The 144,179-nt window shown below is 36.8% G+C and overlaps 2 protein-coding genes and 1 long non-coding RNA gene across 3 annotated transcripts in view; 2 read left to right on the top strand and 1 right to left on the bottom strand.

Moving 5' to 3' along the window:
- Window positions 1–2,847: 2,847 nt before the first annotated feature.
- Window positions 2,848–105,149, bottom strand: LOC105858091 (uncharacterized). Its single transcript, XR_012921023.1, has 4 exons — window positions 105,057–105,149; window positions 100,755–100,846; window positions 72,073–72,253; window positions 2,848–2,999 (listed from the first exon to the last, which is right to left on the bottom strand). It is a non-coding gene; the product is annotated as an uncharacterized LOC105858091 (long non-coding RNA).
- Window positions 105,150–105,214: 65 nt separating this feature from the next.
- Window positions 105,215–113,073, top strand: LSM8 (LSM8 homolog, U6 small nuclear RNA associated). Its single transcript, XM_012740956.3, has 4 exons — window positions 105,215–105,373; window positions 106,499–106,539; window positions 109,483–109,610; window positions 112,131–113,073. Exons 1-4 carry the CDS (start codon window positions 105,343–105,345, stop codon window positions 112,219–112,221), a joined length of 291 nt encoding a protein of 96 aa, XP_012596410.1. The 5' UTR covers window positions 105,215–105,342; the 3' UTR covers window positions 112,222–113,073.
- Window positions 113,074–139,721: 26,648 nt separating this feature from the next.
- Window positions 139,722–144,179, top strand: part of ANKRD7 (ankyrin repeat domain 7) — a 14,584-nt gene continuing 10,126 nt past the window's right edge. The window contains exon 1 of the mRNA XM_012740955.3: window positions 139,722–140,123. Within this exon, the coding sequence (XP_012596409.1) occupies window positions 139,918–140,123 (206 nt within the window). The 5' untranslated portion in view covers window positions 139,722–139,917. The remainder of the gene's footprint in view (window positions 140,124–144,179) is intronic.

The raw sequence follows: 144,179 nt of genomic DNA on the forward strand, positions 1-144,179 counted from the left end.
TTAAATTAAAGGCCTTGTATTACATTGAGACAATACAACGACAACATAAGTTAAATGTTGAGACTGAATGTACAAGATTGATAGTGGCATATAATTATAAAATACAATTATGTATATATAAGTTCAAATAATATGCATTATGTACCAGGCATTAACGTTTCTAATCTTTGCTCTCTCAGGAACTGATGAAATTTGCTGTTCTGTGGCTAAGGAAAATGTTTCTGACTTTGTCTGGTTTGCAACCTCTTCTTTTCTTGGCATGTGTGTGTATGTCTGCACATGGTGTCCATGTCCAACTTTGCCTGTACTGGAATGTTAGTTCTTTGTAAGGTTTTTGTCAATGCAAAGAGTTATTTGTTTTCAAAGGCAGTGTGAATGGTAGGAAGAGATGGGACTTCCTAGGTTGAAATATGGGGTTGAAGTTACACATGGCTGGTTAGCCTTGGGCAATTACCTCTACATCTCTGATATTCAAGTTCCTTAACTATAAGAAGGGGGGAGAATTCCTATGTCACAGGATTATTAGGAGAAATAAATGAGATTAAATATGTACAGTTAAAAGGCAGTGACTGGCACATTGTAGGCATTCAAAATCATTCTGTATCATATCAATTTCCTTCAAGGTTTGAGGAAAATTTAGGTTTAGAATTTTTGTCAACTTTATGTACCAGAAGGTTTGCTTTTCTCCATCATGCTGTAAAAAATGGTGGCTATAGCTGTGACTTGGAAAAGGCTTTGGTTGGTTTTTTCTCTCTGTTTCTTTTTCTCTTTTATACTACCTCCTTTTCTTTCTTTCTCCCTGATCTGCTTGTCTTATTCTAAGCTGAACTGAGACAAAGCATTATTTCAGCCCCTAATATGTTGCCATGAAAAGAGATATTTTGAGGCAGGTGTAGTCCAAAAAAGTGCAACCCTACTGAGCTGAGCAGACATCTTTTGGCTCTGTGATACCTCCTACGTTGCAATTTTAAGCATTTCCTTGGCTATAGTTTTTAGAGCAGAGATTGGCTATTTAACAATTTTATTATTACTATGAATAGATAACAAATCAGTTTTTTAAAATGTGCAGGCAGGCCCAAGAGATCAGTAAGCTCCTTCCTCTTTTTCTTCCACTTAAAAACACCATATCTACCTACCTATCTTCCTCTCCTCATCATTGATTTGCAAAATCTGGTGTAGTGTTACAGTGAAATACTGAAATACTTCTCAAATCTTCCTTTTCTTCTTAACCCTCCTACCACTAAAATAATTAATTCTAAATAACTATATCTGAAACTTTAATATGAATTTGAATTACCAGATTAACTTATTAAAATGCAGAGTCTGACTCAGTAGGTCTGGGTGTGGCCTAAGAATCTATATTTCTGACAAGTTCCTGGGTAATTTCAATGATGATATTGGTCCACGACCACATTTTGGGTTACTAAGATCTAGATGATAGTGATAAACTCATTCCTGGGCTCCCTATGTCCACTCTTGCCTGTATTATCTTTGACAGTAACACCAAAGCAAGAAATTTAAAATACAAGCTTGATCACACCTCTTTCCTATCCCCACTCCCAGCTCCACCCATGCTACCATTCTTTCAATGGACCCCTATACTTGTCAGGATGAAGTCCAAACTGCTTAGCATGGCCTGAAAGACTGCATCCATACTTGCCTGTGTAGCCTCATTTCTCTCTACTCCTTCATTCAACATATATTTGATGAATGCTATGACAGACCCTGCACTCCATTCCCACCTCTCTAATGGCTAGCCACAGCCAAGAGCTTGCAATGCCCTCAGCACATTTTTCTTGCTTCTAAAACTTTTCAGTGCTGCTCTGTTTTCCATATGACCATTCCTCCCCTGCTGCCCTGTCCCCAACTCTCCTAGTTAGAACCTCCTCATCATTTAGAACCAACTATGAGGATCACCTCTTTTGGAAGATCTCCCTACCCCCATTCAAATGTGCCTCCTGTATGCAATCTATCTACAACTTCTCCTTTGCACAGTGTCTGGGACAGAGTAGAAGCTCAGAAACCACTTGAATGAATAAATAGAACTTATGGCACTGTATTGTAATGGGCTGTATATTTCTCCATATTAAATTTCTTGACAGCAGGAACCATTACTTATTCATCTTTTATCTTTAGTGGTGCCAAGGCAATTCAGTAATATGTATTGAACACATGAATGAATGAATGAATGAATGAATGAATTAAAAGGTGATGCAAAATTATAGATATCAGCAAAGTTATGTATGAATTAAAATGTTATAGCAGGAGAAATTAATGAATGTCAAGAGTCAGATATGAGCTGGAGAAAAGCAGAAAAGATTGGTGTTTAGGTTTCTAAGTTTCTGTGGGACATAAGAAAAGACTGCTTTAGGTAAAATTCCTTGATATTTAGGTTTGGTAGAAGTGGAAGGCAAGTTTGACCATATTAGAACAAACATTCTTGAAAAAAGCAAAGAGAAACTACAGTTAAAAATTCAGCCAAAATCAATTTTTGCAACTACCCAGATGTTCCGCTAACTCTTAAAACATTCTCCAGTTCTTAATTACTTAGTAGAGTGGCTAACCAAATATGTTATCATTTAGGGAGTATGTCAAAAGGAGGATCAAGGAGAAATTTGAGCATGTCTTTTATAGAGCCACAATTATACCCATATGTTCATAAGAAGTAGAATTGTAATATAAGATAAGCAACATACCCTCAGATATTTACATTTTCCTCTACTTCTTGATGTATTATGTATTGAGAATTTTCATGGGCAAGGTTTTCTACATTGTAGAAAATATTTCTTGGTATTCACCAGACATGCATGACATAATAAACAAAAAACACACACACAACAGTCTAGTCCCTGCTTTATTGGTGGTTTGAATTGACAACACACCTGGCAAAACAAACAAAGCAAGCCATAAGAGCCATGATGGAGTTGAAGGCACATGTCAGTGGAGCACAGATAAGGACATCTCATTCTATGGGGCATCGGGGAATGCTTCCTGCAGTCCTGTAACAAAATGAAATAAAAGAAAGCAATTCAAAACTAAAAACAAAATAAACAAATACACCAACCCAATCAAACAAGAAACTCAATAGTTGTTTTAAAAAATCCTCCAAGTTATCAAACAAGAGAAAGGATTATTTGAAAAAATCTGAGGAAAATGTTTGGATTTAGCTTCCCCTTTTTTCCTCTCTCCTAAGTCTTTATCTTTGTTGTATTTTTTTCTCTTATTCTCTCATCTTCTCTCTTCCCTTTTCACTCCTCCTCTCCACCAAGTATATAATTTCCACAAGTAACTAATGTAAGGGGTGGGGTGTGGGTGAAGGTGGGTTAAATCCCATCCAGAGGGCGGGGTGTGTGAGAGGCAGAACCTCAGGCTCCAAGTCCCTGGGAGCCTGATGGGGACAGGAATTCCGACCTGGTGCTGGCAGCCAGCAGGTGCCAGCTGTCCCCTCTGCAGCTCATATTCACGGTCCTGGTGCTTGAAAGATAATCAGGTCTTGTGTTTGACAGGGATCACCTAGGGTGGCAAAGATAGGCAGGTCTAGGAGGACTCCACCCCACGAATTGCCAGGATCCAGGCACTGAATGACCATCTGGGACCAGTAAGCAGATCAGAAAAGTCTGGGCCTTCCTAGTTCGTCCACTGAGCTCCTATTTTTGTATGTTTACATGTTTACATGATATATTGTAAAAGTTTTATGAACTTTAGTATTTCAAGTGTGTTAAGTCTTTAGTTTCAGGGATCAAAAAAAAAATAAGGTGGATTCTGAATGTAAAAAATAATGAAGTAGTATCATCTAAATAAAGACCAGATGACATTGCTATGTGGTTCTACTATGGTATCCCCCTGAGCGTAACTCTGTATACTGGACTTTGGCAGGTCATCCATCATGACAGAGAGGGTTTATAGGTTCTGTCTTCTCTCTGAACTCATTTATAGCACAGTTGAACAAAGAGTAAATAAAATGCTGTCTAGAAAAAGAGGAATAGAAATACAAACTATTGTAGAATTTTTATATTATAGAATGTCATAAGGGGGATATTTCATTTCCAGTTTCTCTTGTAACTGGGGACTGTTAGTGTAAGGAATATCCTTTGGAAAGCTTCTTTTCTTTGCACATAGAATTCTTATAGAATAGGAATAATAGTTCAACCCATGAAATAAAGCTGAACCTCCAAGACAGAGTATTTAGGGTAAGAAGAGTTGACAAAGACATAAGCATGGGAAATATTAAATACACTGAGGTGGGCTCTGATGAGGAACTGGTAAAATTAAGAAGTGCAAGTAGTCAGAGAGGTAGAGAAAAACCAGAAATTGGTGCCATGAAAATCAGGAAGAAGAAAGTTTGAAGAAAAATGAACATAGCAAATAGCCTCAAATTCTATATTTTCAAAACATTAACTCATGGAATTACCTCTTAAAATTCACTGCTTGGCATTCAAGGATTGTCTACACAAGAATGACTCTTTGAGATTTAAAAATCTTTGAAGTTCGAGCTTTTATTTACAAAGATCATAGTAAAATAGAAATAAAGGAAACGTCATGGCAAACAGCCTAACCAGTGTGAGTTTGCCTCTTGTTAATACAACATGATTATAACATTTAGTCCAGTCCTTCCTCTTGTTAAAGTTTTTGTTTGTTTGTTTTTTGAGATAGGGTCTTGCTATGTTCCCAGGCTGAAGTACAGTGGGTATTCACCATTGAGGTCCTAACATAATACAGTCTCAAACTCCTAGGCTCAAAGGATCCTCCTGTCTCAGCCTCCCAAGTAGCTGGGGCCAGAGATGCATGCCACTGTGCCCAGCGAAAGTTTCCTTTTAATCTCTTCCAAAGAAAGAAGCTCTTCAGGGCTCTCTCAGTCTCATGACTCAAAAGCAGTCTGGGGAGGAAACATCAACTTATGAACAGTGGGCAAAAAGAAACAATAGCACTTCTTTTCCCTTTGGGTCTGTTCCTTTTTCTCCACCTATAATCACTCTCCCATGAAACCCTGAAGCTCTCTGATGGTATTTACCATGTTGCCTTATGTTAAGAAAGACTGTTTTTTAAGCTTTGCTTTGGGTCAATTTTCTTTTTTAAATCTCTCAGGTGATTTTTTTTTCCTGAGCAGCTAATATAATCGTTTTGGTATTGCCTTACTCCATCCATCCTGAGAAAAGTCAATTCGATCTACCTGGTTGGTTGGAAAGAAAAGAAAAGAACAGAACAAAAGAAAAGAAAGAAGGAGAGAAAGAAAGACGAAAAGAAAGAAAGAAAAAAGAAAGAAGGAAGGAAGGAAGAGAGAAAAGAAAAGAAGAAAAAAAAAAAGGAAAGGGAAGTGCCCACCCTTTGTGACTGAATTGATAAACCTCATTGTGTTGATAATACAGGCAAGACAGGCTTGCTAGTTAAGAAAGATAATCTGTGGACTCAGGGTGTGTCTGCACCTACACCCTCTCCCCAGCACCCACCATAGTCAACACATTGATCTTCTTTGATTCTTGCTCCCAATGCTCAGCACCACAAATGGCAATCATCAATCCTCCTGCTGCTAAGGCATTGCTTTATTTTTCTCACAGTGATGCTCACGTATTAGATTAATTGGAAGTGAATTTATCCTAATGGCTTATTATCTCTGCAGGCAACATTTTTCTTGACAAAGTGCTTAACCTGAACACAATTCTGCTAGCCACACCACATGGCTCAATCACTGAGTCAACTCATTTACATATAATGATATAAGTAAATCTCTGTACACATTGAGTTTCCATTATCACTACGAGGAGAATTAGTGACAGCTTTCATCGCGGCATGTGCTGACCAGTGTAATAGCTACCTGTGGTACTGAATGATGTTTTCTAAATCTTGAAAAAGGAAACCAAACGACTTTTAAACTTTCCATTTCAGGTTCACATATACCATATATCATTATTCAAAACATGAACATGGTCTATATTTTGTTTCATGGGAACTTTGATTACCATGTGTGCATAAGTCCTTATAGATAGCTAAATTTTCTGTTAAATGAAATGTTATTCTATTTTAGTTGTAAATTTTGGAAAATAAGTTTAACATTGTCTATATTCCTAAATAAGAAGTAATATGGCAATCATTTAGAAAACCATTATAAACACCAGTCATACTTGGCTAATTGACATCCCTGAGACCATTGGTGCCTATACTAACTGGCTTTCATCTGATGTGCTTTTTATATTATTAGGTGTGGTTTTTCACTCCTGTATTTTTACTTATCAGATTGCCTCAGCCCCTACTTTTCATTGTTATGTGCCTGCCTGCATTAGCCCTTTTCTTCTCTTTCTATTTTGCTACCTCAAGTCAATCATGAGTTTAGATTGCCAATCTTAATAGGATTGTGTGTGCAGTAAATGTAAATAGAAGCTGAGTAACGAACTGATTTTTACAAAACATCACAAGCTTTGTTGCATAGACAGCATCTTATTGAGGCTGGTTGCTCCGAGGCCTTTGGCTTCCTTCCTGTGCCCTGTGTCCTGGCTGGGGGCAGGGACGACTGTGAGGATAAGTAACCCTGAATAAATGAATTACTCTCAGAGTCTGGTGTCTGACATGACTGGGAATGTTTCAGAGTCTCAAGTGCCACTTAAGAAGCATTCAAATAGAATAAGGTCCATGTATAGGGGTGGGGCAGAATTAGCTAGGCACTGTCAACCTTTGATAGTAGCTAAAGAAAAATCACACCATGACTTATGTGAGTTTAATTACTATTATGCAAAAGTGGCTCAATTCTTGTCATACATATGATTTTCTGCGATAATAAGATGCTCCCTGGAAATTATATGTCTGAGGGTGAGTGAGAGAAAGAAAGGGAAAGAGGGAGAGAGGGAGACAGGGAGAGAGGGAGAGACATAACAATGCTGTCAGTGAAAACTGCAAGCCATGCATTCTCAATGGGAGTGAAAATTAGCTCTCAGGAGGAGGTGAAAAATCTTATTATATTTATGTATAAAACACAGATCTACATACAGCCCATAAGCATACACAGTATATCTGTGGCATTAAAATTTCATAGAAGACAATATTACAAAAAATGTTTAAATAGACTCAGGGGGAGACATAAAATATGAGACCTTGCAATGAAGGATTTGGTGCTGGTAGCCGTGGGAGAGAGAAGTTGGGTATAGGCAGGCACCATATTTACATGTTTACCAAATGGCCCTGTCTCCTCTCTAGCTTCCTCTCAGTCACCCACATGCATCCTTTGCTCTGGCCGAGCCACCTGTATTTCTCCAGGGTGTCATTCCATTTCTTGATACTGAGCTTTTGCATAGGCTGGTCCTCTGACCTAGGATTCTCTTCTCCATCTTTCTTACCAGCTAACTCGTCCATCTCGAAATCCAACTGCAGCCTTATCTCACACTGAAAGCTTACTAGACATGTGCAAAACAACAACAACAACAAAAAAAACAAACAAGCAAAACTAAAGGAAGAAGAATCTGCTAACAGGGATGGTGTATCATTTAAGCATGCTGACTTTGAGCAAAGACCTGACTGAAGTGAGGAAGACAGCCACATGAATATTCGTAGGATAAATGTGCCAGATAGAAACAAATACCCTGAAATCAAAGCAGGTTTGTCAGGTTCAAGAAGAAGCTCCGTGTAACTGAAGCCAGCAACACAGAAGGCAAGTCGCAGGAAATTAGGTTGGAGAGGTATTAAAGGATCATATTCTATAGGTCATTGTAGTGTTAAGTATTTTCTACCAACTGTGGCAGAAAATTATTGGAATATTGACATCAGACTGTACCATGAGCTCATTTATGGATTTAAAGGCTCACATTGACTGATGTACGGAGAACTGATTATACAGGAACAAACATCAAAGCAGGAAGGCCAGTTAGAAGGCTAGGGAAATGATGTAGTGAAAATGATGGTCACCTGGACTAGCATGCTAACAACTAAGTGGGGGAGAAATTGCATTGAATTCTATGCCTTCCTCCATTCACTGGACACATGGAAAACTACACCCCCAAATTCCAAGACTCAGTTCAAATACCTAAACTAGTAGAAACTTAAACCTTGTCCAACTTCCCCAGGTTGGTTAGTGTCTTCTGTCTCAGGATGGTCATAGCTCTTTGTATATTCTTTCATTACTGCACTTTCCTCATTTAATGTGATAATATTTGTATATCGGTCCATACCATGCTATTAGCTCCTTGAGCACAGATTGTATTTTAGTCATCATGGCATCCATAAGACCTAAGATAGTTATGAGGTATATAGTAGTAATAGGCAACATCAATAAACTTTTACAATGTGCTAAACATTCCATAAGTGTTATTTCATTTAATGAAACAAGGTGATGAATGAGACAGGCACTATAACCTCATCTTCAAATGAGAAAACCAAGGCACCAAGAAGTTAAGTGCCTCGTCTGAGTCCACACAACTAGCTAGAAAGTGGTTGCAGCAGTCCTCAATCCCATCTTTCTAAAGACACCTCACTTTTAACCATTTGGTAACTCTGCTATAATATTAATAAATGTTCTGTTCCTGGACCTCGGAGAGAGAGCGTGATTTAGTACAAGATTAAAATTAGCTTGGGTAGAATTATCGGTAATGACAGAAACATCTCGTTCAGGTCCTAGTGACACATCCAGTGTCTCTCTGCTATAGTTTTTCTGGTATGAGAGGCACTGGTTTGGGTTAAAAAGCTCTGAGGTTGGGATCACAGGAATACACTTCTGAGGTATCCCAAGAGCAGAGCGGCGGGTAGGTGGCCTCAGTAGGTCTTTGTGATGCCTCAGAGCATAGCAGGCTATTGACCATTTTTAACTAAAATTTCCCATCCTTCATCTACTGCTGAAACTGCTATAGAACTACTATTAGTTTAATTTAACATTTTTCTGACTTATTTTCCTAGTTATAGTGACAAATCTGTACTCTCCAGTCACCCAAGCATCCTTTGAAATGATCATTTGTGCTTTTAATAACTAACTAGATAAGAGCAAGGCACAAAGCCCAACTAATAATTAGACATTGCCACCTGAAACCACTTTTGGAACAAGGCAAGGTGTAAATGAATAAACAAGTAACCAACTGATCCCACGACTTTGGCTTAACTATCACAATGTGCTGACTAAGCTTAGCAACCACCAAAGTGAAATCACTGTCCCAAGCCAAACACATGGGAAGAACCCCCACTTCCACACTGGCTCAATCAAGAGAAGCAGGGTGATTTTCTCAGCAGATGGTCTTTCTTTCTTCAGGCTGACAGAATAGAGTTAAAGTTATTTAGCATAATGTTTATTTACCTTTGTTGCTTTCTACCGTGAAAGACATGAGTGTTTCTTGTTCCCATCCCTTTGTTCCTTTCCTTTGCTAACATTGGATGTTGGGCTTCTATAGTCAACTGGGCAGAAGAGGTGCATTGTGTTTCTCTTTTGGCTTACACCATGTTACACCGACAGTCTTGTTCTCTTCACCTCCCTTTCTGCCACCCATTCCTCACTTGTGATTTCAAAAAGCCTGGTGGCTAATTGAGCCTTATTGTATGATTCCCAACCACTGAGCAAACATTAAAAATACATAGCAAGGAGGCTGTGATTTTTAGGTCCTAAGAATCACTGGACTCGTGTTTGCCATCCTTTCAACACACACTATAGACATCCCTGGCTTTAAAGAGAATGCTGTATTCGCAGGTCCCCGAGGCAGAAGTTCGCTGAGTTATTCTGAAAATGAAGAAAAGCACCCTTGCCAAGGCCAATGTGTCACAGCTTTTTATAGCATTGCTTTTTGACAAGTGAGATCTTGTGGGATCTCATATTTGTAACTTGTAACTTTTTTTTCCTAATGATTAGGCTATTTTTGGCCAGTAAGACAAAAAACAAAAAAGGGAACAGAGCCTGAGCAGGAAATGTACCCACTCACAGAGGGAGCCAGCCGGGCTGGTCCTGGGTATGTTGGGAAGTTGGTGAAAGATGCAGTCTCAGCTCCACCAGCCTCTCCTTTTAAAAGGTGTCCTCCTTCTTCTTCCCCATCCCAGAGGAATCTCCTTCCAAATCCCTAGGCTTTCTTCAGTTTCCCTAATAAATCCTCTTTACAGTGTCAATAGGAAAATGTGTCGATGTAGTATATTGGAAACAGTACCTGATGTACAAACAACTGAATCCTGATTCCAACTTCACCATTTACTAGTGGTTTGATTTAAGGCCAGTGGTTCATCTCTGACTCACGGTATCCTCATCAATAAAATGGGGATCTCTTCCCAGTCTACCCACAGACTTATTTTTAGGGTCAAGTAAGAATACATATGGATGTGTTCTTTAAAATCTAAGCATCATACAAGTATACAAGCATCATAAGCATGATCAATTTCTATTTGATTATCTTGTAGACGATGTTCATGAATCCAGAATGATTGCTAAACGAAGGCGTCTCATTTGACAATATTACATTCTGAGAGTGATTTTCAATTTCACTGGAATAAATCTGACAAATTTGGAAAGGGAAATCTAACTGCTTAATTCATTCTCTTTGCAGTCAGTGAATAACCAAATTTGATCATTAAACTCAATTATTAGATACCACAGGGCTGGTGCACTGTCTGTAACCTCCAACTGTAGACCATTATGATCATCCCAATGGGGATGAGCTGGAGCCATTTAGGTTCTATTACCAAGTGGCTCCAACCCATTAGGAGTTCCATTATTTAGGAGAAAGCTGGAAAGTAAAGCAAGACAATAAATTACATTTTCAAGATCTGCTTGAAATGGGGGCAGGCGTGTAAATTATCTGCCAATCAGATGAACCCACAGTGAGGTTTGGATATAGAAGTGCACGAGGGAACAGACATGTAAAACTTGTAGCAAGCATGGTGGGTTTCCAGGATCAGCCACCCAGAGTGCCAGCATCCAGTAATTTGATGTGCCTGAGTCTGAACCTTGAAATGACTGAGAAAGCACTGCAGTTGATGGAGTCTCCCTAGACATAACTAGAGTGTATCCTCTTCCACTAGGGATAATAGGAAATAAGAGTCAGATATTACAACAAGTAATGAAAAAAGTAAAATTGTATTTTTGCTCAACAAACCTTGTGACAATAAAAATCTGTGACATCATCTGTCTTTAAGATGGGTCCATATCAACACATATATATTGATCACATTCTTTTAGCTGGATATATCACGTATATAGCACTTGTTTTCTACGTAGGCACCTCCATTTATCATTGAAAACTTGGAAAGAATCATTTCAGTAGCTGCACAAGATTTCACTGTATGTATACACAATGATTTATGGATCCACAGCTCCATTTTTACACATTTCTGTAACACATTTTTGCTATACTAAAAACTCTTTACTAAAAATACTTTTGGCATTTTTGAATTATTTCCTGCAAAATCCTCATAATCAAGTTTTATGTTAATACTTTTGATCATTTCCATATTCTATTTCAATTTTTTAAAAAAAAAAGCTTTCCAAAGAATATTCTTTACATTAACAGTGCTCAGTTATAAAAGAAACCAGAAATGTTCTACCTTTATAGCATTCTATAAGGTGAAAATTTTATAATAGTTTTTATTTATAATTCTCAAGAAAACATTGTATTTACCATGTGTCCAACTGTGCTGTAAATGAGTCCAGAGAGAACAGAGAACTGGCTGCCAGGGCCAGGTCAGGGTTCCTGCCTCGTCGGCCAGAGTCCACAGTTAAGCTCCTGCTTTTGGGCCTGCCCCTAACCCAACCCACCCTTCTGACAGTATCCAATCCCAGATTAGTGAGTGTGGAAATTAGACACTAGAGAGCAGGAAAGGTTTGCAGGGGAGGGAGGGAAGGAGAGGAGGATTGAGGAAGAAAGAGAGAAGATATGGGCACAGGAGAGAACACAGTGAGAAGGGTAAGGAGGTAGGAGAGAGGAGAGGGAGAAGTTAAAAATAAGTTGCATCCAAATATTGTCCTCGGACTTCTTTAATTAATCCTCTTATTTGCTAATTTCAAGGAGTTTTTTTTAAAACAATTTTTGGGTTTTTTGTTTGATTGGTTGATTAGCTTCATTTTTGCTTGCTGTTTTGATTTGTTTTTTTAAATTCTAAGGGTTGTTTTATTTCCTTTTCTTGAAAGGAGTGTAATCTTTCCATTGATAGCAAACTGTAGGTTTTCTTTCAGATAAAGCATTTCTGGTTCTCTGCACCTTCTTTAGTCTCCCTGCAGGCAGGTGGGGTGGCCATGCATCGCCGCTGTGCTCATTTCAACGCTGTCATGTTCATAATCCACTCGTGTGGCAAGTGTCTGATATAGAAGTTATAGAAGCCCTGGGGCCTAGTGGCTTTGCCATGTCCTAGTACAGATGCTAACTGGCTCTCAGGGAAGAGCGGTGGCCTAGACCTGAACACTGAGCCTTGGTTTCTCTTTTGGCATATATTAAAAAATGAAGTCAATGTGCTCATTGAAGTCAAGTTATAAATGGCTCAGAATTGGGGTTGTTTAAATATTTTTTATCACTTCAAAAATAAGGATATTGATGTTTTAATTTAAAATAGCATGAAATGACAGAAAGAAAAATAGGAATCAGTAGCTGGAGGTCTTTCATCCCAGGAGCAGCACTAGCACTAGGTTGGAGAGTGAGGGTCTACGTGTGGTGGGGAGGGAGTGGACAAAAGAAAAAAGGATGAAGACCCTTTGTTCTCTACCCTGCTACCCTAAGAATTCCAGATGTTGGCAATTTCTTCAAAATCAGGACCTGCTGACTCAATGAAATGGATTCATTAGCCATTCTTGGGCATTTACTCCTTCATAGTACAGATGAAAGTCTACATGAAACCTTCTTCATACCCCAAAGGAGAAAATACTGCCAATTTTTTTTTTTTTTTGAGACAGAGTCTCACTGTGTTGCTCAGGCTAGAGTGCCATGGCATCAGCCTAGCTCACAGCAACCTCAAACTCCTGAGCTCAAGTGATCCCCGTGCCTCAGCCTCCCGAGTAGCTGGGACTACAGGCATGCGCCACCATGCCTGGCTAATTTTTTTTCTATATATTTTTAATTGGCCAATTAATTGCTTTCTATTTTTAGTAGAGACGGGGTCTTGCTCTTGCTCAGGCTGGTTTTGAACTCCTGACCTTGAGCGATCTGCCCGCCTCATCCTCCCAGAGTGCTAGGATTACAGGAGTGAGCCACAGCTCCCAGCCCTGCCAATTTTTTTATTTGATATCTCTAATTAGGTCATTGTTGAAAATGTCAAGTAGCTCCATCTGATTTTATTATGGTCCAATACAACTTTAATGTCTAATAAACACTGATACCATGAAGAAATAAATGGGTGCTTTCTTTGTCAATAAAATATTAAGGATCTTGAACTATGTAAGATTTAGGACATACAAAAGATTAAATGTTCAAAAGAAATTCTAGCTCTTAAAGTACAAAAGGTGGAAAATATTTATTGATTTAGGTCATAAAAATATATTATAAAAGTTATAAAATTGGTAAAATACACTTTTCCATTGGTTGGTGTGGCTTGTAATTGAGACTTTTTCTATTCTGATGTAAAACCCTGAATCCTATAGTTACACCTTGAATATGCTGTTCCTAACCCTTGCTTAGCCATTCCGAGTTTTGACAACTATTTTGGAAGCATTATACTTCCTAAGAATCAGGGTGGCCTAACAGCTTGCACCATGCACTCCCAATCTGTTGCTTTTTGCATGTGTAAAAGATTTGATTCTTTTCACTCCTCAAGTATGAAATCTTTATTTTCATCAATGGTCTTTTTTCATAATATTTCTCTACATATTTTCTGCAGAGTTTGTCACTAATAATAACCTTCTTTTCTTAAAAAAAACAAACCTCTTTGTTTTCTGGTTTTTCACAACACCACATTATTCTAAAATCTCTCTCTCTCTCTCTCTCTCTCTTTATTATGACACACATTTTAAAATTGTAGCTCCAAGGAGTGAAAAAAACATTAGGCGGATGTCAACTGATCTGCTGTCAAATCCCAGTTTTATTACTTACAAGTTGTGTGACCTTAGAGAGGTCATTACTTAACCTTTGAGCTGTCCTTTCTCTACTCATGCATAACATGGAGATAACTGTAATTGCTTTACCAAATTTTTAAGAGAGTAATATCAGTTAGAGTATGTTGTAAATCACAAAGTGATTTCCAATGTCAGGTTATTATCTGAGGGCTCTTTCTCCTGTCTCCCAACTTTACCTTATCTTCCCTCAAAGTTTCTATACTAATGATATATAAATCTAAAACTCCTATCCTGACCTCTGTCCCTAGCTTCAGTCATTCTCTGCAGTCTAGAAATCATAAAATCATCAAGGTCATGAACTCTTTTCTGTGTCTTTGCCTGTCTAAGACCAACCAGTACAAAACTAGGCAGGCTCTATTTGCTTACTCATAATTTCAATAAAACCTCAGTTTAACAAATAAAATTTAGCCATTTTTCCCCAAACCTGGATTTTTCCCCCAAACTTTCCCATTTTTTCATAAATGTCACCCATACCCTGAAGCCACCCACAAATCCAAGTCATCATTCCTTCGTTATCACTTTCAATATTCAGTCTGGTATCCCAAGTATTTTTGACTCTTGCTTTTCTGTCTCTTTTGTGTCTGTCTCCTTCGTTCTAGCTCCCTACCACTATCCTGGTTTAGACTTTTACTACTTCCTGTCAAGACGATTACAATAGTCCCTTGGTTTACTTCTCCAACCACAAGCCGTTTTTAATCCATCTAGTACATTGCTGCCAGATTCCTTTTCTGAAGAAAATTGTAAAACAGAATCTGAGAGTGAGCACCTATACAAATTCAGACTTGTCTGAGTTTGCCTGGCAGTTACATAAGGAACTCAAGATCTTCAAAGGGTAGTATCACCTGAAAAGAAGGGAAATTCTCAACAGTTGTGGTGGGCAACCTCTAAAATGGCCACAGTGATCTTTCCTTCCGGGTATTCGTAGCCTTATGTAATTCCCTCCCCGTTGAGTGTGGGCTGGACATAGTGGCTTGCATCTAACAAGTAAAAATGTGGCAAAAGTCATGAGACGTCATTGCAGAGATTAGTTTACAAAAAATAAACTGTGATTTTCCTCTTGCTTGCTCTCACCCTCTCTCTCCCTCACTTGCTCTGAGAGAAGCCAGCTGCCATGTTGTCAGCTGCCCTGTGACAGGCCAATGTGGTAAGGAACTGGTGTCCCTGGTCGACAGGAGACCTGAGCCCTGACCACAGCCCCATGAGTGAGCTTGGGAGTGGGTCCTCCCCCACACTGAGCCTTGAGATGGCTGCAGCCCTAGGAGGGACCCTGGGCCAGAGGACCTAGATAAGCCATGCCTAGATTCCTCACTGACAGAAAGCATGCAATAACAAATGCTTATTGTTTAAGCTGCTAAGTTTTGGGATAGTTATGCAGCAATAGATAACTAATACTACAGTTTAGTGTGTGTAAATCCAGATTGTCTTCTGGCCTTCTCCTTATACCCTACTACTGTGGTCAGAGCCCAGGGAACAATAGGCTGTGATAATAATTTTTGACAAGACTCTAAGAAGACAGAGCTTGCTGGTTCATGGACCAAATAACAGAGTATAATATGAGTGGCAGTAGTCCCACTTCAGCAACAGGACTAGGAGGAGCTGAGTGTTATAGACATCAGAGCACAGGAGAGATGACTGGGGTGCCAAGCCATGATGTGATCGGGGTGCCAAGCCATGAGTGACAGGTGATGTCTTGACAATGATGCAGGACATGTGCAGCCATTGTTAGGGTCCATCACAGGCCATAGGAGAGAACACAGGAGACAGGCAGGAAGAAAACAACCAGAATCAATCCTGATATACCGTGGAGTCTTCTTACATGATTTGAGGAGAGCTAGTACCCAAAGCCAGAAAGCATCTTCTTTTGTATTTGGGGGGCCCCATTCATCTTCCACATAATTGAAAACATGAGCCCCATTCATCTTCCACATAATAATTGAAAACATGGGTGATATAGACTTTACCTACTTCCATCATGTCACCTCACTAATATTTGTTGTTTGCATTTGAGCATTCCAACATTCAGCTTCTACTTCTATTCTGTCCCCACTATAGTCAAATGGATGTGCTCACTCTCTTATAGAATTAATACATTATATTCATTCTCCCTAGACTTCCCACTGAATAAAACCACCTTTTCCCTCCTTAACTAATGTCTGACAGTTTTCAAAGTACAAGGGAAATCCTACTTTCTATATATCTTGCAAAACTATTTCAATGATTCCTCTGTATCTACCATGAAAATTATGGAATATCAATCTACTGATTGAGTATAACAACTGATTTAGAATATACATACTATTGATTAGACATTCTTAGAGATGCCCAATATATCTATGATATGGCCACTGTCCTTAAAGACTTACAATTTTATCATAGAAACAAAACTTTCCCCGTGAAGCAATCAGAGACCCTAATAGATGGTACAAGCATATCATTGATTCTTCCAGAACAAGTAAAGCTGCTGCTTAGAGGTACTTGTCTTTTATAATTAAATGAGGTTAAGAAAGGAGAGATTAATATGTTTTTTGCTATTCCTATCTTCACCTTGACATTGATTACAAATGGGAATGTCCAGGCTGTAGTGATAGCAAACATGGTTGCCTAGAAGTCAGTCTCTGCTTGAAGCTGATTAATGGAGTTATTCCTGGTGAGTCATTCATCTTACTGCTCTCAGAGGTCTGTCTCTAAATGCAGACATTTGCATCCCAGAGAGAAGTCTTGAGGGAGTAGGAATAATGTCAGTAAACTCACTTGACAAATATATAAAATTAATTGTCCTAACTTATTATATAATACCTACTAACACATTAATACAGTTTATTTCCTAAGCCTCTCTCTTCGACTAGGTCCATATGGTTTAAGAAGCAGAAAGTCTGCATTCCTTAAACTTATTTCATAGGATGGTTCCCGTCTATCACGAAATAGCTTTCATTTCTTATAACTTGCCTATAATGCTTGTCCCTGGAAAAGCATAGCAATTTGGGGGAATAATTGCAAGTTGTTAATCATTATATTACAAATAATATTTTTAAATGCCATATGATATAATTTTCCCTTCTGTTAATTCTTGCTGTCTGCTTTACCCATCAAGGGTGAAGTGGCTATTACTTCAGAGCATAAGCAGAAACAACCAAGGAAAAAGAGAAGAATGTTTACCTTTAGGTTGCAAGATAAATTATCCAAAATTAAGTAGAGATAGTCATGAAAGCATAGATTTCCTGCGACAGCCATGCACCTGAGAAAAGGGTTTCTTTAATTCCTCAAACTCCCCTTTAAATATCAAGAATCATAGAGCATAGAGATTTGCTACAAGCTGTGGAGGAGAAAGGATCTACATTATGATCTTTCTAAAGGCAACTATTTTGTCACACAAGGATGTGGAGGTGTCAGCCTGGAGAGTGATGAAGGAAAAGAGCCTGTGAGGTGAACATGGTGTTCTGGAGAGGGGTTTAATCCTGCCCCTCTTCTATGATGGAAACCGTGGCTAGGGTTGGGGAGGGCAAAGAGGGGCAGAGAGATCTGAGGGCAGACAGGCTTTATGCCTCACTTCCCAGCTGGTAATCAAAATGACCTGCATTGACATGAGTTAGGTGCTGTTGGGTAGAAACAGCAATTAGCTGTGTTCAGGTATAGAGAGGTCTTAAATGGGTTTCCTAAGTCAGTGAATATTCCAAAAAGTTCAACCCAGGGAGAATTAGAAAAAAAAAGTGTTGTGAGGGGATGTAGATTGGAGGACTCTTGGGATGGGGATGAAGAGTGTAGAAGTTACTATCAGAAGCCATGACAGGGATCACAGATGTCAGAGACAGCAGCACTGACTTACCCCCAATGCAGGCAGCACTGTTACTACAGAGCATTGCAAAGACTCTGGAGCATGAAACACCCCAAGGAGGCCAGAGAACCCAAGGTCAGAAGGTGGTCGGTGTGTGTTAGACGACCCTCTCTCTGAGGCCACAAGGTTTCAAAAGTTCTCCGTGCCCACCATGCCATCTGCCCAGAAGAGGAGGAGGAAGGGCGGGGGGGGGGGAGAGCTATGAAAAACTGAGCATTTATCCCTTAAAAGATGAGTTAATCTGGAAGAGACAGATTTTCAAAGAGAAAATTCCCTTTAATTAGAAAAGTTATGGTTCTCACATTCGCCCCCAATCCACAGTCTTCACCCTTCTCCCCTCATCTGTGTAAACAAGGTCTTCAGAGAAAGGTAAGTTCAATTATATAGCACTGTCATTCCAATTCTCCCCATCTAAATCATAATGACTATACACATAATGACACTCCTACAATTATTTCTTTCTTTTCAGATATATTTGCAGGAAGACAAGGAATATATAGGGTCCTAAGTTTCAGTGTTTAGTTCTGAAACAGTTTAACAATACAGTAAAAACCCATAAAAACTCTTAGAGGTTTTAGACCCATAAGAGGAGTCTACAAACTTCAGTTCTGTAAAATGTGAAGGTAACACTTTTTTAGGTTAAGAAAATGAGAGGCCAGGTGAGGGTTGGCCAATCACTGATCACATTATGTCCACATTTATATCATATTCAAATTCATTTGGAAAGGAGTTAGGGTACTTGAAAAGCATACTGCGATACAATTTTATTTTAACATAGTGGAGATGAAGATGGCACTCTGTTGTATAAAACATGCATTATTTATTGCTTTTAAAATCAGAGTGGCATGCAGACCACAAATGGACTGTGGAAGTCCTTTAAGTGATGGTCTCTTGTTTATTAAAAAGTTTTTAATACATTAATACTCATTGTTCCTATAGTTTCTTATTTGAATGAATTAAAATCTTATGATACTCGATAGGAAACAGGTAGCAGCTCCTGTGTTATAAAGCTGAGCCATTCTTTCCATCTGTGCTGGGGAGGCTCTATTTTGTGGTCATGGATCTGAGTAGTTCAGGAAATGGCTGAGAAGAGTCCTTTCCTACTTGGCCAATGTATATAAAAAAATCAGCTGCAAAATCCTAAGTTTAAAATTATCTCTTCAGAACCTCCCAAAATAATACCTTATTTTAAAATTATTTTATTTTTTTAAAATGCTGATCAAAACACAGCCTGTCCCATTTTACAGATCTGAGGGGTAGATAATAGAGTTTCTTTCTCTTCTCTGAGCATCTGAACTTACCTACCCCCACCACAATGGTCTCCTCAGTCTCCTTCTCTGAGTGGCAGCAAGTCTGCTTTGCCTTCAATTGTGCAAACATTTCAACAAAATCACTTCTATTTGAGTTGTCACAACTATATCCATGTCTCCTGAGCAAATGAGTCCATGTAATGCCATTGGCAGCCTTCACCATTTTATCATTACCTGACACAGGATGAATGAACAGACAGGTTGATGGAAACTGCCTCTGTTTCTTTTTTTTCCTTTCCAATTTCTATTCCAAATCACCTAGATCAGCATTCCAAGCCATGTCTGAGTATTTAATCCTTATGAAGACAGAACCCTTCAGAGGAGCCCTCCAAGACATCTCCAAGGGTATTCTCAAAACCTGTTAACTTATACTGCCTCTGGTCTTACACAATCAGATTCTCCCTGACTATGGATGAAGGAAAATATGGTACACTCCAGCAGAAACTTTCAGTGAGTAGGAGTTCTGACAATTATCTGCACAGCCAGGCAACAGAAATACTGCAGAAAAAATTAAGTATGACCTCATTGTCGCTTAAAAGTCACATATGCCTAGGAGGCATTATGATTTTATACATCAGGAATGTCAACTGACACTTGTTCCATAGCTTATGAAGTTTTCAATTTGGCTAGTTATACAATATGAAGCCAGGTTCTTAGAGCTGTTGGTAAGCAAAATACAATCCTCATGCTCCCTGTATTATAATTCTCATTATTTTATAACTAACAGAAAAGAAGATATTTGAATACTCAAATAAAAGGGAATGAGCAAGCAGAGCCACCGAAAGAACAAGTCTTCTCATAAATGAGTGGTGATATAAAAATTGAAATCCTAGTAGTGAATTGTCTCTTATACTTCTCAACCATAAAGTCAGAGCCAAAGGGGAGCAATAACTGGGTGCCATGTAAAGGAGTTCCCACTGTGTGAATATTGCCAAATGAGTCACGTAACCTCTTTCAGTGTGTGTTTAGGATCATTATGTTCCAATCTGGTGATACAGGACACATGTGAGACTTTCTCATTACTTTTGTAAACAGTACACATATTACAACCATTGATCAAGCTCACTAATACTTTCCCTTTTTACTGGCGACGAATACTGAGAAACAGTCCTTCCACTAGAATGTTGAGAATCTTGGGCCCATCTGAAACAGCAGAATTACGCCCAGGGTTTGTGTGTGTGCAGGTGGCACTTACAGACTGGCACCTCCTTTGTTCTCCTCTGTATTTTGCCAGTCTTGTAATAATTGCATTTTAAGAAAGACAGAGTATATGTATTTCTAACTCATTTACACTCAAATGATATTAATAATATTCTGCAAAAATTAGTTGATTTACAAAATAGGTTTCATATTAATACCTTAGAACTAGGGACTTAAATTTGGACCATTGTAAATTATTTTAAGCACTCTCTCCCTCTCATCTCCCTGCAATGTATGGGGTTTGAATCACTTTAGACATAGTAAAAATGCTTTCATAACCCTAGTTTAACTTTTTAATACATTAATGCGATGTCAAAGCTTTTCAAACCTAACTCTAATGTAATTTGTTCAACCTTTCTTTAGTCCTTTCATGTGTCTAGCGGAAATAGGCTATGAATTTAGACCATGATTTCAGAAGCAAAAAAGCGAAAGCAATTGCAACATGGAAAAACATAACATTTAATAAGAAGAATGAGTTTTCTGATTTTATGTTTTGGATTAACATCTAAACTTTACATTAGTGAAATAGCCAATGTTACTTTACAACCTTTGGTTACAATTACTATGCAATTTGATAGGTTAAACTAATGGTTAACTTTTAATTTATTATTGTATCACTGGAAACTATTAATATATTTCTTGAAAGATTAGACATACGGCCACTTGAAAAAGAACTAGATGACTCAACAATCGTCCATCAGCTAAATGTCTTCCATTCACTTTAAACTGTATTCAAATTCTTAGCTATTATAGTTCCTAGCTGTTTTATTTTCCCTGGAACTTACAGAAAATCCCATTAGTGGTTTTCATATCACTCACAACAATCATAGCAGTTTAGGATATGTCTTTACTTAAGTACTGATAACTCCAGTGTTAGAGTTATACTGATGTTTTTCCAGAAATCTTATGTGGAATTTCAAATGATTAAGTCTCAAACTCCTCCAGGGTTTTCATGTTGTTATTCTCTAAAAAAATCATATGCTAAACATAGGGATCTCTATATCTACATAAAGATGATTATGCAAGGTATAACTAATATGGTAGCCCCATGTAAACTCTGAAAAAAGTAAATCAAACTTACACAAAGGTTGAAATTTTAAAAAACCACACACATTTTCTTCACACATCAGAAAGAAAATAGATTCTTCTCCAGCTGTGATTCTTAGCTGGCACTTTATATTAAAATGCCCAATTTCCAAAAATACCAGTGCTGGAGATCGTTAAATCAGAGCCTTTCTGGGAGTGGGTCCCAGGCATTGGTACTTTTTCAAAGCATCCCAGATGATTCTTATGTGAAGGCAGATTTTAAAATCACTGACTCACAGGAATGAAAATTAGAAACTAAACATGAGCGGGAGTAAGTTTACAGCAAGTACAAGCTCAGTGCAAAGCTTTGGCCACAGTTTCAGGAGTCTGGGTAAAAGCATGTCAAAATTAGTTTTAATACCTATAGCATTAAATTCTATCTTTTGCTTGAAGCAGATAACATGAACAATAGTTACTCCATTACTTACAGGCCTGGTTGTATCTTAGGTTTGGCAAAGACAAAGTTTTTTTCACAAACATTTATTGAGTTCTCGGCAGTTTGCTAGACACAAAATGACCCAGAGTGGAGCAAGCCAGATGCCCATAAACCTTTTCTACCACCCAATTGTACTTTCCAGAACACATTGATAATAATGATCACATGGAATTTTATCCTCAGTAATGAATTTTTACAGTGGTAGCACTGCTACTCTTCACTATTCTTACAATCCAATTTCTGTGACAATTAGTAGTGATGCAATTTTTAAATGACAATCAGGAGTCTACTTCCAGGATGAAAAGCCTCAGTTTGAGAGTTCCAAATGTAATAACAAAATCACAAGAAATTTCCCATTACTGGTCATATAGTTAAATATCTTAGAATAGTCATAAGTGAATCTAACTTTTTCAGGACCAAATACAGAGAATAAAGTAAATACTCTTTAGGATGACACAGTGAGTCCTGACTTCTGGACTGTTAGTTTGTTTCAGGAATGGTTTAGTCTACCAGGAAATGTTCTTTGATGGTTGTAATTGGTGTAAACTTATTCCCCCTTTCCCCAGAGATCACACAGAAAAAAGAACAAATTCTCATCGGGTTGGACAGATTGTAGGTGGAAGATGAGGATAGGGAAGTCTTGGCAGAGGAGGTGCTACCTGAACTGAATTTTAATTAAAAAAAATAACAATTAGCTGAGTAAAATAGAATGTGTGGGTGGGGAGGCAGGAGCATGTTTCAGGCTAAGGGAACAGCGTATGTGAAGACTCTGAGCCATAAACCAACAGAGTTGTGTGAGAATTTCCAAGAAGTTCAGAATGACTGTGGCTTCAGAGGAAGGAAGGGAGGGCTGGGAGCTAACGTCAGTAAGGTAGGCTCGGGATGCACTAAAAGGCATTTGTAATTTATCCACAAACTGTATAATCCTCGAAATATCTTAAGTAGTGGGGAGATGTCAAAAGATTTTTATTTGAGATTTGAAGAATTGTTTTGGGAGCTGTAGGAAGGAGGGACTAAAAGGGGGTGGTCTAGGGGTTGAGGGGTGGGGAATGCAAACTGGAGACCAGCTGGAGGCTATGGGAAGAGAGGGCCTGAGTGCAGGAATAGTGGTGGGGTTGGAGAAGAGAAGAGGAAGACGAAAACGTGTTAAGAAGCTGTTATCTCTGCCATAGGGGCTGAATGAGAAGGAGAAAGTAGCTCTTAGGTTTCCGGATTGAGCAACTGGTAACTGATAAAACCTTTAATGGGAACAGGATATAGAAGAAAATTAGGTCTGGTGGAGGGGTTTGAGTACAATTTTAGATTCCATTTTAAATGAGTTTAAGAAACAGGAAAGAAATTATCTCTGCAATCTTAAAACATAAATTTGTTGAGGACCCAAGTTTAAGAGGATTTTATAAAAAATAGCTGGTTCATGCTCCTCAAAAATGTCAAGGTCAGCTGTGATGATGAGTCAAGGGAAGACTGAAGAATTCTTCCAGATTAAAGAAGACTGAGGAGACTTAACAGTTAAACACACTCATGATCCAGAATTTCCTTTCCACAAAGGACATGCTGGGACAGTTGGGAAAATGTGAATATAGTCTATTGATTAACAACTAGTATTTTATCAACACAATACTAATATTATGTTAATTTTCTGATTTTGTTAACTGTATTGCTATTATGTAAGAGAATGTCCTTGATCTTTAGGATATATACATTGATATATTTTGGGGTAAAAGCATGTGATACATACAACTTACTTTGAACCTGAACCTGAAATGGTTCAGGAAAAATAAATGTGTATGTGTAGAAAGACTGAATGATAAAGTTAATGTGGTAAAATGCTAAAATTTGAGATTCAAGCAAACGGTATATAGGAATTCTTTGTACTATCTTTGCAATTTTACTGTAATTCTGAAATTATGTCAAAATACAAAAGTAATTCAGTGAAAAGTTCTTCTGATATTTAAACTCTGAGAAAAGCATAAAGAATAAACATAAAACACCTCTATTCCCTTCAAGTGGAAATAATAATAGCTAATACTGTCCTATTTCCTTTCAATCATTTTTTGAAGCAAAATATTGGCTCATAACATTTTATGTAGAAAAAAAATATTGTGTGTGTATGTGTATCTGCAGAAAAGGAGGAGAATGGCAAAGTCTGTAGGGTTTAATCATCCCTTAAATTAAGAAATAATCAAGCCCAGAGTCTAAGATTCCCTTAGAGACTGGGGTGATTACACTCTGGGCTTTAGCTTTCCTGCAGGTTTACTGCAGTGGAGCATGATTTAGTTATCCTGTGAAAGGTCCAAGTGGTTAAATTTTTATTTTAGTTTCTATAGAAAAACAAAAACATGGGTTCTTTCCATATGTCAGCAAACCATAAGAAAGTACTTTATTTCTCCTGTTGTTTTGATTTGATTAAAATCCACATAGAAAAGCCACTTCAAAGGTGCCATTCAATTGAAACTATAATAGGAAAAAGGACTGGCTATTCACAAAAAACCTTTCAAGTGTTTCTTTTTAAAAACAGAAAATAGTGCAAATGGGAAAATATTACCAAAACATGTGACACTAAATGCTAAAAAACAATGGTTCAATTATAACCTAGGTTTGCAACCAAGATCTAACTTTTGCAATGATCTTCCTCTTTGTTCCTAGCCACTGCCCTCTCGAGGAAGGCTAAGAGTCACTGTTGGGTCTCACTTGGCTCAAAGGGAAGTCAGGAGACTAGATCTGTACAGAAATTTGAGACTGACACAAGAGAGACACTACTCTGGACATTCAGGATGTCTGGTCTTCTTCAGGTATCTTTATCCAGATACTTATCTTTAAGGCCTTTAATCTTATTTTCCTAGGTAAACACAAGAAAGGCCAAGTGAAGGATAGGAATCCAAGACCAGATAGCAAATCAAAATGATGTAAACATAGGAACAAATGGAACAAATCCATGGGGTTCCATGAGAAGGAGAGAGTGTTTCCAGGGTTGGATCCTGAAGCAAGGAGTCCGGCCCACCTGGCAGAGAAGGGAGCTAGGGCACTTGGAAGTTGGTGGCACTGGCTTGGCTCACCCATACCACCTCTGCTTCACTTCTCTCTTTCTCTTTCTCCCACCTTTTATATCTTCCTCCTCGCTCACTTTACATTATTTTCCCGACCCCTTTCCCTTTTTTTGGTGGGACCTATTGTCCCACCAAAATAGGTTAGCTTTACTTGAAGCACTGCACTAAGGAGGATGTGCTGTCATTTCTGTTTGGGAATTCAAGAATCCTTTCCTACCTTTCTCAAATGTCTTCTTTCAGTCCCTCCTTTTGTCTGGCAGAGAAACAAATCCTAGGTCACAAGATAATGACTCTCTTTCCTACAGTCTCTTTAGTAGAAAAAACCCAAGATTTTCTTTTTCATTTTGAGTAAGTCTCCCCACATCATGTCTTTAAGTTGTACATAAAACTTCTCAGCTTAAGCAAATATAATTATTTTCATAATAAATGCTATGTCTTTGCATGGAAAATATCATCACTGTTGAGTGTTGTGCCCTTCCCTCTATTTACTGAGGAAAAACATGGCTAGCAGGAAAAGAAAGGTATCGTGGAGATTTATATGAAAAGAGTAGGGAGAAAAATTACTTAGAAACACAACAGAATTTCTATTGAACTTGTCTCTTTCTAATTGAAGACAATGGCTACTAATGTGACCAACATAAAACATCCTTACATGCCAAATTTTTCTGTATATATGTCCACATTGTAGTATAGGCCCTAACACAAAGGATGTTTAGAACTCATGGTCTCCAGACCCTAGGAATTTATATTCTCAAATATTTTATGAGGTCATTAAAAATTAAAGAATCATTTAGTAAAATTATGATAAATCTATGTTTATATGTATGCTTTTATAGAGATACATCTGAAGAGATGTCCATCTAAATAGGTACAGTATTTACTATACCTACCATACTAGGTGGTAGTATTTGATACATTTTTTAAAAAACTTTCTTCTTTCTATTTTTACATATTTTAATGTTCTAATTATAGGGTGTGTTACTTTATAATCAAGACAAATAAAACTTTTATTTTCAGATTGAAAAGCAGATCTTAAAACATTTTGGATATGCATTATTTCTCAGAGTTAAAAGTTATATTGCAAAAAGTATATATGTTGTTAATGCAAATCAATTTTTAAATGGAATAACATCAAAATTAATTTTTATTACTTTATAAGATTCAACTTTTAAAAATACTGAATGCTTGCCAAATTCCTGACTTTATATCCAGCTTCCTGTATGCAAGCTGAGTTGCTATGGTGACACCACTTTGTACTTGCATTTGAAACTTCTATATTATAGGTTTATAACTTCCTATTATCTCATTCCTATTAAACTTCTAAAAAAATGGTTTTGATTATCTGCTATGAGGCCCAAAGGACTCTTGTATCACTTTCTCAACAGATAAATTACCAATCAAAAACAGTGAAAATAAACCCTCACTGCACTTAGGAGCAGAAACCAGACAGATCTCAGCCCCCGTCTTCTCCCACTACCATCTGGACCTGCCTGCAGCTACAGCAGCAGCAGGAGAAAGCAGGGGGCACCTCCCCCAGCCCATGCACTGCTGCCACTGCTAGAAGCAGGGACCAGAAAAATAGACCCCAAAGGCATGATCTTTCTCCTACTTGTCCAATGTGTTGCTGACCTGACAGGAACTTTAAGATATTCTCTAAGTACCTTTCAAATCTAATATCTGTGAATCTACAAATAATTAATAAGAGAAAATAGACTTTCAAACTGAGCGTTTTACTCCTTCTTACCAGGATTAGAAATTCAATTTAGATCAACTTTTTGATGGCAGGGATACGTATGAATAAATTGCCATGCTCAGTTCTGTCCCCTACCCTTCCTCCATTTTAAATATTTTTTTTAAGATCTGATATTGTTCTCATAAAACATCTTCCAATGAATTCAGTGGTATCCAGTTGCTTGATAAGTAAAAGGGCCTCCTCTGGGATTTGATCCATCGGTTATTTTCCTTGTCTCTACTGTTGTCTCTCTTCTTCAGTTACTCCTTTTCCATGGAGTATTCATCTCAGTTTATAAACAAGCCCAGCTCTTCCCATGCTAAAAAAAAGAAAAAAAAAAGCCTTCACACCATCTCCCACGTCAGCTACACTCCCATCTTTCTCCACCCTCCACTCCCACCCTCACCTTCTATTCCTACCTGCCTCACCACGGCTTGGTCCTTCTATTGTCACACTGCTGAAGCTGCTGTCAATACAACCAGCAATGACTAAACCAACACTCATCTTACTGTGCCATTTTATGTTTTTCATTTTTTCTTTCTTTCTTGAAATTTACTTCCATTAAGTCTAGCTCGCCTCAGAGATTACGAAAAGATGCATACAAAACTTATTGGAATAAGACAGGTACAGGGAGCTATTTTTAACAAAGGTAACCAATCTTTATATTGATGTATCCCTAGCAAAAAGATTTGGAATATATTTACAGACCTTTGCTGTCTTATTGTTAATACTGGGATTCTAAGTCTAGGAGTAGAGGAAAGCATCTATTTAACACCCAATTATTTTAGGTTGTGATACTCAGCCCCTGAAATTTAGAGGAAAAGTAAACCTTATAAGCTGCTGAAAGTCAGGAAATTTTAAATTTTTGGAGTGCTAGGCCAGTAGTGAAATAGCAGCCCAATTACTACCTTTTAATTGTCAAAGTCATATAATTGCAATGGAACTTGGCTGTTGGTGAACTCTGTTTTAAAAGTAACTATTCATCATTATACAGGGAGGCTGAGTACCCAAATGGTCACAACTGATTAAGTAGTTGCCAAATATCAATAAGCACATTTTTAGAAAATTAATTATAAACTGTTATCTGAGGAAAAGAACAAGTAATTCAAACTTCCCTAAATGAATGACAATTTCCTATTTTACATGAAGCAAGTGTTTTCCATCTTTAAGGCAGTTTAAAAAAGAATAATCACAAAATATTGAAATCACTCTTAAGAGTTTGCCTGCTTCTAATACATGGGTCCAGGACAGATTTAGGTTTCATTTTGCTCAATTTAACTACATTCCTTAGGACAGATATGTATGAGATGGCTTCAAGACTGAAGCCACTGAGTCAGCCCTTAACATCTATTGTTCTTGGTAGCACTGAGTCAGTGACAGGGCCTGCTGAGAGCTCTAGCAGGCTGGGGACACCATGGCATCATGCTCATGTCCTTGTCAGAAGACTGAGCTCGATAGACAGCCTTGTGCTACTACATATTTTGGACTTAGAATTTGAGAGGCAGGAGAGAGTAAACTTTAAGACTAACATTTTAAGTGTATGCGTAAGGGCTGCTAATACACAAAATGCTAAATATGCATACTCAGCGCTATCACTCAGCTTTGCATATGGAGAAAGCAGGTTTAAAGGAACATAATTTCAGGCTTCAAGAGAATACAAAATATGCTCAGAGTACATTTTGAGGGGCTTGATGGAAGGATAATTGAGAAAAATCTTATCCTTCAGTCATGTTGAATAGATATTACTGGCTGCTTAAATGCATATGAAGCTTGGATTTTTAGGGCCCCAGCTGGTGAAATCACCTCCCTCTCTCCCCTCTATCACCTACTGAATCACTGCCCACTCATCAGTAGGAAGACCAAAATGGCCCTGCTTCCCAGAGAGTAAGAGATGCCTCTCCACCCACATAGAGAGGCTTGCTGGTAGAATGGTGCTTAGATGTTACCCATCAGCTGTGCATCTCTGTTGAAAACAATATGCTTATCTAATCCATGCATGGCATAGAAAAAACCCAACATTCATTTCTTCTCTTGCACATTTTTTTCCATACCAATAAGTTGAAGTAAATAGGAAGAATCATATACAAATGTGGTTGTTCAAAATATTTATTTCTTCTAAATACACCATTTTTATTTCAAATAGTAGCTGCTGTAAATTTGGGATAGCTAGCATGTACTTGTTTTTACTATCTCTCCTGCAAACATCTCTGAGAAATAAATAATTCACACAGTTGGATTTCTAGGGGCAACCCAGTTAACTGTTGCTTTGGAAACTAGTTCTGTGTATATCTATAGACTCAATTAATATTGAACTACCATTTTCTTAAATATGAAAAATAATTTTGATTTTCCAGGGACATTTTCTTCTCTCTTTACTGATTGGATAAGCCTACTCAAATTGTAATAGAAAAGAATCTGATCAATAGTATCATCTTACCTTCACTTTCTACTGCAGAAAATGGGGAAAGGATATAGAACTAAGTCTTTGTGTTTAGTTAAGTAAATTCGGGGTTAAATCCTGGGTTCCTTTATGACATTATGAATCTGATGTCTTTCTCAATCAATAAAGTAGAGGTTGCTTTATGATTCTCTGAAAACTCATTTAGGAAAATTTAATCAATATTTACATGTGTAGGTACAATTAATAGATAGTAGTACGCTGTTTAAAATATTTAACAAGGCTGTGGATATTATTCCTCTGCCTCACCATATTTATACAATTAAAATGACTAATATTATTTAAGAGAAAAAACACAAATAAATAAATAAACATCAAAACTATCCTTTCAGGACAACTCCCCTTAGCTATGTACTCTTAATTGTAGGGGGAAAAAAATTAGAATCTTGGTGTTGAAACAAACTTTGGATGTCCTCTGAGAATAGAGGTATAAGGACCACATCCTGACGAGGAGAAAAATGAATGATGATGTCATGGTCTGGAATTATGAACTGGGACTGTCCAGTCAGATAGAAGGTGTGGAAGGTGCTACCAAGGGCAAATCCCAAAGGTGTCCCACATTAAAAAAAAAAATGTATCCATGATAGAAAATCTAAACTGGGCATTTTCTAAAGCTGCATTCTGCTAAAAATCAGTGCATCTGGTAAATACTTGCTTTGTCTTCCAGACAATTTTATTTTTCAGATTTTAGAGAAAGCAATAAAGGAAATTGCTAGTCTAAACTTAGTTGCAAAGACTACAGAATTCCAATGAAAAGAAATTGACAGAAACCTTGGGACTGTGACATTTTGGAATGTATTATAGCCAAGGAGTTGTATACTGCATAGACAATAAGGTCACTAGTGTTTGAAAAAGCAAATAGTTGTAAACTTTAAAGAACCTAGACTGACCATCATTGCTAGCCATGATGGAGTAAGGAGAGTAGAAATAGGAATGCCATTACAAAAGAATCCCCTGAGACAGAAAGGAGAGGGGAGTGCCTCAAATGATCAATATGTCTACATAGAGAGTTCTGTGCTGAATTCATCCTCTTGTTTTTAATTTTAAAGTTCAAGGAGGCTGGGATCTATAAATAAAGTACGGGCATAGCAGAAACCCTTGAGGATAAATTGGGGATTGGAGGAAACGCTAAAAAGCTAAAGAAAATTTTTAGTTGCACTCAGATAAAAATACATTGAAGAAAAAGAAAGACAGATTTTATGACCAGAAGATCAGAGCAGGAATCCTGGTTTTGCTCATCACTAGCTGGGGATTTTGTTACATAACCAGTTTGTTTCCTCATCCAGGAAATGGCTACCTCACTCTAAAATTTCTGATGAGGATTAAATAAAATTGGCAAAATATTTAGCATAATGTCTGATATATAATCAGATCTCTTTTAAAAAAGCATTTGCCATCATCAGTATTATTAATAGCAATAATATAGATCCCAATTCCTGGGGCTTATGACATGATAATGAGAGTCAAATTAAATTCTAGTTTTTATTTTCTGTAATATTACCTATCAATAAAAATTTTATTTCATTGCACATCTGCATACATGGTGAGCATTACATCTTTCAACATTTAAGACTATGATGAACATATTGACTAGGATTAAGCCAGTAATAGAAATTTTGGCATCCCTTCAGGTTGATACCAAATTAGTAAACCACATGCTTTAGGTGTGATTTAACAAATTGAGAATTAATCTGGCTACAATATCATTCAATTCATATTTCACCATCTTATCCATATTGATTTCTGGGAAGTCAAATTTAGTGTTAAAATTCAAATACTCTATATGTAATATAGAGAAAGTGTTTAACAACTGTTTGGTGAATAAATAAATCAATGAATGCAGTGGAGAGAACTTGGAAAAATAAAGAGAATTGATTATTAGGTGGTGATATGGATGGTAATATTTGTTTCTCTTTTCTTTCTTTTATTGTTTTTAAAATAATATTTTACATTACATAAAACACTTTTAAATAACTAAAAAAAGAAATCAAGATATACTTGGTACATATATCCAATTTTCGGTTATATTAATAATAAGTCTATTAAAAGAGGAAGCAAATGTAATTTGTTTCCTATACTTTATGGCTCTTCATTACTTCCACTTTCTATTTGAAGTTTTCACAAGTTATCTGTTCAATTATCTGTTCTGAGTGCTGCCTAAATTTGTTATCAAGCAGGTTGGTCCAAATTTTTAGTATCTATCTTTTTTCTTTTTTGACTGTTGAGAAAATATTTGTCTATAAATTTAAGCTATTAATAACATTTTGAAGGAATGACATGTCTAAAAAAGATACACTATGAGGATAAAATATGTGGGGTTTTTGATGTATTTTCATTGTTATTATTGTTCTTGCAAGAGAGGTTAGACTGATTCTGAATTAGTTTGTGAATTATTCATTTGGCATCAAGTGGTAATGCTTCCTATTGTCTGGTACTAAATTTAAACTGAAAGCAAAAATGGAGAGACTAAATAAGCTTCTTTATCTCTTAAGATACAGGTTTTGCTTCTAAGGGGCCCTGTAGACAAAGCTATTGTGTTACGTTATTCATTCAATCAATAAATATTTACCACATGCACTTTATCTACAAAGTGCAATGGGGTAAATTAAAATTAAATAAAATGTATTTACTTAATAAATGTATGATGTGATAAGAGAATAAGAGATGTGCAAGCTCCTCAAAATCTGACCTACAGTAATAAGTTTAAGACAAGTATTGATGGGGGCCAGGACTTAGTGCAGAAGGTGGCATCACAGATCCTTCAAGAAATGACAAAATATGCAGAAGGAGAAGAAACTGGGGTAGAGGATGGGATGGGGTGCCTAGTCCAAGCAGAAGAAACTTCATAAGCAATGTGAGAGTGGAGTACAAGTGTCAGGCACTTATGGGGAGTAGGGAATATTTCCACTAAGGATGTGTGTTTTACAAAGGGTATAATGGAAGACAAGCCTAAAGGCTAAAGTTTGGATCAGATTATGTGGAGCCGTAAATTATAGGCTAAGAAATTTGGATTTATTCTATAGGAAATAGAGAAACCACTCTGGTATTTACATGGGGAATGACATTATCATAGTTATGCTTTAGGGAAATTATTTCGGCAGTGACATTTTTAATATATTTAAGAGAAAGAGTTTGAGATGGGTAATTATTAAAAATGTTCAAGTGAGTAATAATGAGCTTAATTTTATTAATAAATATATCTGTGTATTTAATGCAATACTTTGTATTATAAGCAAATCAAATAAAAGAAAATATTTATTCAGTATTGTCTTACTTAAAACCCAGGCAAGATGTCATATTAAAAGTTAATTATGGTGAAGATAAAATTTTAAAATAATTTTATCATTACTGACATTCATGATACTCAGTTCATGGGTGTAAAATCAAGTATAAGAAGAGACCTCAAAATCACATAGTATTTTATAAATAAGTAGATAAAAATTTAAATAGTAATCTAAAGAAAATAGGCCTCTACCAAAATGCAAAATGGAGAGTTGTGCTAGTTACTGCTAGTTGTCACCTCAGTGTCCTTCTCCTTTACTTTTTCAATAATAGGACCCCCAAATTTATCTGGGGGCATGTGTCCCCTCCAGAATAAAGGTTATACTTCCCAGCTTCCCTTGTAGCTATATGGGGTCATGTCATCAATTGCTGGTGAATGGGATTTAGCAAAAGTGTCCTGTGTGACTTCTAAAACAAGCACTTTAATGGGAAATATCTGTTCTGTCCCTACTTTTCCTTACTGCTACCTGGACTGTGGACCTTGTGGCTGGAACTTGAGAGGCCACCTTGCACCTAGGATGAAAGTCATTAAGAATAGCAAAGAAAAACTCAAGGAAGAATCTGGATCTTTGATGATGCTAGTCATGGACAGCATGTATGAGATAAATAAAATTTTATCTTGTTTAAACCACTGATTTTTAGTTTTCACATCATTTGCAGCCATACCTAATCTTCAGAATTTAATATTGTTCTAGCACCTTGCATTAAAGTGCCATGATAATGGAAGGAATGCAGAATGTGGGATATGGTAGGCTTCACTGTACAACTGCTACAGGGAAGTATTGGATGCGATCTGCATAGAACAGAAAGAAAGAACAAAGAAAGGAAAAGAATTTGCTTGGTATAAATGTGTAAATCCAAGCATGTACTCTTGTCATCACCAGTATTACAGATATATTGCTTCTTGTACTGATCAAGCTGGTATAGGTAATAAATTATGAATCTGAGTTTCCATAAATCAATGTACACAACAAAACCTAGACACCTTGGTATACCTGTTCTACAAGGTGGCACTGCTGCCTAAAAGCAGCCTTGCACTTGGAGGAGGCTTATTTTCCTGGTGGCCTGGTAAATTGGCGTGGGATTGCACAAAAGGCCACTCCCTGCTATAACTATCATTCAGGAGGGTTGGGTGAGGAAGGAATAGAAAAATATAACAGCAACTAGATTTTAAAAAACATATTGAATTTTCTTTTCATCAATTTAAATATGTGTAAGTGGGACTTCATAAGGCACTCAAGGGTATGATTTTTCATTACTCCAAAACACCTAGACCAGAGGATTAAGTAATTAAATATTTCTTAAACTGAAGGACTTATCTTACATGGCCTTACCCAAAGCATAGTGGACTGATGGGGCTTGGGCCTACTCATTAGGGGTTCTTGAGCCAAGAGATGAGGTAGACCCATTGGCATGGGGCAGTAACTAGGGTTTCTCTCAGTAGCAAGAAAAAAGACTGTCAAAGAGGCTCAACATAGATGAAAGGAATCTGTCTCAGCAAAGACATGGAACACAGAGCCAGGACAGGGAGAAGTCTGGGCAGAAGTCTTGTATTGGGAAGTCTATAAGCGAATGAATACGATGTCCTGGTATGTGAGCTCTGCAGAGCCTGAGTCTGGAAACAAGCTGTGAGGAGGGCTGGCTTGCAGGAGGATTTGCAATGTGTGCTAAGGCTCCAGTTAGGGGGACTGGAGCTCAGGTCCCAGGAAGAATACTTGGAGGATGTCAGGGGAAATCAAAAACTAGACTCAGAGTTGGAAAACAAGATGGAGCTTGGTGAGAAGGTAGGATATAAAAGGCTGGCTATTGAGATCAGGTAAGGCTACAAGGTGAGAGGGGCCTTAGAATAATAAGGTAAATGGATTCTGAGCTACTGAACTACATAGAGATACAAGGATCCTTTGATTCTTGGGATTAGAAGGATGCTGAGGCCATGAATGGGAGCCAAATGTCCTCATATCCAGAACCTAGAGGGATCTGGGGAGAGGTAGGTAGCTCATCACATTATACTGAACAAGAAGGACTCAGTGTGTAACCAGGAAACAATTGCCCATTCCAACCTATTCTGTGAAGCTGGTTCTTCTTTGGGTTCAGATGCACTTTAGGGCAGGTACTATTGACCTTTCTCATCACTCTCAGAGTAACCTTTGGTCACTTTAGTCCTGTAAATCACAATTCTAATATTAAAATGACCATCCCCATGTAATTATAATTATATTTATACCAACTCTTCTTTCTTACCTAGCTTGAACCTGCTCAAGGGACAGTCAGCTTCCTCTCTGTGTCTTATACTTCTGCTCTCTTCCTGCACCTTGCTAACACATGGTTTTCATCCAAAAGTGGAACTAGTGGGGTTTGAGGAGAAGATGAGGGAATAGGAAAATAGGAAATATTTTACTTGTCAAATACTGGTATAAAGGACTAGAGCTGATGTTCTCCGGGTTTGGCAAGTGTTTAAAGCTCTATTTCTCTTTTGGGGTACTTTTCAAGTTTCTTTGGTGATAAGCCCACAGCTAGGGATCATTTATTAAAAGTTCCTGTGGTGCAGGGCAATGAATATCCTCAGCCCCTAGAAATCCAGGGTATACGTCCTGCTTCTCTCTTCTGCTGTCCAATCATGTCTCCAGGAAAACTTGGGGAGGATCAAAGCTACCCCACCTGCTCTTCCCTCTCTCACTCCTCTCATCTGGTCAGTGTGAAACTCTTAAGCATTCTTTGCTCTAAACAAATTTTAGAAGAACAGGTTGCCCCAATGGAACAGCTTTTCTTATTCCATCACTGAGATAACCAGTGAGTCTTCAGCCACAGTCAGTCTGCTATCCTTTAATTTATCTGGCCTGAGACTGTGCCCACTGTATCTTCTAAGTAGCAAAAGGCAAAGAATATGCCAAGCTCCTGAAGTGGTTCTTTTTTTTTTTTCCATAATGGTTCCTTTGATGGCTGTTTCCCTGGGCATGATAAGGGATAAGAGGTAGGGGACTCACAATTTCCTGACAGCTCTTCCCATGAAACCTCTTCTAATTTGCATTTCTGCCCTTTTATAACTTCAACATGGGTGAGTACCTACATAAAACTAGCTTTTGACCATCTTCTTTGTAAGTCTCATATGGTATTCTCACATCTCATTTTGAAACATGGAGCAGTTTGCACATATTCATAAGGACTCAGCCAAAGCTAAGATTTAAATACTTCTATTTTAATATTCAATTGTAATCACAAATATCTATATTCTTTTTAAAATTTAGATTTCACCAAGTTTAGACATCCTTGGTTAGATACTTTGTTATTATTTGTTCTGAAATAATCATTTGTTTATATTAACAAGATTCAATATCAAAAATGATGCCACCCACTGACCATAATAGGACACTACGTTGAGGTGTTTGTTAAAAGGTCCCTCCCCCATATACTTACATAGCATCCCTTTTAAACAGGCCCAGGTGACTTTAAATATCAGGGAGCCATCTTTTGTTATAGAAGACTTGCTAAATATTCCCACAGTATGTCTTTCCTTACTAATTTTCATGATGGGGTTCTTTTTTCCCCCTCCAAATTCTTCTTGAGCCATGTATTTCAGTACAAGATCACTTTAACAGAATTTAATACGTTATATTTTACCTCTGAACAAGAATGGTGGGTGAGGTTGTATTTAGACAAATAGACAACATTCCAATTTCCATTGGCTGACTTTCAGGAAATTTGCTTAAAGTATCTGGGGTGTGTCTGCTATTACTCCACCTTTTTTTTTGTATCACAGTTACTCATTGTTTTTTTTTTCTATTTAAGTTTGTACATCTGCAAAAGTTTTTCCATGCCATGTCCAAGCTAACAATAGAGCCATTAAAGATATTCTATGTGGCTTGAGACAATTTAAGGGATATAACAAATAGAAAATTCTTCTGGAAACTTCAACTCTAACTTGTTTCTATTTTTGGTTTAATTTGGAAATGTGGCAATGACTTAGTTCTATTGTAAGGCCAGTTTTCAAAAAAATAGTAGAATAAAATATTAAAAATTTCCAAATAAATTATCATTTTGCATTGAGGATTAAAAATTGGAATTTTAGAAGTCAATATCTAATCAATGGGCCCTGACTGAGAGCTTGGCTGTCTTCTACTTTTGCTCTGTGGATATCATCTCATTTCAGACATATACAGAAATGCTTACTCTAGATACTTTGTTGGAGAAGCATTAGGAGAAAAAAAAAAAAAAAAAAAAGATACTTTGTTGGAAAGAAAGAAAAAAAAAGGGAGGTCTGTAGCATTACTACCAAATACAAATTGATTGGTAATATTAGCAATTAAATGCTTCTTTGTTCACTGAACAATAATTAATAAATGTCTAGTGAGTTAATAAAATAATTCAAGTATTGTGTGTGTGTGTGTTAGGAAGAGAGAGGAAAAAAAGAAAATGCTAAAATCTTTGTTTCCAAGATATTATATATGTGAATACAGCATATTAAAAGTACAAAAGGATACAGGATAAACTATATTTAGTAACTGTCACATGTAAAGTATGCTCATAGGAGAACTATCAAAAAATGAAGAAATCAAATCATATTATGTGAAGAAAAAAGGAAGAAACTGGGCACATTAGTTTGCCAAGACAATTTCAAGAAAAATATGATAGCTGTTTCATGTGTTGGCAGAATTGTCAGTTGTAGAGAGAATAGATTTTGATGGCTTCTAGTATCTTAAAGAACAAAGTCCATTTATCTCAGTTTAGTGTACAATATCTTGCACAATCTGATTCCAAACTACCTTTCCAAATTGTCTTTCTAATTGCAACCACATCAGTTCCAGACAACTTCTTTCTTACTTCTATGCTTTGCCACATATCATTTTCCCACCTAGAATGCCCTACTCCTTTTTTTTCTGCATAAAGGACATTTACTCATCCTTTAAATATTATTTTGGATTTCCAGATAAACATCTAACTTCCTATTCTACACCCATACCTTCATTGCAATGACCGAAGGAATACAAAATTAGAAAACAACCTACCTCAGGATTGGAAAATAGGGATAATACCTTATACAAGATAGAAAATCTAGAAATGTCTGATAGATGTAGTTGTAGGTGGGTTCAGGTAGAGGAAAGATATCAAAACCAACTTGTCACTTTCCTCCTTTAAGGTAGCTGGTGTAGCAGGAAGTAAATAGAGGCAATTCAAGATGGTTCTTCATGGGACAAACAAGGAGCAGACCTCAAAGGATCTCTTTTGCCATGAGGGCTCAACAATATTCAAAAGTAACTGTGACTAGATCTGTTGGCATTCTTAAGCTACTATCTCAACTAGAAAAACAGCAGTGAGCAAAAACACCAGGGTTAAAAGCTAGGCTAGACTGTGTATGGAGAACATGTTAAACAGAAACCAATACTCAAGAAGTTGGTCCATTCTTCTACCTGATGTGAAAATGATAAAGCTATAATAATTAAAGCAGTATGTATTGATTCAACAATAATCAGAAAACACTATTTCAGAAACAAACTCAAATACATGTTTTATTATAATAATTTCTCTTAGCCCAGTTTCTTCAGTTGTAAAGCATAGATCATGATAATGATAATAACTCATAATAATAGCATGATTTTTAAGTAAGATAATGCATATTAAAGGATTACACAATAATTCCTAGCTTTAGGATTATTAATATTATTATAATTATATGAAAGTATCACTGTTATATAATAAAGTTAGAGTTTAAATTACTTAGGAAACGATCCTACAATACTGATAAAGAATTTGGGAGAAAATTGAATTTGACCATAACTTTCTAAATTATTTTCTATGATTGCTGGTGAATAGTTAATCTTAGAATGAAGAAAAGTTTTTTTTCAGAAAACACCAGAGACACAATACATAAGGAAAATATTATCTAGTTTGCCACATAGAAATAAAAACAAAACATTTTAATTAACAAAAGCATATCAAGCAAAACTGAATGGCAAACAACATAGGGAAAATATTCCCAACACAAGTTGAGAAGCTAAATATTTTTAAAACATGTAGAGAACTTACTATTCAATAAGAAAAATACAAATATACTGATAAAAGCATGGAAAAAAGAAGTTACATAATACCTGAATGTATTATTAAATATTTGTTAAGCACCTGCTCAACAAATGCAGTATGCCTACTACTGTACTAAGAACTGGAATAGAGTGGTATAATGAGGGATAAAGTCTTTAGTTTCATGAATCTTATCCTTTGGAAAACTGACAAAAGCAGAAATACATATGATCAACAGACATGAAAAAATTTTCCTGAGTAAATATCATTGACCTGAAAATTAAATCAATCTACCATTTTGCACCAATCAAATATCTAGGATTCTAAAAGATACACAATGTTGACAAAGTAGGGAAGTATATTCTTTTCTGGTGAGAGAAATTAGAGGTACTTTTCTGTAGGGCACTTGGGTAATATTTATCTGAGTAGTTTTAGAAATTATTTTATCAAATAATTTATATCTTGAAGTTTATTCTTAGAAAATAATTAGTGGCACATGGAAAATTTTGTTTAAGATGATGAAAATTACTGCATTTTAAAAGGAAAACATTAAAAATAATATTTTTCTTTCTATAGAAATAGAGTTTAAATAAACTGTGACCCACCTACAAAATAGATGACTGTATAACTCAAAAAACATTAAAAATGATATTTTACATAGTAGAAAAATATTTTTGAGGTCTTACTAAATGAAAAAACAAAGGTTTATAAAACATTATGCCAAATCTTTTTGTATTAAAGTTTTTACATATGCATAGAGAAAACATGGAAAATGTTCCCTAAAATAGTAACTATTGTTATCCTTGAGTGAAAGTTCAATATATAATTTTCATTTCCCTATACTTTTCATATTTTCCTATGATCTACACTGAATATTAAGTTGTTTTACAGCTAAGCAGAAAAATTTGAGGGAAAATATCCAGCTAGAATGAACCTCTTCAGTGAAGTCTAGTTCCATTCACCTAGTCAGGGTGGGTTGTTTCTTCCTCTATATTCTTATATAGAGGAAGAAACTATATTGCTTTCATACATTTAAACATATTTTAATTCTTTTTTTTTTTTTTTTTTTTTTTTTAGACAGAGTCTCGCTTTGCTGCCCAGGCTAGAGTGAGTGCCATGGCGTCAGCCTAGCTCACAGCAACCTCAAACTTCTGGGCTCAAGTGATCCTACTACCTCAGCCTCCCGAATAACTGGGACTACAGGCATGCACCACCATGCCCGGCTAATTTTTTCTATATATATATTAGTTGGCCAATTAATTTCTTTCTATTTATAGTAGAGACGGGGTCTCACTCTTGCTCAGGCTGGTTTCGAACTCCTGACCTCAAGCAATCTGCCTGCCTCAGCTTCCCAGAGTGCTAGGATTATAGGCGTGAGCCACCACGCCCGGCCACAGATTCTAATTCTTTATGAACTTTCCTTTTCACTAGACTAAGATCTTTCAAAGCAGAGTTGTTTCATCTTTTTGTTCTCCTTTTTGCTCTTTAGTTACTAATCCAAACCCTGGAGTAAGATGCTCAGTGTTATGAGTTGAATTTTGTCTCCCAAAAAGGTAAGTTGAGGTCCTAGCCCCAGTAGCCGTGAATGTGATATTTGGAAAAAGGATCTTTGCAGATGTAATCAAGCTCAGACGGTATCATTAGGGTGAGCCCTAATTCAATAAAATGGGTGTCCTTATAAGAAGTGAAATAAACCAATACACAGGAAAATGCCATGTGATGCTGGAGGCAGAGATGGGAGTGATGCATCTATAAACTAAGGAATGCCAACGATTGCTGGGAATAGCAGAAGCTGAAAGACATGTTACAGGTTCTCCCCTAGAGCCTTCCGGGACAGAATGGCCCTGCCAACATCTTGATTTTGAACTTCTGGCCTTCAGAACTGGGAGAGAATAAATACCTGTTGTTATAAGCAACCCACTTCATAGTACTTTGTCGAAACCACCCTAGGAATCTAATATGCTCCGTGAATAATTATTGAATAATAAATGAATAGATTGTTTCTACATGATCCCCATGGATAAATTCAGAACCAGTGGATGGATTTTAGAGAAAGAAGATTCTTGCTCTATCTTAGGAAGAACTTTCTTAGATCTAAGGGAGTTTGTGGGTAAGATGACTACATTGACTTCCCCTTTGTGGCAAGGAAGATACATCTCTTGTTGAATAAATACCTAATGGGGTTGTATGAAGAAAATTCAAGCCACAGATAGCTATTTGGACACTATTCTAAAAATCCATAATTCATAATTCTCAAATATGATCTTTAGTTCATATTAACAAAACAGCTATAGTAATAACTGTTCAATCTAAGATCTACTGAAATAAATGGAAGGAAAAGCAAGTTGTTATGTTTTTAATGGGGTTAGGTAATTTAGCACCATCTACTGGTATATGAACAATGCTATAACTCTCTGATAATATTTATGCAAGTTGGTTGGGATAGCACACAATAGATATTCAGTAAAAGTTGGTTTTCTTTCCTTTCTCCTTTCTAGAAGGTAAAATAAGAAACAGAAAACTATTAATGTCCTGTAACTATAAAAACAAAAGACTATTAATGTCTTGGAAGTTTCTAAATTTAATTTATTTAAAATAAATCCATATATCTGATAAAAGTGATTAATGTAATACACAAAGTTCACTTTGCTTTTGACATAGTGTATCTGATTAGAATAGAAAGGATTGGAATTTGTATGTGACTGTGACAAAATATAAGATTATAATTCAATTAAATGTATTTAATATATTGCCTACTTAGTATGAATCAAAAATAATGCAAGGTGGAAATACAAATATGAATGAGTTATTTTTGATACACTTAATTATTGAAATACAATGTAAGCTTATTTCATTGTACTTGTGTAGAAAAATAGAATAAATCAAAATATATTTAAATATAAATTTCTGATGACTATAGGGTTTTAAACATTTTAAAATAGATAATCTGGCATTGACTCATCTTTCAGGTATAGGTTAAACACATATCCACACACATATTTTTTACCAGTTATAATCCTTTGTCCGAGTTTGATTTTTCATAAAATGTTCCCTACATACCAAACTTTACTGTTTTCTTCCTCCATTGCCCCCTCCAGGAAACGTTTAGAAGCAAACATCATGTTACATAAGGTTATTGGTTTTTAACCTGAATCTTATGAAACAAATAAACAATAAAATTATGTCTAATCCCCAGCCCAAATAACTCCTGGGAAATGATTATGTTTGTGCCCTGTGCAAAGATTAGTTCATTCTTTTAACATCTTAAAAAGCTACAGTCACAGTTAGAAAAGAGTAGTCCTTTTAAAATATGCCTTAAACTGGGCTGAAACTAACTGTCCTTTTAAAATATGCCCTAAACTGGGCTGAAATGCTGAAATGTTAGGTCTCCAGAAGTATTTACTCAAATTCACAAATCTTTCAGATTGTGTCTGTGCAGAGTTGGTAACTCAAGTAATTTGTTCAAATAGGCTTTTGTGGTATCTTTCTATGTTGCTCCACAAAAATATTTTCGAGAACAAGGAACTTTTTTTCTTGAGAGAACATTTCTACACACTGAAAACTTTATGTCAATAATTCTGCCACTTGGAACTGAAGAAGCTGTGAAACTGAAGTAGCAAAATAGATAAACACTTGTATAGTTTTTTGTTTTTTTTTTTTTATTTTGGCATATTATGGGGGTACAGATTTTAAGGTTTCAATAAATGCCCATTCCCCCCCTCCCCCCAAAAGTCTGAGTCTCCATCATGACCATCCCCCAGATGGTGCACATCTCACTCACTATGTATGTATATACCCGCCCCCCTCCCCCCTCCCACCTGCCCAATACCCTATTACTGTAGCACCTATGTGTCTACTTAGGTGCTACTCAGTTAATACCAGTTTGCTGGAGAATATATCTGGTGCTTGTTTTTCCATTCTTGGGATACTTCACTTAGTAGTATGGGTTCCAGCTCTAACCAGGAAAATATAAGGTGTGCTATATCACCATTGTTTCTTAGAGCTGAATAGTACTCCATGGTGTACATATACCACATTTTATTAATCCATTCTTTGATTGATGGGCACTTGGGCTGTTTCCACAGCCTTGCAATTATGAATTGTGCTGCTATAAACATTCGAGTGCAGGTGTCTTTTTTGTAGAGTGTCACTGGATCATTTGGGTAGATGCCCAGCAATGGGATTGCTGGATCAAATGGTAGATTCACTTGGATCGCTTTAAGGTATCTCCATATTGCTTTCCACAGAGGTTGAACTAGTTTGCAGTCCCACCAGCAGTGTAGGAGTGTTCCTCTCTCTCCGCAACCACGCCAGCATTTATTGTTTGGAGATTTTTTGATAAAGGCCATTCTCACTGGGGTTAAGTGATATCTCATTGTGGTTTTGATTTGCATTTCCCTGATGATTAGAGATGTTGAGCATTTCTTCATATGTTTGTTGGCCATTCTTCTGTCTTCTTTAGGAAAATTTCTGTTCAAGTCCTTTGCCCACTTTTTAATGGGGTTATTTGATTTTTTCTTCCTAATTTTCGTGAGTTCTAAGTATATTCTAGTTATCAGTCCCTTATCGGATGCATAGGATGCAAAAATTTTCTCCCATTCTGTAGGCTGTCTGTTTACTTTCATGACTATTTCTTTGGCTGTGCAGAAGCTTTGTAGTTTGATCATGTCCCATTTATTTATTTTTGTTGCTGCTGTGATTGCCTTTGGGGACTTCTTCATAAACTCTTTGCCCAGGCCGATGTCTAGGAGAGTGTTTCCAACTTTTTCCTCTAGAGTTCTAATAGTTTCATATCTTAGGTTTAAGTCTGTTATCCAGCGTGAGTTGGTTTTTGTGAGAGGTGAAAGGTGTGGGTCCTGTTTTAGCCTTCTACAGGTGGCTATCCAGTTTTCCCAGCACCATTTATTGAAGAGGGATTCTTTTCCCCAGCGTATGTTTTTGTCTGCTTTGTCAAAGATGAGATGGCTATATGAGGATGGTTTTATATCAGGATTCTCACATCTGTTCCACTGGTCAATATTCCTGTTTTTGTGCCAATACCATATTGTTTTAATTACTACAGCTTTGTAGTATAGTTTGATATCTGGCATATTAATGCCTCCCATTTTGTTTTTGTTGCCTAGAATTGCTCTTGATATTCGGGGTCTTCTTTGGTTCCATACGAAGCGTAAAAGTATTTTTTCTATATCTGTGAAGAATGCTGATGGGATTTTAATAGGTATTGCATTGAATCTGTAGATCAGTTTGGGTAGTATAGACATTTTGATGATATTGAGTCTGCCGATCCACGAGCATGGTATGGATTTCCATCTGTTTACATCCTCTGCTATTTCCTTCCTCAGTGTTTCATAGTTCTCCCTGTAGAGGTCTTTTACCTCTTTGGTTAAATATATTCCTAGGTACTTTAGTTTCTTTGTTGCTATTGTGAAGGGAATTGAGTCTTTGATTTGGTTCTCAATTAGATTGTTGTTGGCGTATATGAATGCCTCTGATTTCTGTGTATTAATTTTGTATCCTGAGACTTTACTAAATTCATTGATCAGTTCCAGGAGTTTCTTGGTTGAATCCTTGGGGTTTTCTAGATACAATATCATATCATCAGCAAACAGTGAAAGTTTGATCTCTTCTGCCCCTATTTGGATACCTTTGATTCCATTTTCTTGTCTGATTGCTGTAGCCAAGACTTCCAGCACTATGTTGAACAGAAGTGGAGATAGTGGGCAGCCTTGTCTGGTTCCAGTTCTAAGTGGGAATGATTTCAATCTTTCCCCATTCAGTATGATGTTGGCTATGGGTCTGTCATATATGGCTTGTATCATTTTTAGGTATGTCCCTTCTATGCCTATTTTCTTAAGTGTTCGTATCATGAAAGGGTGTTGAATTTTGTCAAAAGCTTTTTCTGCATCTATTGAAAGGATCATGTGGTCTTTGTTTTTGCTTCTGTTTATGTGGTGAATTGCATTTATAGATTTATGTATGTTGAACCATCCCTGCATCCCTGGGATGAAGCCCACTTGGTCGTGGTGGATTATTTTTTTGATAAGTGTCTGTATTCGGTTAGCTAAGATTTTGTTGAAAATTTTTGCATCTATATTCATTAGGGATATTGGTCTGTAGTTTTCTTTTTTTGTTGCATCTTTTCCTGGTTTTGGTATCAGAGTAATATTCGCTTCATAAAAGGTGTCGGGGAGGTTTCCGTTCTTCTCGATGTTGTGGAATAGTTTCTGCAAGATAGGTACTAGTTCTTCTTTGTAAGTATGGTAAAATTCAGGTGTGAAGCCATCTGGACCGGGACTTTTCTTTTTAGGGAGATTTTTAATTGCTGTTTCTATTTCAGCTGTTGAGATTGGTCTGTTCAGGGAATCTATTTCTTCCTGGTTGAGCCTAGGGAGGCTGTGTGTTTCTAGAAATTTGTCCATTTCCTCTACATTTTCCAGTTTGTGTGCATAAAGATTTTTGTAGTATTCATAAATTGTATCTTGTATCTCTTTGGGATCAGTTGTGATATCTCCTTTTTTATTCCTGATGGAGCTTATTAGAGATTTCTCTTTTCTGCTTTTCGTTAGCTTAGCCAACGGCGTGTCAATCTTGTTTATTTTTTCAAAGAACCAACTTTTTGTTTTATTAATCTCCTGAATAGCTTTCCTGTTTTCAATTTCGTTTAGTTCTGATTTGATCTTGTTGATTTCACTTCTTCTGCTGGGTTTGGGGTTGGTCTGTTCTTCTTTTTCCAGCTCTTTGAGTCGTTTCATTAGATTGTCTATTTGTGATCTTCTTGCATTTTGGTTATAGGCATTTATGGAGATAAACTTTCCTCTCAGAACTGCTTTAGCTGTGTCCCAGAGGAGTTGATAACTTGTCTCTCCATTGTCGTTTTCTTCATAGAAGTTTTTTATTTCCGTCTTGATTTCTTCATTTACGAAGTAATCATTTAGTAGGAGGTTGTTTAATTTCCACGTTTTTGTGTAGAAATGTGAGTTTCTGTTAGGGTTGATTTCTAGTTTTATTCCACTGTGATCTGAGAAGGTACATGGTATGATTTCTATTTTTTTAAATTTCTTGAGATTTTCTTTGTGTCCTAGGATATGGTCAATCTTAGAGAATGTCCCGTGAGCTGATGAGAAGAACGTATATTCAGTGGATTTTGGGTAGAATGTTCTGTAGATGTCTGTCAGACCCAATTGTTCTAGAGTTTTGTTTAAGTCCATTATTTCTTTATTAATTTTCTGTTTGGAGGATCTGTCTCGTGCCGTCAGTGGGGTGTTGAAATCCCCGGCGATTATGGAGTTGCTATTAATCCATTTGCTTAGCTCCAGTAAGGTTTGCTTTATGAATCTGGGTGCACCTAAGTTGGGTGCATATATATTTAAAATTGTTATCTCTTCTTGTTGGACTGTGCCCTTCACCATTATATAATGACCCTCTTTGTCTTTTACTACTTTTGTTGGCTTAAAAACTAAATCGTCTGAAATTAGAACTGCCACACCAGCCTTCTTTTGGCTTCTGTTTGCTTGGAATATTGATCTCCACCCTTTTATTTTTAGTCTATGTGCATCCTTGCAGGTTAAATGTGTTTCCTGAAGACAGCATATACTTGGCCTGTATTTTCTTATCCATTCAGCCAGCCTATGTCTCTTGAGTGGAGAGTTTAAGCCATTCACATTTATTGAGAGAACTGATAGGTAAGGTAGATTACTGATCATTCTGTTGGGTTGGATGTTGTTGCTATGATTTGTGTCTTGAGCCATTGTAATATCTGGCCTTTAATATCTTTGGGTTTTGGTTGTTTTTATATCCGTGGATTATTATTATGATGTTCCGTGCATAACGCTGTTTTAAGTACTTCTTGTAGGGCTGGTCTTGTCTTGGTGAATTCTCTGAGCCTTTGCTTGTCTGCGAATGTTTTTATTTCTCCTTCATATAAGAAGCTTAGTTTTGCAGGGAATAATATTCTAGGCTGGGCATTGTTTTGTTTCAAAAGAGTGAGAATGGGGCCCCAGTCTCTCCTTGCTTGTAAAGTCTCATTAGAGAAGTCTGATGTTATTCGAATTGGCTTTCCCTTGTATGTCACTTGCTTCTTTTGTCTTACAGCTCTTAGAAGGGCCTCTTTAGTTGATACTTTGGTCAGTCTGATGACTGCATGACGTGACGTCTTCCTGTTTGCATTGAATCTCCCAGGGGTCCTCTGGGCTTCTTGAACTTGTATATCGAGATTTTGAGCAAGACCTGGGAAATTTTCCTCTATTATATCTTCAAAAAGCTTGTCCAGCCCTTGAGTGTTGTCTTCCTCCCCTTCGGCTAAACCTATGACCCTCACGTTAGGTTTTTTCACATAATCCCACAGCTCTTGTAGACTTTGGTCTTTTCTCTTGTTTCTCTGCTGTATTTCTGTGACTGATTTATTTAATTGGAAGGTGTTATCTTCAAGCTCTGAGATTCTTTCTTCTGCTTGATCTACCCTGTTCTTGAGACTTTCCACAGTATTTTGTAGTTCTCTGAGTTGATTCTTCATCTCCAGGACTTCGGTTAAAGTTTTCTTCACTGTGTCAATCTCTTTGTTGAACCTTTGTTCCATTTCTTGGAGGTTTTTTGTGTTTTCTTGGTGTTGGTTATTGAGTTGTTGTTGCAGCTGGGTGAGTGTTCTTATGATCCACATACGAAATTCCTTTTCTGTCATATTGGTTGCCTGATTTTGGTCGGTGTCCGTTTCTAGGGGGCTGGTGCTCCTCCTTGGGGGTGTGTTTTCCGTTTGGTTCTTCATATTTCCTGAGTTCTTTCGCTGATTTCTTCCCATGTCGATCAGTTGTTGTTTCTTTCCTTAGGTTATTGTTTGGGTATTCACACACCTTGTTTAGTTTCTGAGGCGTTAGGTGGTGCCTGTGGGTGAAATTGGACCACTCCCTGTATATTGAGTCAGTGGGTGCCGTGGAAAGGCTGTGCAAGATGCTGTCCCTGTCAGTAGGTGGCGTTTGCTTGGAGGAACAGGCTATGGTGTTGATTTTGAGTCCTGTTATCAGCTCTCGTTCTGGGCGGAGCTGGGTTGGGTAAGCCTGCCCTCAGGCCGTTAGCAGGTGTCAAAGTTCTGTTCTCTGCTGTCAGGGCGGGGCTGGAATGGTCCCGCTCAGCCAGAAAGTCTGGGTGTGGGGGTGGGGCTGTCTGAGACCCACAGTCTGCAGCAGGCCTCGCTTCTTTCTACCCTCCCCAACTCCGCAGCTACTCCTGAGCCTCTGCCAGCAGGCCAGACCACAAGCCACCAGGCCTCCCCGGACTGTGATGCCGGCGGGGAGGTTCCCTGCACAGGAACGCCACCTGGGTTGGGCGCACAGCCTCCTCCTGGGACGCCGTTCCGCCCGATCTGCCCCTGGAGGCACACAGACCTCTAGGACGCCGATCCGCCCCTGGAGGCACACAGACCTCTAGGACGCCGATCCGCCCGTGGAGGCACACAGACCTCAGTAGGCTGTTCACGTATAATCCTTCTGTGCCCCGGGCAATGCTAGCCCTCGGTGCAGGGGATCTGGTCTGCAGGTCCGACCTCTGGGTCCCAGAGTTCAAACTGTATTCCCACCAGGGAGAGGGTTTCCGGTCCTAATTCACCCACAGGGAGCCCAAGCTGGGTCTATGTCTCTCAGCCTCTGAGTCGGCACCGTTTTCCTGGGAACACGGTGCCAGCAGCACCTGGGAGGGCGGGCGGGGTCCCAAACGGGAAGGTCCCGTTCCCTGGAGGTGCCTCCGGCTGGTGGCTGTATTGTCTCTCTGGGCAGCCGCGGGTAGGGTCGGCGGAGGGGAGGAGGAGGCAATATGGCGCCTGCCGCGCGGCTCTCCGTGCACACGGAGGTGCCCGGAGGAAGTTGGGAACCTGGTGCCACGTCTGCTACAGGCTCACCGTTGGCAGGCGGCGGCAGTCTCTGGGCTGATGTCCGCAGGTCTCTCCACCCGCTGGGGAGCCCACCAGCAGTCCCGAATGCAGGGGAGGGGAAACAGCAAATCCACCTACCCTTGCCGCTGGTCTCCGGGCTGCTCCGGTGGTCTCAGCCTCCAGTTCTCCTCCGCAGCCTCCTCCCGTGGAGTCTCCCGGGGTCTCAGGTACCCCTCCTTCCGGCCCTTGTCCGCTGTATGCTCGTCTTCTTGCTTCTTTCCTCTAGTTTCTGCTAGAATCGGTCTTTTCTGCAGAGACCCTCTGTCTGGCGGTGTTATTCGTCCGCCATCTTGCTCCGCCCCCCACTTGTATAGTTTTTTAACCACATTATTATCAATTCCCTTTCTGAAAAGTTCCCTTAGGAGGGGCTCTCGCATTATCAGCTCTTACCATGAAAGTGAAAACAACACAGTAATTAAAATACAAGTGAAGAAAGAAAATGGTTAAACAGGTTTGAGATCTCTATGAGGGTGTGTGATTTCAGTGTGCACTTATTATATAGTGATGCTGGGGATAAGGCACAGGTTTTAAAATAAAGCAAAGATTCAAATCTTAACTTTGATATTCACTAACCACGTGCCCCTTGGACAGTCCACTTCATTTCTACTAGTCCCATGTGTAAATTAGGGTAGGCAATACTGACATGCTAGCATTGTTGTAAGAGTTAAATTAGATCCTACACATAAAGCATCTCTTACATAGGGACACTTAAATATTGATATTCTCTCTTTCCTTTTTTGATGAATAATTGGCAGGAGGGAGGTCGCAGGAGGAATCAAAACAAAATTAGAAATATTCATTGTATGATTTTGGCTTTTTTCTTTCTTTATTTCTTTTTTTTGTAAATATTAGACAATTTATAGAGCTGGTTCCAGGAAAGGCAAGGTACCAACTGTGCCTTTTGCTTATTTAATTTTCGGTCAAAATCCTGTGACTATAAAATAGACTGTATTTTCAGAGACAGAGGTCTGAGATTAAATGAAGGGTAGGTGAATGTGATTGCATAGAAATAGTTCATAGTCCAAAAATGTCGTAAGCATGTTCGCATATAGTCCCACCCACACCATTATGTGAGTGCAGTAACACATGGATATGTGAGGCAGAGCCAGGCATATTGCTAGGCTTGGCGCAAGTATTCATGGCAGACACAGTTCGGTGATTTAACCCTCCATGTTTCCCAGCCATCTTATAGGCCCTCCTGACAGAATGCTGTAAGAGAATGGTGTCAACACCAGAAGACTGCAGAGGAAAATAAAGACAAACCTTAGGCTATTGTCATGTTAGTTTCTCACCAAGTGCACCAAGTGCACGGGCTTCCACAAGTTTGATATTCATTCATTCAACAAACACTGATTAAGCACAAACTTTGTGCCAGACTCTGCATGGTTACTAGCTGGAAACAAAGCCAGTGTGGTTCTTGCCATCATAAAACATATGGGCCATTCAGTCTAATGTCAGAAAGATGTATCTTTTAAGTACTTGTGAAAGTGATTAGAACATTAATAAAGAGAGAAGACTGGACAGCTTCATGAATATAACTGAACATAACTGAAAGATTTAATAGATATCAACTGAAGATACCTAAAATATCTGATGACAATTATGCTTTCTCAAAAAGATGATATAGGAATATATAGCCACAACTATCACATAGAATAAATAGGTAAAATAAACCAAAAAGGTCGGAATGATTGAAAGATTTTCTGAATATAAAACATTCTACATTAGAGTCTCTTATTTGGGTGATTCTTAAAAGCCTGATGATCACTGTTTGTTTAGAATTTAGAACTCTTATTTTCTGGAGACCTTATTTCAATAATCCAGGATTCTAAGCATGAATGTCTTTTTAAGTTGGCCTTTTAAGGATAAAACATCTAGATGATTTATCAATGTATAATATATCTGATGTTTCTGTTTTCTGGTTTTAGCTACCAAAATTGCCAAGTGTGTTAACTGACATTAAAAGGCATAACCTCAGACTTGAAGTGATGGAAGTGAAGCTTGTGAAATTTAAAAAGATGATATTAAGAGTATTTAAATATATTAAGTCGTATAGTGTCTTTCTGGACAGAATAAGATAAATATATATTTCAATCAATACAAAGAAGTCTTTCTTTGTAATTCATAAGATCATTCATCTGCTTTCTGCCAATTATTGAAAGGGCCTTAGTTGGTTTTTCAGCACTTCTAGTCTTTCTTAGTTTTCTAAAATGCTTTTTCTTCCATATTGCTTAAGAAGAACAAGAAAAAATTATATTTGCATAGCTGCATTCTGTGTTGTCAGCATGAAATCTTTACAGATGTCTCTTTTCCAATCAGAAATAAGTAATTTTCTAAATTATTTCCAAAATCAAAAACTCTCCTTTTCTAAAAAATAAATCTCAACTTCTAGATAGCCATGGATTGAATTTAAATATGAAAATCTGTTTCCTTCTAAGTTATCCCAGAAACATGCAAGTTTTATATACTGATTTCTGATATAAGTATCTTCTAGAAATATTAATTTCTATCTATAAACATTATTAATAATAATAACAAGCTATTATTTTTCAAGAACACTTTAGAAATAAGGTAAATGTAATTATCTCAATTTTTCTGTTGAGGAAATTTGGGCCCAGAGCAGACATTAGCTTTCTCACTGCTACAGAGTTAGCAAAGTCAAGGTCTGAACCTACATCTCTTACTTCAAAATTCATATACTCAGCCACAAAGGTTTTGTTTTGAATGGAAATCTAAAAGACTATTTGCATGTTGTTTGAAATATTTTCATGTTATAGCTCATGAAGTTTCAGTCATGGTAGAAAATGAACTCCAAAAAGATTCAATAGAGATTTTTTTTTCTGGCAGGATTACGGTTTACTTTCACTAACTTTATCACCATCAAAGAATAAATATCAAGTTCTTATGCATAAAGACCAGGATAGATCCTGCCCTCTAGGAATTGGAGTAATATAAAAACAATATAATTCTTAACTGCTTTTAGTCTTTTTAAAAATTAAAATTTTGATAGCTGCATCTACTATATACACATATGTGTATGTACATACATATTTTACTTCAATAATTCTTAAATTTATTCTTAAATATTTATGTATCTCAAACAGGATGACATTATTGAATGTTTCCTTAAAACATTTATATTTGTGAGTATGAAATACTTCCCAGTGGTCTTCTGAATGTTCATTCAATATTCAACCAAATTATCATTGCTAGCTAAAATTTCAGAAGGGATTCTTCTGTGATTAATAGTATTAGAATGTTATCAGCTGGTGTTCTTTGGTTGCAAGACATAGAAAACAACTCTAGGCAACTTAGGCAAAAAAGAAAATTTATAGGACATGGGGTGGCTCACAGAGGTGAAAGAAAATTTGAAGAAGTTATTTTAAAAAGAGCAAGAATCAGGGCAGGTCCAGGCAATGAGGGACACTATCTTCAGCGGGCAAGCTCTTGAATTAATCAGCATCAATTACATACCATCTTGGGTCACTTAGCTCCGGATTCATATTCTAGGGACAGAGGGCCTGACTGGCTTCCCTTGGAGCACAGGTCCATTTGTTGCCAGGGGAGTTCAAGGCAGTTTGTTTCCCCCTTACCGGTTTGTATACAATGAAGAATAACCAATTTCCTCAGCACAAAATAGAGGTGCCTTACCCAAAGAAGGGGAAATGAGTAATGGGAGCCCAAGATAAATAAACAAAAACAAAAATTCCAATACTATAACTGCAGCATATAATTTTTTAAGTAAAGGAGCCAACATTTGCTCTTCTTAACACCGTAACAATCACGCATCACTTAACAATGGGGAAATGTTCTGAGAAATGTGTCTTTAGGCAATTTCGTCACTGTGCAAACATCATAGAATGCACTTACACAAACCTAGATGGGATAGACTACTACACACCAAGGCTTTTTGGTAAAGCCTATGGCTCCTATGTTACAAATCTGAACAGAGTGTACTGAATACTGCAGGTGGTTGCAACACAACAGTATATGTGTATCTAAACCCATCTAAACATAGAAAACTACAGCAAAAAAAAGTACAGTACAGATACAGTACTATAATCTTTAAGATCACTATTATATATCGGGCTCATTGTTCACCAAAAGGTGATTATGCTGTGTGTGACTGATTTTGATAGCTATATTTTTTACCAAAATAAAAATGGTGCCTTTTTAGATGTACTTAACATTTTCAATGATACCAAAAGAAGGAAACAAAAAATTTCTAAAATCAGTTTGCATTTTTAGCATCAACAGAAAAAGATATCTTCCGTTTCAAAATTTGAAGATGTTTATTTCCAAAGGTTTTTGTTTGTTTGTTTGTTTGGTAAAGAGAGGGTTCAAAGAATCATCTAGGCATTTTCTTTCTTATTTTTCCTTGCCTTTCTCTCCCTATTCTCACACAACCTCTTTGGTTCTTTTTTTTTTTTTTTTTTTGCACTGTGACTTCTGAGAAAAACTACAACCATAGTTTCTGCACTAGGTTCTGTTTTCAGTCTCACCATCTAAAAATTCTTATTCTGATGCTCATTATTACCAAACTTTCTAGATAATGAACATTTTACTTTAAAAGTAAAGATCATTTGACCTTAGTATATTCAACTTTACTTTTTCAAAGTTTCTTTTGTCAACTCAGGGTATTTTTTTTTTTAGCAACGCCTGTGAACTTTCTAACTTTGAAGCCTATGCAGAAAATGTAGCTATTTTTACCAGCTATCTGTCTCACATTGTATTATTAGGAAAGAACTTTCCAGTATGAATTTCATGAGATCAAGCGGGTGACTAATTCCCTTCACAGGGTTGCAGGGTGAGTTTCTTAACACCTCTTACCCTGATTTCTGAAGATATCTTCTGCTCTGTGTCACTCTACATCAATGGCTCTGTAGAAAAGGTTTAACAGAAATACTGAGTTCATTTTAAAAATAATTATTTATACTTTCGGGGAGCGCTTCTTGAGCACAGATCATGTTCTACTTCTTGACCTCAGTGCTGGCTACATGCTGTGTTTTGTTTACTTTGCGAAAATTCATCCAGATATGTAGTTATGATCTGTGTACTTTTCTTCAATAAAAGGTGTACTAGAAAATACTGCTTACAAAGAAAAATCACTTTTTGTTTAAGTTCAATTATATTTTGGCCCATTTTTTCACTGAAGTGCTCATGGCTTTTTTAATTGATCTACAAGAGCTCTTCCAAAATCTCCAGTCAAAACCCTTGGAGTCATCCTTGACTCCTCTCCTTTTCTCACACTGATATCTAGTCTGTAGGCAACTAATTCCAGCCGCACCTTCAAAATAGATCCATAATCCCACCGCTTTTCCCCAGTCCACTGCTGCCACCCCAGCCAAGCCAACATGATCTTTTGCACAGACTAGTGCACTGGTCAAGTAAATGGTCTCCCTTCTCCCACACTGCCTCCTCCCCAGCCATCATTCAGTCTATGTATCACACAGTAGCCAGAGAGATTGCATACAAATGTAGGATAAGTAATGTCATTCTTCTGCTCCCAACCCTCCAGTGCTGTCACATTTTGCTCCAAGTAAAAGCCAAAATTATTACTGTGACTCACAAGGTCCTGTACAATTGGTCCGGGGTGACCTCTCTGATGTCATCTCCTACTATTTATCCTCTAACTCATTCTGCCTCACCAAAGTGGCCTCTTTGCTGCTCCTTCAACACTGTAGACAAGCTCCAGCATCAAATTCTTTGCAGCCACTGTTTCCTCTGCCTGGAAAGCTCTTCCTCAAGATATACCCACCCAATATCTTGCTCTCCTCACTTTAGGTCTTAATGCAAATGTCCCCTTCTCATTGTGATCTTCCTTGACCACCCTAAAGTTGCAACTATCTCACTCCAGCATTCCCTATCCCCTTTCTCTGCTTTACTTTTAGACTTATCATCATTTAATATGTTAGAGAGAGATATATACAGAAAAATATAAATATAGATACAGATACAATCAGCTCACCATTTCCATTGGTTCCACATCCACCAGTTCAGACAACCACAGATTCAGCCAACTATGGCTCAAAAAAAAAAAAACAACCCACAAATATATGTATATATCTCATATATATAAAATTAAAAAATAATAAAACAATAAAACATACTAGTAAAACAATATAATATAACAGCTATTGACATGGCATTTACATTGTATTAGTTATTATAAGTAATCTAAAGATGATTTAAAGTTTACAGGAGGATGTGTGCAGGTTATATGCAAATACTATGCTATTTTGTATCAGAGAGTTGAGCATCTACAGATTTTGGTATCTTCAGGGGTCCTGGAATCAATCCCTTCTCAAATACTGAAGGATGACTGTACATATATGTATAGACATGGTTGGCAATAGGTTGTTTTATATATCTTTAGTAATCTCTTGCCAACCATGAGGATTATATTCCTGAAAGAATATGGTGATTATTAAAACCTCTTTTTAGCAATAACAAGGTCTTATAAAATAGATGACACATTTTTAAAACAATCAAAATAACATTACATATGTAGATATGAAACATGGTAAATAGAAGTTATAGAAGGCATCTGCTTTCAAAACAACCTAGATTAATCAATAATAAAATTTCACCCTCAGGCACTCCTTCAAATTTCCTTTAATTTTTCAAAAAATATTACTGAGGCTTTCTGTTCTAGGCAGTTTCTACCACAAGTTTTAATTTCCATAGACAATTATAGCTGTTTGCATTTTTCTTTTATCAGCCCTTACTGAAATAAAAATTTTAGAGGTTTATCTATGAATTCTTTCTTTTTTCCCAATTATGGGTGGAGATCTATTGGTGCATCAGGAAACCAATTTAATGGGTTGTGTACATTTTTTGATAGAATAAAACAAACAGTAAAAACATTAATGTGAATCCTGAATATTTAAGGTAAATATTACTTTGTGAAACTTTTGTTTTAGGAGTGTGTGTGTATGTGTGCGTGTGTGTTTATGCATGTGTTGGAGTCATAATATGCAATACATTTCCTAGTGAGGTTTGCAGTAAAAAAGTTTGGATTACACTATTCTAGACTAACCTGCTGGCTCAAGCCACTCAGAAACTTACATGTCTTGAATCCAGTGTTTGCTTTAACCAATAAAATATTCCCATGTTTGTTTATTTGAGGTTAGGATAGGAGAAGAATCTGACATTTCTAGGAATCAAAAGGATGTCAGCTTAAAGTATATTATTTCCAGAAAGTGAGATTTCAGTAAAATAATTAAAACAAATATTGACCAGTACTACTCAAGTAATCATTGGCCAAAATGTACCACGGATTCAGTTAGTTCTTTCTTTTCTTGGACTGCATCTCCTATAACAATGGGGCAAAATAATGTAATTTTAAATCTTAAGAAAAAAATGAAATATTATGCATATTAGCACTTAATAATTTTTTATTCTTATGCATCTCTTCAATACTGGACTTACTGAGCACATATGATATGCTCAGATACTTTCTTAGATGTTCAGGATAGAAAGATGAATAAGATATAACTCTTGACCTTTAAGGAACCTGCAATCCAATGACTTATATTCCATTTCAATTTGAATGGAAGCATTAGCTTTAAAGTCTATGTACCAACTAATTATTATATTAAAAAATCTACTTTCCTCTACCTTTTATAATTAAATGTCATTTTTTTGTTTTAAAAATGTAACACCTGCTCATGACCAAATAAATGTTACATGAATGCCAAAGTTAGAAAGTAAATTCTCTGTACCTGTGTCATCTATTGTTTACAGCTACAGGATCTTTCACTGTGACCATAGTCTAGATACCACTGAAGAATCATTAAGTGAGTATTTTATAAGACAATCCTGGAATGTCTTGTCCTAAAAATATACAAATAGGAGAGGAGGTGAAGACAACCCAGAGAACCAGTGCTGTCAAAATGCAAACATATATAATCAAAGGAGGTCCAAACTTTCCTGTTGAACACTTGAAAGAAAGGAAGATGTTTTGAATAAATATAAAGAAGAACAATGAAATCCCAAGTTAGAGGATTTATAATAAAAGATAACTGATGAATTAACCAATGGCATACACAGCAGTCAGCCAAGGTTCATTCAGACTGACTCTTTATATCCTGAAATCAAGGACTGAAGAATGAAAAGCCAAAATAAATAAATAAATAAAAGCCCCTCTGCCAAATTTGCTCATCTGGGTCAGAAGCTACCTAACTCTTTCAGTGTCCTCTGGGACAAACAGGACAAACATCTGGGACAAATATTCAAGGGAATATTTAAAAGAACTTATTCCCTTGGTAGCAATAAATAAATTACCTCTAGGACTAAGGGGAAGGGAAAGAACTAAGAGGGATAGGAAGGTGAGAAGTGAAACCATCTATAGCAGTGGTTTCCAAACTTTTGCTCAGGACACATTTATACTCTTAAAAATTACTAAGGACCCGAAAGAGCTTGCTTAGATGGGTTATAACTATTTACATTTACCAATAACAATTTATTAAATAAAACCAAGAAAAAGTTTAAGTATTATTTAATTCATCTAAAATAACAATAATATATCTAGTACATGCTGCCATAAATAATATATTTTTTTGAAAAATAATTGTTGGATGACCTGTCTCCGTAGTGTCTCATGGTCCTTTACATCTTGCTGTAGGTGCCAGGAATGCAAGACTCTGATTTCTTTGTACCCAGGTTTTCTCATGGCAGCCTAGGCAGTGAGCAGCTATAAGAGACAAGGTAAGGTCTTCTTCAAAGACAAAGGACAGGCGTGCTCACTGCCTGCTATTATATAAATGACAGATTCTCCAAACTCAGTCTTCCTCTCCTGTCATGCGACCCACTACATGTGTTGACAACCACTAGGTCCATCCTTGCCACTCCTGGGAAATTGGTGCTCCCTGAAGGAAGCACATGTAGACATATGGACACTCTGGGTACTGGTTTTGTGGTAATGAAGTCTTTCAACTCTGACACAGAAGCCTCATGTCTTTTGTCAGCTTCTACTAAGCTGTAGTAAGATAACTTGTTAACTTGCAGATAGGTTAAAACTTCAGACCCTTTACATTTCTTGACGATAACTATATTTGCAACAACAACAACAACAAAAAGATGTAATAAGAAAAGCAACATTAACATTTTTGCAAATCAAATGTCTGGCATAACGGAAGAAAGAAAGCTAAATTCTCATATCTGATTCAATCTCTTCCAATATGCTGTTTTGGTTGAAATACATTAGGAAAATCTGGCTTCACACAGACATGCAGTTGGAAAAGAGACAATGTTGTGAATCCACTAAAACATCTCAGGTTCTCAATGGTCCTTAGACTACACTTAGAGAATTACTGATCTTTAGCCATGCAGCTCATGTCTATATTAAGATGACTTTTAGAATAATACACTTTATTATTGGACAGTCTGCATTTACATGACTTAACTATTCCACAGAGTTCTTGATCTGAAGGATGAGGTTGCAAATAACTTTATCTCATTACTATTCTTTTTATTTTTATAATTTTTTATTTTTTGTTACAAGAAATTTGTGAAAATCCATTTATCCAAATATTTAACCACTAAACTTGCCCTCATCGGGGTAATAGATCATTCATTGGTCTCATCAAAGACTGTTTATTCTACAAAGCCAACTTCAAAACCCTTGCTTTGCTAGGTCCACTGATCCTAAACTGTTGTTTCGTAAACTTTGCCCAATCTCAATCAACCCTCAAAACCACATTGAAGGACCCACCTTAAACTAGACTTTTCAACCTTAACAAATATTCTGCCTTTGATTCCCCTTCCTGAGACAATACCAAAGCACTGTCAATATTAATGACCTATTGTAGTGCCATAAACAAAAACTTGGTTTTACTTTATAAGTAGGTTAGTCTGGTGGTTTTTCAAAATGTTGACAATCAACTATCTCTTTTGGGTCACTCCCTTTCTAATAAATGGGTCTTTGTTTTGAGAAGCTAAGGACAAAATGTACTTAATATCATTTCTTCTGCACATGTTAGGAAGAGAAAGTTCTAAGGCTTTTCATTACAAGGAAATATCTTGGTATTCAATCTATCACTAAATTCCATAAAATTAGGGTTGTTATGTTTAACAAAAAGACAGGATACCCACTTATATTTGAATTTCAGAAAAATAATAAATTATTTTTAATTATGAACATGTCCCAAATATTGCAAATGTTAATGTCTTGTGTTGTATCGAGCAACCCTACATAAAACCTGTGTTGCAGGATATTTGGTTCCACTTTCACAAACACTTTCGGTTTGCTTATTATTCTTGATCCTCAAAGGTCCCAATCACTTTACAAAATTGAATACAGTAATTACCTTACTTTGGGTTGGTAGGTAAACTACAGATGAAGCAGTCAAAAAGCAAAATCCAACGTAGATGAAAAAATTCTCACTCCATCAAAGAATTCTGAAACTTTTGATATGTTTAATTTTTTTAGCACCAAATGTGAAGGTTTCAGCTATAACTTCAGGTTAAAAAGCTATCTGTCATGGTAGAATGAAAACTGGAATCAAACTATATAGAAAGAGGGTCATGAAATTGTAGACACTGCACACAGTATATATTAAAAAGTAGCTGAGAGACTGAGGAGGAGAGGTGGTGCCAAAGATGAGATTATTATAGATACAAGAGGGAAAGCTTTTCATGTCTTATAAACTCCATGTATTGAAATAATATGAATCCTTAGTCTAGATTTCAGGGCATAAATGTCTTATATCATCTAATGTTTAGCCCTAGCCAACATTTGTTGAGACTTTATAATAGTTAAGTGAAGAACGATTTTCAAATTTGCTCTGTTATAATGTTATAATTTTATATAACTAAATTATTTTTGAAGATTGATTTTTTATGTAGTCTAGTGATGGAGGAAAATACAGTCATGTGTCACATAACGATGGGGTTACCTCTGAGAAATGCACTGTTAGGCATTGTTAGGTGATTTTGTTGTTGTACGAACATCATAGGGTGTACTCACACAAACCCAGATGGGATAGCTTACTAAACACCTAGGCCATATGGTATAGCCTATTGTTCTTAGGCTACAAACCTGTATAGCATGCTAGTGTACTGAATAATGTAGGCAATTGTAATACAATGGTAAGTATTTGTGTATCTAAATATACCTAAACATAGAAAATGTATAGTAAAAATACAGTATAAATGGTGAAAAATTGTACAGGGCATTTACCATGAATGGAGCTTGCAGGACTGGAAGTTGCTCTGAGTGAGTCAGTGAGTGAGTGGTGAGTGAATGTGAAGGCCTAAGACATTACTATACACCATTGTAGACTTTATAAACATTGTACATTATACACTTAGGCTTCACTAAATTTATTTTAAAAATTTATCTTTCTTCAAAAATAAATTAACCTTAGCTTACTGTAGTAAGCTTTATAAACTTTTTAATTTTTTAAAACTGTTTAACTCTTTTATAATAACACTTAGTTTAAAACAAATACATTGTATAATTAGCCGGGCGCGGTGGCTCACGCCTGTAATCCTAGCACTCTGGGAGGCTGAGGCGGGCGGATTGCTCGAGGTCAGGAGTTCGAAACCAGCCTGAGCAAGACCCCGTCTCTACTATAAAGAGAAAGAAATTAATTGGCCAACTAATATATATATAAAAATGAGCCGGGCATGGTGGCACATGCCTGTAGTCCCAGCTACTCGGGAGGCTGAGGCAGAAGGATTGCTTGAGCCCAGGAGTTTGAGGTTGCTGTGAGCTAGGCTGACGCCACGGCACTCACTCTAGCCTGGTCAACAAGCGAGACTCTGTCTCAAAAAAAAAAAAAAAAAAACAAAAAAAAACAAACAACAAATACATTGTATAATTATACAAACATAACTTCTTTCTTTACATATTTATTCTTTAAGCTCTTTTCTATTTTTAAAATTTCTTATCCTTTTTTCCTTTTTAACCTTTTTTGTTAAAAACCAAGACATACACATACCCTAGCCTAGGCCTACATAGGGTCAGGATGATCAATACCACTGTCTTTCACCTCCACATCTTATCTCACTGGAAGATCTTCAGGGGCAATAAGCTGGAACTGTTACCTTCTATGATAATAGTGGCTTCTTCTGAAACATCTTCTGAAGAACCTGCCTGAGGCTGTTTTACAGTTAACATTTTTTTAATAAGTAGAAGGAGTACGCTCTAAAATAACAATAAAAATATAGCATAGTAGATACATAAACCAGTAACATAGTCGTTTATTGTCATTATGTACTGTACATAATTTTATGTGCTAAATTTTTATATGACTGGCAGTGCAGTAGGTTTGTTTATATCAGCATCACCACAAACAAGCGAGTAACATGTGTTCTACAATGCTATGATGTCACTAGGTGATAGGAATGTTTCAGCTCCATGATAATCTTATGGGACCATCATCATATTTGCAGTCTGTCATTGACCAAAACATCATTATGCAGTGCATGACTGTGTACCAAACTGAAAAGCAGAAGACCTGGATTCTAGTCCCAGTTCTACAACCAATTAGCTATTTAAACTTGGGCAATTTGGTTCCTGTATTAGTTTGCTAGGGATGCCATAATAAAGTACCCAGGCTAGGTAGCTTAAACCAGTGGTCTCCAACATTTTTGGCACCAGAGACCAGTTGTATGGAAGATAATTTTTCCAGAGATGGTGGGGCAGGACGGGAGGCAGAACTCAGGGGGTGACGGGCAGCTCAGTTCCTAACAGGCTACAGATCCCTAGCAGGCTACAGCCTGGGAGTTGGGGATACAGGCTTAAACAACAGAAATTTTTTCTCACAGTTCTGAAGGCTAGAAGTCTGAGATCAAGATATCAGCAGGTTTGGTTTCTTCTGAGGATGATCTCTTGGCTTATAGATGACTGACTTCTCTGTCTTCACATCATCTTCCCTGGATGTCTAAGTCAACATTTCCTCTTCTATATAAAGACACCAATCATATGGGATTAGGGCCCACCTGAATGACTTCATTTTAATTTAATTACCCCTTTAAAGACCTTATCTCCAAATACAGTCACATTTTGAGATACTGCAGATTAGGACTTCAGCATACAAACTTGTCAGCCTATAAGAGTTTTCCTTTTTGAATCTTGGTTTCCTCTCTAATAAAATAGAAATATTAGAATTGATCGTTTCCAAAGTCTGTTCTTATTCAATGATTTTTATATAATAAATCACAAATTACTTTATACTTTATGGACTACAAAATTAAAAATGACAGTATAAAGGCTCAAGAATAATAATATTCATCAACAGAAATGTCTGAAATCATGATGCCATTATAATGTTAATGAAGACCACACAGATGGTAAATGTTCATTTGAATTTCAAACAGTTGCAGCTTTTCAAATGTAGTGAACTGATTGAGCAAACTTTGCATAGTAGGGAAAATGTACATAATTGTTTTTCCTTTATTCCAATAGTACCCATCAGGACACTGCAAATATCTATTGAAATGTCCACTGATAGATGCTAAAACTAAAAGCATTTTTATTGAGGTTGCAAACATCAGGAAATTCTATAATATCACATAGTCTACTGTTTGAGGGTATAGGAAAAGATCTGTATATTTGTACTTCTAGTTGCTTTTTTTGTAATGATTTTATAGGTAAGTGTATAGTATGGTATATGTTTTCTCAAAGTTTAGCTTTAAATGGCCTGGCAGGAGAGAAACCTTTGTCTCCATATTCACCTGGAGAAACTCGGGTGAAAAGCCATTTATAACCTCTCCAGGTAGAGAAGAGGCCTCCATAAACTCTTCCTATACATTGTGGTCAAAGCCACAGCACCATGAATGACTTCAATGAGAAGTGATCTAGACCAGTGAATAATTAAATTGGCCACATAGAATTATCTGAGGATTACATTAAAAATAAACTTACCCAGACCTCATCCTAGCACATTGATTCAGTATGTCTAGGATAGAGCCCAAGAGTCAAAATTTTTGAAAGAACAACATCCCCTGACTTCCGCCAGAGAAGATTTTGGTGTAGCTGGTCCACCTAGGTTTGGCAATTGCTGACAGAATCCTGATCTCATAAGCCTTGGGACCATGCATCTACCTACAAGAGCCCATCACTCCCTGGAGCATTGGGATGGTTTAGTTTTATTCTCTCCATTGCCAGAGATACTCTATTCCTCAAGATTAAGGGGGATATGTAAGGAAAAAATAACATATTGTGAAGGTATTGAGCTATATCTGAGATACTCTAACATATTTAGGAAATCTTCTACCCTATAACCAAAGGCCATAAGTCTCCAATGAAGTGTCCTAAATGTTTGTATAAATTTAAAAATAGCTTGTGTGGTCTTTTCCTGGGGTGCACTTTCTCCTAGTCTATACCATTCATTTGTAAGAAAAAATTGTGGAAGAGTTTGAAATTTAGTGAACATACTATTTCAGCAATCCAGGTTATCTCTGCCTTTGCCTTTGACCTACAGATAGAAGTTAACTGTAGAAAATGATATATGAGAATAATTTCTGTCCATGGAAATGCAAATTGTATACACTAGAATGCCATTGATTATTGCCTTGTATATATTGACAAGTTTTACCAGTTTTATACCCATTTGTAAAAATCATTTCATCATTTCTTATCTGACAATAAATGTTTGGTACTTTTAGTTTTCATTTGAGGGGCTTGTAATATCTTATATATTCTCATTAATTAATAAGCTAAATAAAAGATTTGATATATGTTCACTTATATGATAAATTTTATAATTTATCCTTTTCCTTGTTTATTAAATAAGCATTTATTTGGTACATGTGGTACATGTTAGGTACCACATTAGGTACCCAAGGATCCCAGTGTACTGGTATTCATGCTCTTATATCATTCATTCTCCTTAAGTATGGGCTGGATTTATTGACTTGTCTGTAAGAAATTAGAATAGAACAAAACAGCATAGAAGTGATGGGATGTCATTTTCAATATTAGATTATAAAAAATTATAAGTTCTATCTTGGGTAACCTTTCTTGTTCTTTTGCTTGCTTGCTTTGAAGGAAGCCAGCTGCCATGTGAGCTGCCCTGTAGAGAGCCCATATGGCAAGGAACTTCAACTAACAGCCACATAAATGAGTTTGGAAGTGGATCCGCCCTCAGTTAAGCCTCAATATGACATCAGCTTCAGACCATACCTTCAAACTTATGAAAAAGCCTCAGCCAGAGACACCTGGATTTCTTACCTATACTAACTGTGAGATAATACATGTTTTTTTTAAAGCCATTAAATTTTAAGGTAACTAGGTATGGAACAATCAATAATTATTAAAATTTTTAAATCATTAAAATATTCTGTCACAGGTGTCCCACCAGTAATCACAAAGCTCAGGGTCAGTGTGGGATCTTGCATCCAATATCATTAACCTAACTGTCTAGGAATTGATTTCAGAGTATCCAGGTCTAGGTGAATGACACTGAAAAAAGGGTAGGCAAAACAGCACAAATATCCAGAATGAAAAAGCATCCTTCCCCCAGAGAGGTTCCAAAGGGCCTAGTGGGACAACAAACTCTTATAAGTATTACAGAAAATGACATCAGCAAAGGGAAAACATTAGTTTGTGATGTTATACAAATCATGGAATGGGTCTTTTTAACATGACCCAAGATTTGTTGAATATAACCCAGCTCCTGTTTGAATCCCACGGTTTCCTCTCATATGTCTTCCTACATTGGTCCCATTTTTTTGTGTGTTTTATTTTTCTTTAAACTCAGGAATTCCATATCCATCCCCTTTTAAGAGGTAGCATGAAAAACAGCTCCATGACATTGGTCTGGGCGCTGATTTTTTTTGATTAACCCAAAAGCCCAGGTAAAAAAAACAAAAATAGACAAATGGGATTACACCAAACTAAAAAGCTTCTGCATAGCCAAGGAAACAACAAACAGAGTGAAGAAACAACCTACATAATGGAGGAAAATATTTGCAAACCTTATATCTAATAAGTGGTTAATATCTAAAATACATAAGGGATTCAAAGAATAGTAAAAAAAAACTGATTAAAAATAGATAAAAGATCTGAATCGATATTTATCAAAAGAAGACATACAAATGGCCAACAGGTATATGAAAAATTGCTCAAAATCACTAGTCATCAGAGAAATACAAATTAAAACCATAATGAGATATCACCTCATATCTATTAGGATGGCTATTATTAAAGACTAAAGATAAGTTTGGGGAAGGATGTGGAGAAAAAGGGGACTCTTGCACACTGTTGGTGGTAAAGCAAATTATTATAGACATTATGGAAAAGAGTATGGAGGTTCCTCAAAAAATTAAAAACAGAACTGCCATATCAGCCAGCAACCATATGACCTAGTAATCACGCTACTGGCTATATCCAAAGGAAATGAAATCAGTATGTCAAAGAGATATGTACACTCTGATGTTCATTGCAGCATTATTCATGATAGCTGAGATATGGTATCAACCTAAATGTCCATCAACAGATAAATGGATAAAGGAAATCTGGTATGTATACAAAATATTAATAGAATACTAGTCAACCTTAAAATGGGGGGGAAGTCCTGTCATTTGCAACAACATGGATGCACCTGGGGGACATTATGTTAAGTGAAATAAGCCAGGCACAGAAAGATGAATACCATGTGATCTCATTCATATGTGGAACCTAAGATGACCTCATAGAAATAGAGAGTAAAATGGTGGTTACCAGGGGCCAATGATGGGAGATAAGAAGTGGTTGGGAAGATATTGGTCAAAGAATATAAAATTTCAGTTAGATAGCAGAAATAATTTCAAGAGATCTATTTTACAACATGGCGACTATAGTTAATAACAAAATATTGTGTTATTGAAATTTGCTGAGAGTAGATTTTAAGTGTTCTTACCCCTCTTTACACGCACACAAAATATGTGGGTAATGCATATATTAATTAGCTCTATTTAGACATTTCATAATGTATACATATTTCAAAACAATAAACTATTATATATATAATTTTTATTTGTCAATAAAAAACAAGGAAAGAAAGAAGTAGCATGAACCATTATGAGAAGCAATATAGTATAAGAGAAAGCCCATAGATTTTTGGTACTGGAAATGTCCAGGTTTAAATTCTGGTTGTCACTAACTGTAAGGTTTTAGGTAAGTATGAATCTAAATAGGAGTGCTAAGGCTTACATTTCAGCACACAGTAGGTGTTAAGTAAATAATAGTAATTATTATTATTATTTCTGCTCTTATTTTCATTTTCTTAAGGCTGGTCTTATGGTATCCTCCAGCATGTTTTATTAAAAAATCTCTTTGTCCAGCTGTATTTTATAGCAGCAGATATTCCAGATTTTACCCACCTGCCTATTCCAGGATCTAGAAAATCCTATTTTAGTGTAAAGGTACACATCAGTAAAAAGTATACATCTGCAACATAAAATATCAGTGCTTCAGTCCTTATTGAATGCAGAAGAAAGATTTGGTTTGCTTTTTTGTTGGCATCTACCAAATAAAGCATAGGCTGAAAGTACAGCAAATTGCCACGAGGTAGCCCACAGTGTGCCCCCTATACGAAAATGAGATAAAATATAAAATAACTGATAACTTCAAGCATTTAAAAAATCTTTTAACCAAATTTAACAGTATATATTTGGTTTCCTCCTTAGTGGGAAAAACTAGAGAACCAGAAAACAGGAGTAGAGGGAGAATGGTATATTTGTTGGTAGTTTTTAAATTTTTGTATTTTACTTATTTTGTATATATTACTTATTCAAAATATTATTAATTAAAATGCATCCACTCTGAATTATACTAACATTGGCCAATTTATATTTCTCTTTCAGTTTTATTATTCACAACTTTTCCTTTTTCTAATTCAATTCTAAAAATTTCTTTTTAAAAGTAGTGCCAAGTATCAATTTTTCACTCTGGACAGATAACCACTCTTGCAGTTTTGCCTTCAATTTGATTAAGCATTTCACCCAGCTTTGGTCATCTGAGGTTAGGGAAAAATTCACCTCTCTCCTGGGTCTCTCCCCAGGGAAAGAAAACAAAGAAACTTCCCACCAGCTTTCAAGCCAACTATTTCTTGTTGGCCACAGTTTAGGCAGTTCATCCTTGGCCTGTAACCAGGACACATCTGGAAGCTGTAAGTTAAACCACTGGTTCACCTCTGAGATTGGTAGATTGATAGGGTGTGAGCTGCCCTGATATTTTGTCCTTGTTCTTGGAACATCTTAAAATTGCCACCTCATTTAAGAGTCAGAACAAGAGTAGGAGGGGAAAAAAACAACAAAACTTAAAATATAAAAGCCATTTTAATTGTCTTTAAACCCTATTGTGTACAATGAACACTATTCTGGAGATGGGCACACCAAAAGCCTTGACTTAAGCATTATACAAGAAATTCATGTAACAAAAACACTGTACCCCCTTAATTTATATTTTGAAATAAAAAATAAAAATAAACCCAAGTAAAAACAGTAATTATATCAATGGGCTCAGGGTTCTTATCGCTACTGTATGGTTAGTGGAAAATTTATGTCCTCAAAAACTTTGAAGCTAACATAGTCAAGAGAAAACAAAACAAAACAAAATCTTGAACTGATTCAAAGCCAATTAACTCCTAATTAGCCAGGACAACTGAAGTAGAAGCCCTGTCACAGTAAACTGGTGTGGTATTATACTGTAGGGATTTTTTTTTTTTTCACTTTATTGGAGTCTTTATTTCTTGCAACCAAAATAATCCTGACTAGAGCAAATCCCACTTATAGAAAAAAGACAGAAGCCATTAAATAGAGAAACTAATTAATAGTTAGTTTCTAATAGAGAAACTATTAATGGCTCCTGTAGGGATCTTTGTTGAAGAAAATCTGCTTCTGGCTTCTGTGTGGAGCTGAAAGGTCCTGAAAGGGGAATAAGTGAAACAGAGTGAAACAGGTATGAGGGTGTGTTAGGCTCTCCAGTCCTCACCTCTCTGCAAGGAACTGTAGTAGAGCCTTCTGCCTCAGACACTGGGAAGCACACCCACTTTCAGCCCCTATTAGAGACCTCATTCTTTCTCTTTTGTTTCCTGCCCCACCTGCATATTTTTCCCTCCTAATTCTTGACCTTTCCACTGTAAACTCATTAACTTCATGGGCTTCATTTCCGTTTTTAATGTGACCCCTCTTAGTAGACATGTTTTTCATTGCTCTAGTAGCTGGTTCTCTCCTCCTCACTTTACCTACCAGCTGCGTAACTTTGGGCAAAGTACAGCACTCTTTCTGTGCCTTCCCTTTCTAGCTATAAAATGGAGACAGGAATGGTGCCTGCCACACAGGGTCCTTAGGAGGATTAAATGAGATAGAAGAGGCACCTTTCTTACAATAGTGCCTGATCTGAAGAAAGCACTATATGGGTCAGATGTTACAATTTTTGTGGGAAATTTCACTTATTTTTCCCTTATCGTATTTTTAACTAGTAGCTTATTTTCTTTAATTTTTTTTTTTTTTTTTTTGAGACAGAGTCTCGCTTTTGTTGCCCAGGCTAGAGTGAGTGCCGTGGCGTCAGCCTAGCTCACAGCAACCTCAAACTCCTGGGCTCGAGTGATCCTTCTGCCTCAGCCTCCCGGGTAGCTGGGACTACAGGCATGCGCCACCATGCCCGGCTAATTTTTTTTTTATATATATATATCAGTTGGCCAATTAATTTCTTTCTATTTATAGTAGAGACGGGGTCTCGCTCTTGCTCAGGCTGGTTTTGAACTCCTGACCTTGAGCAATCCGCCCGCCTCGGCCTCCCAAGAGCTAGGATTATAGGCGTGAGCCACAGCGCCCGGCCTTATTTTCTTTAATTTTAATTTCAGCATTATCCTGTTTTGTTTTGTTGTTTTTTTTTTCTTTCTCTAATTGTTAGGTTTCTTGAGCTACCATTTTAAATCATTATGTTTGATTTGGTCTACCCTAGTGTTTGAATTTTTCAATAGTTTATTTTAATTACTAGTTTTAGGTCTTTCTCTTGGGTTTTGTTGATCCTTCTGTTTTCCTCTTTTTCTTTTTGGTTGGATTGGTTTGGTGTTGGTATTGGTGGGGGTTGTGTGGATTGTTGTTTATGGTGGTGGTGGTTTTTAACGATTTGTGTTCACTATGGTCACAAAGAAGTAAGTCTAGAGAACTGATTAGTAAGCTTTGGTGTGCCTCAGAATCACCTAAAGGGCTTGTTAAAGCAGAGACTGACAGCACCACGCCCAGAGTTTTTGATTGAGAAACTAACATGTCTAACAAGTTCCCAGGTGAGACTGATGCTGTTGGCTGGTGACCAGACTTTAAGAACCACTGGTCTGAAGAAGTATGAATATGGGAGAGAGTTCTTCTTAGAAACTAGGGAAGACCCTTTCCATGTACCGTAACCCAGTTCTAACTACACACCCACATGCTTTATTTGATTCTCTCCAATACATTCCACTCTCCACTCAGTTTGAACTTTTCCCAGGGCCATTAACCCTCCTCTATATATGGGTCGTTGATTTGCTGGAAAGCTTACTTATTAAAACCTCATACCATCCCCCTTATGAGAAAAATCTATGACTTTCATTCCATGATATCCTAAATATGTTGATATAATAATTGGTTTTTAAGAAAACCTTGGCAATTGCATGCCGGGACAGAAGAGCAAGGTGAACTTCATCCCCAAGAACATGCAGCTCTGACACTTGTAAGGAGCTAGGCTACTGGGGTCCCAGAGGATCCTTCCCCCCACCGCCCTGTAGTGCTATGGTAGAAGTCAGTTTCCTGTTATTGCTTTTAAAACAGTCACTTCCAATATAATTTTGGGAGAATGACAGAGACAACTAAAATCCCTACCATGGTCCACTTTTGTGCCCTCTCTTTCTCCCAAGGATAACTGTTTCTCTAGTGGATGTGTTTTCCTCCCATGTATGTCTGTATAATTTTATTATCTGTATATCTACCAACAATATATAGCTTTATTATGTATTATGTACTATTTACATAGCATAGTTTGTATCTTTTTTCCCACCTTCTGATCATGATCTGTGTCTCCCCTCTACCTCTATTAACCTGTTCCTAAATCCCTTCAGTTGCCCCAAATTCTGTAATACAGAAAAATGGCTAGACTAGGCTTTTTCTATCTTTTTTTCTCTGTCCCTAGAGAGAAAAGCATGCTATTCTAAGAACATTATCATGTCTAAAGGGATCCTTTATCAAATTTGGGACTAAGCCACACTGCTAATTCTGATAACAGACAGTTTCTTCCTTACCCCAAATCTCCTATTGGCTTTGTTTCCTCCACTGAGAGAAAGATTTTCCCCTTGAAAGGGCTCTTGCCCAATATCAAATAATCATCCTGCTTTCTTCCTACATTACTTCTCCCACTCTGCCCTCTCAAACATACCACGAAGTTTCGTAATATGGGAAGTCCCTTAGCAATCTCCACATCCTGACTCCTGCCAGGAGTCTGACCCAATGCCTGACTCCTGCCATCTCACCAGTAAGCCCCTGTCCAAGGGGGCTAATGGCCAGTTAGAAATCCTGCAGACTCACTCACCACCTAGAGCCAGGTGGGCTAAAGCCAAGTGGATGTGGAATGCACTGCCCCATAGGAAATGACAACCTGGCAGGCCATGAGTCACACACCGACACCAAGGAGTGTAAGCCTGGTAGACCTGCAGCATGATCTGCATTCTCTAAGAGTCTCCTCTTAGATTTTTGCTGGCTGGAAACCTGTCAGGAAGGTCCCCCAAATGTTGTGGATTATAAATATTAATTGCCTGCTAAATATATAGATTTTAGAGCATCCATTTTCCCTATATTTGGCCTTTTGGGCCTTTTCGTTTTCTGGCCATCAGGGATAAAAATCTTTTTCAGAAATAGGGATGGATCCACCATCCTTACCTCTTTCACTTTTAGGGCTGCTGCTGCAGAATTATCCAATACATCTGGAAATAAATCTTTTCCTGTGATTTTTTATCTTGCTCTTTGGCAAGCTATGTGTGTCTTCATGCTAAAGTAAGCATATAGTTTATCATCTAACCTGGACAGAGTGAAAAATGCTAAACTATTTGCAGTGCTAGTACAACAGGAGAATATCAGGATAGTCCAGACAAAATAGAATGCATAGTCATGGTCATCCTACATACTGTGCACATTTCCTCTCTAAGAGGAAACTTCCAGAAGAAACTCAGCAAACAGGCTGTGGTATCACTCCTGCCAGGACCATGACTGTGTTTGCAGCTCCAGGAAGTCTTGAGACTGGTTAAGTTGTATAAAATATATTTACACAAATGTGGAATCTGTAGTCCATCTCCCTGTGTTCTTCTGGTGGGTAAATATGCATGAGTCTATGTTATATAATAAATGGAACTTTCATTATCTGTGCACAGGTGTGTTCCTGCCTTGGCTTAAAACAGGCATTTCCAACAACGTTTCCTTTCTTCAGGGAAAGTGTTAGAGAATTTGACAAACATTTGTGTCCTCTCTCAGAAATGCCAAGGAAGAATGTCCCATTCTTAGTAACTCTCAATTACTAGCAACTCCTCATGCAAAGAGGAGTGATTTAACTGATTGGGTAAACCAGGGAGAAACCAGTATCCATTAGGCCACATTTCTCCATTGGTCAGGGGTGATAATAGTATATGTAGTATTTATTGTTTGCTATATGCCAGCAACTTTACATGATTTTATATCGTGTATTAATTTCCTATGGCTATCATAACAAATCACCACAAACTTGGTGTTATAATCTTAAAATTCTGGAGGCTGGAAGTTTGAAACCAGGAGTCTGTGAGGCTGTGCTCCCTCTAGAATCTCTAGTGGAGAATCCATTCTCCTCTTGTAGTTTCTGGTAGCTGTTAGCATCCCTTTACTTGTGGCTGCATCACTCCAGTCTCTGGCTTCATGATCACATTGCTGCCTCCTCCTCTTTTGTTTAATCTTCTTCTACCTCACTCTTACAAGGACACATGTCATTGGATTTAGGGCCTACCCAGATAATCCAGGGTAACCCCCTTACCTCAAGAAAATTATACCTGCAAAGACCTTTTCTCTAAATAAGGTAGCCTTTGTGGGTTCTGGGAATTAGGATGTGGATATACCTTTTCAGGACTATCCTTCAACCTCCTAGATATGGATTATTTCTCTAAATTCTTGCAACATAATCAGGACATACATACTCATTAATAGCACCTCTGTTTTTCCAGAAGGAAAATGGGGTTTATTTTCCCAGGTCACGGAGCTGGTCAGTGGAGGAGCCAGGATTTGAACCCAGGGAGCTGGACTATAGAGTCCACATTCCTAACCATGATGTCATCACAGGTCAGAGTTCATGCATGGCCTTTCTTCTAGATCTTTCACTTACTCTTTACCGTGTTCCTTGCAAGTTAGAAAGAATCAGAATTCTTTGTTACTTCTGGCTTCCATAGAGTAAACAGACCAAGTAGTTAAGACCAAGCAGGGAGGCTCCTATTCTCCACATTCTCTTGATATGCTGCAGTTTTCGTCAAATGAGAGATGTATGTGGGTGCATGCATGTGTGTTTCTACCATCCAGTAAAATATAAGTGTTGCTCAAAACAAATTGCTTGGTAGAATTATCAGAGCTTATGATAAAAGAGAATATGAGCAGACCATTCAAAACGTGGTGGTCAGCACACTAAAAAACAAACCAACAAAAACAGAATAATAATTAATATCTTAGAGAAAATTTAGACTGCCCAGGAAGACAGCTCAGCATGGCTGGAGGCTGCCACAGAAGATATTAAAAATATATGTATTATATAAAAAAAAAAACACCAGTAGAGTGAAAACACTGGACACATGGTTTACCTTGTGTGTGTTTTAACTTATTTTACTCCATGGACACCAGGCAGAGCTGATCACCTGTGTGTGCCTGTACCCTCCCATGGTTGGTAGGTCTGCAGGACTCCACCTGCAGTTGCTGAGGCACAGGGTCTGCTTCCACTTGCTGTATTCCAGGAGGAGCAAATGACTGACATTCAGGTTTAACCTTAAAATAAAAGAGCAAAAATGAATCCTACCATCTCAGGATATTTTCTTCTGCTACATACATTTCTGTAATGTGATTTAGCTCATACACAATTAGTAAATAGGGGAGTGATATCAGATTAACACATCAGTCAAATTGGTTTACACTCAATTTTTGTTAGCCAAAGAAGAGCAGAATTCTAACCTTGTGCAGAAAAGAAAAAAGCCCAGCTTCTACAGCGGCAACAGGAGCACTTTTAGCTTTAATTTTTAGCATGTAAAACTAATATCTGGACTCAGAGCGGCACCCTTCACCTTGCACAGCTTTTGGCTCATAGCGAGTTGTGCCGCCTCAAGTGCCCACAACAAAGGCAGCCCCAGGGACTCGAACTTCCAGTTTCATCCACATTTTCTCAGTGTCTCAGCACGGCTGCATTCTTATGTCTATCCTCAATTGGTACCGAATCTTGAAAGGAGGAAAGGAAAGGGATTCAGATCTCCCTCACCTTTAACTCCATAGACACAGGCTCTGGTTCAGGCAGAGATCAACCCAATCCTCCAGGCATGGATGCTCAGAAAGCATCCCACCATGGCAGTCACCACAGTACCAGCAACAAGCACTCAGAGAGCACCTAGTATTACACACTCTTATGTATGCATGTATTCATATTAAATTAACTCACTTAATCCTTAACACAACACTATGAAGTCGGTACATTCAGCTGAGGAATCAGACTGGGAAAGGTTACATGATTTACCTAAGGCCATTGCTATTAAGCTGGTACAAACTGAAAAAGAAGCAAAGTTCTAGAGCTGGAATGACAGTTTGGAGGATTGGGGTGAGTTGATAAAAGGAAGGAAGAAAGAGGTAATACCAAGCTTCTTGAGTTGGTGTCAAGGGGACATTATAGGTTCGACCTAGATAAATTAAAATTTGGAAAAATCCTATGTGTTTATAAATGTTAACCTGCATCTGCTCAGATAATTGATAGCTGATTAAACATATCTTTTTAAAGATCATATAACAACAAAATAAATTTAAGTTATTTTTTCACTAGAACAGTAGCCTAGAACAATCCTTAAATTTATCAAAAATGGTTTTCTGATAAAACAGTTAAAATATTCTACAAGGTTAAAGCATAATTATTACCCCTACTATTCTTTGTAACTTGATTCTAAATGATCATATGCCACATTCAGATGAGTTGGACACAGACTCATATAGAACAGAAAGATAAATATTGTTTATAGACCAATGATGTGGTTATATTATTATCTTGACTCATAAGTGGCTTGAACAAACACTTGACTCTGTAAGTTCATTATTGCCAGAAAACCGAGTTACAGATGAACTTTTTAAATGTGAAAATAATTGCTTTTTGGAGAATGTCCCAGAACTTTTAACTAGTTTATAAACAACAAGCCAATATAACAAGTTATCTCAGTTAGTTATCTTTGTGAACATTTAACAAATAGGGCATTTCCTTGGAGAGTATGTGAGGAAGTAGAGCTGCTCAAAGTTAGATAATCTATGGCTGTTAAAATGACAGTTTAAAAAATTTTTGTTTTTGTGGTTGTTTTCTGAATAGAGCATCCAAGTTATGCTGCTTTAAATTGTTTTCAAGCTAAATCAATTGTTGCCATGCTACACTGAGCAGAACTTTTGGATTCTATTTTATGTTCATCTGCATGCTAGAACTGATCTAAAATTATATTTGGGGGAGAACTTTAGCCCTCTGCAGGTATTTGTGTAACTCACCTCAAATGGAGGAGGTAGGACAAAGGCCACGTATAACTGAGTACACATCTGCTTTGCATCACACCCTGGTTACTCTTTCTTCTCTTATTCCAGTTCTAATATATCCCATTTAATGACATTTTATGTATTGTTATATGCTGCTATAAATTACTTATTGAAGAAAGAAGGTATAGATTATAAGAGAAAATATATTTTTAATACGTTACTTCAAATATATATTAATTTAAATATAAATTCAACTACTGGTGTAAATATACACACATACACATTAAAACTCCTCCGAAATTTGCATAAAAACTTGTTTTTCCAGTTGAACATTGAATTACTTGCTGAATCCAAGGTGCTAGACCTAAGATTATAAAACACATTTAAACTCTCTGGGTACTGAATATTTTATTTTCTCAAAAAGGAAAATTTGCAATAGTCACCTTTCCTAAGGAAATAGTATCTTTCTAGTAAGGCATACTTTATCTTGAATAAGAAAAGCTATATGCATATTTAATGCACCATTTCTAAGTATACTGGAATAATCCTATTTCTTTATAGGAATGTCCAACACAGAATCAGTAATCCTCTCAAGTTGGTCTTCCAATTGACAGAGACTAAAACCTTCCCCTCACCTCCCTGAGCTTGATACACTGAAGCCCATGTCCATTCCTCAGACTGTAAGACCTTTTACAAAAATGGTTAAGACTAGAACTTGCAGTCACAAGTTCAACCATTTCTGTAAGTCGCAACTTTGGGCCTTATTCTTTAAATGGAGTAAGAAAGGGTTTTTATTGTTACTTGACAAAATATTACTTCTCCAAGTTTGTCTCCCCCCCAGGAGAAGAGTCAGAGAGAAGATCTTTGGTACAGGTCGTTTATTTGACTAGTGATCCCAGGACATAACAGTGAGGGACCAAGGAAAATTCACTCAGAAAATAGGAAAAGCAAGTGTGAGGGTTCATTACCAAAGTTCTCAATATGGTAAAAAGGAACACAATTCATCAAGACCTACTGAGAAGCATACATGCTTCCCAGAATGGTCTTCCTGAAGGACAGGAGACTTAAGTATCTATCCACCAGTGCCTGTCTCCCATTGGTTTAAGGATGTCCTGGTAGTTAGCTCACCTGTACTTTCAGGTTCCCATGCATCAGGGAAGGACTTGGGGCAGAAAGCATGAAAATACTGGCTCTCACTTGAGGTGGGAAAGGCAAAGTCAGTCTGAGCTTGCATAGAAGGATATACCATAGCTACAGCTAAAATCAGAAGTAGGCCTAAGCAATGAATATCAGTGTTCTAGAGGTGTCCAAAAGTACCCAAGTATGGTTGTAAATGGTTAATGTGGCAACCTCCAACGAACCACATTTCTTCTGTAATCACCCTTCCACTGTCTCTGGGCTGGGCTTGTGACTGCTCTAACCAATAGGATACAACAGAAGTGATGCTGTGCCTGTTATGGGCCTAGCCTTTAACTGATCTAGCAGATTCTACTTCCCATTTCTTGAAATGCTTACTCTAGGAACCCAGCCACCATGACTTGAAGCTCAATGTGGAGAGGCTCCTGCCTGAGAGCTGTAGCTGAGCTCTTGGTCAGTCCTCCAGATGACTGATCCTGTCCCAGTGGGCAGTACCATGTAGCGCAGAACTGCCTGGTCAAGCCATGGATTCACAAGCCATAATAAAATGTTATTTTCTGCCATTAAGTTTTGGGGTGTTCATTTTATTCAGCAATCAGTAACCAAAATATCAGTCACGAAACCTGGAAACAAATAGTGTTCCGTAAGTCCATAAGAGGGATAGCCCTGTCTTCCATGACATGTCCATAGGAGAACTGAATTTTCTAGTTTTTCTATCTTTTATCTAGCCATATGGCAATGCTTATCTTATCCCTGCTCATCAGTGATGGCTCTGGAGGATTCAGAGTAACTTTAATGCCTCTGAAATTAAATACTTTTTATATCACTTGCCAAATTCCTTAGCTGTAAGAGATTTTCGTATATGCTCTAACCTTCTTCTTCACAGTGGATGGTTATGGAGTTACCATATTCATTCAATGTTCATTCAACAAACAGGCATTCAAAACTCAACTGAACAAATATTTATTGAGTACATACTATGTGGCAGGTGCTGTTCTAGGTACTGGCATTATGACAATTAATAAAACAGACAAAAATTCCTGTCCTCTTGGAGAGGAGAGATTGAAATTAAGCAGAATAAACACACAGATAATACAGTATTTAGAGTGATAAGTGTTAAGGAAAAAAAAACTAAAGCAGAGATGGGGAGTAAAGAAAATATTAAAAGAAGGCTATAAAATTTTAGATTAAGTGGCCAAAAGTGGCTTCACTGAGAAGATGGCATTTGAGTAAAGGACTCAAGGGAAAGAGGAAGGGAACAACAAGGACATCTAGGAGAAAAGCAGAGAGAACAAGAACAAAGAAATTGAGGCAAGACTGTACCAGAAATATTTAAGAAACAGTGATGAGGCTACATGGCTGGAGCTAAGTGAGCAAGAGAATAGTAACAAAAGGTAAGGTCTGAGAGTTGATGGGAAATTAGATCACACAGGATCTTTTAGTCACAGTTAGGAGTTTAGCTTTAATTCTGGTTGAGAATGGAAATAATTAAAGAGTTTGAGCAAAGAGGTAATATGATCTAAGTGTTTAAGAGGATTATTCTGGCTTCTGTGTAAAAAACAGACTGGGGTAAGGGGACCAAAGAAGAGTAAGGAAGACCAACAGAGACATCATTGCAATAATCTAGGTGAGGGGAGAACAACTTGTACCAGAATGGTAATAGCACACATAGTGAGAAGTGGACACATGAGACAGATTTGGGGTATAATTGAAAATAGACCCAGGCAATGGGACTTGCTAACAGATCAGGTGTGAGATGTGATTAAAACAAAAGTGAGAGGCATTAAGTATTACTCTAAAGTTTTGGCCTAAGCAACTAGAAAAATGGAGTTTTCATTAACTGAGATGAACATGTTTGAGGGTTTGTATATAAAAAGTTTAGTGTTAGATGTATTAATTTTGAGATGGCTATTAAACCTCCACCTGAAGATGCTGAAGAGGAAATTTTATCAACAAGCCTAGAATTCAGGATACAGGTTCAAGCTAGAAATATAAATCTGGAAATCATCAGCACATGGTATTTAACACATTAAATGTCATGTGAGTTGTATCTAACTCATACTAGTTTTGAGCCCGGGGCCTTGTGAAGCATTATGTAAGTCACATATCTCTTCACCTTGGGAGCCACATGAGCTATTTTTCAAGTTGCATATAACACACACAGAAAACAATAAAAAGTAACACATTTTTCATTCAATAAGAAAAGATCATTTTGTTTTCTAAGTTTTTATTCTATTTTCATAATAAAACACAGTGGCCCCAAGGAAATTTTTTTTTTCTAGTGTGGAATTCCATGTGTTAAAACCAGAGGATTGGATTAAAGCACTAAGGGATTGAGTACAGATACGAAAGAGAAGGGGTCTGCAGACTAAGTATTGGGCATTACAAAGTGTTGAGGCTGGGAGAGGGAGAGTGTACAGGGAGAGCAAAGGAGATTGAGAAGGAGCAACCAGACAAAGTAGAAAGAAAGCCAGAAAAGTGTGATATCTAGGAAACCAAGTATAGTCATAAGTATCAGTGGGGGATTGGTTCCTGCTGCCCCTGAGGTTACCAAAATCCACAGATGCTGAAGTCTTTATATAAAATGTAGGACTTGCATATAACCTATACACATCTTCCCATATACTTTATATCATCTCTAGATTACTTAAAATACCTAATACAATGTAAATGTTATGTTAACAGTAGCTATACTGTATTGTTTCTTTATTTGTGTTACTTTTTTTTTTTTTTTTTTTTGAGACAGAGTCTCACTTTGTTGTCCAGGCTAGAGTGAGTGCCGTGGCGTCAGCCTAGCTCACAGCAACCTCAAACTCCTGGGCTCGAGTGATCCTTCTGCCTCAGCCTCCCGAGTAGCTGGGACTACAGGCATGCGCCGCTATGCCCGGCTAATTTTTTTTTTATATATATATATCAGTTGGCCAATTAATTTCTTTCTGTTTATAGTAGAGACGGGGTCTCGCTCTTGCTCAGGCTGGTTTTGAACTCCTGACCTTGAGCAATCCGCCCGCCTCGGCCTCCCAAGAGCTAGGATTACAGGCGTGAGCCACAGCGCCCGGCCTTATTTGTGTTACTTTTTATTGTCATATTTTTATTGGTTTCTTTCCATTTTTTTTTTTAATTGAGATGGAGTCTCACTCTTGCTCAGGCTGGTCTTGAACTCCTGAGCTCAAATAATCCACTTGCCTCGGCCTCCCAGAGTGCTAGGATTATAGGCGTGAGCCACCGTGCCCAGCCTTTCCAAATATTTTTGATCATGGGTTGGCTGAATCTGTGGCTGCCGAACCCATGGCTATCAGAGGTCTGAAAAGAAAATGTTTTAAGTAGGAGAATGTAACCAACTATGTCAAGTGCCACATATTAGCAGGTCAAGGAAGATGAGGTTTGAGAGCTGACATTAGATTTAATTATACAAATTGCATTGGTGATCTTAATAAAAGCAGATTTTGTGGAGCAGTGGTGATGAAAGCCTAATGGATTGAATTCAAGAGAGAATGAACTCTCTCTTGAGTATAGAAAATAGAGCCAATCACTATAAAGAATTTTTAAGGGTTCTTTATTAAAGGGAAGAAGCAAAATAAAACCAGCACAGTAATAAAAATTTTTTAAAGATAGAAGAAATAACAGCAGCCAGTATGCTGATGGGAATAATCCAAAGAGAAAGAATGATTGTAATTGAAAAGAAAGGTGAGAACTGCTGGAGACATGTGTTTGTAGGTGAAAAAGGACGGCATACAGTGCGTCAGTGAGGGGTCAGCGTTAGCCAAGGTAGGGACAGTTCAAATTCATTCTTAGTAGCAAGAAAGAAGGTAGAGAGAATGGGTACTCATTGAGGAAATAAGGAGATGATGTGGAAAAGTTCATGGAAGTTCTCCTTTAAAGTCTCCCATTTTGTCAATCAAGTAGGACCAAGGTCATCAGCTAAGAGTGATTATGGTGAAGGAGGTATCTGCAGAGAGAGGTTCAGAAAGCATAAAGTAACCAACTAGGAGAGTATGGTTTGAGATATATAGCATCGCTGCAGGGTAGCACGGTATATCCTGTGAAGGGTAGTTAGTTAGTGGTCATGAGTACAGGTGACAGCAGTCAGCATCATTGTGTGCTGCATTCCGTTCCACTGTGTAGGTAGGTGCAGGAGCAGCAGAGAGTTGGATTTAACCAGGTTGTGTTTGGCTAATTAAACACAGCAGCATACTCCGCTCCTCTCAGTCCCCTCGCCCACTCATGGAAATATCATCTATCTCTTCCCTAACACAAAGGAATGTTGTTCAGAGATTTTGGTGATTCTGACTCAGCTTTCAAAACTTCACCCAGTGATGCCTTGCAAAAGTTTTGTTTGTGTTTTGTCATTCACTTTTCCTTTCCCATCCCACAATTCATATGTTTTCCTATTTTCAATATTATGCAATATAGTTGTACCCTAACTAATTTTTCAAAAGGGGACAATCATGGAAGGAGAGGTATAATTAGGACTTCAACAATATCTCAATAATGTTAAATATCACTTATGAAGCAACTTTTATGTCCTAGGCATTTAACATACATTTCTAATTCTTTCATCAAGTTTCCCTGTTTTAAAGGAATGGAAAATTAGAGGGTAAAATGAGTTGCCCAGCTAGTAAATGCAAAAGTTGAGACCGATTCCTTTTCTCTTAATACATGTTCCACAGTACTGATGGGGCCACTATTCCACACTCACTAGCCCTTATTTGCCAAGGCAAAAATCAAGCTTTTGTTGTCCTAACTCTAACTGTGGCACAAAAAATGCTGTTATATGGGCTTGCTCAAATATCCACAATCCAAGGTGTCATTTCTAGTGTTTCTTTGCAAACATCAGATCTCATCAGCTTCTGATCTTGAGACAAAATCTTTCACTTTCATGGCCCAATCCTAACTCATTCTTAAATAATGAACTTGGACTGGTGTTCTCCTGTTCAATTTTAAGCTCTGAATACATTTGCCTATATTTACAATACCTTGGCAGCATTGACATTTGAGACAGATGGGTTTTTTTGTTTGTTTATTTTTTTAATTGTAGAGGCCTGCCCTGTACATTGTAGGCTGTTTAACAACATCCTGGACCTCTACCCACCAAATGCCAGTAGCACCCTTTCCACAAATATGACAAACAGAGATGTCTCCAGACATTGCCTAATATCCCCCGGGGGGCAAAGCTATCCCTGGTTGAGAAGCACTGGATTAGAAGTAAAGATTAGATTAGCAAACTAATTTTAAAGAAAATCTCACTCTAAATTTTATATTGCCCTTTATCCATAACAATTGAAGATGTCACAGTCTAAACTAATCGTAATAGCTCCTATGTCCCTTTTATAATTTGAAATAAATAAATCTATAATATCATTTATCAGATTTTATTATAGTGCTTAAAAAAAACCCCAAAATCCCGTACATATTTCTGGCTACAGGACTAGCATCTCTGCGGTGGCAGAGATCATGCAATATGTATCTTGCATTTCCAGCACTCACAAAAATCCTAATACATAGTATGTGCTCAACTTGTGCTTTTAAACTGTGTTGGGAGGAATTTCATGTGTTGGTTTTTAAAATTATCTATGCCTATAAAATATCCATTTATTGTGTTTTGTGACCTTTATTCACATCACTGTTCTGCCATCTAGTGGCCAATTACCCAAACTATAAGGTATAATAGCTAGGATGAAATAAGCTAATATGCCATATTTCTGAAATACAAAAATTTAAAATTACATGTACTATCACAAGATAAAGACATTTATGAACCACTTTCATATGTATGCAAAATATTTTTTAACTACTGAAATATTTGAAAATTTTAACTTTTTGCCTAGTTGAGTAAAATTAATTCACATATATAAGGATTTTAGCTCCAATATATAGCATTTTTACTGCAAATACGTGATTATGTAATGTCCACATTATCCTCTTTTGATTTTATATAATATCCTTTCCCAATCAAGCTCAGGCTGTGCTGTTTTTTCCCTCAGAGACCTTTTTTTGTAAAGAATCTAAGACATTCAACAAAACACCTGCCAGGACACAGAACTCAGAAATAGGAAGACCTCAAGACAAGCTCCTCAGCTAGTAAGATTCATTGTTGGATTCAACCAAAGTTGTTCCACTATTTGGATTGAAATAGGCAGTTTTTAAGCAGTAGGCTATTGGTGTGGTTACAGCATTGAACTAACTGATCCATCAATTCAACAAAGCAGGTCAATAGGAAATGAGTCTAAGTATAAAAAATTAACTCTGAAGAAACATCTTCACTATTGATTGAATGATCCTATACTAACTCAATGCTTTCACCAATTATGATTGTATACTTTTAAGTGTCTCATTCACACATTATCCCATTGTTATAATAACAATATTATGGTTAATAATACAGATTGGATGGAGGGGACCAAAAAATAGAATAAAAGTGATAGATAAGGTTTGGCAATTCAATTTTAACTTTACTGTTTAGCATTTGAGAGACCATAAATCAATTATTAATTCATACGTATGAATTGCAAAATGTATTTGCTTTACCAGGAAGGCATAATCTCTAAAATATGCTGAATTGTTGTCTCTTATCTGTTTTGTTGAGATCATTAAACATGCTTTGAAATCAAATGTAACAGATGTATAAACTGTCATATATTTCTCATTCTTCCTAATATTAGCTCCTGATACATCATTGATTTGAAAGATGAATATTTATTTCTAATACTGGGAACATACAAGTAGCACGACCTCATTTTTTTACTCTCAGATACTTAAAATACCTGAAGAAGTTTAAGAAGTTATCTAGACAAATTCCTCATTGCATAGATGACAGGTTTAGCACCTTGTCCAAGGTAATGGAGCTGAATGTGGCGGAGGAGTCTAGAATTCTCAGCTGCTGTGAGAATAACTATGAGTTCTAAAGCTGCATATATCACCAAGAGTATTACAAGGTGAGACTCTCAGGTCCAAGCCCATCATGCTTCACATCCCAGTGTACCTCACTAATCTGCAGGAGTTCCAACTTCTCTAAGTCATTCTTTTTCCCACAAATTCTGTTATCCTTTCTACTTTGCTCCCTTCCCAAGCAAACCCTTCTACTATCTCTTTTGACTCTAATCTGTGAGTAGAAGTCCCCTTTGCTTCAAATATTCCCATCACCTCCTGGCCTAAATTGAAACCTACCTGGGCCATGGGGGAACGTCAGAGCCAGGAGTTGAGACAGGGGCATTTCTTGCTCCCACTCATTGTTCCTTCCAAATGGTCTCACCCCTTTCCTCCTACACTGTTATTCTGGTGCTTTTGTCATCTGGATTAACCACTGGATTTACTCCTTTTTACTATCTTTTGCCAACATCCTAGTAACACCTCTGCATTCACCAAAGTCTTCTCTTACTGGCAAAGAGTATTCCATTCTACCTCATTTCCTTCCTTTATCCTTGGTGATTTTCATACCTAAGTGGATGACTCAAAAACTCACAGCTTCTCAGTTTATTTACTTCCATATTCCAATGGCATTTTCCTTTTTCCACTTCAATCATCTATTCTGTGTCAAACCCTAGACCTTTTCATGTCTTAAAAAAAAAATCCTCTTTCAAAAAATTCAAATAAAAACATCTAACTTTCCCTCTACAGCTCCCTATGCATTCAGCTCATTAATGTGAGAACTCCATACAACTACATAGTTCTTCAATGTGGGGACATTCAATCCTTTCATCGCACTATCTTCTTAGTATTGATCAGTTCCTTTCCTTCATTACTTCCCATCTTGTTCAGCACAGATGCCATCATCATCATCAATTAGTTGCCTCTTTGAAATACCTTCAACTTCCAGTTCCTTCTTTCCCTCACTTGGGCTCATTTTACAAACCCCCAATCCATGGATGAACTTACTTTGCTTCAGACTTTCTATGTGCATCTAAGCAGAAAAGTGTTTGTAACAGAAATCACTCAGGACATAATTTGAATCTCGATACAACCCAGAAGTCTTGCTATATTTCTCTTATGCTTGCTTTTATGCTCCCAGGATGATCATATCAATTTGTTCCTTTTCTCTACAATCTCCTACTTCATGTCTTCTACCTTTATCACTTAGCAGGTGTACTTGCTCCATACTTTATTAAGAGTATGGAACTACCATATGGAAGCATTCTCATCTTCCCAGGACCAAATCATTAAGCATACCTGCCACTGAACCATTTTCCCTCCTCCATCAAAAAGAGAGGTTGAAAAGAGTTCCTCTTCTAAGAGAGGCAATTTTTCCACTTATATCCTGGATCCCTTGTCCCAACAGCTTCTCAAGGATTCTGATCCTTCTAGCCTCTCTCCTTATTAAATCACCCCTATTTCAATGATAAAAAAGTATTGATTGTCCTGAACCCATATCTTCTGCTGTTGAACAGCAGTCCTGATTCTTTTTTTATTATTATTATTTCAGCATATGATGGGGGTACAAATGTTAAGGTTACATACATTGCCCTTGCCTCCCCTCCCCCCTCGAGTCAGAGCTTCAAGTGTGTCTATCCCCCAGATGGTGCTAATCACACTCACTATGTATGTATATACCCATCCCTTCTTCCCCCTCCCCACCTGCCCAACACCAGATAAATGTTTTTTTTTTAACACTTTGGTTACATTTTTGTTTGTTTTCTTATTGATGATCTCCCCTGATTAGATTTAAGTTTATGATTCCACAAGCATGGGGACATTGGTAAATTTATTCCCTGATATATACTCAAATTCTAATTACCTCAATGCCTGGCACAGAGTTGGCACTGAATAATTTTTTATAATGAAAGCATCTCTGTAATATAGCAATAATTAGAAATCAGGTCCATTTTTTCTATTCAGATGGCATATGAAAAGGTACACAACATCTCTAATCATCAGGGAAATGCAAATTAGAACCACAATGAGATATCACCTCACATTTGTTAGAATGGCTATTATCAAAAAGATAAAAGGTAACAAGTTTTGTTTGGTGAGGATGTGGAGAAAAGGGAATCCTTATACACTGTTGATTGAGAAATAAATTAGTACAGCCCTTGTGGAAAACAGTATGGAAATTTCTCAAAAACTTAAAAATAGAACTACCATATGATCCCACAATCCCACTTCTAGGTATATTTTCAAAGGAATGGATGACAGGATTGTGAAGAGATATCTGCACTCCCATGTTCATTGCAGCATTATTCACAATAGCTAAGATAAGAAAATAAACTAAATGTCCATCAATTAATGAATAAAAATGGTACATATATATATTATTTAGCCTTAAAAAAAACAAGAAAATCCTGCCATTTTTTAACAATATGGATGAATACTGAAAGAATTATGCTAAGTAAAATAAGGAAATCACAGAAGGACAAATACTGTATGATTATACTTAAATGAGGTCTCTAAAATAGTCAAACTCATAGAAGAAGAGAATAGAATCGTGGTTGCTGGGGCTGGAGGATGGGGGAAATGGGAAGTTGTTCAATGAGTATAAAGTTTCAGTAATGCAAGATGAACAAGTTCTAGAAATTTGCTGTACAAAATAGTGCCAATAATTAACAATACTGTTTTGTGCACTTAAAACTTTGCTAAGGGAGTAAATTTCATGTTCAGTGTTCTTTCTACATACTCATAAAAAAAATGCAAAGAAACAACAACAAAAATCCACCAGGAACTTCTAGAGGTGATGTATATATCTATTACCTTGATTGTGGTGGTGATTTCACAGGTGTATGCATATGTCCAAATTCATCAAATTGTATACAGTAATAATGCCAAGTTTTTTGTATATTATACTTCAAAAGAAGAAAAATAAAGGCATGAGTCCTCCAACTTAGTTCTTTTTCTTCAAGATTGTCAACTATCCAATGTCCTTTGCATTTCTATCTAAATCCATTTTAGAATTAGTGTTTCAATTCCTGAAAAAAAGTCTGCTTTAACTTGCAAATAAATTGCATTGAATCTACATAGAGATCAATATGGGGATAATTGACATATTAACAATATTGAATCTTCCAGTACATGAACATAATATACTACCTCCACTTGCTTAGGTCTTCTTTAATTTCTCTCAGCAATATTTTATAGTTTTAAATGAGAAGTCTTAAATATATTTTGTTACATTTTCCCTAGGTATTTGAGGGGTTTTGTGGCTATTGTCAATGGTGTTGTTTTTTGTTTATTTGTTGATCTGGGGAGTCTGTTTTCAATAAACTTTTTAGTTTGGAAACATTTTAGATTTATAGAAATGTTGGAAAGATAATACAGATTCTAGTATACTTCTCACCCAGTTTTTCCCATTAGTAATGCATTTTTGTCAAATGAAGAAAATTACATTGCGTGTTAGTAGTTATAGTAACAAAATTGCTTTTTAATTGTATTAAATTTATGTTAATAGTATTAATATGTAGAAAAAATTAATTTTTGTATATTAAACCTTGTGTCCAGTGCTAACTTCACTTATTCATTCTAGTAGTTTGTTTATTGACTTCTTTGGATTTTCTACATACATAGTCGTGACATCATTCAATAATGTTTTTACTTCTTTATTTACAATCATTATGCCTTTTATTTCTTTATTCTGCCTTATTACACTAATTAGGAACTCCAGTACAATAGACCATGTGTTGATAGGTATCTTTGTCTTGTTACTAGTCTTAGGGGGAAAATCTTCCTTTAGTCTATGTGGTGATTTAGATTGACTGTTTTTTTTAAGAGATGGAGTCTTGCTCTGTTGCCCAGGCTGGAGTGCAGTGGCATGATCATAGCTCATTGCAGCCTTGAACTCCTGGGCTCAAGCGATTCTCCTGGCTCAGCTTCCTGAATAGCCAGGATTACAGGCATGTGACACCAGGGCCAAGCTAATTTTTAAAGTTTATTTTCAGAGCTGGAGTCTCATTATGTTGCCCAGGCTGATCTCAAACTCCTGGCTTCAAGTGATCTCCCAAAGTGCTGGGATTACAGGTGGGAACCACCATGCCTTGCTCACACTGACTGATTTTTAAATGTTAAAGTAGATTTGCATTTCTGGAATAAACCCTACTTGGTCTTTCTACATCATTTTTAACAGCTATACTTTTTTAAGCAAGCATATATTGTTGAATATTTGTTATTCTAAGTATTTTGGTATTTTAAATAACATTGTGATAAATATCCCTGCAGCTAAATCATTATGTTACATTCTTTCATGATAATTTCTTTATGAACAATTCCTAAAAATGGAATTGCTGGGCCACAGGCATTAATATTTATTAAAAAATTTTCTTGTGAAGTTTTTATTAACATATTCTCTATTTCTACCAAAAGTACCTTTAATATGCTCCTCTACAGTAGGGTTATGAACTGATAAACCCATCCTATGAAGTTGGAAAATAGTAACTCGAACTACTGTAAAGTAGGGACTATTTGTATAGCATTAATCCATATAGTAGCCAACTCTGGATGTTATTATGGATTAAATTGCCAATTTTACAGGCCAAGATGCATAATTTTAATTTACTTTCACTTATTAATGAAGTTAAACATTTTTATGAATACTTTTTGAACATTTAATTTGTGAATTGCTTATTCATACCCTTTGCCCATTCTCCCACTTAGAGTATTAGATTTTGTCTTAATTATTTATAAATAGATGTATTTATTTTGAGCTTTTGTATTAACTGTACAATGATAGAGTCATCTGGAACAAGTCAGAATACAGAGTAGAACTTCAGAGTTTGAGACAACTGCCCTTAAGAGGTAAATTAAGGATGATGCCAGATTTAGAAGGATGGTGAATACTAGGTTCTCCAAAAAATAGAGAGGGGAGATACATGATTCAATTTCTGTTGTGGAGCAGGAATCAGCAACCATGGCCCTTGGCCCATGACATTTTTACAAATAAAATTTTATTGGAATATATATACATCCATTTATTTATGTATTGTTTATGGAAACTAACATGCTACAATGGCAGGGCTGAATAGTTGCCACAGAGACCACATGACCAGCAAAGCCTAAAATATTTATTATCTACTTATTATAAATAAATTTGGCAATCCATTTTATAAAGATAACTCTGGCAGCAAAATGAAGGATAAATAGCAATAGGGAGAAATTAGGTACGTGGAAAATATTCGGGAGGAAATTGTGTTAGTTCAGGTAACAATGATAAAGGTCTTATCTAAGGTAATAGTAGTAGGCATGGAAAAGAGGAAAAATCAAGAGACTTTTTTTTTTTTTTTTTTTTTGAGACAGAGTCTCACTTTATTCCCCAGGCTAGAGTGAGTGCTGTGGCGTCAGCCTAGCTCACAGCAACCTCAAACTCCTGGGCTAAAGCCTCCTGCCTCAGCCTCCCAAGTAGCTGGGACTACAGGCATGCACTACCATACCCGGCTAATTTTTTCTATATATATTAGTTGGCCAATTAATTTCTTTCTATTTATAGTAGAGACAGGGTCTTGCGCTTGCTCAGGCTGGTTTTGAACTCCTGACCTCTAGCAATCTGCCCGCCTCGGCCTCCCAGAGTGCTTGGATTACACGCATGAGCCACCACGCCCAGCCCATGAGAGACATTTTGTATGTACAGTCAGCAGGATTAGGCAATTAGATATGAGGAAAAAAGAGAGAAATAGTTTTAAAAGACTCCAGGTTTTCTATGTTTAGTGATTGCAAGAATGGTGGTATTCTCAACTGTGGTGGAAGAAAAAGGATGAGGAAATGAAAAGTATCCAGGAAAAATAATGATTTTTATTTTGGGTAAATTCAATATCTATACGATACACAGAGATTGCTCAAATTATTCCCAAATTGATATCTAGAGCTAATGAAGTTATGGGGGGGGGTCATTGATCTATAATTGGTAGCTGGTGCTATAAGAAGTCACTCAAGGAAATATAAAATAAAAAGTTATCTGAAAATCTATGCATAAACATTTGTTGAAACTGTCATTAATTCATACAACTTTTTATGGAGAATTTAAAGTGAATTAGCTAAGTCTAGATATTACAAAATAGATAAATCTCAAATACATAATAGGGTCTTTTTTAATAAAAGGAAGCTACAAAGGATGCTACAGTATAATACTGTATATTTTTTAAAATTTAAAAACATAACATATATTGAATATAGTGACAATATTATTTCAGAATAATGGAAGAATAGGGAGGAAAGAGAAAGAATAGGAAGGGAGATTAGCTTGATCCGCCACGTTATATTTCTTTTCTGAAAAAGCTGCCAGTCAAAAACACCAAAAGAGAGAGAGATATAAACTGAAAGGAGGATAATTAAGAAAAGACATAAGTCCTGGACATCATGGAAGGGAGGAGGTATATTTTCAAAAGAGCATAAAATATACTATCCAATTTTGCAGATAAATCAAGTAGAATAATAATTAAGAAACTCTGTCTATTAGCTGTCAGAAACCTTGGAGACAGTTTCATCCGAATAATGAGGGTGGAAGCCAGATGGTGGAGGACGAAGAAGAGAGGTTTGGCAATGAAGGAGTGGAAGCAGTGAGAGCAAATGACTCATTCTAAAAGGTTGGCTATGAAAAAGGGATAAGAAGAGAAAGATATACAGTAGTTTGAATGAGAAATACTAATATTTCATTTGTCTGATGCTTCGTTTGCAGGCCAGGCTGGGATTCAACATGTCTTTCTTGGCTAAACACCGAGACCTTATATTAGCAAAAATAAATGACAGAAATAAATATATTTTTTCCTTCAGGGAATATCTATCTCCCTGTCTCATATGTTAATATGACAGAAAATGACATTAAGAGCTTGGTTTAAATCATGAATAACATGAAGAGTAAAGTGGCAAAGTTGAGAAAACATGAGTCATGAGACCTAGGTATGCTTTTCCAGGTATGCTGCTAACCCAGATGGATCTCCATAAAGTGGTATATATCTTAATTCAGCCATCCAGTCCAGGTTCTAGCCTTCAAACTTTCAGACTCAGAAACTTAATCTCATCAATGTGAACATAAACTTAGCACACTCAGGAAGGTGATTCATACTAATGCAGCTCATCAGAGTCTGATGTTTAAGCCACTTTACTTATTTACAATGAGTCTGATGGCCAAACAGTCTAGACACAGTGAGCCTGGACCAATGAGCCCAATTATCACCAGGGCATTTGGAAGCAAGGAAGCGGGACAAGGAGTTACATTATTGGAATGTGTAATGACATCTGGTTTTTGTGACAATCTTTGAAATAGCAATATTCCTGTCAAGTGGCTACTTGAATCAGCCTAACAGAGCATTCTCTCTTCAGGTGAAAGCGTGCTTTTACAAATTTCCTTCTTCTGTACTCTTATTTCAAAATATCTTTCTGAGTAACATATCCACTCCTTATAAACGTTAATGTCTTTCTGTCTAGTAGCAGATATCTCTCTTTAAAATGTTCTGCTTTTCTCTGCACTGAATGCACTATGCATGTTATTGTTCAACTTTCAAAGTTCCTTGAGGACATCTAAGATCATCCTCACATAGAAAACTAATTTTTGTTTCTATACTGTTTACAAGTTCATAAGCACATGCTGAAGGACAAAGTCAACGTTCCCCAATTTCTAGCTATACTTATACCACTTTTGGTGATTTTTACTCTCTCTGAGAACAACTATAATTTCATTGTTTATTCTATTTTTCTTCAAGTAAATTTACCTCTTAACCTAAATTTATTTTTAAAGAATATTTCATATTACTATCATCAATTACCAACCTAGTCTATACTTGACAAAAGTAAAAATAACCAAAAAGATAAGTATAATAAAAATAAAATTGTATTCTTTAATAATTCATTTGTTTCAACACTATCTGTACATAGATATATGTCATCATTTATCATCACAGCTACTAAAACATGACACATTGTTTTGTATTTTCTCATGTAAGATCTAATACAGTCCTGCAATCTTAGCCTGTTACTGATGATTGCAAAATTATTACCTTTTAATAATATCAGCACTGCTCTGATTTATCAAACCTTCACATGAATGCCAGTTCAATCTTTAAAAGAAATCTTTAAAAAATACTATAGAAAATATAAGTTGTTTGTATGGAATGTTTTTTTAGGATAATATCTTTTAAATGATTCCAATTTCCATGAAAATAACCTAGTATGTCTTTCATGAAATTCTATAAAAGAGTTCTGATGGTACACTTAACATGCTATCATTAAACCATTTATTGCTATGTAGGTGGTGAGTTTTAAAACATTTTCTCAGATATAAAAAGGTACAGCTCTTTTGGACCTACAAGCAAATGTTTATTTTGCACAATTCATTCTAAAATGTTTGAAAATAACTATCAAAGAGAAGAAAAGGACAAGGAATTATGGGGTTTGTTGGGAATGGGGCAAATATATTTTCAGAGGCTATTTGAAAATATATAGGGGAACTGATCAGGCACAAACAACACTGGACGAAAACCCTAAGAAAATTTCTCTATTCTTTGAGTTAGCAATGGATGTAGGTAACACTCTGTCCAGAAAGCTTGTGAGGATAAGCTTCCAGAAAATAAACATTATACTCTGAACCATAAGATTTTTAGGATTTCTCACTAAAAGGGTTGAAACTATACATATAGCACTAAATTATCTCCAAACTTAGGTTCATGGTTATGTAGAAAACCTCAACCAAATTTAAGATGAAAAAATAAATATTTTAGTAATAATTTAGGTTCTATAAATATTATACATAGAGAATATAGTCAACTCAAGATAACTGAATTGATGAGCAAATTAAGCATCTTAAATCTCAGAACTTCACTGCATTAATTTCAAATACATCTTAGAAAATAGTTGATATTTGTTGGCTGCATCCATTTTTCCTTTTTTTCCAACCAATAGAAACTTGATTTTCCTTAAAACTTAGTGATTCACAGTACATAGCAATCATGTGGTTTGACAGGCTAGACTCCATCCCCACGTTAAGTCCAGGACAATATCTTGCACTTGACCACAGTGATTGGTTCAGGGATGGGCATGTATCACATTTTGGCCAATCAAATGTTAATTTGCTAAGGATTCCTATAAATGAAATGTCCTTGCTCTGCTGTGGGAGCTCCAGGGACTTTCCCTGGACAAGGTGAGAAGAATGTGAGGTTCACTAATGCTGCTATGAGGTAATCTAGCATGAAAATAAATCCAGCACCTGGAGGAGGACAGAACTATAAGAATGAAAATGGAGTCAGTGGCCAGGTGGCATCATGAACCTATGAATCGAGTTTCCCTTAAAGCCTAAAATTAGAATGGTCTGTGGATAATCCAATTACATAAACCTATGTATACCCCCAAGTTTTTTCTTTCTTAATCTACTTTGGTTCAGGTTTACTATTGCTTGCAACAAAAAGCCTCCCAGTCAACATAATTTGGAACAGTGGAGGAAGTATAGTGTTCAGGTTGTCTGAGTTCTGGTCTACTTCTACCACTGAGTATTTGTGTGACCTTAAGCAAGCTCTTTAAACAAATTCTTTAATCATATTATCCTTGTCTACAACAAGAGCAGTAGTTCTAGATAGATGATTTCTATAAGAGCACAGGCTATCAATTCCATTCCTCTTTGTGGGCATACAAGTTGACTGTATTTTTTGGCCTCCCATGTGGTTTAGTTGGGGAATTTGACTCAGTTCTGGAAGATGGGATGTACTCCAAAGTGATAAAAACTACATGAAGGCCTAGATTTTATTAGCTTGGTGCAAAAGTAATTGCAGTTTTAGCATTGTTGCCATTTGCCATTTGATATTAGAATACACCCTTAAATAAATGTGGGTTATATTATACATCATTTTCATGTGCATTTCTCCTAACTTTATTTTTTTGCTAATGACTTATTATTTGCTGTTTATATTTATTTTAGACTATGGAAATAATGTTAGACAAAAAGCAAATATGAGCGATTTTTTTATTCGAGTTCAAAATGGGTCATAAAGCAGTGGAGACGGCCGGGCGTGGTGGCTCACGCCTGTAATCCTAGCACTTTGGGAGGCCGAGGCGGGCGGATTGCTCAAGGTCAGGAGTTCGAAACCAGCCTGAGCAAGACCCCGTCTCTACCAAAAATAGAAATAAATTAATTGACCAACTAAAAATATATATACAAAAAATTAGCCGGGCATGGTGGCGCATGCCTGTAGTCCCAGCTACTCGGGAGGCTGAGGCAGTAGGATCGCTGAGCCCCGGAGATTGAGGTTGCTGTGAGCCAGGCTGACGTCACGGCACTCACTCTAGCCTGGGCAACAAAGTGAGACTCTGTCTCAAAAAAAAAAAAAAAAAAAAAAAAAAAAGCAGTGGAGACAACTCACAACATCAACTATGTATTTGGCCCAGGAACTGCTAACATACAGTACAGTGGTGGTTCAAGAAGTTTTGCAAAGGAGATGAGAGCCCTGAAGATGAGAAGTGCAGTGGCCGGCCATTGGAAGTTGACAACGATTGAGAGCAATTATGGAAGCTAATCCTCTTACAACTACATGAGAAGTTGCCAAATAATTCAACATTGACCATATTTTACAGTTATTTGGCATTTGAAGCAAATTGGAAATGGGAAAAAGCTCAATAAGTGGGTGCCTCATGAGCTGACCAAAAATCAAAAAAATCGTCATTTTGAAGTGTTGTCTTCTCTTCTTGTACGCAATAAAAAACCATTTCTGGATAGATTGTGACGTGCAACAAAAAGTGAATTTTATACGACAACCAGCGATAACTGGGTCAGTGGATGGACTGAGAAAAACCTCCAAAGCACTTCTCAAAGCCAAACTTGCACCCCCCCCCCACAAAAAAAAGGTGATGATCACTGTTTAGTGGTCTGCTGCTAGCCTGATCCACTATAGCTTTCTGAATCCACTATAGCTTTCTGAATCCTGGCAAAACCATTACACTGAGAAGTATGCTCAGCAAATCGATGAGATGAACCAAAAACTGCAATGCCTGCAGCTAGCATTGGTCAACAGAAAGGGCCCAATTCTTCTCCACAATAATGCTCGACTGCACATCACACAAGCAATGCTTCAAAAGTTGAATAAATTGGGCTATGAAGTTTTGCTTCATCCGCCATATTCACCTGACCTCTAGCCAACCGACTACCACTTCTTCAAGCATTGCAATGGCTTTTTGCAGGAAAAGGCTTCCACAACCAGCAGGATGCAGAAAATGCTTTCCAAGAATTCCTTGAATCCCAAAGCACAGATTTTTATGCTACAGGAATAAACAAACTTATTTCTCTTTGCCAACAATGTGTTGATTATAATTGTTTCTATTTTGATTAATAAAGATGTGCTTGAGTCTAGTTATAATGATTTAAAATTCATGGTCCAACATTGTAATTACTTTTGCACCAACCTAATAGTTTATATGATTCCAAAGTCCTCTCTTCCCTTTCTTCAATGACTGTGGAGGTCAAATGAGAGGATGGTAGAATCTTGGATCCCTGAGTCTTTCCTAGGATTCAAAATCCTTGTCATCCAGTTTTCAACCTAATTTTAACAAAACATAAAACATTCTGAAAACTTTGCAACATGTTTTTGTTCTTCCAAAAACATTCTACATTGATAAAATGTTTAATTGCGCTGATGAAACTGCCTTGATTCAGAATTTCATGACTAATAATTTAAACAGAAATTACGTTTTATTACCTCCACCCTAATTTAAACTTAGTGTATGAAATAAAAAATATCTTAGTGTATAGCTAACTACTGTTTTTCAAAGACTTCCAAATCTCTGTTATTATACATAATTTATTTCTTATTCACTTGGATTCTGATGTGGGTTGAGCAGCTCTCTTAGGATTTTGAATAAATGGGGTCAACTAGAGCGTTACAATTCATGATGAAGTAGTCTGGGCATACTGTGCATGGGCTTGAACCTGCCCCTCAGCAGGTAAGAAGCCACAGCAGAGCCTTGGGTGGAGGGTATGGCATGATTAAAGGAACAGACCAAGTAGTGAAATCACCGAGAGATACCAATAATTTTTTCTAAATCAATATTGGGCAATTTATCACACTAAGGCAAGAAGAGATATTCAATTAGTAATTGATTCATAAACCAATCTGGAGATTTTAGGTCAGTCTTCTAAATTGGATTTATAATATTTTGTCTCTCCCAACCAGTCCTAGGCCTTTGCCTATCTCTCCACTTCTTGGACAAAAGGAATAATCCTCCAGTGCTAACACTGGACTCTTCCAATTCTCATTTCCATCCAAGATCCTGCCCCCATTGAAAGGCGAGCTAATTGTGCTTAACTCCATTCCCATGTCTGCCAACTCAAACTCACAGGGAGAACAACCTCAGCTAGTTCTATTTCTTTTACAAAAGATGCCATTACAGTGTAAGCTCCTCAAGAGAAAGAATAGTGTCCCATTTAGCTTTAGATAAACAATGATCACCAGAGTATCTTGCACTCTGCTCCACCATTTTTAGAACTGATAATGGTCAGGAAATAAGGTTGTCTGTCCAGTAGAGTTCTCCTGATTCTCAGTTACCTTGGCAACTGAAAGGGGCAAGAGATACTACCCACAAAGGAGCTGAAAAACCTAGCTATGCAAAGAGAGCTACTGTTCCCAGCAGTATATGCGTAGGTAATAAACACTACTGTGTATTTTCTTTCTGCTTTCGTATGGTGGTTATTGGTACATATACATACACACATGCTACAAACATGCACATATATTTTCTCCACAAGAGCAATAAAAGTCTTTTTATAAAAGATGTGTGTATGTGTGTGAAGTGTACAGGGGAAGAGAAATTTAAGATAAGTTATGTTAACTTCTGGAATTTAGGTCAGACTGGGAATTCCTGATGTGTTTACAGTCATCCATTTGCTTAAGATGATTTTCATGGAGTGAAAAGCAATTACAAAGAAGGATCTTCTTTTTCACTTATCCCCATGGTATTCTGTCCAATTCTGAGGTTGGGGAAGGAGGGACAGCTACAGGGAGACACAAGAAAAGCTATTTCCATCAAGATTTTCTGATACATGAACTGGAAACACACTTTTTAAGTTTTTACCATATTGGTAAGAATAACTTATTCTATAAACTGCAGGTCCTTGCAAGTTTACCAGCCCATGCCCAGTTATTCCAGGAAAGATGCATGAGTAGTTCAAACCTTCATCTCTATGACTAAAATCACTGAACTATGAGTTTGGCTCAGGGTTCTTGAAAGCCACAGCTATAAACATTGTGGTGTTGGGGAGAGGGGAGGTGGGCTCATATTTGTCAGATGTTTGCCTGAAGAACCCAATATGTTTGGGGGATGTACAGTTTTATTGGTGGTGGTGACCTATGGCCAGACCACAGAGGCTGGTTAGTGCTGGAGGACACGAGAGAATGGCAAAACACTCTCACTTAATAGTGCTTTCACTGTGGCTTGTTTTGAACCAGTCAGCAAGCAGGGCAAAGGACATCTATGAGATTAAACATATAAATTAGTGGCTGTGACAACTGGTATACCCAGAGTCTGGGGAGCTGAACCTCACATGAGAATGAATCAACAGGTCAGAGCAGCTCTGAACTGTGGGCTCACTCTCTGCCTTTTACATCATTTCAGGATTAATGAGGGACACTCCACACTCAAGACTCTACCCTGACACCATGAAATAAATGTTTGATGTTTTATAGTCAGATAAATAAGTTATTTTGTGTTTCATTTCTTGCTACATCATTGCGCCAAGCTGAAGTTAGTGCAGCAGACTGGCTATGGTCTAATAAAAACAAGAATCTTGTTTTTGAGTAGACAATCCACTTATATCAACTGTGGTGATAGCCATGATTTCCTACCCAGGAATGTTTACAGAGGTCTGTGCAGATACGTGGAGATGGGCAGAAGCCTTGTCCTTTGCTTCACATAAAAGACGATCAGGTGAAATCAAAGATGAAAAAGACTGGGACTAGGCTAGGCTACTGCTTCTCAAACTCAAGTAAGACACAGACCCCTTTTAAAGGAAGAGGTAGTCACGATCTCTACTTTAGTTTGAGTTCTCCCCAAAACATCCTGGGGCAAGAATTTAAGGGCAAGTAGTTTATTTAGGAGAAAACCAGCAAGGGAGTGGAGAGGTGTTACAAGGAAAGGCAGTCAGCCAACAAAAGGTTTACTATTAAGCCAGCTACTACGCTGAATGACTGGACCTAAACAATCCCACCTTACTGATGAAGAGGTTGAGGTATTTATAAACTCAGTCATTAATTGAAGACTACTCTGCGGGAGTTGCTAATTTCTCAGAATTTCTAGCCTCCCACACATAGACAGGGTTCCAGAAAAAGCCTTTCAATATAGAGATGCACAACTCAAAGTACACTGGAGCACACTGAAATCATTTTGAAAGAACTGAAAAATGGTTATTATTACATACCATTTATCTGGAAGTTGAGCTAGAAGAGACACAAAAATCTCCCAATAAAACAGTAGTCAGGGCTTTGTATTCGCAGCATCCCCAGAAAGAATGTGCAGTGGTTTTCAGGGCTCTTGGTGGATTGACTCTCCAAAAGTTCTCATAGCATGCATAGTAACACATTTATGTAAATAGAAAAATAAAGCGAGCTGATGGGCTCTGCCATAAAAGCTCTGCCTTGTAGCTCTGCAACTACAAGGTTTTAGTGAAAATACATTTAAACACATAAACAAAATACTGTGCCAGAAATTACATTCTTTGTAATTAATAAACTCACGACCTAAAAAATATAGAATTTTAAAGTAAGCATATAAAAAGTGGTTTTAGTTTAAATTTTATTTTGAAAAAACTTTAGAAGCTATATGAACAAAAATGTTTGACAATCGTAGCTCACTGCTACCATTTACACACCCAAATCCCATATTGAGGAGGGTGAATCACTGTGCACTATGCTTCAGAAAATCTCTGTGAAAACCAAAAACCATTATGCAGTCAGAATTCTTGGTTGCTAGCAACAAAACCCAACTTAAGCTGATTTAAGCAGGAAAGGAATTTGTTAAAAGATATTGAGTAGCTCACAGAATTTTAACACAGGTTGGAGAATGAGATTCAGAAGTTAAGTAGCCAGGTAGCATATCCCCAACACATAGCAAAGCTGGGTCAGTTCCCTGTGTGCACCACTGCCAAACAATACAGAATGAAGCTTGTGTCCCTGTATAGCTGGTACCTCCTACTGTGTCCTGGATGCCACCATCTAGCATCAATGGCATGTTCCTTTATGAACTTGCTCTTGCTACAACTGGTGTAACTATCAGAGTGGGTTTTCTGTAGGTCCCACTGTTGTAGCACTATCGCCCAATTCAAATTCTGGGGTGGTCAGAAACAGAGCCACGGCCTCTCTCGCCATAAGAAACATCAGGGGAAAAAGTGCCTGATACATTGAGCTCTCTCTACTACCCAAACTCAGAAAGTAAGGAATTCTCAAGAAATAGTTCTGATGTTGAGAAGCTGAAAAACAATGATTAATGTCCCCTAAAAACAGCTGTCTTTAATTTGAAGTCCCTCTTTTTGTTTCCAAAAAAACCTGTTAAGAATTTGTTTCAATACACTGCATTATTATGATACATTGGTGATTTTTAATTTAGTTTCTGGTGCATATGTTAAAATGCAGATCATTATTTATTTTCTAACATGCCACATGATTGAAAAATCCCATTACGTGAGTTATTATCACATGGGGTAAAAACCTGGAAAATTCTCTGCGTGTTCTTGATTGAAATTCCAACAGTAGGAAGAAAGGGAGAGAGAGAAAACAACATGTACATTCCTCTGAAGTCTAACCTGAGGCTTTGCTCTGTTTTATTTTGTTTGTTTGTTTAGTTATTCTTGGTATAAGATGTTAAGTTCACAAGAATGGATGAATCCTATAAAGATAGTCAAAGATAGACATTATAATATGTAAGGCTGGTCAGAATAACGAATTTGGCAATATGGATCTAAAAGCTTTAGAAATATCATTTCTTGACATTAGAGAACAGGGATCTGTAAACTTTCTATAAAGAGTCAGATAATAAATATTTTAGGTCTTGTGGGCCTCTGTCATAATTAATCGGCTATGCTGTTGTAGCCCCAAAGCAGCCATAGATGATATACAAGTTAATGGTTGTGGTTAAGTGCCAATAAAATTTCTTTACAAAAAAATTTGGTCCAAGGCCTGCAGCTTCCTAACCTGTTACAGAATCTTACTAGAAATAACACAGATGCTTAATACTAACAAAAAAAATGGAATAAATGTACCAGAGGCAGAAAAGTATTGAATCTGCCTCTCCCTCTTTGTAACTGTCCTAACCAGAAATCTGAAGGAAGAGTCACAAATACTCATCTAATTACCTTAAATGATTGTCTACATCACGGTCTTTATTTCTTCATGCTATTTTGCATTTCCCTTGGGCAACAATACCCATGGCAGGCAGTGTAGTAGTGAAGAATGACTGTCTAGGTTCAAAGACCAGCTCTGTCAACTACTAATAAAATGACTTTGGGCAAGAAGACAAAGCCCAGATAAAAAAACTAGCAGAAGCCACAGGAGGGATAGAGGCTGAGAAGGCAGTAGATGCTTTACCAAGAAGACTTAAGATTCAGGTAAACATTGAACATATACCACTCTTACTTACCATGGCAGTGGAGCATCCACTGTATAATAAAGACAGTATAATGAAAAAACCACAATGAATTAAACAGTTACTAGGGTGGAAGAAAATCATCTTTTACTTAATGTCTTTGTGGAGGAAACTCTGATGAGAAGTTTACAATTGAGGATTCTGTGCCTCAGATAAAGACAGTCATGAGCAACAGAACCTCGGTTGTTTAGAATGAATCAAACATGTTCTAAATTGCCTAGGTCCAGGGCAGTCATTTTCCCCTTTCTTTGGTCAAAATCCAGGAATATAATAAGCGGCTGCATATCTGTATCATTTTTCTACTGCTGCCATAACAAATTACCACAAACTCAGTAGCTTAAAGCAACAAAACTTTTATCACCTTACAGTACTGTAAGTCAGAAGTCTGGGATGGGTCTGACTGAAATCAAGGTGTCAGCAGAATGTATTCCTTTCTGGGGGCTCTAGGGGAAAATCCATTTCCTGCTCACTTAGATTAATGGCAGTATTCAATTCCTTGTCATTATAGGATCAAAGTCCCTGTTTTCCTGATGCCTGTGAGCTAAAGGCTGTTCCCAACTTCTAAAGACCACATTTCTTGGCTCAGGGTCCCCTTCCTCCAACTTCAAAGCCAGCAACAGAGGGACATGTCACATCTCTCAGACCCAGTCTTCTTCACTCTTCCACTTTGGAGATCTCATACGATTAGAGGGGGCACACCTGGATAATCCAAAATGACTTCCCCATCTCAAGGTCCTTAACTTTAATCTCATCTGAAAAGTGCTGTTTGCCGTGTAAAGTAACATAATCACAGTTCCCAGGGTTTAGGGTGTGGACATCTTGGGCAGGGGTATTATTCTGCCTACCACAATGTCCTAGTTGTTTTCCTATTCTTCCCATTGGTATTGATATCTGACAAATATTGACCTGCCTTTGAGTATTTGCATATACATTCCTTCTGACCTTTGAAAAAGTTTACCTACAAATGACATACCATACCTACCTACCTACCTACAAAAGACAATTACATATCCATGGATATGTGATTATCCGTAGATATAAACTCAAAATTTTATCTATAAAACAGTTACTTTATATTACTAATTATTTTATGAACAACTAAACTAGAATCCAGGAGGCCTTCATCGTAGGTTCGACTATGTGATCACCGAGCTTCTTTGGGACTTCCTTTCCTAATCCACAAGATGAGGAACATGGACATGGAAATTTCTGGGTTCTCTTTTAGCTCTAAATATCTATGATCCATGGTGTGAAAGAAAAAGGGTGTAGGTGGGAGACTAATTCTCTTTTAGTTACAAAAACAAAACAACAAAACTTATATAATAAGAACCTATTAGAAATGGTAAAGCTTTGATAATTTTTTTCATTTTTTTTCTGCCCCATGTGTGTTTTAATGGAATTTCAGCTATTTGCTTTTAATTACTGACTTGAAGTTACTTATGCCTAGATTTTGTCATTATTCTTATACTTCGCTCTCATCACTCCATTTATCTTTCTGTACCTTCTCACATTATATATCCTTCATACCCTAACCTCAGTATTTTTCGCTAAAGAAATCAATAAATTAGCTTTGTTCTCTCTTGCTATATAATGTTAGTAACAAGTCCAAATCAATCTATTCCTTCATTGTGGATTATACTACTCAGGAATGAGTTTAAAAAGTATTGAAAATGTTCAGGTGTGGGTGCTACTTTGGATTAGTCATCTACTCTGCATGCTGTCTAAATAAAGCTGCCCCAAGTCATATGAATTCAAGTACCCTTCTAAGGTAAAGTCAGAAGTGTAAGAACTGCCTACGTAAAAAAATTACCTGGTGCTAAAACGAGTATGACCCATAAGAGAAGGTAAGAAAAATAAGGGCAGACTAGCCATATTTAAAGTCCAGATTCTCAGTGGAATATTAACCAAGTCTATTATGCTACAGTACTGTTTTTTCTAATACATATCAACTCACATGTGATTGTTAAATAGGGAAGTAATGTTAGAATAGTGATGGAAGGTGGGTTGGTTCAGACTTTTCTTAGTATTTTAATGTCTTGTGCTATGAAGACACAATAGCTGAAGTACAAGCAATGCAGCTGGTTGCATGATTGTACCAGACCTGAAGAAAACCAGTACTAACATTCTTTACTGTGTGACATCCTGTTCTTTCTTGGACTTGGTTCAGCCATGTGCTCCATTTTGATAGTGCTTATTTTGCAGTCCTTTTAGATCCTTGCACAAAAGAAACATCAATGAGTCAGAATCATCTATCTCTGGCATTTCTAAATTTCCTGCAGTTTGTGACTGCTTCTCTACCTGCAACTTCTGGTGGTGATGTTCTGCTGCCATTGTTTCCATCACTCATCAGTATCTACCTAAACTGTTATTCTTTAAGCTAACTTCAACTTTTTAAAAAATGTAAAACTCTAAGTTACCATAGCATTTCTTTGCAATAAATTTTATGTTCTATTAAATGAGCTAGTATTTTCATTTTCATTCATAATCATTTAGATTACTGTGTCTGCTAATGCTGTTCAGTGGTTCCTAAATTTTACTATGATTAGTTACCTAGGGATGTCTTAGAATCTTGAGAACCAGCTTCTCCCCTCATACCATTTAATTCAGATTGTCTGAGTGTGGGAGCCAAGTATCAGTTTTCAAAGATCCCCAGCTGGTAATAGTGAGCTACTAGCAAAGTTCAAGAACGACTGCTCAGTTGTTCAGGTTTTGAGAGGTCTTTCCCACCTATTTTTAACTTAAGTTCTATTACTTTAAGTAAGCCATTCTTTTTTAATGTATTTTCAGGAATGTACATATTATAGTCAGAATTCATATGTTCTGAATATTCATATTATCGTTTTTAGTTTCTGCTATATTCTGGACGTTGGTGTTCTCCCAAAATTCATAAGTTGGAACTTAAAACCCAATATGATAGTATTAAGAGGTGAGGGTCTTCTGAGAATTAAGTCATGAGAGCAGGGAATTAGGGAGCTTACAAAAAGGTTGAAAAGAGCTGCCTTGCCCCCTTCCTCTATGTGAGGATGCAGTAAGAAGTCATCATCTACAAGGAACAGGCCCTCACCAGATACTAGCAGGCACTTTGATTTCAGACTTTTCAGGCTCCAGAACTCTGAGAAATAAATTTCTGTTGTTTATAAATTACTCAGTCTAAGGTATTTTGTTTTAGCAGCCTGAATAGAGTAAGACGGTTTCTAAAATAAAAATAATGTAAAAGAGGGGAGGATTTGGGGAGATGTTGGTAAAAAAAAATTTTTAAATAAACTTAAAAATACTATATAGATTGCATAAAAGTATATTTAAGTATATTTTATTAATACTTGTTACCTTTTATAAACTGAAACAGTGGGAATCTAGAGATAGACTGGGTTCTCCAGACCTTTAAGGTAAAGCATATGCCACTGTAAGTATAACCAGTATGTTCTGTGGCCTCACCACTGGCTGTGAGCAACGTTAAGTCATGTTTACACAGTTCTACCAAATGGCCCTATCTACTTTTATACAAGCAGTTGTATCTTTTCCTGCGTTTCCCTACTCTTCCTATCCTTTTGATTCACTAACCACTACTATTAATACTATGCCACCCAGGATTTGATATCTGCCTCACAATTGCAGAGGTTAATTTCTTAACCTCTTTTAATGATATTGTTTCTGCCTTTTCATTTTTACTGCTACAAATCAGATACACCTGGACTCTTCCTAGCCTTATTATCTTCAGTTCCTACCTCCACCATATATTAATGTTAGGTTATTTCCCAAAAGTGTTTGTGTACTTTTTCTCAAGCCCCAATTTAGGTCTTACCTTTTTTGTGAAATCTTCCAAGATTCTAACTCATATCCATATTCCCCTTCCTTAAACACTTAAAATGTGTACAGCCCAATTTGATCATAAAAAATGCACTGAACAAAATATTGTATTGGAATGAGCTTTGTGACTAAGAAAAGGTTACCTATGATGTAGACTATGTTCTTGAATAACAACAACTAATGTTTATTGAGTGCTTATTATATGCTATGCTCTATAAGAATTACTTTTAGTTCCCCAAAAGCTGATGAGGTAAATACCATTGTTTTCTCCATTTTACAGATGGGGAAACAGAGGCATAGAAGGTTAATTAATTTGCTTAAAGTCATACAGAATCAAAATCCAGACAGTTCCTGAGTCAATGTTCTCCATCATGATCCTAAACTACTTTTCAATGAACAAGTCGGTTATATTTTTTTCCATCCCTTAAGAAATGGAATTAAAAATACCTGTCTTTATTATACTAAATTAAATATATGAAAAGCACTTTGTAATCTATGGTGTTAAATAAACTAAGATTTCCATACAATTACTTTTATTTATAATTTGAGATATTTTTTCAATGCACTAATTACATCACCTTTATAAGTAAAGCTCTGTTAACTATTGAGGAATTTTCTTGTAAAGAGAGACCACAATTTATATATTAATGTATCCTTTTCTGCTTAGGAGAACCCTATGTAGATCTACTCAACACATATTACTGATTGGTTGATACCCTTTGTAACTTGCAGGACTATAAATCAGTCAAAAATAGAAGTAAATAAAAGTTTCCATATTAGGTGAAAAATACTATTTTAATTTTCAAATAACTATTGTGATAGTTTTTCAGGAATTATTCACAGAGAAACGACAAGTTTCCTCAGATTCTAGTAGGAGTCTGATCCTTCAGGTTGATGTTTTCTGCTCACAATCTAGATTCAGAAGTAATGGAATAAAATGAGTGTCTCTTCCAAGCATACTTTCGTTGATGCTTTATCAGTGATAGAATATTATTTAAATAAGTAGTACTTTTGAGAGATTTTGATTTGTATTAAGCTGAAAGTCTCATTGTACCTCTTCTTAATTTTTTAGTTGTCAGATGTTTTTATATATATGTGTATATCTATATCTATATCCGTTTTTCTCTGTTGGAGCTTTAACTTAATTCTTTATGAAATGCTAAACTATGTTCATGTACTCCAAAGATCACACGCTAATTAGATAAATCACATATGTATGTTTGCATCCAGATGTAACTTATTTTTTGTCTTAATAAATGAAATTTTCTTTATCCATGGGGTTTCTCTCTATATCTGTGATCCTTAGGGACTAGAGAAAATATAGCAGTTTTTAAGTCACACGTAAAAATATTTTCAGACCAAAGAGATTTTGTGATGCTCCATAACCACTACATATCTGCTATTTACCTAACATATTAATTTAAGGGAAACTATATAAGTACATACTTGTAACGTATTTATGATGAAATCAGTTATATAAATTACCACATAATGTCACACCAACAAATATTTTCAAAACAAGCACACTCTAAGGGATGAAAAACTATATAGACCATTCTAAAAAGGTGGCACACAGGTGTTTTTTTTGTTTTTAACTCCTTATTAACAGTACCTCGCTGATCATTAATTAGCACTTAGTTTTCTTTTGGGGCAACACCGAAAATCTGCAAATCACATATTTATTTTTTCATCTATGGAAGATACTTTTATTTGCTTCCCAGAAAATACAGGGCACTCACAACCTAATTCCTGTTTGTGGTTTCAAATAGGTCAGAACAAGTTTCACTATATAAAATATTAACCTTTTGGGAGTTATCTTGTAGGTAGTTTTGTGAGTATTCTCTAATGAAAAGAGATTCTTCACTTTTCAGAGGAAAACTGCTGACACTGCAAGTTTTTTCAAAGCCATAATTTTTTACCTAAGAAATTACAAGCCTAACTGAAATTATAAAGATATTTTGTAAAAAAAAAAAAAAGGAAATCGCTCCTGATTGTGTTTTGTGCATAAATCTCTAACTTTAAGCCTTTTTAAGTTAGGCCACCACAGTAAAATGAGGAACTGTGACGTTTTCTAGTGCTGTTTGGATATCCGGAAAAATCCAAAATGAGAGTTGTAACAGAAGTTAAGGAGACTGAGGCCCAGAAGAGTATAAATGACTTTTGTGTAAGGACAATTTTTTTAGCAGGGCCAAGATTAGAACCCAATTTGGTGCTTATTCCCAAGATTTTCGGCTTCAACTTCTTAAAGAAGTAACAATGCCCTCCACTTTGGAGCACTTTTAGAAACAAATACAGAATACACGAACATGCTTTTCAGTTGAATTCTCCACGGTCATACACCGTGTGGTTACAACACAACCTTTGTTCCTCCCCATTTACCTTCTTTTTGGTTTTATTTTCGTCACGTGCTGCACAAAAAAAAGATTCCTCTGCCCGCACCTACATTTCATACTAAAACAGCACTCATCTCTCTTCTCCTCTACTCATAATGAAAACACTACTCCATTTCTTTCTACCTGCCCTGTCTTTTCGCAACATTTTCCCTCGTTAACTTCTACCACACTGCCTTTCACTTGGCTAAGAAAGTCGCCCTTCCAACTTCTCCCTCCTACTCCACCTTCAGGAAGCTTCTTCCTTTCCTCCGTCTCTTACTGGTCTTTGTCCCTCGCGGCTGCCAGATTCCCCGCCCAGAATAACAGTGCGCACGCGCACTCACTCGTCACCGAGTCGCTGCTTCTGCTCGGTTGGCCCGTTCTTCTCTATTTCCGACTCACTGTGGTGCGGCAACTCTCGCGATGATTGCTGCCGCCAACAGGCGCGAGCGTCTGTGTGTTTCTGGCGGGCCCTTTCAGCTCTACTTGTAGCTGGTTCTTGTGTTACCCGGATTTGCCGGGCCGAGCAGCATGACGTCCGCCCTGGAGAACTACATCAACCGTATCCTCCGGCTGGCCGGCGCGGGCGTTAGCCGGGGCAGCGGCAAGGCTGGCGTCCGCCCTGGAGCGGGACGGGTGCGGGAGAGGCCGGGCTCGGTGGGCCGTTGGGACGACCGATCACGGCGGGATCCGGGAGCGGGTGAGGGGAGGAGGACCTGGGAGCAGCCAGTCCGGGTTCAAGGCTCCTTAATTTTATCCTGAAAAAATAAAAGTAAGAACCCAGTGTAATTATTCCGAACTTTACTCTCTATGAAAAAATATGCTCATGATTCATTTTTACTATTTCCCAAGGGCCTCTGTGTTCAATTTTGGCTATAAGATGAACAATTGCCATAGTGGCGACAGTGGTTCTGTAAATCTGTGTACTTGTTTTATTCACAGGCTTTGTTCATTGTTCAAGGATAGCAAAAACTTTAAAGATGTTTCACAAATTGAATTTCTGCCCTTTACTACTTGAAGTCTCAACGTGTTGATAGAATGAAAATAATGCTTGCTGTGGTAATGGGTTATAGTGAGGGGCAAGTAACATAAAAACCCACGTGGAGTTTTAAAGTACAAATGTTACCGTTTTAAAGCCTCAGGACAAAAACACTACATTGTTTTTATGTACAAATCGGGAACAAAAATTAAATACCGAAAGCTTTAAATTATGCAAGCGTTATTGGTACCTTGTGACATTGATTATAGGTTTTTTTATTTTGAATTCTAGAAGCCAGGTCCTGAAACTGTGTTAACGTGCCTGAAATTATCCAACATTGATAGCATTTATCCAGTTTTCATTTTAGAAATACAGAAATGGGGTCAAGAATGGGGGAAATATCTTGCCCAAAGTCATAGACCGTCAACACTCCTAGTTTAAAAAAAAGTTCCAAAAATCCAAGCTGTTTGAGACAGGTTACACTGATCACATACAGAAAGACTTCCTTTATCTTTCTTTTTCATTTTTTAATTGTGTAATTATCACAAGGACGAAGTAGTTAGAAACAGTTTTTATGCCGGGAATGTAGTGGCTGCGTTGATTACTTTTACCATAATTCTGTCACTTACTTTCAACTCATTCCCTTACCAGAGTCTAAATTTTCAGTTCACATTCTCTAAGAAATATTTTCCTTGATTCAATTATCAGGAACTGTTGCTGTTATTACTTCTGATGGGAGAATGATTGTGGTAAGTCTTTGGCATTTTCATTCTCTGCTTTCTTGTAGCCTTGTTGTTTATAAATTTTTATGTCGAATCTAAGTTCTCTAATGCCTAGGCACCACAGTACCTGTATTGCAGTTTTATTATGATTCAGCTCTTACTGCTTTGCTGCCAATCTGTATTTTCTTCATTAATAAATTTGTCACTTCAAAGGCTTCTAAGAGCTAGAATAATAGGTTCTGCCCTTAGAGAGCTCTTAGTCAAGTCTGCAGGTCTGTATTTCAAACGTATTTATCTTACTCTTCCATTTTTTATTTTCTTCCCCTTTCAGTGCCCTGACATTTGCCACATGAATCATAATTTTTTGAAAATTTTTGTATACTTAGAAACTTTTTTATGATGTAGATACTACATATATATGAGTGTTTAAGGCTTGTATGGTCTTAATATTCTTTGACTATTTTAAGGTTTAATGACTTATGTTTTCAGTAGGACATTTGATGATGATTGACTCTAAATTTATATATATCATTGACCTCCTTTAAAGGCATTTCTCAGTTGCTAATTTACCTCTACAACAAAGATAAAACCTCCTATGGCTGATATTTGTATTTTGAATTTGATCTGAGGAATTTATCTCATGTTTTTGGCTACTTGTTTATTTCTTCATTTATAATTTTTATTGTGATTGCTTTTAAAAAAGTTTTAAGGCTGCTAAACTTTCTCTTCTTTTCTAACCTTACCTAATGTCTTAAGATAATTTAATCCCTTATCATTCCATTCTGCAGTTTCAATTTTGTTTGTTTTCTTTTTAATCCTTGTTTGTGATATTTTCCCCACTGGGTTGTTAATGACTATTATTAGTCAAAGTTATTAAATGTATATCATATACTAGGCACATTTGTGTTATATTATTTAATCTATAGTACAACCTTGTGAAGAATTACCCCTATATTCTGTGTTGGGAACCAAGTTCAGAGAAAGTGAGTCACTTTCCTAGAGTCACAAGGATAACAAGTGGCAGAACCAAACTAAAATTCAAATTGAGTTTGACTCTAAAACCAAAGCCAGTTACCTTGTTTCTTTCTTAATTAAAGAAGCAATGGTTTTTTTTTAGGTACCTCACATTTTATTTTGTCAAATATGGGCAGTTTGAAATATTTTAATCTTAACACTTCAGGAAGCCTATTGCTCTTAACAGATATTTGCAAATAATTTTTTATTTTGTATAAACCTTAAGTTTACATTTTCTTGTTTTCATTAAGAGGATAGATAGTAAACTGGAGAATTATTTTTAATTTTATAGAGAAAGAAAGCGATGTAAAAAGAGTATCTTGAGTACTAAAGTTCAATAGTTCTGTGTTTCTTTGACAAAGTTTACTTGATGAAATAGTTATGTGTAAAATGAAGCCAAGAGGGTATGTATGGATGTTTATGGTAACACCCATTTGTTTACAAGTATAGTAAATGATCCATATTTTGTTTCTCTTCCTAATTTTGGGTTCTGGGTTTCTATTTATTTCATTCTGATTTTATATATTTTGATTTTCAGTACATTAAATAGTTTAACAGTAATCTTGAGACATTTAACCAGCCCAAAGCAATATATGCTGCTGTTTCTTCAGAAACTTGCATAGAACCTGAGTTACCATGTTATGCAAGGCCCATGTCTTCCTTTATTCAAAACCAAGGTGCTTTCATAAAACTTTTGCTGATTATTTTTTTTCAAGTTCTGTTTCTAATTGTTACAGTCATATTTGCATCTACCTTCCTGTGTTATTGGGAGAATTAAATAATAAATACCTGTGATACACATTAAATAATAAACACATGTGAGAAACAGAATACTGGCAACTAGTAAGTACTCATTAAGTATTATCTGTAACTACCAGTTGAAGTTTTTTTTTTTTTTTTTTTTTTTGAGACAGAGTCTCGCTTTGTTGCCCAGGCTAGAGTGAGTGCCGTGGCGTCAGCCTAGCTCACAGCAACCTCAAACTCCTGGGCTCCAGTGATCCTTCTGCCTCAGCCTCCCGGGTAGCTGGGACTACAGGCATGTGCCACCATGCCCGGCTAATTTTTTTATATATATATCAGTTGGCCAATTAATTTCTTTCTATTTATAGTAGAGACGGGGTCTCGCTCTTGCTCAGGCTGGTTTTGAGCTCCTGACCTTGAGCAATCCGCCCGCCTCGGCCTCCCAAGAGCTAGGATTACAGGCGTGAGCCACAGCGCCCGGCCCCCAGTTGAAGTTTTTATGTATTTATGGTACTAATTGGAATCTTCGAAAAATGGCAAATTATATTTACTTGTTTATAGTGTTAATAGTATAATGTAGTAATTCAGTAGTCTGGCGTTTTGTGGTTTAAATCCTGACTCTGCTGTTCACTTTTCATGAGACCATGAGAGAAATTCTCTGCTCCTTAGTTTTTCTTCTTTGAAATGGGGATAATTATTGTATTATCTTGAAGGGTAGAGATTAGTTGTGATAACATGTGCAGTATATCTAACAAACTGCCTAGTACTAGTATATATAATAGCATGCAGTGAAAGTGTTACATTGCTATAGTTGGTATGTAGGGTTTCTCCTTGTTTATATATCATTTTCCCTTAAATTTCCCTTCTTTTATTTTATGTCCTTAGAATGTTAGCTCCTGGATGACAAGAGCTTTTATGATACTTGGAAATACTCACACTAGTATACATAGATGCTCTTTGTAACTCTCAACAACTCTACATACTAGTCAGATATGTGGTATAGGTTTTTTTCCCTCCTTTAAACAACCAACAGGTAGGTTTTGTGCCCTGGAATACCGTCGGTTATAAAGAAGGCATTTTATTTGAGAGTGGAGTTGTATTTAAAATCGGTACTTCCGTTGGAGTACCTGACAACTAAAATGGTTGTAAGGTTGAATTTACACATTCAGGTAAACCCAAATATTTCCCTTTTGCCCTTGGATGTTTTCTTTACAGGGAACACTGAAAGGTTTTGACCAGACCATTAATCTGATTTTGGATGAAAGCCATGAACGAGTATTCAGCTCTTCACAGGGAGTAGAGCAAGTGGTACTAGGATTGTACATCGTAAGAGGTGACAACGTGTAAGTAGATTATGTCTATTTAAGGCAAGTTAAAATTATACTACTGGTGTACTTCTCTGCTTTATGTAGATGTTTTTCCCAAAATATACTATATCAACCATACAAAGTTAGTGGAATCATGCACTCATTTGTTTTGTGAATTAGGCTTTTCTTACCCATGGCTTACAGTAAAGCAGTTCTATGTGTTTTATGTCAACACATCTTTAGGTGCCAACCAAAACCATCTCTTTACAAATTAAACTTTCACGTGAGATCCATCCATACCTCTGATAGTTAGATGTCCTGGACAGGGTCCAGAAAGGGCCCTGTCTCATACCAAATACTTCATTAGAGAGGCTTCCTAAAATGGTCTTCCAAATACCCTGAATTTCAGCAGAACTTAAATATATTGCCAGAGTCCAAGGCTAGAATATGCATTTGAAATCTCTTCTTTGCACAATTTTAAGTAATTCATGGTTTATAATATAGCTGTATTTATAAACAAGGACTGATCCATTGCTGATTGTCTTTTTTTAGTATATTGACTACTTAAGATGTCCCATGTTTATCCTGTGGCCTCAGTTAACTTGGGACACACTGATACACCAATTTGAGAGTATTTTAGTGGTAGCAATTTAAGAAAAGCCTGTAAATGTATAGAGCAGTACCGTCCAAAAGAACTTTTTGTGATGATGGAAATGTTGTATATCTGCATTTTCCAATACAGTAATCACTAGCCATTGAGTATTTAAAAAGTGGCTAGTGTGACTGAGGCGCTGAAATTTAAATTTTATTTAGTTGTAATTAATTTTAATAGTTATATGTGGCTTGTATTAGTATAGTTATAGAGGCTAGAAGAATTTGAATCAATTCTCTAGTGAGTACTGTATTGAATCAAAATATGACTGGAAGGTAACAAAATATAAAAGATGAAGGAACACTTTATTTATTTAAGTTGTTTATGTTAAGCAAATTGCCTTTACATGAATAAATTATTTGTGCTTTAATCAAAATTAGGGGTTTAAAGCCTGGCGCATGGCATGCACTAAGTAGTCCCAGCTACTCACAAAGCTGAGGCAGAATGATTACTTAAGCCCAGGAGTTTGAGGTCAGCCTGGACGAGATAGTGAGTGAGAAAAAAAATCAAGGGTTTATAAAATATTTTGCATAGATGACTTCTTAGGTGGCATTATAAGGTGAGCTGTAAAGAATGAGACTGAAGCAAAGCAGATAGGGCCCAGGTCCCCTGACCAGAACAACATTGATTGGTTCTGGTATGCATAATAATTGATTTTAAGAAGATTTCTTCTTTAAAAAAATTTTTTTTTTTTTAGAACTTCAGTTAAAAAAAATTTTAAACCTTTGCCCTAGACCCAGTGGTGTGCTAGAGTCAGCTTATACTGGCTCATGAAAGCAGATTGTCATATTTTCAGGCATTTGGCAAGCTGGTTGATTGATGTCTTGTTAGTAATTTGAAATTGGCCATGGTGGAAGTATTTATCCAATGGATATTAGTAAATGCTGCAAACCAGCCTCCCCATTTTATTCCAGAGAGCTGTTTTTTAAACACTTACCAGCATTCTACTACCTATGTACAAGGATTTTAAATGATACTAAATATTGAAAAGGAATGAGTGGTTTAATTTGTTTTGTTTTGGGAAAATATAATCTACCGGAGCAAAATTGGACAAATTCCATATTATAAATATTCATCGTTAGAATTTACTCTCATTAAAATCAAACAAATGTAAACTCAACAAATAACAATTTTGTATGGGAGAATGTTTCATAGACATCCTGTGGTCTGGGTGCTCACATTGATTATATCAAGTTGGTTACCTCACATGGTATTAATGAATTTAATGTTATAGAAGTTATGTTAGTGTTGAACAAGGAATAGTTTCCTGACTTTAACCCTAGCCAGTCAGTATCAAAAATTATTTGTTAGATACTAAAGTACCTATTGCTACTATTATCTTTGTATACGAAGAACTGTACTTTTTTTAAAAGTCCTAGATTTAATTGGAAACTGAAAAATCTTAAAAAGGAAACTAGTAGGTATATTAATATATCACTTATGGATATAGTTCAAGATTACTCAAATAATTGATACTTATATTTGCTGATTATTTCAGTAGCAATTTTTTTTCTTCAGTACAGTCCCAGAATTGAATTAGAATTATAGGATTTGGAAGTTTTGAGTTTTTATACCATACCTATCCCATATGTGTCTTTTCCTTTAAAGACTCATGATTCAATCACTTTATGCAATCTGTCCCTTAATAGTGGTTCCTGTAATAATGTTTCTTCAAATTATTTCTTCTTGAGTTTTATGACTTAAATATATAATTCACCAACTCATGCAAATATTTGCTTTTTACCTTAAGTAGTTCTTTTTACTATGCTCTCTCAGTTTTATGTTTTGGAAGAATGCTACGAAGTGTTTTGATTTGATTAGTAAGATTTTTGGAACACATGCAGATTTATTTCAGAAATACAGCTGTTATAACTCTGACTTTTTTTCTCCATAAATAATTATAGTGCAGTCATTGGAGAAATTGATGAAGAGACAGATTCTGCGCTTGATTTGGGGAATATTCGAGCGGAACCTCTAAACTCTGTAGCACACTGAAGAAAAACTACATACTTGGACATCTGTAAATCTTTGTACAGAAACTGATTATTCTGACTATGATGTGTGGAATTTTTATGAACATGTAATTGTGGATTTTGACTATATTGATTCATTGTAATATGTAAATTAAAATATTTCTACATTTTATTGAAGAAACTTTTTTTTGCCTAACTCATAAGTTTGGCAGCTTGGTTTTATTTTTCTATTAAATAGAGTGAAAATTTCATAATCATTTTGAAAACTTAGAAAAAAAATCAGTACTTGCTGATATTTTAATATTTATGGAAAACTAGTGTAAAAGAGATATTTGTATGCTATACAAATCAAGCATACAAATAACATTAGTAGTACAGGATATATATGTTTCTTACCCTGATTTTGAGAAAGTCACAGGAAGGTAAATCCCATTTTCTGCTGTTAACCTGAATCATCAGTATTTATCCCACTTCACTGGTAGTGGTTTGCTAGTGCTTTTGAAAGTTGCTTCCCAGTACTTAGGCATGGGTATCGTAAAAATGTGTCTGGTTGAGAAAATGGAAAATACTGTCAAAGTTTTAATAGATTGGGCCAAAAATTGAGACTTGAATATTAAGGATGACTGAGAAAGGTAGGATTGATGTAGAGGATATTGTTAAAATCTTTGGATGCCCCTTAGGTTAGATATGAAAGAAATATGAACACATTAATATTGAATTTTACAGACAGTATATAATCTGAAAAAATTGACTCCATGTAGTTTTAAAAGCCATAGTAGCTTTTAATTTTGAAGAATTGTGGAATTTCTAATATTAAAGGAGTTTTTATTGTTTATAAATGTTGAATAAATAAACTAAGTTTATTTTGAAGCAATCAGTACTTGCTATCATTGTCAACAGTTTTCCATAACTCATTGGTTTCAAAAACCTGATTTCAGAAGTAAAGGTGGTTTTTTAAAGATTTCATAGAAACTATGTTGTAATAGTGTTTAGATATCCAATCTAGTCCATAAAAATTCTCATTAACTCAAATATAGGCCAAAGTGTATATCTTTGTGATGAGAAGAAAATAGAAAATTATTTATGTCCTTATAATTCAAACAAAATTTAAGTAGTCTTTTTTTTTTTTAATGAAAAGTACTTAAAATAGATGTTGGCAAACTTTTTCTATAAGATCCCAATAGTAAATATTTTCAGGCTTTGAAGGCCATGTGGTCTCTGTCACAGCTACTCAGATCTTCTGTTATAGTACAAAAACAGCCATAGATAATATTAATACATAAATGAATAGTCATGGCTGTCTTCCAATAAAAGCAGGCAGGGGTGGATTTGAAGGTAATAGCTTGCTGACCCTTGGCTTAAACAATATAAGTTCAGTAAGAAAAGATGAAGGCCAGCTTGTATAAATTCTGGAATGGAACTTTTCAGAGTTTAGAAGTAGCTTTCATTCCTATTTTTTAACATTTGAAACTTTTATTAAATATAGTTTTGGGGGAGGAAAATATCCTCACTCACAGAAACAAGCCTTGTATGGAAAGAAATATTAAGACAGTTTTCTTTGGTTACCAAGTACTTACCACCCTGGAATAACTTGGTTGATGTTCTGTGCTGTCTCTGAGAGGATTAGAGAGGCTAGCTAGTATTAGCTCTTCATAAATACTTGGCTTTTGTAGTATGAGGTGTTGTAATCAATTTAGTAATAAAATGAAAATGATTCAAAGTGTAAGGCAAACTTAGGCAAGTTTAATTAGGGACTGTCCACTAAATATTCTATTTTAGTAAATAATGGTATTTTAAACTGGTAAACTAATTCTAAAAAATCAAGAATATATGTAATTCAATTGCTAAGGGAAATGTATTCTATTGGTATAAATGAAGTCTAGAGTCAAATCTTTTCTCAAAATACTTGACACATCAACAGACTACACAAACAGTAGTCCTGTCCCTCACAGTAATGGGTATCTTTGAAATCTAAGGCACCTCATAAAGATTGATTTTCCTGGTTGATGTTGGAAAAAGCATTCCCAAAATATAAATTATTGCCTTTATTAATGGTTTATGGGGAAAGTGAGTGGTAATGCACCAAATGGTATATGCAATTCTTTATTCCTGAATGCACAAGGTAGGCTTTTTATGCTCACAATTCAAATTGGATTTCTTTTTGCATGAGAATTGGGAACCAATAAGGGAACCATAGTAGCCATGAGTGGTAACAAGATTAATATGCAGTGTCAAGTTTTTTATATTTAATGAGACTTTTATTCTATAATCAGTTCCTTATTTATAAAGAAGCTCAAATCAATTTTAACCTGTAATAACCTCTGCTTTGTGACTCAGGCACAATCTAAACCCAGCTTAATAATGACTCAAAAGAGGTGTTTCTCGTCAAGATATTTTCATTAAAGTAATTGAAAAAGGGCAATTAACTGCAAAAAGGACTGAATTTTTTTTCTTGTTAACTGAAAAGATACTATCTAAAATAATAGTTTAAAATAACAATGCACTTGGATAAGTTAAATGGCTTCACATGCTGACAATTTTGGCTTAAATATTACAAATCATAATCCAGAAGAATGAGATACTAAAGATAATATTTGTTTAAATGTGCTGCTTAACAGTTTTATAAAATCATTTTGAACTCTTAAGCTAATGTGAGATTTAAGTATGATAAAAACTTTTAATTGGTATTTAATGCAAACATAGTTTAACCATGTCAAAACTTTTCTCAGACACATAAGTATGGAACAGAAAGTAAACAGTTCCTTCAAAATGCCATGTGAACCAAATTGTCTAGTAGCTAGAGTTATAAAGCAGCCCTTAACTGGTGATACATTAATAGTATATTCTGTCCCCTTCACCTTTAAAATTAGTAGGTAGCATTTATTGCGTGTCTGTCATGTGTCAGGCATGATGCTAAGTGCTTGCAAAAATGATCATTTTACATATGGAAAAATAGGATCGGGAGGGTTAAGTGCCTCAGAAGAGGTATCACTAGTAACAACAGGGTTCCAATTTGTCTTTGTACTCCTTATACAATACTGCCTGCCAACAGAAAGTATAGTCTCAAAATCTCTGCTATCAAGCATCTACCAGAAGCCTGACTGAGAAATACTTAGACGATCTAAGGCTGTTCCCAAAGCTGTAATGTGGGCCATTTTCATAATTATTGGAGGTGCTTTATAAATATTCTTGGGACCTGCTCTCATTGACTGTGGTTCAGTAGCTCTGTTCTGGGATAAAAAGGAGTAGTCTCCAAACAACAAAGGAAATCGTGTTGGGATTATTAAAAGACCTAGCACTTGCCATGTGCTGAGATGAGTTTCTAGTGATCCCACAGAATCCTTATATTTAAGATAAAAATAATAACTATCTTCCTTGTGACAAATAAAATTAGACTGCATTTAAAATACTTGGTATGATTTGTAGGCCATAATTGTAAACAGCTATTCTAGTATTTAAGCCCAATGTGGAAAAGTCATAAACATGAGTCTTCTACCACCTTAGTTTTTCAGTCTGTCCCACTACCATATTTCTACAGGAAAACACAATATGTAAATTTTGAAGAATTCAGATTATGTGGAAGTTATGTATGAGTTTACACTATTTTAACAAGTATACAATAAATTTTATTTCTATGGCAATCATATATTCCTCATGGAGTTTGAAAATGAAAACTCAGAAGTCTTTCATATATACATAGGAACCTCTCCATTCTGAACTTGTGCAGTTATTACCTCATTTAATCATTTTAAATCTCATTTAAATTATTTTGAGTTTTCTTTTTTTAACTTGGGCTTTTAATCTCAGTTGTTAGGTTATGAGCAAATTTGATAAAATTGCTTTCTGTTTACATGTAAAATTGAAATGTTGACAAGGCAAACCTATTTCCATTCAGCTTGATATTGATCCATTAAATGGCATAGTGCTCTCATTCAACCAGCAATAAATTCATTTAATTGCGAGATATCTAGTATTTATGCTTTGTCCTGTTTACAGGAATCATTTGTGTGAAATTTGGTCAACTGCTTTGCTGTGATCTTTATTCCTCTCTACAGTGGGAAACTACGTGACCTGGACTCAATTAGTCTTTGTGAATCGATGCTGCTTCCTAGTGGTCACTGCTTCCTTTTCTTCGTGTCAATAAACTTTAAAAATAGATTTTGGAATTTTGTCAGGGACATTTGTCAAACAGTTAATACATTCCAGGCACTGTAGCTGACGTGGATGTACCAGAGAACAATATTAATAAATTCTTGTCTTTGTGACGCTTGTATCTATCTATATCTACCTCAACCAAATCATATTGACTCAAAGATCTACCGTCCAAGGTCATGAGTTATTTCATCAGCTTCTTTTAGTATTCTAGGATATAGTTTATGGGATCTGGATTCATGCAGAAAAACTAGAAATGATCTTTTTTAATGGATATAATTTATATAAATCATTTTTCCTATCTATTTTTCTGTTTTGATATTGCTAAGTCTGTGTAGGTTGCATAATTCTAAGGATAAAGACAAAATAGAACTTTGCTAGAAGAGTTTTCTATCATTAATTAACAGTATGCCATCTGCTGCCCATGGGCATCATGTGGGAAATGGAGGTGCTAAGAACTATTCTTCAATACATTTTTCAGATCTCTTCTTGGTTTTAGCATTAATAATTTTTTTAAAAACTAGTTTTTGTGTTAGTATTTTGTTGTGCCCTTCAACTTCCATCTATATGTTTCTTTTTTTTTTAAAGAATCTTTTTATTTTATAGAGTATTACTTTCCGGAAGTGGCAAAGATCAAGTATTGCTACAGCTTATATCAAGATTCTATCATTGTTCTTTCTCATTAGGATAACATTCAATTATACTATAAACATTTTGGTTTTAGTTTTCTTTTCCTAACATATATTGGCTTTACAAATGCCATATAATTAAAATTGTACCAAATTGTAAAATTACATTTTAAATATATTAGAAAATCCACGAGTAGGGGTGGGTGGGTGGGAGACATCTCTAGGGGATACAACACATTGTATCATATATTAAAGACTAGTGTGTATGTTGGGGAAGGGGAACAGGCAGAGGGATAATGTGTTTCTGTTTGATATATGAAAATATGCACAAGATATTTTGTGTTTCACCTAATTTGCCTCATATCAAGAAAATGCATATATATATATAATATATAATCTAATTAGATTATAATAAATTATAGATTATAATTATAATAGATTATAATATAATAGATATAATATATATAGATATAATATAAAGATAAAATATATAGATATAATTATAATAGATTATAATAAATTACAGTCTAGAAAACTCATTAACTGATACAAGTTGCTAGAAAATGCCACACTATGGCTTGTATAGCATTTTAAAATAAATGTCCTGAAAGAGGTCTAAATGATAGTTAAAAGTTAAGTTTTTAAAATTTTATTTATTTTAAAATATAAAATTTTATCTTAAATATTTAAATCTCTCAATCTGATTTGGGTAAACATTTTTGTATTTGTACAGAAAAGGGCTGAGACACTTCAATTCAGATGCATAGGAGGTATGATTTTTAAAAAGAATTGCTAATTACAGTGTTAGGCTATGCCAGTGCAGCATGGCAGTGAAGAGCACAGGCTCTGGGTCAGGCTTAGCTTGTATAGGAGTTTTGGCATATCCATCTTCCCATGTCTTGTTGCTCCAATGAAAATGAGACAATAGTATTTGCCTCCTTATGTTCTTAAGATTAAGATAATAAGCACTTAGTACATTGCCTGGAACATATTAACTTGTCAATATTAATAATAGCTAACATTTATCCTAATATTGAATGGACTCCAAGTTACTGTGGCCTAGGAAAAGTACTCAAAAGTAATTAACAGCATTCCCTGATAAAGTTCTTTGATGGAAAAAAGAGAAAAACTAGTAAAATTCTGGAAGGAACTAAAAGTTTATTGGAAATGGCAGTATCTTTCCTTTGTTCAAAAGGTAATGTGGTGTTTTGATCACATTAAATAAAAAAAACCACCAGAGCTAGATAGAAAGTACAGAAAAAAAGCAACTAAAGTCAAAGTGATTAAAATCATAAAAAGGTTAGATCATTTTAGTGTGAAAAGATAAATGGCAAAATGGGAATATGCTAAAAATCTGAAATGAAGAAAGGATACGAACTTACATATTTAATTTTGTATTTTAAAACTATCCTATGAAGATTGGAAGGATAATTTAGGGCAAATGAAATTCTTTATTAAAGAATGAATAATAAACCTGAGCAATTTACCAGTAATACTTCATTTCTTGAATTATTTACTGCATGACCACCATAACAGAGATGACATGCCCCGTAAAATGGTATTTGAAGACAGTATGTAAAAGTGTCCAATGCATGGCAGAGTGCAAATACTTCCATGTGTAGAGATGTGGGAGTGCATGAATGAGAGTCTACATGGAAGTGGATGGACTTTTGCTGTGCCCTTAGGATAGTAAGGAATTGCCTAAATGGTTAGGGAAATTTCAATTGGTAGATAAGAAGGCAGGAATGAGCAAGATGTGGTTGAATAATAAGTTGAGTAACAAAGAGTAGACTTGACCTTTCTCTACCATAAGGGCTTAAATCTTATGGATTCCAAAGAAAGTACACATCCTTGCCTGAGAGAAAACCTCCGAGCCCTTAGAATATCTTGCCCAATAAAAGGGCTTTTGTATGTCTGTATCAGTTTAAGCTCTGGGGGACTGGAGATTCTGCAGCTAAGGCCAGTTAGGTGGGAGCTGCATAACTATGTGACTGAACCCTGATAAATACCCTGGCTTGAGTGAGCTGTTGTTGTTGTGAACACTTTGCATGTGTTGTCAGACATCATTACTGAGAGAATTAGGTGCTGTCTGTGCAGCTTCACTGGGAGGGGACAACTAGAAGGTTGTACCTGGTTTTTCCTGGATTTTACTCTATGTATCTTTTCCCCTTGCTGATTTTAATATCTATAATCAACTGTAACTGGGAGCATAGCAGCTTTCCTGAATCTTGGGAATCCAAGCATATCATCAAAACTCAGTATGGTCTTAGGGACTCCCGCTCACTGTCTAGATAAATTTTTTCTTGAAAATTATGAGAAAAGAAGGGAAAATATAGTCTTTAATACTAGTGCAAAATTAATACCTTATTCTTAGAGCAGCAACATGCTTTTGTTTGTGGGACTAAACATGTAAGAGATGTTAGAGGAAAATTAATTCTGGGGTATTGAACAGAACTAGTAGGTTGAGGGAGAAACTGGAGGCAGATTATTGCAAGTTAGGAAGCTACTGCAGTAATCAAACTGTGAGCTGACAAATTTCAGTTCAGATTTTCAGATGTGATACAGGTTGGAAGTACAGAGTTTCAAAAGATATATATATATATGTGTATATATATATATATATATGCATTTATAGAAATTATAATATTTTGGAATGGTGATCCTAACATTTAAAGTTGGTGCTAAGGAAGGAAAACAACTAAAACTTTGCAACCATCTGTCCAACAAACAATAAGAGGCACCAAATGCCAGACACTGTGCTACTAAGTGCAGGGAACTTAGGTGGAACCAACGATTAATAAGATACCAGTCTTTGCCTTTCAGAAACTCAAGTCTAGGTTAAGACCAACTCCCCACCAAGTAAACACTGACACAATGAAGGTATGTATTGGGTGATATGAGAGCCCATAGAAAAGATACCTAGAGAAAGTTTAAGATCAATACTAGGCTTAACTGATTGGCAAATAGGTTGATATAGCAATTTTAATTATAATAAATGTGTAGGCATTGTGCTTTTGGTTTGGGGCAAGTGATGAGAGATAAGAACTTAACAAAGGACTGGATATTTTAGTCAGACAGCAGAGTCCAAATTACAGATGAGAGAACTAATAACCTGCCATACCCAAGACAATTATCCGGAAATGCCTTCCTAAGTGCCAACAGAGATAAGTAATGAAAATCTAATCAATAGCTTTAAGTGAGCCCACGTATCTTAATATCTTTCAACAGGTATCTTAATATCTCCTAATATATCTTTCTAAATGCCAAATATAAACAATCTAAACTAATCACATTGAATCATAGTGTATAATCACATTGAATCATAGTGTAAAGAAAGAAGTCTAGTAGCCACAGGAGGATTCAGTATCCAAGCGCACACTATATTAGCATTGCACAGCCCTTGGAGGTAGTAATGGTTTCATAGCCATGAAATGAATCATAAATGTCTGCTCTGGAGGTCTCTCGAGGCAGAACTGAGTGAACCTGAAGACTATTAATGCTGCAGCTTTAATTGGTTCTTTAATTGAAAAACTTATCAGCCCTACATAGCATCTTTGAGAAAGTTTTAATATTGGTTTTCCAGAGCAACATTCATATGACATCTTTATGGTTTGTAATGTTATTATTACCACCCAAACTAAAAATTACTGGTTTCTCTCAAGTTAAATTACTTTAACATTTTCATTTATGTTTACACCACCTATTTAAATGAAGAGAGCATGGTTAACAATCTCAGGACCATTTAATTATCAAATCATTAATGAATTTTTACATAATAATTAAAGATAAACTGCCATATATGTTTACTTATATCTTATCATTCCTTGAAATTCAAGTTTTATTACTTAATAAAGCACAATTTACTTTCCAGTAGTTTATTCCTTAAGTATTTGAATTTATACCGTTCTATTGTAACAATCTATTTCCAAGGCAACCAAGATTTTAACGGAACAAACTGAGGTCTGCAATTGTTAATGTACATTTCCCCCATCCCAGTTGCTATCTATTTCTTATGAGAAAGGAAGTTTCCAAACCTTGACATTCGATTGGCAATTACTGAGCAAAATTTCCCTTTAACACTCTGCAAACACTTTTCACATATATACTCATATTGGTCTCTAAGTTGCATTAAAATCTTAGTAATTTGGTAACAATTGACTTAGAATTTGTGATACTTCAACTTGTGCTAGATTATTGTTTTGCTTATATCACTCATAAAGAAAAGAGTTATGAAAAATGCAGAGGGCAAGTTTAAAGTAACTGTAAGAATAAACCTTTAATGAATGTTTAATATGCAATACTCAACTGCAAATAACATTTATCTTATTGAGGCAGGAGAAGATATTATAAAACTGTTAGCAGTTGTTTTGAGTTACTTTATACGTCAGAGAATTTTGAACTGAAAGGCAAAGATCATCTAGCAGAATTTCTTTTATATTAAAGAAGAGGAGAGAAGCTTAAAGCTAGGCATGTGCAAGCCTGGAGCTGCCAGGGAGCATGTAGAAAGAATCACCTGGATAATGCCAACTCAGGAAAGCAGAAGCAAGCAATGAAGAGACATCTGGGCCTGATAACATCATTCGAGCAGCTGGATTCAGCCATGCCTGAAGATCTGACTCCTAGACTTTTCAGTTACATGAGCCAAAAAATTGCTTCACATAACTACTTTGTGATATATTTTATAATGCACAACCAAGAGTCCTAATTATGTTTATTATCTTGCATTAAACATTAATAAGTTCTATACAAAAATATCAATACAATTTATTCATTTAGGAAGGTTTCTATATCATAGTCAAAAAGTTTCAAACCTACTTAATTTTTGATATTTATAGCTTTTATTACAAAAATAAAAATATGAGTTTACTCTTACCCTAAAGCTGTAAAATTCAACTTTATAATTCTGACATATGAAATATAAAAAAGTAATTATTAGGCATCTCATGTATACATTTATAATAACACCTTAACTTTTTCCCTTTAAGGCCATCTTTTGTATGTTTCTATGTCCATCAAGCAGCCTTTGAATATAATTTTATATTCTGAGTTTTCCTATGCGTAGTTAAGGATTTGACCCTAGTTCACAAGTAATCTTCTAGCACAAATTTTATAAACAAATGCCTTGTGAATCTGAATGGCATATATTAATATCAAGTTCCTAAATTCTGATCACTTCTAGGTGAATTTGTAATATTCTGCTTATGGACTAATGACTATATTGGATTAGCTTAAATAGGTAGACTCAAATGAGACAGGACTGTTTATTTATTTATTTGAAAAGACAGAGGAACCTATTGAAGAGTAAGCATTACAGATATAAGTGCATGTAAAGGTAGCACAAAAGTGTTTACAAAGTCTGCAAAGAATTCCATATAAATTTGTACAATACAGTAGAATAAACAATTGAAACTTATCTTCTTGAGAGACAAATAGATGCACCTTGTGATAGTCCCCTGTATACCTCCTGAGAGTTCATTTTAGAGGGATGTCATTATTCTTCCAAGGGCGGGAAGGTCCATACCTTGCATTATAAAATCAAAGGCTCCTATTGGGCCTATTTTGTTTTTAAAGAGACATTCTAATAAAGGAAAGGTAAGCAACTTTCTTTTTCCTCAAAGAAAGTTTCACCATTTTACCCTTAGAATTTCCTCATTTTGGCACTACTTTATAATAACATTACAATTTTTAAAATATTGCCATTGCCATCTCTATTTTTTCTTTGGTCAGTTTGTAACTATTGAAATAGCCATCAGTGCATAGCAAAATACAAAGCAAAGAAATTACTAGAATTACAATAGGGTGAATTAAGAAATTAAATAATATGAATATGACAGCAAAGCAATCTATTTGAGTATAGCAAGCCTGTTAGTATACATCCTTTTAAATTGAGTGCATTGCCAACCTCAGATACTCTAGGAAACTAAAATTTAAAGTTCTTTGTGGGAGTCATAGACCAGTATTCTTGAGGCTTCACATGGAAAGCATGAGTCCGGTTGGGTTTTCTTTTCACTGTGATAGGAGTATAGGTGATCAGCAACATCTGAAAGCTTACTCTTAAGTCAGTCATGTTTGTCCTTCTGTGGAACACTTTTTTATATAGATGAAATCTCCTGGCCACAAACTTCTTCAGGACAAAAATAAGAACTTTCCAGGTCCTTCTTCCACAAATAAGGATTTTCCGGGTCCTTATGACTTTGTCTCAGGGTTTCTGATTCTGAGGACATGCGGAAATTTCCCCAGTTCACTTTTTGCAGAAAGGCAGTAGAGCTGTCAGCCAATCCTCCTACTGAGTTTTTAGCAGTTCCAGCCCTGCTATTGTTGTGCAATAATGGATAATCAGCCTCTTGTAGCCATCATGCCTCCAATAGATCATCTTCTGGTTCCTCAATAGGCTTGTTTCATTAAATAATTAAGTAAATATTTCTTGCAATAATCAATGTATTTCTTCATGCATAGGGTTGTGATTTGAAGACACACTGTGGAGTATTTCTGTAAACCTCTGTGGGTTTTTCTGGGGCACAGAAAGAGAAGATTTTACATGAGATATCTTGGCTAGAGAAAAGAACATCTGCACTCCTACTGATTCAGGTCCAGGATAGCTTCTTAATGGCATCCATTTCACTGGTGACCCAAATACTGACATCTTCATATGGCGGGACTCTTTTATATAGGTTTTAAATTGATCTTTGCTCATCTTTTATCCTTCCTGCTTCTATGGATACATGGTGTATGGAAGACAGGGGACTCTTAGAGATGGAATCTGGGATTATGTCCTCAGACAGGAGAATGGATTTTAATCCTGTCTGTACCACTTAAAACTACAAATAGTTTAAGCTCACAGAAATTTTAACCTGTAAAGAAGTAGACAATTCCAAGACTTCTCCCTGGGTTGTTGTGAAGATTAAATGAGACAATGTATGTAAAGTACTTTGGAAACCATAAAGTGTTATCCAAAAGGAAGTTACGAATATCGTTCATAAGTGCATCCATTAAAACTGCATTTGGCAATAAGCATTGGAAGCCATGACTGACAGTGGCTGTTAAAGCCAGGAGTTCATTTATCTCAGGAAAAATGAACAAAAAGTGCAGGGAAGGAAATTCACACTTGGGGCAGCTGCTCAAAAGAGTGACCTAGTGCCCATGCCACTATTTTCTGTTTTGTTATTCTTTATTCCTTGTAATTTGTCTTTGGTACCTCATGCTTTATATCTTCTCTCTAGTTATAAAGAATAAAGAAAGAGGAAATAGGAAAATGAGGTTACCATGTGGGTAAAACATGCTTTCCCAACTATAGCTAGCGGACTATACTGGCTATCTGCACTGCTTGAATGCCATTGGCTGGAACTTTGTCACATGGCCACCCAATGGAGAATGGAAAAGTGAGGGAATTCTTTTTTTTCCCCCTTTTGTGCTGATGCTTCACCACTGTTAATAAACATGGGTTATTGTTAGGAGGAAGGGAGGAATGGAGATGGAGTGGACAACCACCAATAACTGCCATAGGGATGGTATAGAAGCAAGCAGCTCAGAGGCAATAGAATCCAACTCCTATGCACAAACAGGATTCCTTGTATATCTTGGGTAGTCATTGGGCCTCATTTTTGCTGTTTTCTGCTACTAGAGAGAGCCCCAATTTACAACATGACTTATTTTTTTAACACTTTTATTGTTAGAAAACATTAGTGAATAAAAATCTTTTCATATTAAGTTAAATTGCTTCTCCATATAGTCCCAATGTTGTTTCTCATTCTGCCCTCTGTAGCTACATAGAGTAAGTCTTGTCCCTTATTTCCCTTTTTAGATGTATGTTTTATTGCTGTTCTGAGCCATATGGAGCCTGAGGCAAAAGGAAAAATGTGCATCCTTATATGCACTTAGCAAAATACCCTTTCTATTTTAAAGCCAGTGGAATGAGTTAATAAAATCTCTACAAAAACATGATGATATGCTGCATGGTTAAGAGAATAGAAGTTCTACTCCTTCTATTCTTACAAGAAATGAGGGAAAATAACTTTGCAAGTATGTTTTATGAATGTAAAACTTTAACATAATCATAACATGTTTTGGATGAGAGGGACACCAGAAACTAGCTATTTCAACTTTTCTTTACTAAGAAAGTGAAGACTAGAAAGGTTACATGACTGGCTCTAGTGAAAAGACAGATCTGAATCCTGATTCCTTACATAGGTTAGTGATCTTGCTATACTACTGCTACCTCCAGCCTAGAATGACTATAAAAAGACTCTATTTTAAGATAACTTATATATACAATAGTATAAACAGAGAAAAAAATCTATTTGTAGCTACTATTATCTATTCTCTCTTTTAAACTTGTTGTCATCTGCTAATGGAAGGGAAGAGTCATGAATGTGACACTAGGACCAAAGCCAACTTGTTTTCCTGAAGAGTAAACAGAGAACAATGTGGAGCTCTAGATCCAGAAGCAGGAAAATCATAGCATTTTTCTCATTAATTAGAAAAGTAACTTCCAGATTGCCAACTGCATGTGCATCCTAACGCAGAGCCTGCTGAATAATGAACTTCACCCAACTCTTGCATGATTAAGGCCATAGGAGACTCTTGGCCCTTATCTATCATGGCCCCAAAAGCCAAGGTCCTGGCTTCAATTAATTTCAGTGTTCTCCAGTTCATTCTAACTAAAAATTACATCCTTTTTTTTTCTTCCCCTGCTATAATATTCCACTTAGTCTTATAACTTTAGCCCATCCAGGCAATCTAAATGTTGATTGCAATTACTTCTTATTTTCCAGGACCTCTGGATTTAGCGTGGGCCTGTTATGTTTTGATTATCTTAAACTCCATTAGACAGATGAAAGGCTGAGGTATTCTTACATGGAATCACTTTGGGGAACAACCTAAGCTCATGAACCTTTCTCCTTTCCCAATCATTTGAATAATTAACTCCAATGCACCTCATGTCTTTAGATACTTGTAGGTATGCTCTGCCTGGTCAATTTTGTGTAGGGAGACGAGTGGCTGAGGTCTATACCATGCTTCTGAATGCTCTGGAGCAAAAATGGTCCTATATTCTATTTTAGTGAGAACACTGAAACCTTCCAAAGGAGTTTTCTCCAAATCAGTACCATAACTACCTATCTAACTTCTTGCCGCCCTCCCTTCCTTATACCCTTCACTATCCTTCTAGCTTTGCAAAATTAACCTACAGTTATGTGGTCTTGATTCCTCCTCATTTGGATTCCTTTTAATTATACCATACTACTTCTTCCTTCTTAATTTAGTGCTAATACCTTGTATCTATAATTCCTCCTTCTCCATCTGTTCTGTTCTTTACCCTCTGCATATGAACATAATCAGGAACAAACATAAGATAATAGTTTCTTTTGATCTGTGTTGTCTTGAATTATGGCTTTCCGCCCCTTGCCACATTTCTCTAAAGGGTAGTCTTGCTACTCAGAGTGTAGTCTGTGGACCAGAAGCAGTGGCATTATGTGGGAGCTTGTCTGTAAAACAATATTAGTAGAAATCTGAGTCTCTCTTTATCTTTTTTCAAAACTATTCTTAATATCATCACAAAAGTACACCAGAATAGCATCACAAATGATTCTAATTTTTAAAATCTCAGTATTTTGATTTGGTTTATAGAAAATTGTTAAAATAATAATAGAAAGGCCACAATTTTTATATAAATGAGTCTCCCTGTTCAAGAAAGGGAGCATTCCATTCTGAATTTTTTCCTAAAATTCCTTAGTAAAGCACACATATACATATGGCTATATGTATATAAATTGTATGTTAATTAAAACAACAATGAGATCTATATACCTATAAAATGGCCAAAATTCAGAACACTGACATCAAATGCTGGAACTTTCATTCATTTCTGGTGGTTATGCAAAAATAGTACAGTCATTTTAGGAGACAGCTTGACAGCTTCTTAAGAAACTAACCATATCTTACCACATGATCCTGTAATCCTGCTCTTTGGTATTTACCCAAAATATTTTAAATCTTACATCCACACAAAAACCCGCACACACACGTTTATAGCAGCATTATCCATAATTGCCAAAACTTGGAAGCAACCAAAATGTCCTTTTGGTAAGTGAATGAATAAACCATGTTACATTCAGATGACAGAATTTTATTCAGCACTAAAAATAAATGAGCTCTCAAGCCATGAACAACAGAAAGGAACCTTAAATGCATGTTACTAAGTGAAAGAAGCCAATCTGAAAAGGTTCTATACTGTATGATTTCAACCACATGACATTCTGGAAAAGGCAAAACTATGGAGACAGTAAAAAGATCAGCGGTTGCCAGGGCTTGGGGAGTTGGAGGGATAAACAGGTGGAGTACAGAGGATTTTTAGGGCAGTGAAACTATTCTGTATAATACTATAATGCAGGACACATGTCATTCCACAGTTGGTCAACCCACAGAATGTACAAGACAAAAAGTGAACCTTAAGGTAAACTATGGATTTGGGGTGATAATATGTGTCAATGTAGGTTAATTAATTCTAACAAACGTACCACTTTGGTGGGGCGATAAGGGGTCGGCTATGCATGCACTGGGGCAAGGAGGCTATGGGAAATCTCTGTACCTTCTGTGTAATTTTGCTGTGAACCAAAAACTGCTCTGAAAAATATCCATTTAAAAAATGTACGTTTACTTTATTAAAAGTATTTTTTAGTTCAGAAGTTAGTACATTATGGGTGTTTTTTCCTCTTATTACAAACTTTTCTACAATATCAAATGCTAACAATTGATAATTAAAATGTGTATACTGAAAAGGAAACGATGATGTATATACTTTATTGCTATTTAAATTTAGTGAAACCACTTTAAAGTTGTAAAAAAAAAACTTTAAGGGGGAATTTATAGATCAGGATCCAGCTAAAGGTTTTGTCTTCCTCTCTTTGTTGTTAAAGATTTGATTCATCTAAGACTGACAGACACCCTTGGCGTTGGACCCTGTGAAAAGTTACTATTTTAGGTGCCTCAAGGTCCTAGGTGCTAAGAAGCCTGAGGAGGGCAGAACACACCTCTCCGGGGATGCACAGGTGTCCAGCCCGCACCAGGTGGAGTGGAGGTCTGGAGTGCCCCTCTCCCAGAATCTGTCCCCACCTCTTCCCCACAGTGCCCCTTCGGCCTCCTGCCATGCTGTCCTGTTACCTGTTCTTGACTCCTTCGCTGAGGCCACGGACCCCCACTAGAAGACTGTACTGCTCTTCTCCACGTTGCCCACGCGGCACCACCGTGGATTTTTGCGAGCTCGGTTCACGGCGCGGCGCCCCTCTCAAGCCTCACGCCGCCGCCGCCGCCCCGCGGCGCCTTCCTGTCGCGGGTGGGGGATCCGGAGCGCCACTCGCCTTTCCTTATGCGGGGCCCAAAGCCTGTTTCATCGCCCAGGGGAGCGGGTTGAGGATCGCCTGCACAAGTCCAGACGCGCCCCAACTTTCCTCTCGGCTTTTCCCCGGGATCTCCACACTAGCGCTAGGTCACAGGAGCGGGTCTCGCCGTAGCGTGCCTGTACCAAAGTCCTGCTGCTTCCAAACCCTGACTTCGGGGGCCGGCAGGGCGCTGCGCCCTACTCCGGAGGCGGCGGCCTGGGCGCGCGCGCACGTGCGGGCGGCGCAGAGACCCAGAGCCTGGGCCGCGGGCGGCCCCTGCTCCGGGCTCGGAAACCTGGGTGGGCCGCGGCGTCTGCTGCTGGGTCTGGAGGTAGTTGCCCGAGCGTTTGGGAAGGTGTTCCATGAGGACAAACGCCTGTAGACAAAAGTCTTGCACAGGACCTGGCCGGTGGCGACCTAGGGCTCCAGGACCGTGAGTGCTTCCTCTCAGGAGAATTTCCCCAGGCACTTTGCACTTCAAAAAATAATATTTTCCTTATCGCACTTTAACGACAGCTGCCTAAATCCGAGAGCTTATTCTCCTCCCTCAGCCCTCTGGGCTCGTTAAACCTAAATTTCTGGAAGTTAGCGGAGATTATGTTTTGGGAGCCCATGCATGCAGTAACTCTTAAGTGTTTTCAGAGAGTGTGGCAGAACAAGGCCCTCAGGAGGGGGGAAAAAAAAGCAGGTTGTCTAGATGTAAAAAAAAAAAAAAAGGCATTCAGCAGAATCACTCCTCTTCCTCTCTGGCCCTGTTTCATTCAATAAAACCTTAAATTTAAACTTTCTCCATAATACCAGTCACATTGACAAGATTTGAAGAAACCGTTCTTATACAAGTTTAAAGAATTATTGACATTATCAACCTTCTACTTTTGTAAATAGCAAAATTACATACAAACTGGTTTAGTGTTGAAGGCATTTTTTAATTTTAAAATTTATTTATTTTGTTTGTTATTTTATAATTTTACAATTATATTATTTTAAAATTTATTATTTAAAATAAATCTTTTATGTAAATCTATTTTCACACGTTCCTCCCTGCCCTCCTCGCTGCTTTTAAAAAATATAGGGAGACGCTGGTCTCCAGCCACTTATGGTTTCTGGTCTCCATTTTTTTCAATGCATTCAACTTTTGATTCAGCATGATCTTAAAACACTGAAAGACTTTTGAAAAATATCTGGTAGTGTATTTTAAGAAGAGTAAATATACATTATAAACTAGTAATCTCAGTCTTAGCACTATTTCCAATGGAACTAATTCTAAAGTAGGGAACATGGTTAGGAAGATGAGCTTTTCAGTCTTTAATGGTGAAATTGGAAACAACATAATGCCCCAAAGTAAGAGAATAGCTTACTAATTCATGATATTAGAATATCATGTAGTCAATCAACACAAATTATATCAAAGGTACATGGTTCCAAGGATGCTGAAGTAATATACACATAGAATAAAGGAGAAAAGTTTCTGCCTTATGAGGACACTCCTGGGAAATGATTAGTATCTCATCTTTATATTACATTGAGGGAAATGGGACTATAGTTATGTCTCAGTCCATTTCTCCTGCTATAACAAAAAATCTGAGGCTAGATCATTTATAAACAACATAAATTTCTTTCTCACAGTTCTAAGGATGAAAAATCTAAGATCAAGGCAACGGCAGGTTGTGTGTCTGGTAAGGGTCTGGGATCTGCTTCCAAGGTGGCATCTTGAATGTTGTGTCATTAGGAGGGGACAAATTCCAGGTCCTCACATGGCAGACAGGAGGAAAGAGCAAAAAAAGCCTATCAGTTCCCTCCAACCCTTTTACAAGGGTAAAAGGGTTTTACCCTTTTTACCCTCCGCTCCATCCATGAGCGTGGAGCCCTCAAAGCCTAATCACTTCCTAAAAGCCCATCTTCTTAATAGTGTTCCATTGCGGCTTAAGTTTCAAATGAATTTTGGAGGAAACATGTTCAGACTATAGCAGTTAAGAAACTTGAAAATTTCTTCTGCTTCTAAGTGGCTAGTTAGGAATTTGCATCTATGACATCTTTTCCACTCTGCTACTAAGATTTCAATGGAAATAGTAAATATATTAAGGAGGTGTAGAAGTTGGTGAATTGTTTTCTTATAATGTTTGTAGAGGATATAAAAATAAAAGCCTTAATAATAACCATAATTAAATACCCACATGTTCTCAAGATTTAAAACTCAAAAGTCAGAAAGAGGAAAAGATATTAATATTAGAATATGTGTGAGAGAGTGAATATACAAATAGACAATAGCCAGACCATAAGTGAATATAAAAGTGTACCCTACAAACCTCCATAACAATCAGCCTAGAATTATCAAAACCTGGTCAATGATTCTCTGCTTCCCAGTATTTTGCCCTTTGCCTTGTTAAAAGAAAAACCTTCAACAAATTGAATTTAACAGAGTTTAATTTAGCAAAGAATGATTTGTGAATAGGGCAGCCTGTGAACCAGGAATAGGTTCAGAGACTCCAGCACTGCCTCATGGTAGAAGAAAATTTATGGACAGGAAAAGGAAAGCGATGCACAGAAAATGGAAGTGAGGTACAGAAATAGCTGGATTGGTCACAGCATAGCATTTGCCTTATTTGAACATGGTTTGAACAACTGACCACTGTGCATTGGCCCAAACATTGTGATTGGCACAAAAGTAGGTTACAGCCTGTTTACACATCCGGTTAGGTTATAGTTCACTATGTACAGAGAAATCTTTAGGCCAAACTTAAAATATGTAAGGAGGCAGCTTTAGGCTAAACTTAATTTAACAGCCTCCTCCTTCCCCCACCTCAACCAGAACCAAGCAGAGAAAGCCAAATATGTTCCTCAAGCCAATCACATAGTTGCCCCATTTCTAGTTAGCCAACTTCCAGCTTCACCAGGCCAACAACCTCTAATCAGAGCATATCTGAAGCCTTTTCTTTCCTCTCACTATTAGAGCTTTCCCACTTCCCTTTTTACCTTTGAGTCTCTGTCAGATGCAAGTAATTGTGGCTATCTCTCTTGCTATGCAAACTCTAAATAAATATCTTCTGTTTATTCTCACGTGGGTTCTCTTTATGTGCACAGTTTTCCTAGACCGCTAGCAAGATTCTGTCTATAATGTCCATCACTGAAGATCCCAACCTTCAACTAGGTGCAGTTTCCATGGACACTTCTTTTTTTTTTGAGACAGAGTCTCACTCTGTTGCCTGGGCTAGAGTGCCATGGCATCAACCTAGCTCATAGCAACCTCAAACTCTTGGGCTCAAAGCAATCCTTCTGCCTCAGCCTCCTGAGTAGCTGGAACTAAAGGCATGCACCACCATGCCTGGCTAATTTTTTCTATATATTTTTAGTCGGCCAATTAATTTCTTTCTATTTTTTTGGTAGAGACGGGGGTCTCACTCTTGCTCAGTTGGCTTTTAACTCCTGACCTTGAGCGATCCACCCACCTCAGCCTCCCAGATTTCTAGAATTATAGGCATGAGCCACCGTGCCTGGCCCATGGACACTTCTTGTGCCTTGCTTTTCATGGCTTGTTGAGTCTTTGCTGATGTGGTTAAGTTGGCACTAGGTCTGAACTCTTTTTTCTTTGACTTCAATTCGCCTGCTACTTTTTTCCCAGTTTGGTATCTGGGTTTTGCTATGGATTCTTATTTGCATGCCATCTCTGGTGGAATCAGCCCATTCCTTTTTTCCCCCTCTTGCTTTCTTTTGTGCTTTCAGTTTCCATTGTGTTGTCTTAAGTATTGATTGTAATAAGAAAGAGAATCATGAGATAAAACAGAGGCACACTCTCTGAGCCTGGCATTTAAGCTGGCCTCAGAGACCAGTGAATTCATCAGACTGGCATTCTATTTGGATAAACTTTTCTGTGAGTCACCAATAAAACTAAATGAAGTATCAACTTTTTGTCCTGAGATCTTGGGTTTGAGTATTGTCTCTGGTTTTCCACATGGCAAGAGTTTGGGAAGGGGGCATAGATTACAGGATCTGTGTTTGGAGATCAACCATCAGGTTAGGGGCCCAAGGCTAAAGTGCCCAAACAACAATTTTGATTGACTATTGCCAGCTCTTGTGGAGTCATCGAAGCTAAAATCCTCTCCTCCTCCAGGAAAAGCTGCTGCTGCTTATATGTACTCTTTTATACTCTGGTGAAAAACAACATTCTTAGTATAAAGATAAAGCTAAAATATGCCCCAGGCAGGGAAAACAGTATGTGTGAAAGCCTTGAAGTCACAAATGGTTTGCCCTTTTCAAGGAACTGAAAACCATTTGGCATGGCAGGAGCATGAGTGAGTAGGGAAGAATGGTTTAAAGATATACTTAGAACATAGATTGTGCAGAAGCTTAAAGGACTTGATAAGGATTTTTTTATTTTTCTCCATGGAGGAACAATGTGGAGTTTTAAGTGAGGAGAGTGACACAATTTGATTGATGTTTTGAAAGAAATACCTATGTACGAATTATCTAAAAGCTTTCTTCTCTCTGTTAGGCACAGCCTGGTCTTAAAAGATAAGCAGACATCAAGCACTCAATAAATTATCTAAAAAATACTCCAAGCCAGCTCTATCTCCTCTGTGTTATTTGGGGGGCATGTGTTACATGGCTTTGGGGAACTGGTTCATGTCATGTCAGAGTAAGCATTTACGCTTTGACTTGTAGGAAGTGAAGATCTATTGGAGAGTTTCCATCATGGTTTTTATAGAGTAAATGCCTGCAGCAGTGCAGAGGATAGGCCAGAGTGGGTGGTGAAATCTGAGGCTTGGTGATTATTTAGATGTCTGTTGTAATAGTGTTATATTCGAGATTCGCAAGGCCGCAGGACTGAGAGACAGAGTCACTGAGGCTGTAATTATCAAAACAAGTTTTATTGTCTAGTTCGAGCTAGGGTCCCAGCCCCCAGAGTGCCAGCGTAGTGGCCTCTTCTTCGGGCAGGGACCCTCCTTTGTGTGCTAGTCCCTTTTTATAACTCAGTTGTTTACACACTGATCATGCATCCGCCCCCACAGTGATTCTTACTTACTTCATCCTGCCCCTGATAGGCTCTAACCTGTTCCGAGTCCTAGCTGAGAGACTCCGGTTTCCGCATTCTTTGTCTTTTTCCTCTGCATCCCATAATGTACTCATAATGCCTTGCTGTTAGCAAACAAGCAGTAAACAGAAGCTGGAAGGTGTCCATTGTCCTTATAGCCCAGTATCTTACAATAGTTTAATGAATAAGTAAGAGTCTGGGCTAAGACAATAGAAATGGGAGGCGAGGGTACAAATAGAAGAGATGGAGGTAAGCTCTTTAGTGTGGAAGACAATAACCTTTCTATATGTCTGATATCTCTAACTCAGATGAAGATCTCCTGGGCTTTGGGTTCTGATGGCTGGTCCTGTGGGATAGAGGTGTCATCTCTTTGAAGAGAGGGAACAGAAGCCTGATAGAAGTGGGTGTAAGAAAGAATGTGAGGAGAAAAACTGGAGAAAATCATTCCACACATCTCTGTTAAGGAATTTTTGTGCTATAAGAAAGAGAGATAGCGACAATAGCTGGGGATTTTTGTTTTTTAAAGCATTGAAAAATTACAGTATATATTGTGTAAAGGAATAAAAAATATCCGTTAGGTGTTAGAAGGGGGAGAATTTGTGGAGATATTTTTTAGAAGTTAAGAGATGTGATCTGTTTCCCAAAGACTGGCCTATGTAGGAGCAGGGACATTTCGTCAGTAGTAACAGGAAAGGAGGAACAACAGCTGGGCAAGGGGCAGGCGAGAGGTTCAGTGTGGCCCTGGGAGCTTGTGTAAGTTCCCTTCGGCTTGCTTTTCTCTTCAGTGAAAAACAAAGCGAAGTCATCTCAGTATGAGGCAGGTCCATAGAGAAGGTAAGAAATAGTGATCTACAAGGATGGGAATGTAAATAGACCAGGGAACTATCATAGCCAAGCAACATTTAAGCTTAGTAGAGAAAAAGTCTCATGAAATGTGTGTACATCACACATTTTTCATGACTAACCTAGCAGTTAAATAATATTATAAATGGAGCTTTGAAAGATCATCTAGTGCAATAGCCATTATTCATAAATGTTTTCCTTTGAATAGAGAGAGATAAACCTTTAATTGGCACTTAGCATTAAGATGCTTCGTTTTTTCAACCTAACTGACCAGAAGTAGTCAAGAATTGTTTATAGCTGGCAGGATCCTGAGAGATAGGAGTAAATGTCCCAGTAGATCTCAATTCACTTTTGATGGATGAATGAATGAAAGAATTAATGAATAAATGCCCTTGGAGAATTCACTGTTTTTAAAGGAAATATATAAAGAAAAATAATAATTTTGATGTAAGAATATCATGTTGTAATTTTTTCATTATTAATTTTCAATTTTCTTAAGTAGGAGCCAACTCTAATTTTTGTAAAATCTATAGGGTATAGTAAAAATATATTCCTTAATTTGGAAAAGAAATGATCTATTTTCAGTTGAGTCAACGAAACTATTATAACAAAAGAGATATGATCTTCAAGTTTGTGAGATTTCTGTTCCTGTGCTTCCTAAGAATAACCAACCAACCTTCCTCTCCTCTCCTCTCCTCTCCTCTCCTCTCCTCTCCTCTCCTCTCCTCTCCTCTCCTCTCCTCTCCTCTCCTCTCCTCTCCTCAACTCTCCTCTCCTCTCCTCCCCTCCCCTCCCCTCCCCTCCCCTCCCCTCCCCTCTTGTCCTTCTTTTCTTTTCTTTTCTTTTCTTTTCTTTTCTTTTCTTTTCTTTTCTTTTCTTTTCTTTTCTTTCTTTTCTTTTTCTTCTTTCTTTCTTTTTTTTCTTTTCTTTCTTTCTTTTCTTTCCTCTTTTTCTTTGAGAGAAGTTCTCACTATGAAGAATAGTTTCTTTACAGTAAACTTTTAGGAGAATTTTACATACAAGTATTGATGTTAATTGTAGAAATAAGAAAACTGATGAGTAAAAAGGATAGAAAAATAGAAACTATAAACAAATGTGAAAAACAACCACTTATCACTTTAAACCCACAAACTTGTCACATTGATTTAGGATTTTTTTCCCCTTAAGTCTTGCCTTATACTCTAACAGTTGATTTCAATTATTATTTTTTGTAAGTGTCTATTTTCTGTCTTCAATACTTTTCAGAATAGGCATACTATAATGAGTATTGAAAACAAGCCCTGATTTTTAGTGTTTGCCAATTTCCATCATGTAAATACTTCCATTTCTAATTTTAAGCCTGAAGCAGTCCCAGAATATTAAACAATCAAACTCTAGATATGATATGATATGAGTCAACTCCAGCTTACCACTGTTTGGATGATGTTTAAGTGAAGGCACAGAAACTATAAAAGGTCATAGTAGTAATCTAGGCAAGAGATAAAGAGACTGAATCAAGGTAGTAGAAATAGGAGGAACAGGGTCCACATAGAAAAGATGGAAGGGAGCTCCTTGAGGAAATAATCCCTCCACACATTTTTCTATCCCTTATATGGACATTGGATTGTTGTGTTGTGATGGCTTATTCTGTTGGGTAGAGGAGATAATTGCACTAAATGGACTGGATATTTTCTTTTTTTTTTCTTTTTATTTTCTTTGTGAGACATAGTCTCATTCTGTCACAGGGGCTAGAGTGCAGTGGTGTCACATCATTGCTCACTGCAGCCACAAGCTCCTGGGCTTGAGTGATCTTCCTGCCCTGGCCTCCTAAGTAGCTGGGACTATATGTATATGCCACCATACCAAGCTAAATATTCTATTTTTGTAGAGATGAGATCTCGCTCTTGCTCAGGCTTGTCTCAAACTCCTGGCCTCAAGCAATCCTCTGGCCTCAGCCTCTCAGAGTTCTAGGATTATAGGCATGAGCCACTGTGCTGGGCCTGGATATTTTCTCCACCAGTCATCCAAATAAAAGATTCATTCTGGAATACAAAATGGGGAATTGAATTGCAAGTCTTTATTACCCTGTAGAAGCAATTCAATAGTCTCTTGCTCCTGGACTCAGGAGATTCTAAGACATGCACTAGGACACATTCTCTAAATTAAGTTGATAGATTTGGAAAAACAAAACACTTCAATGTGTGTACAGTCATGTATTGCTTAATAACAGGGAAACATTCTGAAAAAATGCATCTTTAGGTGATTTCATTGTTGTACAAACATCACAGAGTATCCTTACACAAACCTAGATGATATGGCCTACTACACACCTAGGCTATATGGTATAGCCTATTGCTCCTATGCTACAAACCTGTATGGCCAATGACTGTACTGAATACTGTAGCCAATTGTAATATAATGGTAAGTATTTATGTATCTAAACATATACAAGGTACAGTAAAAATACAGTATAAAAGATAAAAAATGGTATACCTGTGTAAGAAAGTTACCATAAATGGAGCTTGCAGGATAGAAGTTGCTCTGGGTGAGTCAATGAGTAAGTGGTGAGTGAATGTGAAGGCCTAGGAGATTACTGTACACTACTGTAGACTTTATAAACACTGTACACTTAGGCTACACTAAATTTATAGAAAAATATTTTTCTTTCTTCAGTTATAAATTAACCTTAACTTACTGTAACTTTTTTACTTTATAAAAGTAAGTTCTATAGTCTCATTCCCATCAGGCACCCCCTAAGTTTCTTATTTAATACCACAGCCTGGTTTTTCCTTTTGCTCCATGGAATTAAGTAAAAGGTGTGTGCCCAAAATTGTACCCATGAATTAAAAAGGCAAATAGATGCAGAGGACATCCATTCATTTGACAAACATTTACTGAGCACTTAAAGTATCAAGCCCTGTTCTAAGCATTGAGAAGTAGCAGGGAATAAAACATACAAAAACAGCTACCTTCTTGAAGCTTATATTATGGTGACAGGACCACAATTTTAGGAAAAGGGAGCAACAAGGGCAGGAGTCCTGAGACAGGAACATGTCTAATGTGTTGGGGAACAAAGACACCACCGTGGTTGAAGCAATGTGAGTTTGTAAGAGGAAGGACTTGAGATCAGGGAAGTAAAGGGTGAAGGTAAAGGAACTTGGGGTCATAGACTATATAGGGCCATGTGGATCATTATGAGAAATTTAGCTCTTACTATGAGGGGTTTGAGAAATCATTGGAGAATTTTTAGCAGAGAAGTGACATCATCTGAAGATACTTTAACTGACTCATTCAGGATGCTGGATTGAGAATAGACCAGGGCCAGGGCAGTATACAAGGGCAGAATCATGAAGATCAGTCAGGATTCTACCGTAAGATATTAAAGTAAGACAATGCAAATGAGAAAGATGATGTTGGCCTGGACTACACTAATAGTAGCGGTTAAATTCTGCATGTGTTTTGGAAATAGTGTAGAAAAGGATTTGCTGCCTGATTAGATGTGGCCTTTCAGCAAGAGAAAAGTAAAGAACGACATCAAGGCTTTTGACCCTATCAACTGGAAGAACAGAGTTACTTGTTCTTAAGTAGGATGGTGACAGAATGGAATGTTAGAGGGCCAGTTGAGGCATGTTAAGTGTGGGATGCCTATAGACTCTATAATATAAACAACCAAATGCAGGTATTGAATAGGCAACTGGATATACCAGTCTGGAGTTCAGGAGAGGGACCAGACTGGAACTCTTAGTTTGGGAGTCAATAGCATATAGATGGCTTTTAAAGCCACGTGACTGAATAAGATCACCCAGAAATGAATATAGGTGGGGGAAAAATAAAATAAATTCTGGATATATTTGGCAGTTACAGTTGACAGAATTTGCTGGCAGTTTAGGTGTAAACTAAATGTAATTATAAAAGATAAGATTTAAGAATGTCTCCAAGATTTGGAAAGAAAATAAACCTGTTGATGAACTGATCCTTTATCCCCAATACTGGAGATAAAGAGGAATCAACAAATTAGACTGAGAAAAAATGGTTAGAAAGAAAGGAATCAAACAGGCTCATGTGATATCTTGGAAGCCAAGTATAGAAAGTATTTCAAGGAGCAAGCAATGATCACCTGTGTCAAATGCTGCTTTATTAACATGAAAATTCAGAAATGGCAATTGAATTTCATGTGATAGAGATCATGACCAATCTTGCTTAAAATCAGTGTCAGTTAAGTGATGGGAGCAAAGAGGTAATGATGGGAATTGCTTTAAGTGAGAACAAAGGAAGAAAAATTGTAGACAGAGATTATAAAATTATAGACAATTCTTCCAAGGAGTTTGCCATAAAGGAGAGAAACTGAGGTAAAGATTTTAGGAGGAAATGTGGTCAATTTCTTGTTTGTTTTTTTAGGATGGAACAAATACTAATATGTATTTATGCAAATAAGAATTAGTTAACAGAGTGGGAAACTTTAAGAATACCTGAGAAAGCAGAGAAGAAGGGTTTGCTAAACAATGTCCTTGTATCGGCTAGAGAGGATGAGGTTTAGTTCATGCAAAAGTGGTACTGGCCTTTGCTAGGAACATGAATATGCCACTTAAATGAACCAGAGAGAAGGAAAAATATTTTTTGGCAAGGTGCAGGTAATTGGACAGATATCTTGGGAGTCTGTAGAATTTTTCTTCTGATTGCCATTCTTTTTCAATAGATCAGAAAGCAAGGCCATTAAACCAAGGGGTTTGAAGAGAGAGAAGACATGAAATAGTCAAGAGAAGTGAGAGTGTGAATGAACCAGGGAAATATCAAAGGATTACTAGGAAAAATAACAGACCACTTCAGGTGGATTTCATGAACTGAAATTGAAAGATGATGACAGCATGGCTGTATTTTTCCCCTTGGTCACATTCAGCAGCTCAGGGCAGAAAACAAGAGTTTAGATTTGAGTAGGGATTTAGTTTAGGAAAATAAGGAAGAAATGGAATGGGGGGCAAAGTTACTGAAGTTATATGCATGGGAGTGGCAAAAAGATTGACCGTGGCATTTAATCTAGCCAGTATGGAAGCGAGGACACAGGATGAGGTGGTTAAGGTTAGAGAATGGTGATTAGGATCAATGGACTATAGATGCAGTGAATTCGATTTGCAGAGGACTTTTGTGACTAGACAAAGTGAACTGGAATGAAAGAAGTGGTGTTCAAAAAGTATGTTTGAAATTGAGATAATTGAGGCATTGCGGTTATTGTTAAAGATGAGTTGTAGCATGTGACCGCGAAAGTGAGAGTCTGGGAGTAGGCTGGAGGCAAGATCACCGGAAGAGATTCATGCCCATCACAAGGAAGGTCATCTCAGTTTGCAATTCAAACCACTAGTTCTATCCTTGAAGAACAAGCGGCTATTTGTAAGAAAGCTAAGCCTCAGGATCTAATAGTAAGAGTGTGTCACTCAGGACAAGGTCCTAGGTGAGAATTCAGCTCTGGGAGTCCCTAGGACCAGGTCACAACCACGGCTGCGCGCGGGGTCTTGGGTGTTGCCTGGCAACCAACGCCTGCCCAGGCCTAGGCCAGGAGTGGGTAAGGGGAGGGCCCAGCCTACTTCCCGTCTCCGTACAAGTCTGCTCTGGGGAGGGTGTCCCGGGGCTGTTAGCCACGTGCTGAGAGGCGGAGCAGGCAGTTAAGAGACCCACAAACTACCTGGCCCGACCTGAGGACAACAGCCTGCGGCGCCATGAAGAAGCTTTTCTGCTTCCGGAGGAGGAAGGGAAAGCCCCACAGCCGTACCTCCTCAGACCTGCCCATGGGCTTGGGCTACGACCTTCGAGACAAGGATTTAAAGAAACTTCACAAAGCTGCTTCAGTAGGGGATTCGGAGGAGCTGAGGAAGTATCTCCAGCTCAAGAAACTTGATGTGAACATGCGGGACAAAGAATACAGGTGACCAGAGCTGAAGAGCCGGCGGGTAGGGGGAAGCAAAAGTTCAGTTTGCCAACTGGAAACAAGCCACTTTCGGCTGACTGACACTGGTGGTCTCTTTGGGTTTTACAGAGCAGAAAGATTGGTAACCATTGGCAGAGTCACACTCCAACTCTCATCTTCTTATTTAATTATTTTTAAAGTGCTTACCTTGGTGTTTGAGGGTGTTTTTGCCCTCCCTGATTCTGTCCACTCCTCCCACGACCTTAATCTCCACCAGCACTCCAACCTTTGCCCATCTTGGTGTTTGCTCTTGTCCCCAGCCATGTAAAATTTACCATTTTACTAATAGAAGCATAGGAAAAGCTTAGATGCGACCACCAAGAACAGTGGTTATTAAGATTTTAAGACTTCAAAACAAGTAACTTTTTTAAACAAAAGAAACTTGTTGACTTTATTAATATTTAACAAACTTATTTGGACAGAGGATAGTTTTTTCTTCTTCACTGGACATTCTTTACCATCAGTTAGCTTAGCTCTGAATTCATCTTGTGAACAAATATATACTGCAAATATATGTAATAATTATATAAACTAGGTAATGTGTTAGATTCTGGGATAATATGGTGAATAAGCTAGACAATTTAATAGCCACATTCATTACCATTGAACTTTCAAGTCACAAAGGTTCTTCATAGTCGGAAGGGGCATTGATACACTGCAGTGAGCTATATAGCCTCTGTTACACCATTGACTTTTCTTCAGTTACAAGAGACTTTGAGAATCTCCAGTCTCAGAGCTGCTCTTGAGCTGGGCTTGAGAGACAGAGGGACTTCCCATGTATTAATAACTGAATACCCAAGTTAGCTCTATAACAAGTACAGTTTATAGGATCTATCTTGGCATACTTGAGAGCACAATGGCTGCTTTAAAACAGGCATTGGAACTAATTGTTGAATCAAAATTTAATCTGCCAAAAATATGCAAATTTTATGCTGGCCAGTAGCACATATTGTGCTACTCACATATTGTGTATATTCATCTGCTTGATGATCTCCCATAAGTCCTTTTAGCTATCTTGGGCAGCACCAGAGCCGTTGGGGCACTGGACACACAGATCAACTCATTTCCCTAACAGGGAGAAGTTGAGAGCTGAGATTTTTCCTGCAATTGCTTTTTGCTGAACATGGGGTAGGATCAATGTGTCTACCAGCTCAAGCTGCTACCTCTGTTATTCCTTTGGCAACTAGACTGTGCCCAACCTGTCAGTGCTTCAGGACTGGGAAGAGTCTCTGGGGAGCCCCCTTAAGGAAGTTGGTGTGCTGGCAAGCCAAATGTTTTTCTCTCCTAGGTAAAACTGGGAGCTGTGAGTTTCTTCCTGATCATATGACACTTGGTGGTAGGAGCAGGGTCTTCAGCAGGAGGGTGTCCTGAATCTTCTTTTTGGCTTTTATGAGTCTGGTTTTGCATTCTCTCAGGGGTCAGGAGACTTTCAATTAGTTTCTGATTTTTCACAAAGGAAGTTTGTCCTTACAGTATTGCTAAATTGGTGTATTTGTTAGGAGAAGAAAGGTATAGATTTTCCTATTCTACCATGTTGCTGATGTCACTCTGTTTAACATTTTTAATATGGATTACCTATGAAAAATTTCCTCAAATTGCAGAGTGTCTTCAGAAAGCTCATCAACAACCACTTACTGCAAAAACAAAATTAATACATAATAAGAAACAAAATTATGTGTTTGTGATTAGTAATAGGAAATATGTACTATCTGTGGCTGCCTTAAAATCTTTGGGGGAATTTTCAAGCCATAGGCTATTTCATAATATTTCATCATAATTGGATAACTGGAAACTATGTGGTTAGAGGATTTATGTTCAGTTTGCTGGTAGTATTATATCCTTCTCTTTTAACAAAAACAGAGTTGTCTAATCTCTTTATATGGCTTTTGTCCTATATTACAACTGAATTAATTTATAGGGTTATGGATAACTTTGCATGACTTCATTCAGTGGTCAGTTCTCAGTCTGTCTTTGCTGGTATGTCAGTCAAATATTTGCTGTATCAGTAGTATTTGAAATATTGTCTTGTCTTTCAGAACACTAGATTCACCTGGCATTTCTCCTACTTTTTTGGACACTTCTTTTCAGACTCCTTTGCTGATTTCTTTTCATCTTCCTGACTTGCCAACATTTAATGGGTTCTACCCAGAAGTGACTCTCATTCATTCTCATTCTCTCTCTCCCTCCGCCCACCCTCCCTTTTTCCCTCTCTTTATTCTCCTGGTGAAGAGGAATATCTATATTCTCAATGACTTCAACTTCTTTTTTTTTTTTTTTTTTAGACACAATCAAATGGACCTAGCCTTCTAACTTTTTATCTCTGGCCAGACTTCTCTCCTGAACTCTAGATTTTTATATATATATATATATATATATATATGTGTGTGTGTGTGTGTGTGTGCACGCGCGTATGTATATATTATATAAATATATATAAAATATATATAAAATAGCCTATATATAAAAATATATATATATAATTTATACTTGGATATCTGAGATGTAGTGATGTGCTGGTTTAATAACTTTGGGGTTGGGAGAAGGGAAGAAAAGCCCTGATTCATAGAGTTCGTTGATAGTGGCCAATTTTAAGCTATCAATGTGATATCAACTGGCTTGTAGAATTGCTGAAAATTTAACATTTAGCTTATGAATGCCGCTAGCTCCACATCATTGATTAAGTATCTCAAACTGAAATCTCAAACACCCCCAAACCGAGATCCCGTTATTCTTCCTCAGACCTGCTCTCCTCTTTCTATAAATGCCAAATCCTTTCTTTCGATTGCTTAAGCCACAAACCTTGGAGTTATTTTTAATGTCTCTCATTCATTCACATCCTCTTTCTGATTAAACGGTAAAACTTGTTGGCTCTACCTTCGAAATATATCTAAAATATAACCATTTCTTATCATCTTCTTAACTGCTACTCTAGTCGAAGCCACCATTATGTTTTAACTAGAATTGTGTTGGCCTCTTAACTAGTCTTTGGTCTTTTTCCCTTTTCAGTTTGTTCTCAACACTGCAGCCGGAATGATCCTGTAAACTATATGTCAAATGATATGACTCCTTGCTTTCACACTGTCTAATCACTTCCCATCTCATTAGAGGTAAAATTCAAGTCCATCCAATGGCCCATATAACCGTACATGATCTTCATCCTTACCCTGTTACCTCTCTGATCTTAACTGCTACAACTCTCACTTTTATTCATTTATCTCTAGCTACACTGGCCTTTTGTTTCCACAAAAATGCACAAAATGCATTTCGAGTCTTGGGACTTGGGTTCTCTGCCTGCAGTGCTTTTCTCCCAGATAGTCATATAACTTGCTCTTTTACTTTTTTTAGGTGTTTATTCAATTGTCACCTTACCAGTGAGGACTTCCCTGGCTACTCTCTACCTACAGTGGTACCCCTTTCTGTTTACTGACATGTCTTTTCCTTCTTCCCTGCTTGATTTTTCTCTTTAGTGCTTAATACTGACTGGCATACTGTGTATTTTTCTAGTTGTTGTTTGTTTGCCTCCTTTATTGACATATTATTCATAAGAGCAGATATTTTTGCCTGTTTTTTTTTTTTTTTGCTGCTGTGTCCTCATCACCTAAAACTCTGCCTAGGTGTAGTAAATGCTTAATAAAAAATGTTTGAATAAATAAATATATACATACACACATAAATATAATGATACTGTTCAGCAATAAAAGGAATGAATTACTGATACATGCAACAGCATGAATGAATCTCAAAAGCGTCATGCTAACTGAAACAAGACTTCATTTATATGAAATTCCAGAAAAGTTATAGTGACAGAAAGCAAATTAGTGGTTATCAGGGGTTTTAGATACAGAGGGTAGGGAATGACTGTTAAGGGGCATGAGGAACTTTTAAAGGTGATAGAAATGTTTTTTATCATTATTATAGTAGTAGTTGTATGACTGTGTATTGGCCAAAACTCATAAAATCGCACATTTAAATGTTATATAGAGATTTTACCTCAATAAAGCTGAATAACAAAAT

This window comes from Microcebus murinus, chromosome 9 (genome assembly GCF_040939455.1).
Source record: "Microcebus murinus isolate Inina chromosome 9, M.murinus_Inina_mat1.0, whole genome shotgun sequence".
Lineage (NCBI taxonomy): Eukaryota > Metazoa > Chordata > Mammalia > Primates > Cheirogaleidae > Microcebus > Microcebus murinus.

Excerpts from the sequence above, each read along its gene's own strand:
- LSM8 (XM_012740956.3), top strand. The coding sequence starts at position 105,343 with ATGACGTCCGCCCTGGAGAACTACATCAACC. Across the intron at positions 105,374-106,498 it reads CCTGGAGAACTACATCAACC|GAACTGTTGCTGTTATTACT; the intron begins GTATCCTCCGGC and ends TTCAATTATCAG. Across the intron at positions 109,611-112,130 it reads ATCGTAAGAGGTGACAACGT|TGCAGTCATTGGAGAAATTG; the intron begins GTAAGTAGATTA and ends AAATAATTATAG.